The sequence below is a fragment of the Syngnathus typhle genome, linkage group LG16, assembly GCF_033458585.1.
Source record: "Syngnathus typhle isolate RoL2023-S1 ecotype Sweden linkage group LG16, RoL_Styp_1.0, whole genome shotgun sequence".
Lineage (NCBI taxonomy): Eukaryota > Metazoa > Chordata > Actinopteri > Syngnathiformes > Syngnathidae > Syngnathus > Syngnathus typhle.
This window is the reverse complement of record NC_083753.1, coordinates 3333798-3440000: the sequence shown is the minus strand read 5'-3', so window position 1 is coordinate 3440000 and position 106203 is coordinate 3333798. Positions and strand designations below refer to the sequence as shown.

At 46.5% G+C, this 106203-nt stretch overlaps 6 protein-coding genes across 29 annotated transcripts; 5 read left to right on the top strand and 1 right to left on the bottom strand.

Moving 5' to 3' along the window:
* The first annotated feature begins 2128 nt into the window (after window positions 1–2128).
* ehd4 (EH-domain containing 4) lies at window positions 2129–10833 on the top strand. Of its 2 annotated transcripts, none has more exons than XM_061301891.1 (8): window positions 2129–2623; window positions 5768–5944; window positions 6573–6670; window positions 8249–8415; window positions 8493–8626; window positions 8688–8799; window positions 9247–9411; window positions 9805–10833. In XM_061301891.1, exons 1-8 carry the CDS (start codon window positions 2394–2396, stop codon window positions 10357–10359), a joined length of 1638 nt encoding a protein of 545 aa, XP_061157875.1. In that variant the 5' UTR covers window positions 2129–2393; the 3' UTR covers window positions 10360–10833. The 2 variants fall into 2 exon arrangements, with proteins under 2 accessions (XP_061157875.1, XP_061157876.1); XM_061301892.1 differs by lacking the exon at window positions 2129–2623 and adding an exon at window positions 2718–4527.
* g2e3 (G2/M-phase specific E3 ubiquitin protein ligase) lies at window positions 10647–17116 on the top strand. 4 transcript variants are annotated; one of them, XM_061301897.1, is made up of 12 exons: window positions 12081–12481; window positions 12570–12689; window positions 12775–12874; window positions 14173–14295; window positions 14628–14725; window positions 14824–14925; window positions 14990–15114; window positions 15186–15354; window positions 15432–15538; window positions 15831–15947; window positions 16036–16160; window positions 16423–17116. In XM_061301897.1, exons 4-12 carry the CDS (start codon window positions 14229–14231, stop codon window positions 16710–16712), a joined length of 1200 nt encoding a protein of 399 aa, XP_061157881.1. In that variant the 5' UTR covers window positions 12081–12481; window positions 12570–12689; window positions 12775–12874; window positions 14173–14228; the 3' UTR covers window positions 16713–17116. The 4 variants fall into 4 exon arrangements, with proteins under 4 accessions (XP_061157879.1, XP_061157881.1, XP_061157877.1 ...); XM_061301893.1 differs by having other exon boundaries at window positions 16420–17116; XM_061301895.1 differs by lacking the exons at window positions 12081–12481; window positions 12570–12689; window positions 12775–12874 and adding an exon at window positions 10647–10786 and having other exon boundaries at window positions 16420–17116.
* A 283-nt stretch (window positions 17117–17399) lies between these two features.
* scfd1 (sec1 family domain containing 1) lies at window positions 17400–24672 on the top strand. Of its 4 annotated transcripts, none has more exons than XM_061301878.1 (25): window positions 17400–17487; window positions 17988–18058; window positions 18174–18262; window positions 18339–18429; window positions 18795–18917; window positions 19067–19154; window positions 19250–19339; window positions 19411–19466; window positions 19793–19878; window positions 19940–20039; window positions 20122–20261; window positions 20331–20421; window positions 20490–20563; window positions 20866–20947; window positions 21021–21117; window positions 21190–21260; window positions 22124–22203; window positions 22604–22666; window positions 22740–22815; window positions 23146–23199; window positions 23435–23487; window positions 23567–23600; window positions 24090–24155; window positions 24235–24303; window positions 24422–24672. In XM_061301878.1, exons 1-25 carry the CDS (start codon window positions 17457–17459, stop codon window positions 24443–24445), a joined length of 1899 nt encoding a protein of 632 aa, XP_061157862.1. In that variant the 5' UTR covers window positions 17400–17456; the 3' UTR covers window positions 24446–24672. The 4 variants fall into 4 exon arrangements, with proteins under 4 accessions (XP_061157862.1, XP_061157861.1, XP_061157864.1 ...); XM_061301877.1 differs by having other exon boundaries at window positions 24003–24155; XM_061301880.1 differs by lacking the exons at window positions 24090–24155; window positions 24235–24303; window positions 24422–24672 and adding an exon at window positions 24014–24088.
* Window positions 24673–25232: 560 nt separating this feature from the next.
* On the top strand, window positions 25233–31117 carry coch (coagulation factor C homolog, cochlin (Limulus polyphemus)). 9 transcript variants are annotated; one of them, XM_061301884.1, is made up of 14 exons: window positions 25233–25766; window positions 25956–25991; window positions 26565–26606; window positions 26693–26858; window positions 26946–27079; window positions 27171–27278; window positions 27526–27673; window positions 27777–27880; window positions 27954–28207; window positions 28269–28398; window positions 28470–28613; window positions 28721–28877; window positions 28936–29030; window positions 30181–31117. In XM_061301884.1, exons 2-14 carry the CDS (start codon window positions 25970–25972, stop codon window positions 30351–30353), a joined length of 1677 nt encoding a protein of 558 aa, XP_061157868.1. In that variant the 5' UTR covers window positions 25233–25766; window positions 25956–25969; the 3' UTR covers window positions 30354–31117. The 9 variants fall into 9 exon arrangements, with proteins under 9 accessions (XP_061157868.1, XP_061157866.1, XP_061157869.1 ...); XM_061301882.1 differs by having other exon boundaries at window positions 26690–26858; XM_061301885.1 differs by having other exon boundaries at window positions 25233–25799.
* Window positions 31118–48988: 17871 nt separating this feature from the next.
* Window positions 48989–56381, top strand: ccdc65 (coiled-coil domain containing 65). Of its 5 annotated transcripts, none has more exons than XM_061301803.1 (8): window positions 48994–51358; window positions 51686–51838; window positions 51947–52114; window positions 52468–52637; window positions 53818–53965; window positions 54049–54507; window positions 54577–54690; window positions 54899–56381. In XM_061301803.1, the coding sequence occupies exons 2-8, from the start codon at window positions 51722–51724 to the stop codon at window positions 55163–55165; spliced, it is 1443 nt and encodes a 480-aa protein (XP_061157787.1). In that variant the 5' UTR covers window positions 48994–51358; window positions 51686–51721; the 3' UTR covers window positions 55166–56381. The 5 variants fall into 5 exon arrangements, with proteins under 5 accessions (XP_061157788.1, XP_061157787.1, XP_061157786.1 ...); XM_061301805.1 differs by having other exon boundaries at window positions 48997–51838; window positions 54049–54222; window positions 54289–54507; XM_061301804.1 differs by having other exon boundaries at window positions 48989–51838; window positions 54920–56381.
* strn3 (striatin, calmodulin binding protein 3) lies at window positions 55620–105725 on the bottom strand. 5 transcript variants are annotated; one of them, XR_009718421.1, is made up of 17 exons: window positions 105196–105723; window positions 98305–98408; window positions 98145–98218; window positions 97840–97918; window positions 97624–97773; window positions 97420–97555; window positions 64513–64651; window positions 64288–64427; window positions 63958–64136; window positions 63099–63146; window positions 62896–63017; window positions 58465–58632; window positions 58258–58398; window positions 58040–58147; window positions 57153–57239; window positions 56613–57052; window positions 55620–55824 (listed from the first exon to the last, which is right to left on the bottom strand). XR_009718421.1 is itself a non-coding variant. In XM_061301800.1 (16 exons), the coding sequence occupies exons 1-16, from the start codon at window positions 105484–105486 to the stop codon at window positions 56883–56885; spliced, it is 2136 nt and encodes a 711-aa protein (XP_061157784.1). In that variant the 5' UTR covers window positions 105487–105723; the 3' UTR covers window positions 55620–56882. The 5 variants fall into 5 exon arrangements, 2 of the variants coding, with proteins under 2 accessions (XP_061157784.1, XP_061157785.1); XR_009718422.1 differs by having other exon boundaries at window positions 56652–57052; XM_061301800.1 differs by having other exon boundaries at window positions 55620–57052.
* Window positions 105726–106203: the final 478 nt, after the last annotated feature.

Genomic DNA, 106203 nt, shown 5'->3' with positions numbered 1-106203 from the left:
TTAGTTTGAAATGTTTTGACGTTTGCTTTCAAAATAAAGTGCGGAATGTTTCCCGAAGAGGCCAACGGGAAGTTGAGCTGAGGTGGTCAGGGGTCATTCTTCGAGAGGCCACCGCCGTGCAGCTTCCTGGCTGTCTTCCACAAGTTCAAAAGTCAAAGTCTGCTTTATTGGCAATTTCTTCAAGTCAAGACACACAAAGAGATTGAAATTACGTTTCCCACTATTCCACGGTGACACGACATAGTATACAATATACATACAAGTAAACAGCACAAAAAGTAAAAACAAGAAGGCACAAACAATGATAAATAAGAGCGATGAATAAATAATAAATAAACAAATACAATGGTGGCAACCTTTTGGCACACAAATGTATGCTCAAATTTGAGACTTAAATCCAGGGCTGTGGACTCGGACTCGGGGATTCGGACTCGGTCGGACTCGTTCATTTTTGCCGGACTCGGACTCGGTGCTGATTTTGACCGAGTCCACCGAGTCCGACAATAAAAAAAATACATTAAATTTTATTTTCATCATGCTGTTGAGAATGCGCTTAGGAATACTGTCCACAGCCCTTCTTGTTTGTTATGAAGACTAATTTAGTTGTTGCGTGTACGCCCGCGCCTGCCTGCCTGCGTGCGTGCATGTACAAGACCCACAATGACCCGCGCGCAGCCAAGATGGAAGAACCCGGAAGCAGCGAGAGAACAATGTTTTGCCTCTAGATTTGGGGGGGAAACGGAGCGCAAGTTACGATCAATGCGGCCACGTTGAGTTGCACTTAGGCTGATGTTTACATTATGATGTGCTTCGATAGTTGTGGGGTCGTCACTAATTATTTGTGTTTAGATAAATGTCTGAGCTATAATGGTGTAGTTAATGATTAAAACTTGAAAGTATCTGTTTATTGTATTCGTTTATATGTTTAATAAAGACAAAGCCATCACAAAACTGTTGTAATTATTTAGATTTCGATCTAAATTAGCCTTGAATGACTAAGCAGTCACATAAATTAACAGAAAAAATGGACAGCCGGACTCGGACTCGTGGTCAAGAGGCCGGACTAGGACTCGGTGCAAAAATCCGACCGAGTCCACAGCCCTGCTTAAATCAGATTTTCACTGATTTGATGATGTCATCAGCTAGCACGTCTACTGTTTGCTTTGTGCGCTATGTGCTCACCCCAAAGCTCACATTCATACAAGCCAAATCTGTTTGCGAGCTTTAGTGACCTTGGCTCCCACTGTTGTTGTTTTTTGTGGGGGGTGGCCAGCTTCACACAGGTAATAAAAGCATGTGTTTGGTTTGTGTCGTAAGGTATGAAACATCAAAGGATTTAAAGTACTGAGTCAGCTGGGATGGCAAATGCTGTTTATTGTCAACAAGTGCTTTGTGTGGAGTGACAACAGCCAGTATGGAAACTCGAAAAGTGGACACCTCAAAAGACAACGCGTGCACACTTATATTTAATAGGACGTTCGTTAGCATTTGTTGCTAACGTCAAAGAAATGTATTAATCTCGGCGATTAAATGTTTTTTTGGACCACTGAATGCAAATGTCCTGTGTTGGTTAAAGGGGAAGTAACACATAGCCCCCCCCCCTCCCCATTTCGTTGTAATATGTTCTGTGCAGCCAAACTCGTCGCAACAGTGTACTCATTAATGTTTCGTTTAGATGAATTCAACAGGCATATGCCCGAGATGGATATCCATTTCGCGACTTGTCGCAATGTATAATATCTTAAATCAAATTAGCTATGTATAATATCTTAAATCTTGCTTTGATAGCGTAGGCATTGTGTATCATCACGTAGTAAAGGTGCGTATTTAGTGTTTTAAGATCTGGACGAGCCATGGAGGAGCCTGAAGCTATGAAGCAGGGAGTCAACACACAAGCCTTGTCGATTGTCCTCTTTTTAGAAATTCCCCTGCAACGCAGCGAGCGCGAGCGTCGGTCAAGATATGCCTAAACTGCCGCTTGACACAGTTTGTCCTGAAGGGGGCGCCGAGCTGCCTTCAACAAGTGGCGCCGCTCAAATGACCTCCGAAGTGCCATGACGAACGAGCGACGCCACCTAGGTGACGTAGCAGCACTTACAGTTGCACATTCAACCTATTCGGGGACAAAATGTCAGCATTATGAAACACATCCGCGCTGTTTGTTTCCGGGTTGCTGTGACGCAAATGTGAAGGGGCGGGGTATTATGAGCAGTTTGTCCCTCCCGCAGGTAGGTTGCTCGCTCACCTATCCCCGACAAGTTACCCTCCAAGGCGTCGGTCAGAAAGTCCAAGACGAGGAGGGAAGTTGTAGCCCTTTACGCGTTGGCTTCTCCTTTTTTCCTCCCCCTCCCTTCGTTGTGCTGTGAGCGCTGCTGTCGCTGCTTGTGCTGGGGATGTTCAGTTGGGTGAAGCAGGAGCAGGGCGGCCGCAACAAGGAGGGCGAGATGTACCAAACGGTGACCGAGGGGCTGCAGAGCCTCTACAGCAAGAAGCTGCTGCCGCTGGAGGAGACGTATCTCTTCCACGACTTCCACTCGCCCGCCCTGGAGCCGGCCGACTTCCAGAGCAAGCCCATGGTGCTGCTGGTGGGCCAGTACTCCACCGGGAAGACCACCTTCATCAGGTAAGGCACGGCGCCACAGCGGAATATCCCGGCCAGCCGGCATTTGATTGATTGATTGATTGATTGATTGATTGATTGAACATTTATTTATCCCCGGGAGTGGGGAAATTCAGGCCCCAGCAGTATCCATACCACAGAGCGGGGATACAAAAGACACACAGATGGAATGAGCGCAACTCAATAGGCTCTCATAAGGCTGCCACACAACAGCGCCACAAAGAAAGCCAGAAAGTGCGAAAGATAAAAATTTGCTTCCCAATTCTCTGCCGCACCTGGGAGGGACGGAGTGCGACCGTAACAGTCGACGGCGTTCAAATGGGTTGGATGTGTTCGAATGACAACGACACGGGGCTGCTTTGAAGAAATCTCCGCCGCTCGAACTTAACTCGATCGGCTCTCGGCGGACTTCCGCAAGTTTAAAGCAAAGAGTCATCGAATGAATCAAGGCGCCTAGCATGCTCATGAAACTCGTGCCGCACCTCCCGCGCGATGTAGAGTAACTCGGTCCCTCATCCTATTCGGCATTTGAACCTACTAGTGTGGATTACTTGGCGCTAACGCGCTCAATCTGACGCTTTTCAATAAGGCCTTGGTGGGTGGGTACGTGCGTGCGGCCGCGCGTGTGAGTGTGTGAAGGGGGTCATGTGACCATGATGTTTCACTTGACAGTTTCGCAGCTGTAAAAACAAGTTTTTTTTAAAAAAATTGAAATGTTCACATATCTTTCAGCGCACGTGCACGTTGTTTTCGAACATTCACTTTGGACCTGCTACAAGTGTCCCTCCTTTTTTTTCTTTCGGCTGTCGACACCCCCATTGTGTGCACTTCCTTCATGTCCTGTGAGCACTTGACAGGCCCTTGCAGTTTGCCACCAGACTCAACGTGATTTCAAACTGGTCCACTTGAAAAACGGCCTTAGCCACAGGCTGCAACATCCATGCAAATCGAATGCAACCGTGGTAGACGATGCGGACGCGGCTGCACACCTTTCTCACCAGACGTGAGATTGGTGGTCGGTGAGGCACCGACAGTCCAGTTGGTTTTGCCCCAAAGCAAATTGTGTGATTATGACGTGTAGGTTGCCAGCAAACGATTTGGGTACCAACCGACACCAAGATAAATGAGAATGATGTTCAGCCATCTGTCTTGTTCCGATTTGCTACATTTGCTGTCTCTTCCCACGAGTAACGATTCACTTACCCGCGCACAATTTGTGAGGACTCTCACGCAGTCGCAAATCACACAGTATTATTTCCCACTCACTCGCAAAACTGATTTGGTTCCTGTTGTGACAGATTCGTTACTTGCTCAAATCATTTTTTACTTTTTGTGTTTCCTCGGGTTGGAGTGTTCTCAAGTGAGAGCTGACTTGAGTATAATTTGAGGCGAGAGCGGCACAACGAAAGTGATTTTTTTCTTTATTTTGCAGACTAAGGGTAGAAATCCCGTGTGTGTGTGCGTGCTACATTTTTTGGACAGCCTACAAGCTGCAGAGAAATCTGAGCTGCTGTTGCAACACTCATGTGCGTGTGCGCGCGCCTCTTTGGAGGCCCCACCCTGTTCGGAGGAATCCCGCCAATCACAGGAAAAAGAAGGATTACAATTTCATCATGCGGACGGGACTCGGCATGTCGCTTAAAGCAGCCGAGCTTAACGACTCACCTGACCCGCCAATGAGCTGGCGGCTCCATCGCTTGCATATTTTCTCGTTAACGCGCTAGGCAGACGACGGCCCGTTTCGTGTTATGGCCGTTTGTCGGTGCCACAAATAGTACCGTATTTTCCGCCCTATAAGGCTACGTCACCGAATAGCTGTTGTACCCGCGAGGCTATTTCATTTCAAAATAGGCTGCTCCGTTAATGTTTCGAGTAAATCTACGGATCAATATGGAAGGGAAACATAGGTAAGTAGTACCAATGCGTTAGATCGAACTTTAGTCAGTTCTGATCATCTTATAGGAGATCGTTTGAGAAACGCGATTGTTTACACTTTCTGAGGCTCATGGGAGATTGCGAGCTGAGGCTCATAAGAAATTGCGGATGGCTAATGCTATAACGATAGCTGCTATACGCGCGAGGCTATTTCATGTCAAAATAGGCTGCTCTGTTAATGTTTCGAGTAAATCTACGGATCGATATGGAAGGGAAACATAGGTAAGTAGTACCAATGCGTTAGATCGAACTTTAGTCAGTTCCAATCATTTTATAGGAGATCGTTTGAGAAACGCGATTGTTTAGTTTTAGTTAGTTAGTTTATTGTTTAGCACATATTATTATATCAATAATTGTGCAAGGAGGGAGACGAAGCCTAGGGCTTGTAAAGAGCTCCACTCCTTCTAACCCCCAATTCCAACCCTTAATGCTGAGTGCCAAGCAGGGAGGCAATGGGTCCCATTTTTACAGTCTTTGGTATGACCCGGCCGCGGTTTGAACCCACAACCTTCCAGTCTCAGGGCGGACACTCTAACCACTAGGCCACTGAGCTGGTTTACAGAGGGCTCGTTGGTTATTGGCTAGTGGGTGCATACCCCAACCCTAGTCAACCTCAGTTTGTTGCAGTAAAGCTTCTATTTTATGCGCCTTATAGTCCGGTGCGCCTTATATATGGACAAAGTTTTAAAATGGGCCGTTCATTGAAGGTGCGCCTTATACACGGTCCCGGTGCGCCTAATAGGGCGCAAAATACGGTAGTTGAATTTGTTGTGCGTCAGGAGTTGAGGACGGTCCCCCCTGCTTACAGCAACCAATCAGATTGCAGCGGGGTGTCTACTGCCTACATTCGCTCTGGATATCTCAGCTCAGTGGTATTCCAAAAAGAATCGTTGCTCTTTGTAGAGGATAAATAATACATGACTGTGAGTACCGGGCTATTCACTGTCTCGGTGCTGCAGCCTGGAGGCACAAAGTGACGCAACATAGATGCTAATTGGCGGTTGCATATCAGGCCGCTTATTTTTGGAATCCTCAAGGTTTCTTCTTAGATTGAGCATGAAATCACATTCAACCAGGGCAATCGTGGTCATGACAGTTGTTATGGTGACATCACGTCAGAGGTAGCAGATGCAAAATGAGGCCGTTTCATCCGGTCATCCCAAAAAACAAAACGGGTCTTCGTTGCATAAGAGGAGGCTTCTATGACCACAGGTATCTTCTGGAGCAAGACTTTCCTGGTATGCGGATTGGACCCGAACCCACCACGGATGGCTTCATCGCGGTGATGTACGGCGACAACGAGGGGATTGTACCCGGCAACGCCCTGGTGGTGGACCCCAAGAAGCCCTTCAGGAAGCTCAACGCCTTTGGAAACTCGTTTCTCAACAGGTATGCTTCTGACACCTAAAAATAGATTTGGCTCTCCGATAGGATCGGCACCGGTAATTGCCGTTTTGACGCATTTATAAGCATCAGGCTTTGCAAAAAAATTTAATCTGCCATCTGAAAAGTGAAGAAAATTTCAGAGAATTAGTCTTAACTTTTTTCAAATCGCTTCCTGTTCCAAGAGAAGCAGCCGAGTGTTTTGCTCGCTGCGCTTTTTGTTTCACCTTCAAAGCTATGTGAAAGAAAAACCTGTTAGTGCGCCCGCAACTTTTGTTTACAATTTGAACACAAAGATGTCAGTTGTCTAAAACAAAAAGCAAAATTCTACATTGCCCGCATCCACAAGTATTTTTTGAAAGGAAGCGACGGGGAGCCATTTTGTGCCAGTAAGGGCCCCCCGCCTCAATGAAGCATTGTTTCCAGGGGGAAGCTTTTGTGCGTCACACGCGGCAGCATTGCGTTCTTGTTATTTTCCGCCTGCCATGCGATTTATGACCAATGAGCCATTTATGGTCCCAGGCGAACGCCCTTTTGGATGTATGCTGGGCTATCTATGCAAATACAAATACAGGCTCCATGAGCTAAGGGAGCTAAGCTAGTGGTCTTCCAATTGATCTGCTTGTGTGTACAGGTTCATCTGCTCTCAGATGCCCAATCAGGTTCTTCAGAGCATCAGCATCATCGACACGCCGGGGATTCTGTCCGGAGAGAAGCAGCGCATCAGCAGAGGTGCCCGCTAGCCCTCCGCTTTGACTTTTGCTTCGTCACACGCTCACCATGCAATCGCAGCAGGAACAAAGCGCTAACTAGCCGACACGTAGCTATTTTATTTCAAGAGCGGATTTCACCACTGCTGGAGCTGGAACAAAGCGCTTAAATAGATATCAATAAGAAATGCTTTTTCTATTTGAACCGAGCTTCTTCGAAAGCATCCCACTTGTCAATCAGACGCATGCCTGATTTAACATTTAGCTTTGAATTATTTGCCCGTGATTTTTGCTGGTGCATTGAGGGAATCGGCTGCGCGAGGGACGGAGACGACTACTTTCAGGCAAAAGCCATCATCCCTCGCAGACGCATTTGGAGCTTTACTTTATCCCCATGATTCCGTGTCGGTCCCGTCAACACATGATCCGTAGCGCGAGAAAGACGGGCCAACCCGCTCTCGCTTCGGGGCGGGTTTGAGGTTGTCCCTTCGCGACTTTGACTTTGCGTTTGAAGCGGCAACATGAACAGTGTGCCAAAGAGCCCGCTGAGTTTGCTCGATGACATCACCGGCGAGTCGGGCGGAGTCTCGGTGGGAGGACGAGTGAAGATGAGGGGCGCGTTGCTGCAATCTGGAAACATTTAGCGCTGCTCAGCCGAATCACACACACGTACACGCCCGTACAATAATGTCACTTTTGTCACGGCATATTTTGTACGAATATGAAAGGGGATCTTAAAGGGAGCACTTGATTGTTTCCAAGTCCGAAAATGGCCGTGCTACTCGAGTCACAACTTGACTCGAATCCCTCAACTCTGCCATCAAGAGTGATGCTGTCACGAGTTGGAAGCAGTTGTTGACATTTGACTCGTGCGTCTCACACCGCAAGTTCCACGTCCTGATTGGCACCAGGATGTGTTTCCATAGTGACCAGCAGGCCGGTTGAATGAATGAGCGCCCTTTCCGGGTTTTCTTGAGTCAAGTGACAGTTGCCACGTGGTTTTGTTTCACAACGCTAAAAGAGGAAGCAAGATTGCTGGACAAAAGACATTTCCTCAAAAAGGGGAAATGGAACCTATGAAGTCTTCACCCGGCATCCTGCACATGCACACTTGAAACCGCGGAAGGAAACTGACACCTGAGGGCGTCGCCCTTGTCACCGCCATCCTTCATTTATTGATGGAGAAAAGCTGCTTTGGTGGGCAATCGCCTAAAGCAACTATGGCAACTTCACACCCTTATTGCATCTGCGAGAAGCTCAGTATAGTTCTGGGGTCCTTTCTCGGGGGAGGCGTCAAGGACTAGGTTGGCCTCTTCGAAGACAGCTTGTGGCTGATGATGAAGAGGAGGTATTTTGGCCGCCTGACAGGGGGCAAAGGGAAGGACCGGTGTGTGTTTTGGGTGGGGGGGCTAAGCGACAGTTTGTAGTAAAGCTGCACTACTAGGTGGATTTTTTCCCCGATCGGATGGCCTGGGGTATAGGGGTCTGGAACGTGTCTCCTGATCAATGATGTGCTTTGGAGAGACTTTTTGGCTTGCGCTTTCCGGCTTTACAGTGTTCAAGCACGTCAACGTAAAGGCTCCTCGTCCTATGTAAACAGGTTACGACTTTGCCGAGGTTCTGCGTTGGTTCGGCGAGCGAGTGGACAGGATCATCCTGCTTTTTGACGCCCACAAACTGGACATCTCGGACGAGTTCTCCGAGGCCATTCGAGCTCTCAAAGGACAAGACGACAAGATCAGGGTGGTCCTCAACAAGGCCGACCAGGTCCGCTCTCCCTCGCGTCCGTCGCCTCGCCTCATCCGCAGCCGTAACGCCTTTTACTGCCCACCCTCGTGTTGCAGGTGGACACGCAGCAGCTGATGCGGATCTACGGCGCCCTCATGTGGTCTCTGGGCAAAGTGATCAACACCCCGGAAGTGGTGCGGGTTTATCTGGGCTCCTTCTGGGCCAAACCCCTACAGAACACGGAGAACAGGTACCTTCCCGTAAGGTGTGTCCGTCCCTTGACCTCTCGCTAAATTCACTCTTGCCCTCAGGCGTCTATTTGAGGCGGAGTCTCAGGACCTCTTCCGGGACATCCAGAGTCTTCCGAAGAACGCGGCGCTTCGCAAGCTCAATGATCTCATCAAGAGGGCCAGGCTGGCCAAGGTGAGACGGGAAGTGCATGGGGAGGTGGGAGGAAGTCACATAGGCGCATGTTAAAACTGGAAAGGTTTAAGCAAGTCAATTACTAACACGAATGGCGGCGCTCGGCTCCAATAAAGTGGCTTGGGGGGACTCGACGCCAGAGGCACAAGCAGAAATGAGGAAAAAACAGCGTTACGCTTTATGTCTATATTTGGGCACCGCACTCAAATGCGCGTCGAGTATTTTGAAATGAATCTCATACTGACTTACCCCACCTGTGGAATAGAGGCTGACATTGGAACGTTTGTGGAATGCGTGCGAAGCCGTTCCCGCTGCCGGCGTCATGCGAAATCCCCGCCAACGCCATCCCACACGTTATCAGCGCCTTTCTGCGCTCTGTCTCCTGTTGGAGAGAGAAGCCTCCAAACCATTCCACGTTTGCATTGACGCTGGCCGTGTGCTTGGCAGGTGCACGCTTACATCATCAGCTACCTCAAGAAGGAGATGCCATCGCTGTTTGGGCGCGAGAAGAAGAAGGAGGAGCTCATCGCGAGGCTGCCTGAGATCTATGCCATCCTGCAGAGGGAGCACCACATCAGCCCTGGAGACTTTCCTAACGTCAACAAGATGCAGGTACGTGGAGGGCAATGCTCGACTCCCCCCCCCGCTGCTGATGTCAAGATTCATTGGGCATTGAATGACTCGACAACGAGTCGATAACTGTTTAGCGCCACAATGATTCCAAATCCTCGGATTGATTTCTTCATTCAGATCGGCATGCTGAAAATAGCGCTGTGGTGAGTCTACAGGTGTAACGTCAACTCCTCTTCAATCCTGCTTTTTACGCCCGCCGAACGTCCCAGTCAACGGCGGGCTACTTTTACTTGCGCGCAGTTATTTCTTTGGCATGCAATCGCAGTAGCGGTCTGACAGACATATCACAGCCACCGGGATGAATCAAGCTGGCGGGTTCTGTTCGAAGGATAGGACCGGCGCCCCAATGACAGCTGCGCACGTCTCTTCCAGGACATGTTGCAGCACTACGACTTCAGCAAATTCCCATCGCTGAAGATGAAGCTGATCGAGTCCGTGGACAAGATGCTTGCGTCCAAGATCGCCGGGCTGATGACCATGATCCGCGAGGAGGAAACCAAGGTGCCGCCTGCCATGGTGTCGGGCGGCGCCTTCGAGGGCTCCCAGGACGGCCCCTTCGGCCGCGGCTATGGCGAGGGCATCGGCGCCGGCGCCGACGGAGCCGAGGACTGGATTGTCAGCCGGGACAAGCACCGCTACGACGAGATTTTCTACACGCTCATGCCCGTCAACGGCAAAATCAGCGGCGTCAACGCCAAGAAGGAGATGATGAACTCCCGGCTGCCCAACACTGTACTGGGCAAGATATGGAAGCTGGCTGACTGCGACCAGGATGGCAGCCTGGACGACGAGGAGTTTGCACTGGCTCAGCACCTCATCAAGGTCAAGCTGGAGGGCTACGAGCTGCCGGCCGAGCTGCCCCCACACCTGGTGCCGCCCGCCCATCGCAAGCACGCCGAGGCTGAGTACGATCCCGGCGAGGACTAGACGCTCGCACCCATGCACCCTGACTGACATTCGACGACAACAGGCACCTGTGTTTATTTGCTACGCTGCCCGCTCGCTTGAAATTTTCGGTTCATCTCAAAATTAGCAAGTTGGCCATCAGCAGATTTTTGGGGAAGGACTCTCGTCTTTTTATTTGCTGAAAAGGTTTTGTAGTCCAAACAACTCAAGAAGGCCGTGGTGGAGAAATCAAAATGTTCCACACAAATCATTGCACATTAGAACCTCAAAGACTTGCCTGGTCGAATTTCATTTTTCATGCAGTGTTCCCATGTCTGTGGACAAAGTCCTGCCTGTTAAGGAGTTTTCAGAAATCTTTTGTCAATATAGAGAAGGATTTCCCGAAAGACTTCATTTCGTTGATGGTTCAGTCCCTTCAATCTACGGAAACGACGGACACAATAAAGTGGTAAGTTTGAGATGACACAAAAATAATAAACTGTATTCTGCACTCGTTTTCATAGCATTAGTGTCAGTCTTTCTGCTGATTTTGGAGCTGTGCGCTCTGTTTTCACTTTTTGTGGGTGTATTTTGAGTAGTTGTATCAGATGATTTGCGTCAAAGGTCCTGTTTTATTCTTGGGGATGCATTCGTTACCTTGTTTAGTTTGTCCCGCTTCAACGGATCAGAATGGAAGTCAAAGTCTGCTTTATTGTCAATTTCTTCACACGTCAAGACACACACAGAGCTCGAAATTGCGTTTCCTGCTATCCTACTACTGACCAAGTTTGTGCATGCTAAACAGGGAATTTGACTCCGGTTGATCTCAGCCTCTGTACGAAATTTAAGTGACTGACAACATTCAGGCAACTCACAACATTTAAGTGGCAAGAGCAGGATGTTATTGCACAGTGATGTCTCTGAGTGGTGTGAATTCATCAGAGCGACAGCCTGGGGGAAGAAGTTGTGTCTGTGTCTGCTGGTTTTGGCGTACAGCGGTCTGTAACACCGTCCGGAGGGGAGTAGTTTGAACAGACTGGGACCTGGGTGAGAAGGGTCTGCAGAGATGTTACTTGCACGTTTCCTGGTCCTGGAGAGGTACAAGTCTTGGATAAATGGGAGGTTGATCCCGATTACCGTTTTTTTCCATGTATAGTGCGCCCCCATGTATAATACGCACCCTAAAAATGGCATGGCGATGCTGGAAAAAAGCCTGTACCCATGTATAATACGCACCCAAATATTGACTCCTACTTAAGTCCGTAAACGTAAAATTATTTCAGAAAAAAGATCATCTTTGGGAACAACCGGATGTTATTCTGCCGGTCAGTATCACTGCGCATGCGCTAGCAAACTCGATAGCGAAGAAATGTTTCGGATTTGTGTAGGGTACATTGTGACAGCAAACGAGCAGGTGATCGAGCAAGCGTCCGATACGAGAGCATTGTGTTCGTATGGAGCGCGTTTGAAGTGAACAGCAGAGAAGAAAGCGCATCTGTAATGGCGGCCTCCGTATCATATCCGGATAAAAAAAAATAAAAAAAAATATTTTTATTTTTGTACCCATGTATAATGCGCACCGCAGATTTTAGGACAATAAACTTGTTAAATTTTGCGCATTATACATGGAAAGAAAACTGTATCTTTTTCGCAGACCTGATTGTCCATTGCAGTCTGTGCTTTTCTTGTTTGGTGGCCGATCCAAACCAGACAGTAATGGAGGTGCAGAGGATAGACTGGATGATGGCAGTGTAGAAGATCTTCAGCAGCTCCTGTGGCAAGTTGAACTTCCTGAGCTGTCTCAGAAAGTACAACGTCTGCTGGGCCTTCTTCAGGACAAAGTCTATGTGGCCGGTCCATTTCAGGTCCCGGGAGATTGTGGATCCCAGGTGATAGCATTACTGAGGATGCTGACGGGTGGAAGTGGCGAAGGGTCTCTTCTGAAGTCCACTGTCATCTCCACGGTCTTGAGCGGGTTCAGCTCTAGGTGGTTTTGGTTGCACCAGTGGACCAGCCACTCCACCTCCTGTGTGTACACTGTACACAGTCTCGTCACCGTCCCGGATCACTCCGATGAGAGTGGTTTCGTCTGCATACTTCAGGAGCTTCACAGAAGAGTCGCCTGAGGAGCAATCCGTGTAGAGAGAGAAGAGCAGTTGGAAGAGTACGCACCCCTAGGGGGCGCCAATGCTGATAGTCCGGGTGTCGGATGTGATGGTCCACGGCCTCACATGTTGTTTCCTGTTGGTCAGGAAGCTGGTGATCCACTGACAGGTGGGGGCAGGCACCGCGAGCTGGATGAGCTTCTAGTGGAGGATGTCGGGAGTGATGGTGTTGAACGCCGAGCTGTTGTCCACAAACAGGATTCTGGCGTACGTCCCTGGGGTGTCGAGGTGGCGCAGAATGTAGCACAGTCCCATGTTGACCGCATCATCCACCGACCTGTTTTTCCGGTAGGCAAACTGCAGGGAGTCGAGCAGAGGGCCCGTGATGTCCTTCTGGTGGCTCAACACTAGCCTCTCAAAGGATTTCATGACCACAGATGTCAGGGCGGCAGGTCTGTAATCATTCAATCCTGTGCTGGTGGGCTACTGGATACCCCAGATACATAAGAAAATGACTTTAAAAGCAAAAAAAGTCGATATTCCAAGAGAAGAGTCCTTGAAATATAATGGAAATATATTAGACGCGTGGGCACTTCGTAATACTCTCTTAGAAAATATTATATTTTCACGACGAGCAAACGAGCGCCAACAATCCCTGTGAGCATTTTGTCGTCTAAAAGCGGTCTATTAGCGGTCTATCCGTTCACCCGGGTTTGTCCACTCTATTAAAACAATATTAATAGCTTTTCATTATTTTCACCGCTGGCGTCTTGTTTGTTGTTCAGTTCGACCATTTTGAATCGGCAGCGCTATCTGGTGGCTAAATTGTTGAACTTCCATTCCAATGCCATTTAGTCCACAAACACGATCCTGGCTTACGTCCCTGGGGTGCCTAGGTGGCGCAGGATGTAATGCAGCCCAATGGTGACTGCAGCGTCCACCGACTTGTTAGCCCGGTCTTTTACGTCCAGATAATATTATTTAGCATTCAAAATGTCATAAATATGATGATTTCAAAAATAAAATCTGTTTACACGGTTGTATTAGTACAAGGGATTTAATTCTCTGTCGTTTTCCTCAAAAAGGAAGCTGAAATGTATTTCTCTTTTTTTCTTTTCACGATAAAACACGTAGAAAAGGAACTGGAGCCCGCCGCGTAAATTAAAACTAAAATTGTTGTATGAAGAAGAGACGACTATTTTAAAATACAAGAAAGACACATCTTCAACAAGAATGCAATACACTCATTCGAAAGGCGGTGAGCGCAAGGGAGAATGCCCATCTTCGAGGAAAGGGGCGGAAGCGGAAATGACGTTCTTATTTTGAAAGAGCGCATTTTCAAAAGAGTTAGCCATCAGAAAGAACATCGCAAATCCAGAAAAGACAACAGAGCGACATAAAAAATCATTACAAACTTCCAAATCACGCGCTGAGCCTTGACGTAGGTCCACTCACTCTTATTCCACCGACATTTCTGTTTCGATTTGGGGAGCTTTTGCACGGTTTCTCGCGTTAAACCAAAGAATGTTCGTCAAGTCAACGGATAGCGAGAAGCAGTGGCTTTCATTTGTCAATAAATGAAACATTAATGATGTATTGCTCCAAAATCCCATTTTAGACGAGAGTGTCTAGCTTCAGTTAGCTGTGAGTGTTTGCAATTAGTCATGATTTGAAGTTTATTTAATAGATGTCTATTTTGGTAGCCTTGCTATGTCTGTGAATGTGTGATTGCCTTTGTTATTGTCTGCAGCATAAGACTTGAGTTTTCCAACAATTGTGTGACTGCTGACCCTGGAGAAGAACAACATGAAGAAGAAAGCCAGGCGCTTGGGAAGTCACAAACCGGTCACCAGCAGCGAAATGTTGGTCCAGTGTAAGTATGGAATGAGGGAAGACAACAAACAACTCCCTTTATTACTTTTGACTTAGATTTGAAGCCTTTTTTCAAAGAATTGGCTTCTTTTAGTACTGCGCTTATTGTTGTCTTGGTTCCTTTTGCGCAGATTTGGATTTATTTTGTGAATGAGCAATTTTGTATTTGACTAAATTATGTCGCGCCGATTGCTTTTGGCTTCATCCTTTACTCTGTTTATTTCATTTTAGATGGGATAATTGTATTGAGTTGAGTATGTTTGTACTAAATTTAGTTCCCTCTTCATTTTTTTTTCCTCCTGCTCGGACCCGATGTCGCGTGGTATCTCCCAGGTTGCGTTCTCTGCCGACGCTGTGAAGATGACCCCGCCTTGTTTGGGGACAAATTCACCCTGCGGGAGGACAACATCTCTGTGCACTACTTCTGCTTGGTCAGCATCGAGTTGCGCTTTCGTTGCCAAGAAGCCCTTCATAGACAAAGAACCAAGACCTCGTCCAGAATTTTGACTCGATGCGCTTCTCCTCGCAGCTGACGTCGTGCGGCGTTTACCAGCGGGGCAATGATAGCGAGGGCGTGTTGGGGTTCCTGGTGGACGACATTAAGCGGGAGGTCCGCCGCTCTGCGCAACTGGTCAGTTTGCTTTGCCGCGTTGCCGCTGGCCCGGCAGTTGAGCCTTACTTGTTGCGTCTTGCAGACGTGCTGCGCGTGCAGGAAGAAGGGCGCATGCGTGGGCTGCAACGTGAAAAGTTGCAGAAAGACGGTGCATTTCCCGTGCGGACGCAACAGTGGGTTTGTTTCGCAGTTTGCCCAAAACTTCCCGTGAGTCTCGCGTCTTTGGCCTCGCGCAGCGCAAAATGTGCTTGTCCCACTCTCTGTCCATCTGTCCGCAGCTCTTACTGTCCCAACCACAGCCCGTCCCAGTCTGCAAGCGTGAGCTCAAACCCGAGCCCGCCTCAGTCGTGTTCCGTGTGCTTGGATGCCATCGACGGCGACCTTTCCTACGGCGTCCTCAAGTGTCCGTCCTGCCGCGCCGGCTGGTTCCACAGAGACTGCGTGCAGGTGAGCTCGCCCGCCCGCAGACTGACGCCTTCATTGTGGACGCGCCTGGGAGCTGTGTGAAATTACGTGCGCATCAGAGGCAAGCGCACAGCGCTGGCCTCTTCTTCTTCAGATGCGCCTTGTGCAACAACAAGGGCGAGTACCAGCGGGAGATGCTACGCATGGGAATCTACATCCCCGAGAGGTATGCAACTCAACACATGAACTGATAACTGGTAAAAAAAACAGCAGCCAAGACATCGCCAGGCAACAAAAGGCATGACATAGAAACACACAGGACAAAACAGCATGAGAACGAGGCAGCGCAACACAATACAGGACGCACAAGCGAACAAAATGCAACAGGCGATGGCAGGCAGGCAAAAGCCAAAGTGGTGCGCTGAGCAACACAAGCGCACAGCTGGCGAAGGCAATGCGAGACGAGGTCACGCTGCAAGCCGAGGCGCCTGCAGACCATTGCTGTGGTTGCGGTGCAGAGACGCATCATGGGAGTTGGAGGCCAACGCCTACGCCGACCTGCTGGAGGTCTACGTGCACTGCGACGCCCGCGCCTGTGTCTGCACCAGCGGACGTGCGCATTCCGCCAAAACCGGGTGAGTCCGCCTCGCCGGAGGTCGCTGCATTCCTGCGACGTTGCTCAACATCGTCGTAATCTTCTCTCCCCGTTGCCACGGCGCTCAGGTGGTTCACAGTGATCAGATGCCTGCTGTGCGGGTCCAGGGGGACACACAGGAAGTGCTCTGGGCTCAAGGTGGACGCCGCCGACTGGACCTGTCCCGAATGCGCAAAGTCCACTGACAGGAAAGGTGACCAAAGCCGACGCCCTTTTCAAGGCCCTTTTCAGCCGTTTTACATCCAAGCGGCTTCCTTCACCTTGACATGCTTGTAGAAGCCCTTGCATATGCCTCGTCCCCCCCCTTGTTCCTGCTGGCAAATTACCCTAATCCCACCGGCACAACAATAGTCCCCCCACATGAGTGTAGCCGCTTCACACGGACATGCGGGCCTCTCCAGCAGACCCCAACGCACCGCATCCCCTCTTTGACATTGCAATTGTTTTTCCAGCAGCCAGCCGTCGCAGCACCATCTTCCTGCGAGACCTCCTCTTCTTGGCCACCGGTTCACCGACGCCGCCGGCCTCCCGCCGACTCCCTCCGTCTATCTCCTCTGGCCTCACCGCTGACACGACGAGGAGGAGGAGGACAAAACGCGGCCCAAGCAGGGCCTCTTCCCGCAGAGCCAGCTCGAGGAGAACCCCCTCCTCCTGCCCGTCAAGTCGTCCTACCACCGTGGTCGTTGGCCACCATGCGCACCTCCTGCCTGGCAACGTTGCACCGTCACAGTTTCTTAACAATTAAGTTTTTTTTATTACTCTAAGACAGGGGTGTCAAACTCATTTTTTTCAGGGGCCGCATTGTAGTCATAGCTTCTTTCGGAGGGCCATTATGACTGTCAACCCAAATAAATGTATGAGCACTTCATTATATACAATAAAAGCTACAAACCAAATTGATTAAATTATGATTAAAAGTGAACACAATTTGAAATTCTAGTAATGACACACGAATTTGATGCACAATTTGTCTTCGCGGGCCACATAAAATGATGTGGCGTGCCGTATCTGGCCCCCTGGCCTTGAGTTTGACATAATGATGTTTCACAGTGACATTGTTCACTTGTTAAATTGTGACTTCAGTATCAACTTGGAAAAATACAACTCTTAATTCAAATAAATCTTTCCTTGCTTGCTCGTTTTGTTGAACTGGCTTTTGCACTCTGATTCTTCACTTGTGAAGACCTCCAAAGTTTGAATTTTCCTCCAAGGACTACAAGAAAGACCTTTGATACATATGTTTAATGATTCAAATGTTTGTTTGTCACGGTGCTGACGATCACGCTATATCATTTAAATAATCCAGCCAAATTGATATCGGGGGGGTCAAGTCGGTCGCGTCCAACGTCGTTCACTCAAAAGGTAGCGGAGTAATACCTCTCGGTCGTCTCTCGCGATGATTTCGTCAAACTGCGTCAGAGTGGCGCCTCTTCCTACTAATGTCTCTTTGTGCTGATAGACACGTCATCGACAGTCCACAACATCCAAGATGGCGGCGTCGGTGCGCGACAAGCAGACAGGTACGTGTCTTCCGATCGTAAATTTCCAAATCACTTGTCATCCGTCATCTGCTGGCGCATTCTTGACTTTTAAACTGTCAATTAAGACGGACGCGTAATTTAAACAAGCGTTCATGGACCGCCATATAGAATTAGCTTCTGTTCCCTGGCGCTCTCCCCCGTATTTCGCATTGACGTCTCGTCTCCAAAGATTTGAAATCATCGAGATGGCAAAGAAACTTTCAGGATGAAAGCGTAAGCAAAAGTTGCCGCTCAGCTCGTCGTGCGTGTTCCAAAATGGACTGCTTCGCTGCACATTGGAAGAGAGCAACGCTTGATCGTCCCGAACGGAAATATGAACCTTTCCCTCCACTCTATTCCCCGAACATCTCTTAAATTTAACCTGACTTCCATCGAACAAAGTGTAGCAAAATAGAGCCAACCCGAGCAGGGTCTCGGCGCGTCTCAATTGATGTTATGTCTGCTCACGTGTTGTGTCTTTTCTCGCGGGTGCCGTCCAGTGGCTCTGAGGCGCATGTTGAACTTCAACACTCCTCCCGTGAAGAACGCCGCATCCGAGCCAGTATGGAAGGTAAGAAACAAACACAAAATGACGCACAAATTAACGAACCAAAGGCATCGAAAGCCGGATGGCAGTTTGAGTGTGGCGAAAGAGGCATCGAGACAAGTTTGCGTTTGTTTCCTAGGTGCTGATCTACGACCGCTTCGGCCAGGACATAATCTCACCTCTGCTGTCTGTCAAAGAGCTGCGGGACATGGGCGTCACCCTGCACCTGTGAGATGCCGTCGGGTGGGCGCACCTCACCTCACCTCGCCCCGCCATCGACATCTCGTTGCCTTTGTGCCTTCAGCTTGCTCCACTCGGACCGAGATCCCATTCCTGACGTGCCGGCCATCTACTTTGTCATGCCCTCGGAGGAGAACGTCGACAGAATGTGTCAGGTGCTGGCGCCTGCGTCTCTCGAGTGGAACGTCGCCAACCTTTTGGCACTCAGTGAACCGCGTCGGCAACCCAACCTTTAGTTGTGGCAGGTCTCAAATGAGCATCAAACTCAAGACGCAATTTTTTTCCCCTCATGAGGTTACAAACTGGCGTCGCCTTATGGCGCAAATGGGTGCAGCCGGCTCCGGTTGCGCCTTATTTGGTCTTGGCCCGCTCCTTGAGCAGGCTGTCATTTTGCGTCCAATTATTGGACTGCTTGTTGACCAAGCGAGCGACCTCTCGCAAGTGAAAACTCCCAAGTTAAGTCGATGTCGGAGTTCTGATCCGGCTCCGTGTGTGGATGCGTGTGTGTGCGCGGGTGCAGGACCTGAGGAACCAGCTGTACGAATCGTACTACCTGAACTTCATCTCGGCCATCAGCCGAAGCAAACTGGAGGACATCGCCGGTGCTGCCTTGGCCGCTAATGCCGTCAGCCAGATCACCAAGGTTGCCACGCTTACCCTTAATCGATTATCACTCACAAATTTCAATATGAACAAAATGCGATAGAACCTCGGCAGCCTCCCGTTATCATTTGGACCCAAATGTTTCTTTTGTGATGGCATTGGCTAACTGGACCTTTTTTGGTTGCTCAGGTTTACGACCAGTACCTGAACTTCATCACGCTCGAGGATGACATGTTTGTCCTGTGCCATCAAAACAAGGAGCTCATCTCGTATCACGGTGCCGCTTTGCTGCTTCGTCGTCGCGTGAGCGCCTCACCGCTGCTGGCTGCTGCCGCCCGCTCACTGGTGCCATTGTGCCGCATCACCCTGCAGCTATCAACCGGGCGGACGCACAGGATGCCGACATAGAGGCCATCATGGACACCATCGTGGATAGCCTCTTCTGCTTCTTCGTCACCCTTGGTGCGTCCCCGCCAGCCGCCAACCTGCCCTCGCCCTGACCTTGACGACAAATGCGCCCTGTGCTCGCGTAGGCGCTGTGCCCGTCATCCGGTGTCCCCGTGGCAACGCGGCAGAGATGGTTGCCGTGGTGAGTTGAGCGGCGCCGTGCGCTTTTCAGCCCATTTTGCAGGCGAAAACCCGCAAGAGCTTGGTCGAACCCAGGTCGGAACCCGGTGACGTCTCGGATGGAGAGCCGAAGTGATATTTCTCTGACCCAGAAAACCAGAGACCTGTCTTGTAAGCTTGTGGTCGGTCACAACCATCGGGGCTCCATTACCGTAGAAGAAACGGAACGAGTCAGTCGGTTTTGGTCCAGTTCCACATTGGGACAAAGTGATCCTGACCCGCTTGTCTTCTGAAATGGATGCGTGACCTTTTGATTCATTTCACCGTCCACCACACCCCGTCTCGTAGAAGCTGGACAAGAAGCTGCGTGAAAACCTCCGCGACGCCAGGAACAGCCTGTTCACGGGAGACAACATGGCCGCCGGGCAGTTCAGGTGAGCACACATTTCTTGCCACCAGCGGCTCCTGTGACGCTTGTGGTCCTCTCGCGCGCAGCTTCCAGAGGCCGCTGTTCGTCCTGGTTGACCGCAACATGGACATGGCCACACCCCTTCACCACACATGGACATATCAGGCGCTCATCCATGACGTCATGGTTAGCCGTCTGTTAAGTTTTTTGATTATGATGAATGATAAGTCCACTAAAATTATATTATGACTGTTGAACCGCCCGCCAGGACTTCCACCTCAACTGGGTGGTGCTGGAGGAGGGCGCGGTGGCCGAGGCGTCCCCCGCCGGCGCCAGACCCAAAAAGAAGAGCCGCCGCACGTACGACCTGACGCCCGCCGACAAGTTCTGGCAAAAGCATAAGGGCAGGTGAGTGGCCGGGGAGCGAAGAGAGAGCAGAGTGCTTTTCTAACCGCGTATGCCCGCGAGTGGCGGCAGTCCCTTCCCGGAGGTGGCCGAGTCAGTCCAGGAGGAGCTGGACGCGTACCGGGCGCAGGAGGACGAGGTCAAACATCTGAAGAGCATCATGGTGAGAAACCCCAGGTGGGCGGGTGCTGTCCACCTTGCCGCCGCCAGCTGAGCTCTCTGTGCGGGCAGGGCCTGGAGGGCGAGGACGAGGGCGCCATCAGCATGCTGTCCGACAACACCGCCAAGCTCACGTCGGCCGTCAGGTGCGTGGCCTGCTCCCAGCTTCCTTATTCGCGAGCAAGTTAACCCATCCTCATGGGAATGCCTTCATGCAGCACCAAATGCAGCAACTTTTTGGGCCTACTGTTCAATGGCTTTTGTGCTGCTTTTCTCCTCACCCAGGAGGCAATGTAAAACCTACACGCATACGAAACATACATTTGATGGCGAAGAAGAGCGTCACAGTTTTGTATTGCTCAGATGATAACGACTCGATGCCCGTGACAATAGTTATGTCGAGAGCAAGACTATGTGCGCAGGGTGGCTAAGTTTGGTGTTTGTATAGTTCTCTGCCCGAGCTGCTGGAGAAGAAACGCCTGATTGATCTGCACACCAACGTGGCCACGGCCGTGCTGGACCACATCAAGGTACCGACATGCATGCGCGTGCCTAACCTGTAAAGTACGCGCCGTGACGTTTCGTGCCCTTGTGTGTTCTCAGAGCCGAAAATTGGATCTTTATTTTGAATATGAAGAAAAACTGATGAGCAAGTCGACTTTGGACAAATCTCTCCTGGACATCATCAGTGACCCGGATGGTACGCGCGCACACTCACGGCTCGGTCTGAGCGCCCTGTTGTTGATGCCACCATGTTGTTGTTGCTCGTCAGCGGGGACTCCGGAAGACAAGATGCGACTCTTCCTCATCTTCTTCATCACAGCTCAGCAGCCTCCTTCCGAGGTATCGCCACCGACAAACTTAGAATTAATTTTTTTTAGACTTTTAAAATCAGTCAAATTGTTGCATGCAGCAAAAGCCACAAACAATTGACAGGTTTAGAGTTGTCACCAGATGGCAGCAAAACACTACTTTTGCCGTAAGGAAATTTCTCAGGCGCTTCAGCATGTGTCCCTGCAGATTCCGAAAGATGATGCCAAAGCGCTCCTTTGTCCAAAGGAACTGCTCTTGATCACGTCTTCAATTAGTAATCCCCTCGCAGCTAGATGCTGCAAGATGGCGGTAAAGCACTTCTTTTGTGTAACGGAAACCCTAAACCTAGTTCCTTGGCACTTTTATCAAAGAGCCCTTTTTGTCCAAAACAAGCTTCCGTCTTCACTCTGACATCATTTGTTGGCACCAAGGCATGACACACAATGGCAGTAAAGCGCTCCTTTTGTCAAAACGAAGCGCTTCACTTTGATGTGTTTTGCTTGAGCACAAAACGGCAACTATTTTTCAGCAAAGGTAAGTTAGGAGGAGAAAAAATCAGCGACGAGGTGAATATTGAACCAAGCTCTCTCCGCATGTGCCTGCCAGGGCATCTGTCTCGCGTGCGTGCGTGCGTGTGTCTGTCTGTCTGCCTGTCCCCGCCCTAGAGCAACCGCGCAGATGGCGATCGCAGGCCCGGCGGCGGCCGGCCGTGACAGCGGCCATGTCGTAAATCGTGCTCGTCCTTTTCCAGTCCAAACCTTCTCTAAGTACGACGGAATGTTCCCTTGCCGCTCTTTTGTTTTTGCGCTGGTCCTTTTTGTTTTGCCCTTGCCGTGGCTCTAATGATGCCAGCACGACTTTGTTTGTTGCGTTTGTTTGTTGTGTGCCCCCAGTCTGACGTGGAGCAGTACAAAAGGGCCATGCTGGATGCTGGCTGTGACCTGTCGCCCCTCACCTACATCAAACAGTGGAAGTGAGTCTCTGTGCCTGCATCCTTCGATGAGCAATGCCCCCTGCTTTGCCTCCCCCACGTGGCCGCATGGAAATTAAGTCGCGCTTTTCCCGGAGGATGATCTGGGAAAGACGAGTTGGCGGGTGGAGATAGAGAGCGGACGACCCGGTGCGCCCTCCCTCAAAACGTGTCCTCAGGAAACCCGAAGCCCGTCTGACCAGCCTGTCATTGAATTGCTCCTTTTGATGCTACAAACCCTTGTAGCCAAAAAGAGCGTCTGCAGGCCTCCCCCTCCGAGTCGTGTGTGGGCTTCCCTGTCAAACCTGCAAAAAAATTGGACGGATGGATGCGTGGTCCGCTGTGATGCCTTTATGAGAACAAATGCCGCTGACACGCTTTGATTTGTGTCTTCACTGCGCAGGGCCTTCACCAAGATGTCCGCCACCCCCGCCAACTACGGCAACAGCGGAGTCAAGCCCATGGGGTACCTTCTTCAAATAGCCAAAGTGAACCAGATTTCCAACCTGAGCTTGTCCTCCGTTCCTCCTCCTGCTCAGACTCTTCTCACGAGTGATGAATAGCGGCTCTCAGCTGGTGATGGAGGGAGTGAAGAACTTGGTGCTCAAGCAGCACGTGAGTCGGCAAGCAAACACCTGCGCAAGTCGTTTCCATGCCCCCTCACCGTTTGTTGTTCCACCGACCCACTGGCGTTGCCCGCAATGATGTCATCTCTTGATCACATCACCTTGATGTCTCGTCTCCAAAACATTCCACTCAATATTTCTCTTTACAATTTTGTTCAAGATCAATGATGATTGACCCCAGCAGAGGCCCTTTTTTTCCATTTGGAAAGAAAGGAAATATTTCTGCTTTCCTGATTCTTGTCTCTTTGTTGAAATTAACAATTCACCTTGCGTCTCGAGAGGGGAACAGTCGCTATTAACGATGTGTTATCACTTTCAGAACCTCCCGGTGACGCGAGTCCTCGACAACCTGATGGAGATGAAGTTGCACGCTGTGAGTGTAACACATACACTCACACACACACGTGAGCACGAGCACACACAAAGCGGTTGTTGTGCTTGGTGAAAGGAAGACATGAGCGAAATAATTTGGACCGACACACGCTTATTTTTTCCCCGATTGACTTGCTGTGCTCACACTAACCCATCTTAACCTTGGATCGTGAGGCTCCACCTCCTGGCTGCCAATAATTTTCGTCACGTGTGTATTTATTTCCTTCCCGTTCCAGGAAACGGACGACTATCGCTACTTTGACCCAAAGATGCTGCGTGGCAGCGAAAGGTAGCGCACGCGCAAGCGCTTGCTCTTATCACCGCGACGACGTCACAGCAATGTTATGTCTCCCTCGCGTCGTCCGCAGCTCCATTCCCAGGAACAAGAACCCTTTCCAGGAGGTGAGTCCATCTGTTTTTGACCGATACGTTCATCCATTGACTGAATTGTAAATCCCTTGCCAAGGACAAGAAACGTGAGCCGATTGACATCGAGACAACTGAAATATTTTTGAAGAAAAAAAAACAAGCAGTGTGAAAAAGCAAATACATTTAAAAAAAAAAAAAAAAAGTACAAAATGTAAACAATTCTGAAAGAAAGGAGAAAATGTCAAATTGGATATAAAATTAGTAGATTAACCAATTCTAGTTGTGTAAAAATGAAAAAGTAATTCTGTGCCAAAAGGGAATGAATGGGAAGGCAAAAAGTTCAATTTGAAAAAATGTGCCGTATTTCTGGATGCAAAGGTAAAATGCAGCAAGAAGAAAGTCAAACAGAAAATTGAGTCAATGCAAACATTTCAGTTTGTAAAAAGCTTTTCAGAAATTCTCCAGAAGGGAAAAAGCCAGTTAGTGTTGCATCATCACACTCATGACCTTGTTGTCCTCGAGGCCATCGTCTTTGTGGTGGGTGGCGGAAACTACATTGAGTACCAGAACTTGGTGGACTACGCCAGGGTACGTGAACTCGCACGCACACACACACACATGCACACGCACACACGACTCACCGTGCTGACGTGTGTGTCTGTGTCAGTCAAAAGCAGGCAAGAAGATCCTTTACGGCTGCAGTGAGCTGTTCAACGCGTCGCAGTTCCTCAAACAGGTCAGTTGCAGCCCCCCCCCCCTTTTTTTTTTCTTTTTGGGTAAAAACTTTAAAACTTGTGGCCTTCTGACGTGTGAAAACCAAATTGAACACTGTGTCCGTATGTGTGTGTTTGCAGCTCTCCCAGTTGGGCCAAAAATGAGGTGGCAGACCCCAAATAACATTTTAGCCTGTGAGCAGAAGTGCTTGGGATGGATGAGCGCATCAATTGCTGTTGACTGGGTGGATGTTGTCCAGCAGCATCAATACAAAAGAACTTGACCAACCCTCTTTTTTAAAGTGTGTTGCTTTTGGAAGATGTATCTGAGGAAACCCTGTCTGTCAATCACCCCATAAATCATTATGTAGAATAAAAATCGTCGAGCCTCATCAAGTCCAACCACGTCGTCGTTTGTTGCAAGCACATATGCGATCAAGTGAGGCTAATCGGGCCTTGCCATTGAGAAGAGTCTTGATGCACGTATACCAGCCAGCCACCAAATCCAAAATGAGAGTCTTCAACTTTTAGCTGACAAATGATTGCACAAGTCAGAGACATTTTCAGACAAAAGGCTCCCAAAAAAAGAACAAATCTCTTTAGTGGTGCCATACTACTGCAGCGCTGCCGGACACAAAAGCTTCTTGTGCTGTGAGTCGACAGAAAGTTTGAACTAAACCAAGATGAGCCACACCTCATGCAAAGACAGTCGGACTCTGGCTGAGGGGAGAAAACAACGCCTCCTCTTGGAGAAGGACGAGGAACCGCCGCAAGTTTTCATTTTGAAACAAAGAAGATGAACACGAGGCGTCCGCGTCCTGCTGACCGAGCTCCACTTCCCGGCCTGGAACCACATGAGAGACATACTTGCTCTCCGTCTCAGCTGGAGACGCAGCAGGAGGAAATTCTCCTTCCTCCACAACATCCTGTCTCGTGTTGATGATGTCATCAGGCCAAATCTCATTTGCATCTGTCCCAATCAGCACAAACCCCGACGACTGGGGAGCTCTTGGACAAATGAGGAGTGAACAGCAAGGTCTAATGAAAAGCAGGAGGAGCGTGGCTGGCTGCATTGTTGTTAGCCTCATTTCACTTCCCTTTTTCTCCAGACAAAGCAAGACAATCAAAGAAGCGTGGAGTTTGACCCTTTGACCTAGCTGACTGCCAATCTCGAATCACCCCGAGCTTAAAAAAGGATTCGGGGAATTCTGCCATTGGGCGAACAAAATGGAGCCCAAAATATGACAAGTTGGAAGCTGATATGCTTTCTCTTCTCTTTTGACTTAATGTTTTTCTTTCCACTTGGACTTGAAAGAGTTGAGGTGAAAACCTCGAGTTGTTCTCCCGTCGTGACTCGTCAGAGGGCGCCGCAGCCTTCACGCCCATGGAGCGCGTGCACGCGATCGTATTTAAAGGCTCCGGTCAGCCGCTCTTGTTCAATTTCCTCATCCAGGATTTCGGATTTGCTTGGATTCCAACCTAGGCGGTCAGCGTTGGCAACTTGTCATTTTTTGCCGTGGTGCGATTGCGTTTGCTTGGTGTCGGGCCCACGGCCCATTTGTATCTCGTTTGTATGAGCGGCGCCTCATTAGCATAAGCGTCGAATTGTTTCATTTTCGCCCCTGTGCAGTAAGTTTGACGACTCTTTTTTTTTTTTTTTTTGCTTGTCTTCCAGGCGGCGGTGCGCTCATGTCTGCGCTTCTTTTCAGCGGTACCGGCTGGCACCCACTCGTCTCCGCTCGAGCGTGATTCTACTGCGGCTCTGTCTCTGTCGAGCGTTCAATTCTTCTCGAGTGACCTCCTTAGTTCGGGCAGAGTCGGGCTCTGGTGTTCCCCGTTTACCCTTAATTTCCGACTCGACCATGTTCTGTTCTGCGACGTCTTCATTCTTGTTCCACCCTTTCAATTCTGTAGTTTTAACACTATTTTTTTTCCAATTACACCCGATACTTTTCCTCTCTTCTACTGTACTCTAACACTTTTGTATTGGAGTCCACTCTGTCTTGCACTCGATTCCGTGTGACCCGTGTCCGCACTCGTCCAACTCTAGCCTCCATCTCCACTTTGTTCTGCAGGACTCCGTAGCATTCTGTTATTTTTCCATGTACGGACATAGATGATGCTGCTCATCGCCGTTTTACTTGACTCTGTTCTATTGGTCTGGAGTCGACTCCTCTCTGTTCGCTCCTCTTCTTCCCTTCCCACTTGTGTCCTTCGTTTGCCTCCATTCTGTTGATGTGTATTGCGATGATGTTTTGAAGTCTTTCCTCTCAACATCTTGCAGGTGTTCTCTTCCTGGTGTCATGGCGGTCCTGCGAAAGCTTGGGTGCGTCCTCACCTTTTTTCCTCGTGGCCCTCGAGCTTGTTTCGGTGTCGTGTGAAGTTGCTGTGTTTCTGCCGGTCGCTTAGCAGCGCGTGCGCTCACCTGCGGCACCCGTGCCGCCGACCTAGACCCGACAGCGATGGTGGGCGGCGTCCCGCTGCGGTGCCCGGCCCACTGTGCGCAACGCAGACTCTCTGTCTTCGGCACCACCGTGTACGCCGCCGTCTCATCCATTTGCGGCGCCGCGCTGCACAGGTAAAAAGGATTTAAGCCTCGCAGTCCCACCTGCCCACGTGCCTCGACCTCACCTCCCGTTTTGCGACACGACATGTTTGTCTGCAGCAGCGCTGTGGGACACACTGGTGGCGAGGTTCTGCTCAGCCGTCTGCCGGGACAGCAGCACTATGTGGGCACCCTGGCCAATGGTGTCCAGTCGCAGGCCCTGTCGCGCTGGAGCGCCTCCTTTACCCTCCAAGGTAGGGTACGAGGGTACGGCTAGCGCCGGCGAGAATGAGCGCTCACCGGGCCAGGTAGGACTCACAAGGGACTCTTTCCACTGTGACCCAGGGCTCCAGGACCAAAGACCGCCGGAGCTGATCCGGGACTCGGGCACCAATTCCAGGCCAGCCAAGAAAGCCGCCAAGAAGATGTCTGTGAAAAAAGTTGGAAATAAAGGTAACCTTGTCCTATCCGTTGTTTTATATTTTTTGGTCCTGTTCTATCCCATGCCATCTTGCCTCTTCCCTCTCTGGACCTGCCTCACTCTGCCCTGTGCTATCTAATGTGTGCCAGTTCGCTCTGCCCCATCCCTCCCAGTGCTGACACTTCCCTGCACCTCCCTCACCTCGCCTCGCCTTCCCCGCCCCGTTCATCCTTTCTGGCAGCCATTTTCACGGCATTCTGTCCCGTCCTTTTCTGCCAGACTGTCAGATGGACATTGGGCTGGTGATTGACAGCAGCTCCAACTTGGGGCAGCGGCGCTTCAACCTCCAAAAGAACTTTGTCGCCAAGCTGGTGGTCATGTTGAAAGTTGGAGTCGACGGACCTCATGTGGGCCTCGTCCAGGCCAGGTCACGCACGCGCCAGTTGCTTTCCATCCATCTTGGTTGACTAGCGTTCAGCAACCCTTGAGCTCAGAGCTATGAGTTAATGTGTGTGTGCATGTGCGCCCAGTGACCTTCCTAGGACAGAATTTCTGCTCAGCAACTACACACAACCCAAAGAGCTTCACTTTGCCATCAAGAGGCTTGCACACCTGGGAGGGAACACCAACACAGGTACTCACACAAGCAGGGTGACTTGCTGTAGCGGGACTTTGGCTGGATGGTTCCGCAAAAGTCTCCAAAAAAGCCGCGTGTTTGTGTGGCACTCCCGCAGACAAGGCCATCACGCACACGGCAGAGATGCTGTTCACGGAGCGGAGCGGCGCCAGACGCGGTCGCCCTCGCGTCATGCTTGTGCTGATCGACGGCTGGCCGTCAGACGAGCTGCAGCCGGCAGCGACGGCAGCCCGCTGGGCGGGCATCAATGTCTTCCTGGCCACAGTCACCCAGCCCACGGCCGACGAGCTTCCCACCGTGCCTGATCGCGACTTTGCCAAGAAGGTCGGCGGGCTGGCCCGTGTTTATCCCAGTTATGAGTTTGACCCGCGTTTGTTCGCTTCAGGCGGTGTGCAAAGACAACGGCTTCTTCAGCTACCAGATGTCCAGCTGGTTTGGTACCACCAAACACGTCAAACCTCTGGCCCAGAGACTCTGTTCGCCGGACGGCCTTCTGTGCAGTATGGGATTTGATGGTGCCAGCACAACACAGCAGAAATGCACTCGTATACCATCCAAATGCCCGCCATCGTGTGTTTTGCCACAGGTCGTACGTGTTATAATTCGGTCAACGTGGGCTTCTTGATTGACGGCTCCTCCAGCGTGGGTGATGCCAACTTCCGCACGCTCCTGGACTTTTTGGCGGCCATCGCCAGCAAGTTTGACATCTCCGATACGGGTGCTCGCGTGGGTGAGTGTGCCATCCTATGTTGCCACTGTGCCAAACTCGAGTCTTCTGATATCTCCGTGGCCTTTTCACATGTTTTCTTTTGTGCGTGTCTGCAATGTCACAACCAGGCGCCGTTCAGTTCACGTATGACCAGCGTCTGGAGTTTGGCCTTAGAGAGCATGACAGCAAAGATGGCGTCTTGGGTGCCCTGAAGGCCATCCCCTACATGAGCGGCGGCACGGCCACCGGGCGCGCCATTACCTTTGCCGCGCAAAACCTCTTCAGGTGACGCTCGCCATCACTGGCACTCCGATTCCAACGTGAATTAATTCTTTCGGAACAGGGCAACAGCAGTCGGACGTAACTTCCTGATTGTGGTGACTGACGGCCAATCGTATGACAGCGTGGACGGGCCCGCGCTGGCGGCGCAGAATCAAGGTGTGTCCATGTGACAATTTTCATTATATTATTGGGAAAGATTCTGCAGTACCAATATGGACAGTTTTCCTTTAAATTTGTTGCCGTAATAATTTTCTTAGAAATGGAGAACTTTTCAATAAATAGGACTTATTAATGGTGCCATGGCGGCGCGCAGGTTAGCATGTTGTATTTTGCGGGGGCTCATTTGTGTCATCTCTTTAAAGCAGTGGTTCTTAACCTGGGTTCGATCAAACCCTAGGGGTTTGGTGAGTCAGTCTCAGGGATTCGGCAGAGCCTCCACTGCGGCGGTCCAAACACACCTGATTTATCGTGTAAATTCGTGATGAAGCATAACTGAACTGGTCTCGCAAAGGCAACAGTAGAAGTCACACTGATTTGCAGGAATGTAATTTGTTGTGAGTTCATGCAGTTTGTTGGTGATGGTCATGCACGACTCATTTTGTGCACCAGCATCTCCCGTTTTTTCCCATGTATAATGCACCCCCATGTATAATACGCACCCTAAAAATGGCATGTTGATGCTGGAAAAACGCCTGTACCCATGTATAATACAAACCCAAAGTTTGACTCCTACTTAAGTCCGTAAAAGTAAAATTATTTCAGAAAAAAGATCATCTTTGGGAACAACCGGATGTTATTCTGCCGGTCAGTATCACTGCGCATGCGCTAGCAAACTCAATAGCGAAGAAATGTTTCGGATTTGTGTAGGGTACATTTGTGACAGCAAACGAGCAGGTGATCGAGCAAGCGTCTGATACGAGAGCATTGTGTTCGTATGGAGCGTGTTTGAAGTGAACAGCAGAGAAAAAGGCGCATCTGTAATGATGACCTCCGTATCATATCCGGATTTAAAAAAAATAAAAATACATAAAATAATACTTTTTTTTTGTACCCATGTATAATGCGTACCTCAGATTTTGGGACAATAAATTAGTTAAATTTTGCGCAGTATACATGGAAAAAAACGGTATATCTTGAGTTTGAAAAAAATAATTAAATTTCTCACTAAAAAGGGGTTTGGTGAAGGCGCATATGAAGCCGGTGGGATTTGATACCTCTAACAAGGTTAAGAAACACTGCTTTCAAGTGATTAGATGATTTTTTTTCACCAGTGTGCTGTTTGTTGCTTTTGCTCCGCCCATGAAAGGCATCAGCATGTTTTCAGTGGGCGTGGCCTGGGCGCCGATGGATGACCTGCGCGTGATGGCATCGGAACCCAAAGACGAGCACGTCTTTTTCAGCCAACACTTCAATGGCCTAGAGGAGCTAGTCGACAATGTCGTCCGTGTAATTTGTCACGACTTTGACGTCAACAATTGAAACATATACGGACGCTATAACGTCATCGTCAAGTCACCACGCGTAGTTAAGTGAACTCTCCTGATTGCCATGTAGAACCTTTCTTAGGCGCTTATTCATATTCTTAACTGCAACAAAGTGTACACGTAAGTGCTTCCAGTCAAATGCTCTCCCTGGTTCCAATGATTTTCGGTTTGTAGAGTGACATTTTCGAAACCATCATGAGCCTTCTTTGCATTGAAATCGGTCGTGGGCGGATCTTGAGGCTACTAACACCAGAAGTTGAGTCTAATTTCTTTCGTGTAGTCTTTTAAAGGCATTGAGCTTTGTACTATTTATTCCATCCATTTTCTATACTGCTATTCCCCACGAGTGTCGCAGCCTATCCCAGGCAGGAGGCGGGAGACACCCTGAACCGGTTCCCAGCCAATGGCAGGGCACAGAGACGAACAACCATCCGCACTTGCACTCACACCTAGGGGCAATTTGGACTGCTCAATTGGGCTTACCAAGTATGTTTTGGGGATGTGGGAGGAAACCGCAGGGCCCAGAGAAAACACGCGCGGGCACGGGGAGAACATGCAAACACCACACAGGGAGGGCCGGAGGTGGAATAGAACCCGCAGCCTCCTAACTGTGGGGTGGACGTGCTGACCAATTTTTGTAACAACAAATTTATTAGAAGCTGTTTTCAAGAAAACTGGTTCTTTAAAATGTGGTTATTTTGAAAGACTTTAAAGCCCACGTATCACGGTAATAAATTCTACTGTTTTGCGTTGGACTCATTCAGTTGTGGTCTATATAAAGTGGAACAGAGATGCTTTTGTCTGAATTTAGGATCATAGGATGATGGGATCACCTCTTTTCTTCTTGTTCTGAGGTGCAAGAAGCCGTTTTGGTGCAATCTTTTTGCATTTAGCAAATGAGATATTTCACACGCCACTCCCTCCATGCCACAAGATATGCACCGGTCAACATATTTGTAGTTTTTAGCCGAAGTTGTGTTTACTTGTGCCGCAAACGTTTTAATTGATTGACTTGCCCATACATACATAACACGTAATACGTAATAAATCCTCTCACAATATTTATGAACATGTCTTGTAAACAAGCACTGCAATCAAGGTGCTGCTAGCGCTAGCATTAAGCTAACAAATGCATTTAAAACATTATTGTGTCCCCCAAGAACCAAGAATAAAACAGCATCTTCGATGCAATTCATCTGATACACTACTCAAAATACACCCACAAGAAGTGAGAACATAGTGCACACAGTCCCAAAATCAGCAGAAAGACTGACGGAAATGGTATGAAAATGAGTGCAGACACAATATAATTAAAGTGAAATACAGTTTAGTATTTTTGTTTCATCTCAAACTTACCGCTTTATTGTGTCCATCGTTTCCATAGATTGAACGAACTGAACCATCAACGAAACAAAGTCTTTCGGCGAATGTTTCTCTATACTGACAAAAGATTTCCGATACTGATACTGGAACAAGCAGGATTTTGCCCACATACGTGGAAACACTGCTTGAAAAATGAAATTTGACCAGGTACTTTTTTGAGGTTCTGATGTTGGAGGACGGTGCAATGATTTGTGTGAATTGATGCATCCAACAACGGAACATTTTGATCTCTCCACTTCGGCATCCTTGAGTTGTTTGGACTACAAAAGTCTCTCCGAGTAATAAAGATGGCGTATTTGCAAAACTGTTTGGGAACACCCATTACCAACCTTGTTTGGTTTGTCCCGCCCCAACGGATCTGATGTAATAGATAAAAATACGTAACATAAAACGGAGAAATCTGAACGGACTAAAAAATAGCCACCCAAACAGATCATTAAAGTATCTCTGCAGCACCTGGAAGGATATATTACACTTTTCTACAATCCTGGAGACTCCAAATACACAAGAAAATTATTTTAAAAGCAAAAATAGTCGATTTTCTCTGATATGTCTCCTTTAAGTTAGATTACCATATTTTGCGCCCTATTAGGCGCACCGGGGTATAAGGCGCACCTTCAATGAAAGGCCCATTTTAGAACTTTGGCCATATATAAGGCGACTATAAGGCGCGTAAAATAGAAGCTTTACTGCAACAAACTGAGGTTGACTAGGGTTGCGGTATGCACCCACTAGCCAATAACCAACGAGCCCTCTGTAAACAATCGCGTTTCTCAAACGATCTCCTATAAAATGATTGGAACTGACTAAAGTTCGATCTAACGCATTGGTACTACTTACCTATGTTTCCCTTCCATATCGATCCGTAGATTTACTCATAACATTACCAGAGCAGCCTATTTTGACATGAAATAGCCTCGCGCGTATAGCAGCTATCGTCATAGCATTAGCCATCCGCAATTTCCTATGAGCCTCAGCTCGCAATCTCCCATGAGCCTCAGCAAAGTGTAAACAATCGCGTTTCTCAAACGATCTCCTATAAAATGATCAGAACTGACTAAAGTTCGATCTAACGCATTGGTACTACTTACCTCTGTTTCCCTTCCATATCGATCCGTAGATCGCATTTACGACATTGTGTAGGATGGGACAAGCTAGGTTATTTATTATAATCCGTGCCAGCAAACTTGAAACTCCTACCGACTTCTGTTCGATGTGACCGTGGTGCGGGAGAGAGCCTCGTAGATGTCCAGGGTGACCTTTTTATAGACTTCTCTGGCCCTTCCCCTTTTCCGCTGGCCTCTATACTGTCCAGTTTCCCACGCTCATCCCCTATGGCCTCTATACTGTCCAGTTTCCCACGCTCATCTCCTACGGCCTCTATACTGTCCAGTTTCCCACGATCATCACCCTGTGGTTTTTCCGAGCAGCTATTTCCGTCCCACTCTCTTTCCACCAAAATTCTGCAGAAACCCTGACGAGCACCCTACTTCCTCTTTTCTCTACTTCCCCTTTTATAAAACCAATACTTCAAAGTTACATTTTACTCAACCATTAAATCAAAAATCAAAGCCCTTGAATTGATTTTTTTTTTCTTTTTAACATATTTTTACACACCACTTTGTGGTGGGCCTCTTTTCCTAATTGTGTAATAATATTGCTTTAAGCGGTTACAGAATATATTTCAGCCAAACAAGTAAAATAAAATACAATTAAAATAAAATTAAAAGAAAACAAGAACTCATCTGTTTTACCCTTTCCAACAATTTTTAACACACCCTTATTCCCATAAGGGTGGGCATCTTAGTCTAATTCTGTGATAATATTGCTTAAAGCGGTTACAGAATATATTTCAGCCAAGCAAGTAAAATAAAATACAAGAAAATAGAATAAAATAAAAACGACCTTTGTGCTCTCATGTGTGACCCATAATCCGACCCCGCTCAATTTTGGTCCCCTGCAACGGTATGGCTCCATCTATTGGAAAATTTTGAAATTTAAGCTTTGCCAATTCATTCACTAATTCCCAACTCAGCCTTTGCACCATCTGCTGTTAAAATTTGGAATTTCAGCCCCACCAATTTATTCCTGGGAGCAATCCATACTCACTTTTTGCACCATTTGTTCCCCCCCCGCACTCCATGTTACATGACACTAAATACGCACTAACATAAGCATAAAACTAATCTAGCTAGGTTATTTATTACTGGTTACATACATTCCAACATAATCATACGATCAAGATAGTTTGGAAAACCCTGACAATGATGGTCACTTGTAGGTTCATTGGGGGTGCAAGACAGCGATGAGGCCTGTTGTTTCTCAAAATGGTCTTTGTTAAAAAGGAACTGTCTCGGTAGATGTCTTCTTTTTGCTGAGTTATCAGCTGCGTCCTGTCTGACCCTGCTGTAACCTCTCTCCTGACCCAGACGTAACCTTTCTCTTCTGTGGTACATCATAAAAACAGCAAGGCCAAACAGCAAGCATATATTGCAGTAATATTGTGGTAAAGCATTGATTAGAGAACGCATGATAACATATATATATATACATTTTTCTAACAGTCAGGTAGCTGCAGATAGCAGCCACTAGATGGAGGCAGTTGAGAAGGAAATGAGCAGCCACCAAGAGGGAGTAATCAGAGGAGGAGGTGAGCAGCCACCAGGGGGAGGCAGCCGAGAAGAAGGAGAGGCGCCTTTACCCCCCACCTCCGCAGGCTCACCCACTAGCGCCGAACCCCCCTCCTTCCCAGGGGCGCCAGTACATCCCCTATTCAACCATTATTTGTTACCATCAACATCCTTACCATAGAGCGCCACGTCTCAATCTTCAGACGTCTCTGACAATCCTTCCTATCACGCAATGTAAAAGCGCGCTGCTTTACAGCAGTCAATTCCTCCAATCTGGTCACCAACTTAGCTTCAGGCTTTTGCTACGCCACCACATCGGTGTCTCGCTCTCCAGAGGAAAAGTGACCCGACCTCTGAGAGTCTTTTATGCACTCATGCATTTCGCGTCGAACTTCGAGGCGCTTCTTTGGCAGGAAATTCTCCACATGAATCGCCACAGCAGCATCAAATTGAGCCCGCACACACCTATTCGCCAACGGGAGTGCCTCCAGATCAAAACAATCATCCCCTAGATCAGTGGTCGGCAACCTTTTTTACTCAAAGAGCCATTTGGGACCGCCCCCCCAATGAAAAGAAAGCACCCGGAGCCACAACCCATTTTGACATTATTATATATATTATGCATGTATATATTATGCTATGTACAAAAAACTATTGCATTTATGAAAATGAAATCAACGAACTGCTGCAGAGAACACAGAATTTTATTTCTGCATGCAACAAAAATTTTACACTCGGTTGATGCTTAATTTCAAATAAAATACCCGGTGTCTATTTGAGTCCTCGTATTTAAGAAATAAAAATCCAAACTTACCCAACCCACTGAACAAAAAATGCAAACAGCCTGCAGTCACCTGTCCTCTTATTTATGAGATAAATATCCAAACTTATTTCAAATATTATCCACCAGCACTGAACGAACAATGCAAACCAAAAAAAAAGTGCAGTCTGCTTCTGTCCCATTGCGTGTACTGGAGTGTGCAGCCGCTTGTCCTCCTGAATTAAAAAAAGACTACTGTTAGAGTGGTGCTCACTCTAACTTATTTTGCAAGAACCACTCTGAGACAAGTTAGTCGTTTTAGACACCTGCAGGCGGAGAGTTCACTCGTCGCTGTGCTTACAGCGATGGTCGAATGAAGTCTGACTCTCGCTTCCCACAAGAGCATCTTTATTAAGAGAAAAAGTGTGGGGGTGACAGTGGACAGAATAGACAAGTTAAAGCCCTTGACCTCTAGATTAGCAGAGCAGGGGATGTTTTACGACATTGTGTAGGATGGGACAAGCTAGGTTATTTATTACTGGTTACACACCAACATAAGCATAAAACTAATCTACCTAGGTTATTTATTACCGGTTACATACATTCCAACATAATCATACGGTCAAGATAGTGTTGGAAAACCCTGACACGACTTCTTCACTTAATATATAGTTATCACGCTGGTAGTGTGCTGGAAAAAAGCCGGCTGCCAGACGTGAGGGACGCCAGGAATTCGAATGTCGCACATCGGCGGATGTGACGCATATTTTGGGCGGTAAAAAAATATTAAAAACGTTTAATTTTAATGTTACAAGTTTACCATAATCTTCAAATTCAGAATTATATTTTAAAATGAACAAACTAAACTAAAATTTAATTTTTATAAAATACTCATTTTCCAAAGTCACAGGGAGCCACAACAGAAGGATGAAAGAGCCACATGTGGCTCCGGAGCCATGGGTTGCCGACCTATGCCCTAGATCAGGGGTGTCCAAACTTTTTGCAAGGAGGGCCAGATTTGATAAAGTGAAGGGCCCGGGGGCCAATAGTTTTTTCGGACATTTTTTAACTACAAAAATGTCATGAAAATACACAGTTATAAAACAAATTTCACTGTCACAATTGTCAATTTCAAATGACAAAATAACCAAATATGAGTCACTCAGGCAGATGTGAACAACTCTAAAAACACAAATTCTGCCTTTCATTCATATCTGAAGAGTCCGATAACATTGGACAAACTGTATGAAATACCGTATTTTCCGCCCTATTAGGCGCACCGGGGTATAAGGCGCACCTTCAATGAACGGCCCATTTTAAAACTTTGTCCATATATAAGGCGCACCGGACTATAAGGCGCATAAAATAGAAGCTTTACTGCAACAAACTGAGGTTGACTAGGGTTGCGGTATGCACCCACTAGCCAATAACCAACGAGCCCTCTGTAAACAATCGCGTTTCTCAAACGATCTCCTATAAAAGGATTGGAACTGACTAAAGTTCAATCTAACGCATTGGTACTACTTACCTATGTTTCCCTTCCATATGGATCCGTAGATTTACTCGAAACATGAACAGAGCAGCCTACTTTGACATGAAATAGCCTCGCGCGTATAGCAGCTATCGTTATAGCATTAGCCATCCGCAAAAACCCATGACCCTCAGCTCGCAATCTCCCATGAGCCTCAGCAAAGTGTAAACAATCGCGTCTCTCAAACGAGCTCCTATAAAATGATCAGAACTGACTAAAGTTCGATCTAACGCATTGGTACTACTTACCTATGTTTCCCTTCCATATCGATCCGTAGATTTACTCGAAACATTAACAGAGCAGCCTATTTTGACATGAAATAGCCTCGCGCGGACTAAAAAATAGTCGATTTTCCCTGATATGTCTCCTTTAAATTACCGTTTTTTTCCGTGTATAGTGCGCCCCCATGTATAATACGCACCCTAAAAACGGCATGCTGATGCTGGAAAAAAGCCTGTACCCATGTATAATACGCACCCAATTTTTATGAATTTCTTTTTTTTTTTTTTTTTAAGTCCCAATGATCGTCACACACGCAGGGAGGCAATGGGTCCCATTTTTATAGTCTTTGGTATGGTCTTAACTAGGCTGGATGTAATTTTTTTTGTTGGCGTTGATTTCTCCGACTGCCCGTAAACGCACCACCGCGCTCCGTGCGCGCACGGGACAGCAAACGAGCAGGTGATCGAGCAAGCCTTGTCTGATACGAGAGCATTGCGGTCGCATGGAGCGTGTTTGAAGTGAACAGCAGAGAAAAAAGGAACAAGGCAAAGTGTTGTGAAATAAAATACTACCTGTAATACGGATTTAGGTAGAGAACTGAACTCTCGCTCTTTATATAGCTGACGTGTCTTGCGCATCCGTTCTGCGCATCTGTAATGGCGGCCTCCGTATGATATCCGGTTTGCGTGTGTGCGCGTGTGCGTGTGTGCGCGTGTGTGCGAGAGCGAGAGAGAGCGAGAGAGAGAGCGCGAGAGAGAACGCTCAACCGTAGCGCGCCGCCGACCGCCCAACTGCACCGGGCTGGTCGATTATTGTGACAGAGCCGTCGCTGAAATTTAGAAGATATTTTTAAAGTCCTGATGTACTTTCTAAAATTTAAGTGGACCTCAGAGCGCACTGCGCAGGGAGCTTAATTTGGTGCGGTCGCGCAACCGCAGCGCGCCGGGCGCTCACTGTCGCATTGCTTAAAGAGCGCCTTTGTGTTTTAGGATGAACAGCAGAGACCAAAGGAACAAGGCAAAGTGTTGTGAAATAAAATATTACCTGTAATACGCATTTTGTTATTTGCTGATTGAAACTGCTAATTAAACTGTGAATTGAAACTAATAGGAAGAAAACAACTGTCGCTCTTTATATAGCTGACGTGTCTTGCGCATCCGTTCTGTGCATTTTATTTCACAACACTTTGCCTTGTTCCTTTCTTCTCTGCTGTTCACTTCAAACACGCTCCATGCGACCGCAATGCTCTTGTATCAGACGCTTGCTCGATCACCTGCTCGTTTGCTGTCCCGTGCGCGCACGGAGCGCGGTGGTGCGTTTATGGGCAGTCGGAGAAATCAACGCCAACAAAAAAAATTACATCCAGCCTAGTTAAGACCATACCAAAGACTATAAAAATGGGACCCATTGCCTCCCTGCGTGTGTGACGATCATTGGGACTTAAAATAAATAAATAAATAAATAAAATAAAAAAATAAAAAAAAATTAAAAATTTTTTTGTACCCATGTATAATGCGCACCCCAGATTTTAGGACAATAAATTAGCTAAATTTCGCGCATTATACACGGAAAAAACAGTACGTTTTTTTCCGTGTATAATGCGCGAAACGGTACGTTTTTTTCCGTGTATAATGCGCGAAATTTAGCTAATTTATTGTCCTAAAATCTGGGGTGCGCATTATACATGGGTACAATTTTTTCTTAATTTTCTTTTTAAAATTTTCTTTTTTTCTTTTTTTTTTTTAAGAAAATCATGGTACAACAAAACCAACAACAGGACTGACCGACAAAGACATGGAACAAAAAGACAGGGTTACATTACCAAAGACAGGAACAGAAACCAAACAGACATCATGACAGTAACACATGCAATGATCCGACGGTGAGCGAGGGGCAGACAGGACTTAAATACAAAACACGTTACATTGATTGAGGTGACACAGGAAGGGAGGGGCGACGCGAACAGAAACTATGGCAACCTAGACACATAGCAAAACTGGGGACGAGACATGACAAATCTCCCTCGAAATAAAACTTGAAATCACCTTTCTTCTTGTTTGTTGTCAATCGCGCATCGCATTCAGCCATCCTGCCCAACACACTTAGTCAGTAAAATTCAAAATTGACGACACATCGTTTGATGCGATGGTGCAATCCTTGATGGTGTGTTATTGTCAAATATTGTTTGGTTTTTAATCTCCATCGCAAACCGGATATCATACAGAGGCCGCCATTACAGATGCGCAGAACGGATGCGCAAGACACGTCAGCTATATAAAGAAGGAGATTTGTTTTCTTCCTATTAGTTTCAATTCACAGTTTAATTAGCAGATTCAATCAGCAAATAACAAAATGCGTATTACAGGTAATATTTTATTTCACAACACTTCACAACAAGTTTTGGTTTCCAAGGGTGTTTTTATTCCTCTTCAACGTCTCTCCCATACAGAGCCGCCTTTTTCACGTCCGCACTGATCGCGGCGGTGCCTTTACGGGCAGTCGGAGAAATCAACGCCAACAAAAAAAATTACATCCAGCCTAGTTAAGACCATACCAAAGACTATAAAAATGGGACCCATTGCCTCCCTGCGTGTGTGACGATCATTGGGACTTAAAAAAAAAAAAAAAAAAAAATTGGGTGCGTATTATACATGGATGGGTACAGGCTTTTTTCCAGCATCAACATGCCATTTTTAGGGTGCGTATTATACATGGGGGCGCATTATGCACGGAAAAAAACGGTAGATTACCGCCCTTATCAGTTGGCTCGGTACCCCGTACTCCCGAAGCACCCCCCACAGAACCTCCCGAGGGACACAATTGAACGCCTTCTCCAAGTCCACAAAACACATGTGGACTGGTTGGGCGAACTCCCATGCACACTCGAGGATCCTGCTGAGGGTGAAGAGCTGGTCCACTGTTCCACGGCCAGGACGAAAGCCACACTGTTCCTCCTGAATCCGAGGTTTGACCTCCCGACGGACCCTCCTCTCCAGCACCCCTGAATAGACCTTACCAGGGAGGCTGAGGAGTGTAATTCCCCTGTAATTGGAACACACCCTCCGGTCCCTTTTCTTAAAGAGGGGAACCACCACCCCAATCTGCCAATCCAGAGGCACTGTCCCCGATGTCCACGCAATGTTGTAGAGACGTGTCAGCCATGACAGCCCCACAACATCCAGAGCCCTTAAGAAATCCGGGCGGATCTCATCCACCCCCGGGGCCCTGCCACCGAGGATTTTTTTAACTACCTCAGTGACTTCGACCCCAGAGATTGGAGAGTCCGCCTCAGAGTCCCCAGGCCCTGCTTCCGCAATGGAAGGCGTGTAGGTGGAATTGAGGAGGTCTTCGAAGTATTCTCCCCACCGACACACGACGTCCCGAGTCGAGGTCAGCAGCACGCCATCTCCACTGTAAACAGTGTTGACGTTGCACTGCTTCCCCCTCCTGAGACGCCGGATGGTGGACCAGAATTTCCTCGAAGCCGTCCGGAAGTCATTCTCCATGGCCTCGCCAAACTCCTCCCACGCCCGGGTTTTTGCCTCAGCAACCGCCGAAGCCGCGTTCCGCTTGGCCACCCGGTACCTGTCAACTGCCTCCGGAGTCCCGCAGGCCAAAACAGCCCGATAGGACTCCTTCTTCAGCTTGACAGCATCCCTTACCGCCGGTGTCCACCAGCGGGTTCGGAGATTGCCGCCACGACAGGCACCAATGACGGCCACAGCTCCGGTCGGCCGCCTCAACAATGGAGGCGCGGAACAAGGTCCACTCGGACTCAATGTCCCCCGCCTCCCCCGTGACGTGGGAAAAGCTCTGCCGGAGGTGGGAGTTAAAGCTCTTCCTGACAGGGGATTCCGCCAGACGTTCCCAGCAGACCCTCACAGAGCGTTTGGGTCTGCCAGGTCGGACCGGCATCTTCCCCCACCATCTGATCACCAGTGATCAGTTGACAGCTCCGCCCCTCTCTTCGCCCGAGTGTCCAAAACATGCGGCCGCAAATCCGATGACACGACTACAAAGTCGATCATCGAACTGCGGCCTAGGGTGTCCTGGTGCCAAGTGCTTCGTTCTAATCAACCATTAATCTGTCTAAAGTGTGGTTATTTTTGTAGCCCGTCCATAACCGGTTATTCCATAGACCTAATATATACGACAAAATTAAATCCATCAAATATGAAATATTAAACTCTCAACCAGCTGTAAGTTGTACAGGGTCCGGCAAAATGATCCAACACATTTATGGGTTTAAAAAAAGCACAAATAAAGTAAAAACACTATATATATATATATATATATATATATATATATATATATATATATATATATATATATATATATATATATATATATATATATATATATATACTATATATTAGGGGTGTAACGATTCATCGATACACATCGATTAATCGATATAATGCTCTACGATTTATTGGCATCGATGCTAAACGTAAACATCGATTTATATCGCCGTGTTTGACCTCGGACATTAGACGCGACTTTATTTTGAAATCCAGTTCATTGTTGCTTGCCTCCTCTTTCCGGGAGCAGCGCGCGGCGGCGTTGTGTTGTGAGCAGAGCAGGCACGTGAAAGGGGAGTCGACAACTAGTACGCGGCTCCTGGGCTGGTGCTATGGCTAGTGTCCAAAAAGACGAGGAAATTCCCTCCCCTTTAGGCTTCAAGTCATTCGTTTGGAAGCACTTTGGATTCCAAAGAAAAGATGGCTCAACCGACAAGACACGTGCAGTTTGTAAATCCTGCCATGCGGTGATCAAATATTCCGGGAGCACAAATCTCGCCGCACATTTAAAGAAAAAACACGACATCAAAGTTCAGTGTTAAAATAAGCACTTTGTATACTACAATACTCTTGTAGTTTCCTAAATAAAGAGTTTGCAGTACCTTGTTGATTTTGCGAATGCATTGTTATAAATCAGGATATTGTTCTATATTTTTTATTAAAAAAAAAAAAAATATCGATCGTAGAGCACTATATCGCGATATATCGTGAATGAATCGCAGCAGGCTTTAAGATATCGGCAAATATCGTATCGTAGTTCTTTGTATCGATATGATATCGTATCGTGACAAAACCCGCGATTTACACCCCTACCATATGTATATGCCATTTTGTTTACCGTTTTTTCCATGTATAATGCGCAAAATGTAACTAATTTATTGTCCTAAAATCTGCGGTGCGCATTATACATGAGTACAATTTATTTTTGTATATATATATTTTTTTATCCGGATATCATACAGAGGCCGCCATTACAGATGCGCTTTCTTCTCTGCTGTTCACTTCAAACACGCTCCATACGAACACAATGCTTTCGTATCAGACGCTTGCTCGATCACCTGGTCGTTTGCTGTCACAATGTACCCTACACAAATCCGAAACATTTCTTTCCTATTGAGTTTGCTAGCGCATGCGCAGTGATACTGACCGGCAGAATAACATCCGGTTGTTCCCAAAGATGATCTTTTTTCTGAAAAAATTTTACGTTTACGGATCTAAGTAGGAATCAAAATTTGGGTGCGCATGGGTACAGGCTTTTTTCCAGCATCAACATGCCATTTTTAGGGTGCGTATTATACATGGGGGCGCATTATACGTGAAAAAGAAGGTACCTTTTTTCCATGTATAATGCGCAAAATTAACTAATTTATTGTCTTAAAATCTGGGGTGCGCATTATACATGGGTACAATTTTTTTATTTTATTTTTTTATTTTTTGTAAGAAAATCATGGTTGTTAGGTCTAAATACCATCAGACATTTAACCACACGCTGGAAGGAAGAGGAGAAAAGAACCAGAACAGGTTTACTCGCGAGGAGAACGATAGAGAGAGGAAACTCGGTTACAATCTCCATCAATTCTGAGTTCTCCCTCCACGTGCTCCTCTATTTAATGTTTTGGTTTCCCTGGTTACAGAGGCGTTGCTACACTAAAGGGAGGGGAGATTGTGTCTGTAGCAACGCTGATTAGCAAAAGAATGTAGTGTGGTGTGAATTAGCACTTCATTGTCGGCCCGTGACCCCTGCAGAGTTTGCCCATCTGTTCTCCTCCAGTTGTTGGCCGAGTCGTCCGCGAGCGAGATCAGATAACTCCTGTGGAACAATGCAACTAAACCTTGGCTAGACTTTATCTACTTAGTAAATTAACACGCAATAAGAATGAGTGACTTGTCCTAAACACTTTAACAAACATTGAGTAAATATGGGATAACTTGTAACCATCTATGAACCAAACCTACAGTTAACTAAAAGGAATGAAGTTTCTTTCAACCAAATAAGAACATTTCGCCTATGCAAATAAGCTCTGCTCATTGTTAGTGAAGGCTTCTTACAGAAACAAAAACACACAGATAACATAAGGACAGGAAGGTTACATATGGCTGACAGAGATCAAAAGACTTCCCTGTCACTAAAGAGAAAGAACCTAGATGAAAAGGAAAGCCATAAACTCATAAATGACAAGGCTTTACTTAAATTATTCCAACAATGGTACAACAATTTTTGAAGAAAATCTTGTCACGGATGGAGTGTGGAAAGGAGCAGGGCGACCAAGTGCAGCTTGGACCAGGGTTCATTGGAGGAACTCAAAACACAGACTTGGTAAACTAACATAACTCTCTAACAAAACCAACAACAGGACTGACCGACAAAGACGTGGAACAAAAAGAAAGGGTGACATTACCAAAGGCAGGAACAGAAACCTGTGTTATTGTCAAATATTGTTTGATTTTTAATCTCCATCGCGGACTGGACGTCATACGGAGGCAGTATCACTGTGCATGCGCACTATGGATCCGATGCAAATAGTCCTCTTCTCTTCTTGACTGACAATGAATGTGATAGTTTAATACAATCAGCAAATAACAAAACGCGTATTACAGGTAATATTTTATTTCACAACACTTTGCCTTGTTCCTTTCGTCTCTGCTGTTCACTTCAAACACGCTCCATACGAACGCAATGCTCTCGTATCAGACGCTTGCTCAATCACCTGCTCGTTTGCTGTCACAATGTACACAAATCCGAAACATTTGTCAGGCTCCGAGTCACGACGAGGGGCAAGTTTTGGTTTCCAAGGGTGTTTTTATTCCTCTTCAACTTCTCTCCCATACAGTGCCGCCATTTTCACATGTCCGCACGTCACTTTCCTCCTTTCATTTTAACCCAGTGGTGTCCAAACTACGGCCCGCAGCAGTTTTTATTGGCCCGCAGCGAATTCTGAAAACATAATTGAATATGGCCCGCAGAAGAAGCTTGAGCTCAACTCTGTTGCACTTCTCAGTTTCAACACTAGATGAAGCCCGCCACACAAATGAAATCAAGCGAAGCGTTCGACGTTCCATCTGTTCCTGTCTTTGGTAATGTCACCCTGTCTTTTTGTTCCACGTCTTTGTCGGTCAGTCCTATTGTTGGTTTTGTTGTACCATGATTTTCTTAAAATAAAAAATAAAAAATTCTTTTTAAATAATTTAAAAAAAATTGTACCCATGTATAATGCGCACCCCAGATTTTAGGACAATAAATTAGTTAAAGTTTGCGCATTATACACGGAAAAAAACGGTATTTGAATTTTATTAAAGCTACAAATGTGTCAGATCATTTTGGCGGACCCTGTATAAATAAAGTTAAAGTCCCAATGAACGTCACACACATCTGGGTGTGGTGAAATATGTCCTCTGTATTTAACCCATCCCCGTGTGATTTTGATCCATCCCCTGGGGGAGAAGGGAGCAGTGACCACAACCTCCTAGTCTCAGGGCGGACACTCTACCACTAGGCCGCTGAGTTGGTTAAACAAAACGCATGGACGGAGATCACTTTTAGAGTAAAAACAACTCGGTAACTTCCCGTTAGGAGGCAGCAACGTGCATAAATCGAGTGAAACCTTAAACCAAAACAAGAAGAAGAAGTGTGCGGAGAAGTGTTTTTCTGCGTGTTTGTTGGAGGTGTTTAAGTAGGGTGACGAGATTTGGGTTTCTGAAAAAGAGGACACCTTTTTTGGGGGGGGGGGGCGTGGTCATTTTTTTATCTTCCTTTATCACAGGAGGAGGCGTCAGCCAATGGTGGAGAAGCCAACCGGCTGATGGGGAACAAGACAGAAATTGCAACCTAACTGCCGGGGTCACGGAAAGGCCAAGGCTCCTGTCGGCTTGCACCACATTAGCTGAACAGCGTTGCTACAATTGCGAACTCCCCTCCCTTTAGTGTAGCAGCGCCTTTGTAACCAGGGCAGCCTAAACAATAAAGAGGAGACGAAACAGAAAGAGCTTAGAATTGATAGAAAATGTAACTGAAATGCTCTCCATTAGTTCTCCTCACGAGTACTTTTACTGTTACAATTACTGGTTGTCTTCTCCTCTTTGTTTCAGTGTGTAAATAAATGTCTGATGGTGCTAAGACCTGACAGCTTCATGTTCGAAATGTGCGACTGACATGACATACATCAAGGAAAACCAATTTATAAAATTGTAGTCGTCTTTCTCATATTCATATTTCTTAATAATCCCAATGTCTACAACGGTTGGTGCCCGATGTCCATGGAGTTCATCTTTGTAGAAGTCGTTGGGGACACGCACAAAGAGGCCATGGATGATAAAAGAAGGACAACAATGGTTTGAAAATTAAAACAAGCTCCAGCGCTGCGTGGCAGAGGGGGCTATCAAAAGCCCACAAGAGAGTGATGTTTATTTTGTTTCCCCCTTGTGTTTTGCCAAGCAGGTTGTTTTGTTCTATTGAAATAGCCCCCATTTCTTAATGTTGTATGTATACCGTTTTTTTCCATGTATAATGCGCCCCCATGTATAATACGCACCCTAAAAATGGCATGTCGATGCTAGAAAAAAGCCTGTACCCATGTATAATACGCACCCAAATTTTGACTCTTACTTAAGTCCGTAAACGTAAAATTATTTCAGAAAAAAGATCATTTTTGGGAACAACCGGATGTTATTCTGCCGGTCAGTATCACTGCGCATGCGCTAGCAAACTCGATAGCGAAGAAATGTTTCGGATTTGTGTAGGATACATTGTGACAGCAAACGAGCAGGTGATCGAGCAAGCGTCTGATACGAGAGCATTGTGTTCGTATGGAGCGTGTTTGAAGTGAACAGCAGAGAAGAAAGCGCATCTGTAATGGCGACCTCCGTATCATATCCGGATTAAAAAAAATATTTAAAAAAAAAAGATTTTTTTTTTTTATACCCATGTATAATGCGCACCCCAGATTTTAGGACAATAAATTAGTTAGATTTTGCGCATTATACATGGAAAAAAACTGTATATTTTTTTATGTTTTAAATGTGGTATGATTAAAAACATTGCACATTCATGTTTGTGATGGTTGGACAATGTTCGAATTTTTTTTTTTATTTAGATTCAATTACATATACATTAATTTTAACACCAAAAGGTGTATTTATATCCACAGCCAACATACGTATGACTGTTACGGAAATCAATTTTTTTTTTTGAAAACTAAAAAAAAATCGACCCTGGAAGAACACCAAGTAGGGGTGTAAATCGCGGGTTTTGTCACGATACGATATCATATCGATACAAAGAACTACAATACGATATTTGCCGATATCTTAAAGCCTGCTGCGATTCATTCACAATACATCACGATATAGTAGGGGTGTAAATCGCGGGTTTTGTCACGATACAATATCATATCGATACAAAGAACTACGATACGATATTTGCCGATATCTTAAAGCCTGCTGCGATTCATTCACGATATATCGCGATATAGTGCTCTACGATCGATATATACATATTTTTTTTAAATAAAAAATATAGAACAATATCCTGATTTATAACAATTCATACGCAAAATCAACAAGGTACTGCAAACTCCTTATTTAGGAAATTACAAGAGTATTGTAGTATACAAAGTGCTTATTTTAACACTGAACTTTGATGTCGTGTTTTTTCTTTAAATGTGCGGCGAGATTTGTCCTCCCTGAATATTTGATCACCGCATGGCAGGATTTACAAACTGCACGTGTCTTGTTCGTTGAGCCATCTTTTCTTTGGAATCCAAAGTGCTTCCAAACGAATGACTTGAAGCCTAAAGGGGAGCAAATTTCCTCGTCTTTTTGGACACTAGCCATAGCACCAGCCCAGGAGCCGCATACTAGTTGTCGACTCCCCTTTCACGTGCCTGCTCTGCTCACAACACAACGCCGCCGCGCGCTGCTCCCGGAAAGAGGAAGCAAGCAACAATGAACTGGATTTCAAAATAAAGTCGCGTCTAATGTCCGAGGTCAAACACGGCGATATAAATCGATGTTTACGTTTAGCATCGATGCCAATAAATCGTAGAGCATTATATTGATTAATCGATGTGTATCGATGAATCGTTACACCCCTAACACCAAGGTAAGGATCACAATTCAAATGCATTTTCACAACATCCTGGACCTACACAAAGGTAAGATTAAAGGTATTAAAGAGAACCTTATTTAATGTTGAATAGATGGCAAGACGTTCAAATTATCACTAATAGCTATTAGCAATAATAGTGAAGGAATGGGGTCGAAATACAAAAAGTCCTGCCTAGCTACAAAAACAGATATGCTCAAACCTCATTGAATAAAGTACATAAGCAGACAAGTATAGTCACATATTAAATCAATAAAAGAAACATTTTAAGCATATAATTTTACCTACACACCAAATCAATAAAGCAGACATAGCTAGACCTTTTTGATAGGTGGTAATGACAAAGGTTTTTCAGTTATGATCATGGCCGTGGAACAGTGGACCAGCTCTTCACCCTCAGCAGGATCCTCGAGGGTGCATGGGAGTTCGCCCAACCAGTCCACATGTGTTTTGTGGACTTGGAGAAGGCGTTCGAGCGTGTCCCTCGGGAGGTCCTGTGGGGGGTGCTTCGGGAGTACGGGGTACCGAGCCAACTGATAAGGGCGGTTCGGTCCCTGTATCACCAATGCCAGAGTTTGGTCCGCATTTCCGGCAGTAAGTCGGATTCGTTCCCAGTGAGGGTTGGACTCCGCCAAGGCTGCCCTTTGTCACCGATTCTGTTTATAATTTTTATGGACAGAATTTCTAGGCGCAGCCGAGGCGTTGAGGGTGTCCGGTTTGGGGACCTCAGCATCGCGTCTCTGCTTTTTGCAGACGACGTGGTGCTGTTGGCTTCTTCAGGCCGTGATCTCCAGCTCTCACTGGAGCGGTTCGCAGCCGAGTGTGAAGCGGTTGGGATGAGGGTCAGCACCTCCAAATCCGAGTCCATGGTCCTCGATCGGAAAAGGGCTCCATCTAGTGTTGAAACTGAGAAGTGAGCTCAAACTTCTTGTGCGGGCCAGATTCAATTATGTTTTCAGAATTTTCTGCGGGCCAATAAAAACTGGACCGCGGGCCGCAGTTGGCCCGCGGGCCGTAGTTTGGACACCTCTGGTGTATGCAATAGACGTCAAAGAACCTTTCATGGTCTATGTGTTATAGTTGTGTTTTAGACGTCTAAGCATGGCCGGCGATTAGACGGCTATGTATGGACGAGTCTATAGCAATAGACAGCTATGCTATAGACGCGTCCATACATAGCCGTCGAATAGTCGTCTAAGAAACTTTCATATAGACGTGTTTTAGACTGATTTTTAGCCTAGACGTCCAGGCACTATATAGCGGTCTAATAGACGGCTTTTAAACCGGAAAATGCTCAGTGGGTTAGGTATGATACAACAATTCATTGACACTTGTTAACCCCAAGAATGCTGTAAAAATTGACTCATTTATTGAAAGACTTTATGTGAGTCGTTTGCTCTGGCTGGCTGTTCTTTGGATATAATATGGAGATGCCCTGTAATATGTTTCTTTTTTGTATCATCTGAGCTTTGTTTTTGTCTTTGTCCGTTTGTACTTGCTATGTGCAATGGGATTGTTAGGGTATGATGCTGTACCTAATTTGTGTTTGGATAAATGGTTGGGGGTGGGGTGGGGTGGGGTGGGGGGTTGGGGGTGGCGCACAGTTTCCTCAACAGTCGCCATGGAAACGAGACGCAAACATTCCAGTAAGGAGCGCGTGGACGAGGTAAGATGACGAGGATGCGCGCTTTTTTTCTCTCCACACTTGCAATTTACATGCAATTGCTATTATTAGCTGAGTACAATAGCGGGTTTTGGACATGTTACACAACTTTGAAAAACATTTTCGTTGTGACATTTCAAACGTCTGACAATTGCATGCCGTCATCACATCACGACGATTAGGTTCACCAAGTTACCACAATGTCGTTGTGCCCCTTTAAATTTTGTATTTCAAATAAGAGTAAATAAATTCATTTTAAACACAATATTTACACCAGAAAAATCATAATCTCCAAATTTGTCGAGATTGAATTAAATCCTTAAGTATCATGTTCTTTTTGCAATTATGATCCTGAAACTACAATTAATCTTATCTACAACTGCCCTATTACTTCTAAGTTTTGGAATGATATTGAGAATATTATACTCACTAAAAATATATGTATAGACATTAGAACCAAATATATTGTACCTGTTTTTGAATCAGAGAATACTCCACTTGAGCATGTTACTAATGTTCTACTGCTCGTGGGAAAGTTCCTTATCCACAAAGCAAAAGTTAATAATTCGTCTCCACTTCTATTTTTTGTCTGAGCTGGAGTCATATGTTCGTGTTTTGGCTCTCGTTTCAGACAAGAATAGAGCGCGTACATTGTTATTTCTAGAAAAGTTCTTTCGTGTGACCTTTGATCGAATTTAAATCATATTTGAATCATAAGTTTTTATGTTGCATTTTCAAATTTGTGCTTTGATCTGTTTTACATGTTCATTCTATAAACAGAAAACTTGAATGTTTGCTATGTTTCTGCTAAATAAAGTTTGCAAAAACAAGTTACCACAATCTCACAAAGACTCCAAATATTAGAAACACGTAAAAAATAATAATACAAGGGCAGTCGTTTTTTCAGTGATTAGCAAATTTAGATTTAGTTTCCCCCTCCTCCTCCAGTAATTGAAGTTGACATATACAGTATATACTAGGGGTGTAACGATACATCGATACACATCGATTAATCGATATAATGCTCTACGATTTATTGGCATCGATGCTAAAGGTAAACATCGATTTATATCGCCGTGTTTGACCTCGGACATTAGACGCGACTTTATTTTGAAATCCAGTTCATTGTTGCTTGCTTCCTCTTTCCGGGAGCAGTGCGCGCCGCGGCGTTGTTGTGTTGTGAGCAGAGCAGCCACGTGAAAGGGGAGTCGACAACTAGTACGCGGCTCCTGGGCTGGTGCTATGGCTAGTGTCCAAGAAGACGAGGAAAATGGCTCCCCTTTAGGCTTCAAGTCATTCGTTTGGAAGCACTTTGGATTCCAAAGAAAAGATGGCTCAACGGACAAGACACGTGCAGTTTGTAAATCCTGCCATGCGGTGATCAAATATTCAGGGAGCAAAAATCTCGCCGCACATTTAAAGAAAAAACACGACATCAAAGTTCAGTGTTAAAGTAAGCAATTTGTATACTACAATACTCTTGTAATTTCCTAAATAAAGAGTTAGCAGTACCTTGTTGATTTTGCGTATGAATTGTTATAAATCAGGATATTGTTCTATATTTTTTATTTAAAAAAAATATATATCGATCGTAGAGCACTATATCGCGATTAATCGTGAATGAATCGCAGCAGGCTTTAAGATATCGGCAAATATCGTATCGTAGTTCTTTATATCGATATTATATCGTATCGTGGCAAAACCCGCGATTTACACCCCTAGTATATACTACATACTATAACATAATGCAGGGGTCCCCAAACCCCGGTCACTTGGTACCGGGCTGCCAAGCCAGACAGAATTTTTTTTTTTTTATCGACGATCAATAATTCAGGTCAAGACGCTCGTCCCGGTCACGTGACATGTTTCCCCAGTCCAGCCCGCAAAGCTAGCAAAAATGAGTACGAATTTATTTTGAAAAATATAAAAAAATTGGGGATTCTCTCCCAATTACATCCGTCGGTTCAGGTCAAGACGCTCGTCTCGGTCACGTGACATGTCACCTCAGTCGAGCCCGCGAAGGAAGCAAATATGAGCAAGAAACAGATGTTTGGAAAGCTTCTTCGAAAACGGAAAAAAGCCCAATGAGTAGACGGAAAAAGAAGAGGCTATGACTTCTAAGAAAAGGAAAGCTGCATTTAAAAGAACATTTCTGGAGTCCTACTTAAAATACGGATTTATCGCCACAGGTGAGTCTGACGCGCCAAGCCCACTCTGCATAATATGTGGCGACAGGCTAGCTAACAAGGCAATGAAGCCTTCAAAACTGCTTCGGCACATGGAGACCAAGGATCCTGCATTAAAAGACAAACCTTAACCACTTCGGGTGTCATTGTCTCCGATTACGCCTAGATGGGACCGGCTCGTTTCTGAGAAACAAGCTCAGTGCTCCCACTAATTCAACATAATGGTGAGTTTTATTTTTATGTCGTTTATACTTGGTTTTATGCCGTATCATTTTATTTCATCGTATCTATATAAACTATAAATGTATTATTTATTGATATTAATGTATTATTTATTTATATAAAGGCCAATCTGCGGAAATATTTCTGACACGTAACCGGTCTGTGGCGCAAAAAAGGTTGGGGACAAGACATAACGTACACTCACGCTGACATTCTTGCAAACAGAAAGCGACTCAAAAGAGCATTGCAGTTTTCTCATTGGAGGCCGTTCGATGGTTGGATGTTAGGATGATTAAACAAACGAAAAGAAACATTTGCTTGACGTTTAGGCCACCTGAGTGACAAAGAGGAGGAGGACCAAGAAGATGTTCAGGCAGGCGAAGAAAGTAGGCGGGGTGGCGGAGCTACCGCAGCGATGGGATCGAGCCAAACAAGAGGAAGTGGAGAGGAAGAGGGAGGAGCTTCTCACACTCTTCCTCACGGTAAGACTCAACGAGAGCGTTTGGGTGACCATGGTGACGATGATGCTCAGTGGCTGGCGTTGCATATAATAATGCAAGGGTCTAAAGTGGGCGCGTTTGTGGCCACAGGTCAAAGTTCATCGGGAGGAGCAAAACTCGTGTGTCAATCGGGCGAAGTTGGACCAGGCCTGGCGCGTCATCCTGCAGCGGGCGCGCTCAGAACAGCTGCGCCATGACATCATCGTCTTGAGACAGACGTTAGAACGACAGCTGGATGGCCTGGACGATATCATCAAGGTGTTAGCATGCAAGTTAAAATGACAATGGCGACCAGAATGCGTGCCGCGTTCTCCTTGTTTCTTGGGCCGCTTCCTGTTTGACCCTCACAAAACTTGCTCTTTGACTCTTCCTTTGTCAGTTCCAGCTTGGCCACTCTTCTTGTTGGTTTATCGCAACACGTCATTGGACCTAAAGAGCTCCTTTGGTGTTTATGCGACTTCCTGCTCGATGTTCGTATCACTTCCTTTCTGTTTCTTGGTTTTAGTTTCTCACGTCTCCTTACTTATTCCTTACTTGCCTTCTTTTTTGATCTCTTGTGGCACTTTTTGTCACACCACTTCCTGTTCTTTTTTTTCTTTTTTTTGAGGCAGGTCCTGTCAGGTGACCTGGAGGAGGCGGAGCGTCAGTGTTGCCGCGTGCGTCGCCTTCACCTTCATCACGCCGAGCGTTTGCGGACTTTGCTGGAAGAGCGCGTGGCGTCTGTGCGGATCCACTGGGAGCAAAACATGCAATACATTGATCAAGGTTTCGCAGAAGACAGGTCGGTGGGCGGTCCATTCGAGTAAACAATAGGGGTGTAACGATTTATCGATACACATCGATTAATTGATCGATTTATTGGCATCGATGCTAAACGTAAACATCGATTCATATCGCCGTGTTTGACCTCGGACATGAGACGCGACTTTATTTTGAAATCCAGTTCATTGTTGCTTGCTTCCTCTTTCCGGGAGCAGTGAGCGGCGTGTTGTATTGTGAGCAGAGCAGGCACGTGAAAGGGGAGTCGACAACTAGTACGCGGCTCCTGGGCTGGTGCTATGGCTAGTGTCTAAAAAGACGAGGAAATTTAGGCTTCAAGTCATTCGTTTGGAAGCACTTTGGATTCCAAAGAAAAGATGGCTCAACGGGCAAGACACGTGCAGTTTGTAAATCCTGTCATGCGGTGATCAAATATTCAGGGACCACAAATCTCTATATTTATATTTAAAGAAAAAAACACGACATCAAAGTTCAGTGTTAAAATAAGCACTTTGTATACTACAATACTCTTGTAATTTCCTAAATAAAGAGTTTGCAGTACCTTGTTGATTTTGCGTATGAATTGTTATAAATCAGGAGATTGTTCTATATTTTTTTATTTAAAAAAAAAATCGTAGAGCACTATATCGCAATGTATCGTGAATGAATCACAGCAGGCTTTAAGATATCGGCAAATATCGTATCGCGGTTCTTTGTATCGATATATCGTATCGTGACAAAACCCGCGATTTACACCCCTAGTAAACAACCAAGATGCATCTCCTTAGCGCCGATTCGTGACCAAACTCATGTTGTCATTTTGATGCATCGCGCTGATCGGGGGATTAACCGGTCTTCTGTTGCTGCTCGGGCCCTAATAAATCCTTGGAATCAAAATGTTATCAATGGCGACTTTCTCATTTCTCACTGATTCTGAGAGTAAACATTTTTTGTAATTTCATGTTTCAACTCTTACTACACGCAAACTAATCGACACCATGCAAGGTGACAAAACGGACATAAAACCATTCCCCATGTATCGAAATAAGGAAAGTCGCATCCATTGGATGGCAAACAAGTGGGCCGTGTCCCTCCACAATGGTGCAAACAATCCTTGAAAGAAAAAAAACGTGACAACAAAACGCATGGTTAAAAGAAGGCCAAACAGATGACATGCTAATGCACTAAGTTGCTACCTGCAGTAACAACATGGCAGTGGAGTCCCAACATCAGCGTCGGAGCTTAGAGGATGCAGCGCTGACGTCGCGGCGGCATGATGATGTCATGCGCCAAGTGCACGCGGTGTACGGCGACATTATGGCAGCCCAGCGCGACGCTCAGTGTGAGCGGGTACGTCGTCAACCGCTCGCTCTCACTGCCTGGACGCTGTCTTTGTTTTAGATGGCTAATTTGTTGTTGCGCCCTCCTGTCAGGTGTCGGCGCTATGCCGCGCCGACGAGAAGATGGAGGAGAAACGACATCAGAAGCAGGAACTGGAAGAGGTGAAACAGAAAGTGGAGCAGGCGTGCCGCCCGGCCCAACTTCTGATGTCCAGAAACCTGATGAATGACACCGGCAAGGACGTGACGAGAGTGCGCAGGCTGCAGGTGACACGCTGGCGAGCGTTTAGCAGCCAGGGGGCGTCACCTCAATCACATAACCCTCACCTTCAGGTCGCCGTCAGCAGCCTATGCGCCCAGCTAAGCGCCTTCCAGACAGAAACGACGTCCGACGCGGAAGCGCTGATGTTGGCGAGCACTGAGGTGGCGGCCATGGCGACACGTCTTGGCCGCCACCTGACCGAAGCCCGCCGGGCATCCGGGAAACGTCTCTCCGTGCTGGCGCTCCAGACAGACGCCGCTGCGCACAAGCTGAGGGCGCTAGTCGACAAGGTGTCAGAGTCAGGTCGTCGTGGAAATAGAGAAGAGAGGCCGAGGCGCTGACCAACGTTTTGTCTGCAGGGTGAGAAAGTTCTGTTGGCCACATCCTTGTGTAGCCAGCTCGAACTCGCAACGACTTGGTGGCCAAGCAACGGCAAAGACGACGAGCATCCAACAAAGACACGACCGACCGAGGTAGGAGTTGGCCGCACGTAAAAAATGTTTGCAAAATAATGTAGTAGGGTTAGGGTTTCAAAGTAGGCTTTCAAACTAGGGTTGGGGGTTTCAAAGTAGGACCAAGTATAGTAAAGCCTTACATGGTCAATGGCTTTGGTTAAAAAGAGAAAAAAAAAACATGTAGTGAGCTCTCGAGACTTTAGGGACTTGATGTTTGCGCATGCAGACGTTCCCGGAATGTTACCAGATGAGTCGCCTTCTCAACTGGGACCTGCTGCAGCAAGAAGCGCTGGCCAAACGCTCGGAGGATCTGCGTCGTAACAACCGTCGGCTCAGGCTTCTGCTACGCCGCTGTCTGCACGGCGCGGTGCTCGGAGGAGGCCCCGCACACGTCGCCATTGAAGCAGCGCCCGTCGCGCGCGCAAACCCAGTCGGGACGTCGCGCCATAACATCATCGAGGCAAACGCCGTCGTCAGAAACTCACTTACCTAACAAGGACACCCGCGGCCACGAAGCGGACTTTTACTTTGGAGGCGCCACATGCCACGGAGCTCCTGAGCGCCACTCGTTCTTTCTGAAACAAATTGCTCCAAATGTTGCACTCTGCGATTGGTTCGGAGCGTTCGGCGCACTTCCGTAGTCTGACAAGCGCTAAACTGCTACTGTATAAAAAATGCATCAATATGTCTTAAAAATGTTGGGTAGCGATGAATATTGTGACATTGGTGGCGATTTTGGTGACTTTTGACATTTGTTTAATTTTCGATAGCAAATAGTTTAGGGTTCTCAAATCATGAGTTGTGTGTGCTCCTTTGCAATTGTTAAGTTTGTCCACTAGAAATCAGTGTTTACCAGGCCTCAGACACTTCGAACCATTTGACACAATGCTTCAGACGGCTCCATTCGCCCAATGTCGTTACTTCCCGACAATGAAATCAAACGCAAGTTGGAAGACTAGAAAAAATACTTTTATTGTAATCATGCAGCACACCGACAAGAAGTAACACGTCGCGTGATAAATGTCAGCTGCTCACCACACCATCAATCACTTAATTAAAAAATAAAGAGAGCCATTCAGCGCAGGCTCCAGGAGGCCTCTGGTTGGACGGTTTCTCCTGGAGTCTCGACTTCCTTAATGTAGATATTGAAGCCTATGAGAAAACGTGAGAACGACAGCAGTGAGCGAAGTGGCGTGGATCTGCTGCTTCCCAGCAGATGCTATGTGATCAACCAATCAAGGAGGTGACTTGTTTGAAAAATAAAAATGAATAATATCGATGAGTTGTCAGTCGTTTCCTTGACTTTGAGCTCATTGCAGTTATCATGCCGTCATCTCAAGAATTCAGGGACAGGAGGTAGAGGAGCAAAGACTCGAAAGCCCGCCAAAACATCCTGACTGAATGGAGATTTCTGATTGGCCGGCTGCTGCTTAGGTCTGAAATCCAAAATAAATCGGGTCCAACCAGGACCAGTCGTTACGTTTCTATGGCTGTCACACTGACTGGCCAGTGAATTGAGACATCAAATTGGCTCGCTGGGATCCACATGACATCTGCCCTGAGTCCCGTCATTTTCGATCACGACCAATCTGAATCGTTATTTCAGAAACTGGAAGTTGAGGTGTCGGGGCAAGAGGGATCCTTGTTTGATTTTAAAATATCAAAAAAAAAAACATCGGCGACTGAATGGACATATCCGATTGACCGGCTACCGCTGTTGAGGCGTATCATATGAGCACGTTGACTGAGTCCTGTCCTAACTAATTGGGCTCAATCATTTTAGTTATATCACACAAACATAACAAAAAACCTACGATTACTCGCGATGTCAGCAACAACACGGCCAGTTGGCCAGCTGCAGTCCTGAGTCCCGTCTTGACCGATCGGAATCAATCTGGTCTGATCAGAATCAATCGTCCGTTTGAAATTAAGTTTTTTACCGTTGTGTTCTAGAAGCGTTGGTGAAGAAAATGCATCACCTCGCTGCCATCTTTGTCGGTGAAGCGAGCCCGAGGACCACCGGCTGACAGGAGCGTCGGGATTGGACGACAAACAACCGATGGGGTGATGTGGAAGAGGGGCTTTAGTGTCATGTGGACCAATGATGTCATTGGTCAGCTGCCCGTGTCGGTCTTCAGGCGGCGTGCATGGCGGTGATTCAGCGTCACGTTTCTGTGCGCAGGGTTCCCTGCAGGCGGGGAGGGCAGACACTACACGTAAACCCTGGCGAGGGCGTCGGCTCCGGCCGAGGCGATGTAGGCCTTGGAGGGGTGAAAGGTCACGTCGTAAATGGCCTCGTCGCTCTTCTTACGGTGCGCTGTGATCTCCTGCACGCACGTCTTGGAGTCCAGATTCCATAAGCGCAGCGAGCTGTCGTGACCTGAAACCACGGCAACGACAACAGTTATTCCATCGGAGGCCAGGCCACCTTGTCTGACGAGCCACGCCTACTTTTAAGGGGCAAAAGTGGGCAAACTTACTGCCGGACATCAAGTAGATCCCGTTTGGATCCACCGCCAGACTGGTGACGGCGTCCAGGTGGGCCACCATGGCGTGGATCACCTTACCTGCAAGTGCGCACACGCACGCAAGCAAACAGGCACACACAGACACACGTACCATTTATACAAACAATACTTGCGTGGAGCCACACACATTAGCACAAGCACAGACCTGTGGGCGGACAATGACGCATGCTCACAAAGGTATACACAGTGGAGTTGCAAACAATGATGAATTCAATAACCAATTAAGCCATTAATTAATGGATGACGTGGATTAAAAGAAATAATTTCCTTTTTTGGATTCCGAATCTGGCAGCACGCTGACACACTGGTTAGCATGTCCGACTCACAGTTCAGAGGTTGCGGATTCGATTCCACCTCCCCTGTGTGGAGTTTGCATGTTCTCCCCGGGCCTGCGTGGGTTTTCCCCAGGAACTCCAGTTTCCTCCCACATCCCAAAAACACGCTTGGTAGGCTAATTGATCCCTCCAAATTGCCCATAGGTGTGGGTGCGTGTGCGAATGATTGTTCATCTCTGTGCCCTGCGATTGGCTGCCAACCAGTTCGGGGTGTCCCCCGCCTTCTGCCCGACGACTGCTGGGATAAGCTCCAGCACGCCCGCGACCCACGAGGGGATAAGTGGTATGGTATGGTATGATATTAGATGCATGGCTGGATGGCTAAACGGACAAATTCCTGAACAGGGCAAATTTGGAAACATCTTATTTGGATCCGACACCAAGAAATCGCAGACGTCGGCAGGACGGAATTTGGAGCATTCAGACAACTTGATGAGTTGTCGATGATCGGCAGCGCACCTCCAACAGGCAGACGGGCGAACGCGGCCCGCGGGTGGATGTTACCTGACTTGTTGTCGAAAAACTTGATGCTTCTGTCCTCGTGTGCCGTGATGGTGACAGCCAGTGTGGGATGGCCCACCGCCCTGTAGATGTGATGGCAGCCAGGACGGCCTGCGTGTGGAGTCACATGGTGGGACAAAATAGACGCTTTAAGTGGGCATCATCGAGCACCGGGACCGCATTTGGCGGATGGCAAAACCGCGTTTGATGTGTGCGCTTACTTCCTTGGCCCTGGCCCTTCAGCACTAGGGCACTCTGAGCCGTCTCCAGGTCGTAGAGCACCACGTCTCCGCTGTCAAATGACACCACGGCGCAGGCGGGGTCACAGCCGTCAAAGTTCACCGAGGTGGGGATGCCGTGCTCTGTGTGCGCACAAAGCCATGATGTGGGATGAGTGCGAGTGTGTGTGCGAGCACGGTGCTGCTGACCTGCGGCGGCATTCAAAGTGCTGATGCAGGGGTTCTCCTCACGAGGGTTCCACAGCTTGACCGTCCCGTCGGCCGAGCAGGACAGGAGGCGGTTCTTGATGCCGCTGTAGGCCAAAGCCCACACGGCATCCACATGGCCCAACCACGTCCCTGCCAGCGCGCCAGCGTCTAGAAAAAAGGAAACGCAAGGAAAAAAGGACCCAATGGCGGTGGCAAGCTAACCTGCCAATGGGACCGAATCGCAATCCCGCTCCAATCTTTTGACTCGAAAATCAAAACACTTTTTTAATTGGAGGGAGGCGCGCTAACACATGCCGCTGCCCCTTGTTTTGGTGGCATCTGGCCACTGTTTGTTGCAACCAAACGCCCGCAGGCTTGGTTTTTAAAAAAATGCCCTTTCGCACCGTTCGTCAAGAAATTATGTTTGTCAAATGAGGCATGTTAAAAACGACCACCCGGGCTCAAGCGAGCTCCTCCCCGACATATGCAGCTCTTCTCTTTAGCACAGTGCTTCTCAATAATTTTCTGTGGTGGCTAACCCTAACCCTAGGGAGAAGAAAACATTTTGCGCCCCCCCATGTTATTAACATAAAAGAAAACACAATATAAATAAAAAAGATAGATCAACTTACAATAAAGAATAACAATAACATTGATTTTTATTCTGTAACAGAACAGATTCAATGTGCATCACTTTGCCTGGAATTAAAAATAAATAACTAAACTATAAACATTCTTGACCAACTGCCATTTAATGCTGGCAATAATACAATAAAATAATATTAAACATACATAATATCAAATTAAATAACAGCAATAAATAATATTCAATTCAAAGTAATCAGCAACATTAACTCAGGAGCACAATACATAAAACATTTTAAACTACAAAACTAAAATGAATAAAACAATTTGTGCTCAAAATGAGTGCTCAAAATGAGGCAGCATGACGGAGACCATATCCACGGCTGCAGGTAGTATCAGCTCTTCTGCAATGGTGTTTTTTTTTCTTGCACTGAGCAACCAGCTCAGTGGCCTTGTGGTAGAGTGTCCGCCCTGAGACTGGAAGGTGGTGGGTTCAAACCCTGGCCGGGTCATACCAAAGACTATAAAAATGGGACCCATTGCCTCCCTGCTTGGCACTCAGCATTAAGGGTTGGAATTGGGGGGTTAGATCACCAACTGATTCCCGAACGCGGCACCGCTGCTGCTCACTGCTCCCCTCTCCCCCAGGGGATGGATTAAAATCACACGGGGATGGGTTAAATGCAGAGGACAAATTTCACCACACCCAGGTGTGTGTGTGACGATCATTGGGACTTTAATCTTTAATTTGTTACGCTGCTTTATATGATGCTTACAGCGGAGATGGGGACTCGAGTCACTGTGACTTGGACTCGAGTCGACTCGAGTCGCTGTTTTGAAGACTTGTGACTTGACAAAAAATGAAAAAACTTGAGACTCGACTTGGACGTTAAAGACTCGGGACTTGACTTGACTTGAGACACGATGACTTGAATTACTTCAGTGTTATTTAGTTTATGTTTTCAGTTTGAATATAAAATTAATAATACATTAAAAAAAATAATATCAATAACACGGTAGGAGCGCAGGCTGAGAATGGCGTTGTCATGATTGGATCACTTCACTGTCAATCAGTCGTGCCCTCTCTACCTACCGAATATGTTTATAGGAGAATCATGGCCCTTTATATCAGACGTGCGCAAACATGTCAGCGGGAGCGGGAGTCATCACCTTCGGCTATCGTAATTACTTTTATGATGGCAAAAGACGGACAGCACAGTGCGAGATATGCAACAAAAACATTTCGGACAGCCAGACGACAACTTCAATCTTTGTCCGTCATTTGAAGAGCCATTCTGCCAAGTAAGTGCTTTTCATTTATCTAAATAGTTGTGTATATATAGCTTTAATCCAATGAATATGATGATGAAACTGAATTAAGTACCGTTTTCTTCCATGTATAATGCGCAAAATTTAGCTAATTTATTGTCCTAAAATCTGGGGTGCGCATTATACATGGGTACAAAAAAAATAAAAAGAATTCTCAATTTTTTTTTTTTTTTTTAAAATCCGGATATCATACGGAGGCCGCGATTACAGATGTGCTTTCTTCTCTGCTGTTCACTTCAAACACACTCCATACGAACACAATGCTCTTGTATCAGACGCTTGCTAGATCACCTGCTCGTTTGCTGTCACAATGTACCCTACACAAATCCGAAACATTTCTTCGCTATTGAGTATGCTAGCGCATGCGCAGTGATACTGACCGGCAGAACATCCGGTTGTTCCCAAAGATGATCTTTTTTCTGAAATAATTTTACGTTCACGGACTTAAGTAGGAGTCAAAATCTGGGTGCGTATTATACATGGGTACAGGCTTTTTTCCAGCATCAACATGCCATTTTTAGGGTGCGTATTATACATGGGGGCGCATTATACACGTAAAAAAACGGTAAATATGATTTAATGGTGTATTTTACTGAATATCAGTAATTACAGTGCAAATCCAAATTAGTCATTTTTTAAACAGGTTAGACACATTGGACAATGATGGTTACTTAAAGTTACTGATATCTTGTCTTTTCACTACTAAGATCAGATTCTGCGGATAAAATTGCAATAATAAGGTGACTTGACTTGGACTTGACCTATTTAAGGACTTGACTTAGACTTGACCTATTTAAGGACTTGACTTGATTTGACTTGTCCAAGAAAAAAAATGACTTGGGAGTTACTTGAGACTTGAAGGTTAAGACTTGAGACTTACTTGAGACTTGCACATGTGTGACTTGGTCCCATCTCTGGCTTACAGTGCTTGCTGATTGACTGAAGAAGCATTCACAAAGTGGGATGATTGTTGGCAATATTCAGCCCGTTTTCGCTGAAAAACCTCAAGCATCTTATCAGCGTGATTGGGGTGCAATGACTTTATAAGTGCCGCCTTAATTTATTTGGCTTCGTCTGTCCGCTGCCAACATTGTAAGGCACAAGTAAACATACCGGTCTTTCCTCGTCTCCCATCGTAGTCACACTGAGGCCGAGCGCTACGTACGCTTCATCATATTTCCTTGTCTTAGTTTTCGTGTAACTCTCAATTCTCTTATCTCCGTCTCTCTCCGCTGTTCTTTTCTTCAACCCTGTTTACCGTTTTTTTCCGTGTATAGTGCGCCCCCATGTATAATACGCACCCTAAAAATGGTATGCTGATGCTGGAAAAAAGCCTGTACCCATGTATAATACGCACCCAATTTTTTTTTTTTTTTTTTTTTTTTTTTTTTTAAGTCCCAATGATCGTCACACACGCAGGGAGGCAATGGGTCCCATTTTTATAGTCTTTGGTATGGTCTTAACTAGGCTGGATGTAATTTTTTTTGTTGGCGTTGATTTCTCCGACTGCCCCTAAACACACCACCGCGCTGCGTGCGCACACGGGAAAGAGGCGTGCGGACGTGAAAAAGGCGGCTCTGTATGGGAGAGATGTTGAAGAGGAATAAAAACACCCTTGGAAACCAAAACTTGGTGATTTCAAGTTTCATTTCGAGGGACATTTGTCACGTCTCGTCCCCAGTTTTGCTATGTGTCTAGGTTGCCATAATTTCTGTTCGCGTCGCCCCTCTCTTCCTGTGTCACCTCAATCGATGTAACGTGTTTTGTATTTAAGTCCTGTCTGCCCGTCGCTCACCGTCGGATAATTGCATGTGTTGCTGTCATGATGTCTGTTTGCTTTCTGTTCCTGTCTTTGGTAATGTCACCCTGTCTTTTTGTTCCACGACTTTGTCGGTCAGTCCTGTTGTTGGTTTTGTTTTCTAAAAAAAAAAAAAGAAAAGAAAAAAATAAAAATAAAATTGTACCCATGTATAATGCGCACCCCAGATTTTAGGACAATAAATTCGTTAAATTTTGCGCACTATACACGGAAAAAAATGGTAATATTTTTCCATGGTGTCCCACTGCACTTTTTATCGCCTGCTCTGTGCTGTGTATGCGTATGTTCCGTGCGCTCGACACTGTAGAGCGACTACTCCTTGCGCACACTCACAGTGATACCGCCACTCCCACCTGCTGCAGTGGATGTCTAATTCCCCTTTAATCTAATACAGCCAAAAGAAAAGCATGTTCCCTGGTGTCACACGCGACACCCTTGGTATTGCACAGCGCCAACCCCCCCCCCCTTCCACTATTTGAGAAGCACTGTTCCATCCCCAAACCAAAGCTTCAGGTTCTGCTGCCCAAAACATGACATTCACAAACAGTTGTGTCAAGGGTGCACGCAAAATGCCTTTGCGGCTGAAATTCATTGGACTTTTTTTTTTAATCTGCAGTCTCACGTTTGAGTCATTTTATCCTCCAACGTCGATGCAGCTGAACATAGCATTTGCGATTTCCCGGCGGCTCTGCGCCTACCGTACGTGTCGTAGGGGTCCACATTTGGGCCGGGAACGTTCCACCACCGGATGGTGGTGTCCACACCGCCGCTGAAGCAGTGCTCACCGTCGGCCGTGACGGCTAGCGACAGCACGGGGCCGCTGGAGGTAGGGAGAGAGGGACACGGGGCTAGGTTAGGCTCCGAGGCTCGGATCGGCCCGTTGGCACCGCACAATACGTACGCATGAGCTCTGAACGTGTAGACCGGCTCCACGTCCAGCGAGGCGCTTCTACACAAAAGAAGCAAAGTCACATGATGTTGGCGGGGTGGTTCATGAGCTGACATATTTGCTCAACATGACGTCAAATGTTTAAGATATGAAAAAGGTTATCAAAAGATCTGGTCATAGCACGATAGCTGATGTCGTAACGAGGGATGGGCGAGTCCCCATGTTGCTAACGATAGCCGTAGCGGCTTTATTTGCCTTTCGTGTCACGTCAAGTTGCTATCTCTGGTTATTCCGGATGGGTCTGATTGGAAAGTGGTCTCGATCGTTGTTGTTAGTATAGGTGACTAATCGAGAATTGATACTCATATTGCTCTGAAGAGGTATTGAACATCCCCAGTAGCAACGCTTTGTGATTTTTTTTTCCTAACGTAAAATTTCAAAAATTAAACACGTAAAATCATAAAATGAGTTTTGGCATTAGGTTGTAAAATGATGTTGAATGTTAGTTAGGTATCGGGTTCCATTTTATAGTCTTTTTGGTATGACTCGGCCAGGGATCAAACCCACGACATCCCAGTCTCAGGGTGGACACTCATACCACAAGGCCACTGAGCTAGAAAATGTAGAGGTGCTCAAATCAATAGATTACTCGAAACCTAAAAGATTACCAAATTAATCAACCATTTTATTGAGAGCCATTTTTCTCCAAAGGGTCCAAAATCTTAGATTTCGGCCTCCCAATAAAATTTCAACAATTCTTTTCGGATTTGTCGTCTTTCGTATCGAATTTGCCACTGTCGTTAGGCTGTTAGACAACGCCGACAAACGTGCGTGGCGGTGATGTGTGGTGAAGCCAGCTGGGCGGCGCTACTTTTTGGCGGCGAGCGTCTTGGTGAGATTCCACAGCTTGAGCGTGTGGTCCTCAGACACGGTGAGCAGGCAGGGCTCCAGCGGGTGGAAGGCAAGCGCCCGCACGCCGTCAAAGTGGCTGCGCAGCGTGTACTTGGGGTTCCACGTTTTCCGGAATGACGACTCCTGATTGGACGCCAGCTGGGGAGGGGGGAGGAGTCGCATTAGCCAGCAAACATTCAGCTCGCCCTCATTTCTATTGGTGATGTGCTTTTAGGAACCGAAGCAACGTAATGTTCAGTATGTGGGCAATGAGGTCAAGTGCAGGAACTAAGTTGTAGTCATCACTCACGTCGTAGCCAAATTCCACATCGTCGTTGGAGACGGTGAGGTCGGCCAGATCGCCCAATCCCAGCACGCTCTCCAAGACGCGGTCGGCCCCTCCCATCAGGAAGTCGTTCCCCGCCCCAGGCACGAACGGCAGCGGTTCAGCTGTGCGCCACAGAAGAGGGCTAGTGTTAGCGCCGGCGTCCTCTTGGCCGGAGGCGGATGGGGGGCGGACGCCCACTCAGCTCACCCCACTCCGTCCCGTCTCCAGAGCTGCGTGCCTCGCCGGCGCCTTCGCCGTCCTCGGCCGTCACCAGGAAGTCAAACTCCTTCAGCGCCTCCTCCGTGTCGCCGGCGTCCTCCTCGGACGCCAGACCCTCATTGCCCGCCTGAGGACAGCGACGATGGGCCGGGGCGGATGGCAACCGAGAACATGGAGAAGAGGAAGAAGGGTTAGGAAGGCACTGGAACCCGAAGAAAAGCAAGCGCGATAGACAGAGCAAGTAGAGAAGGACATGGAAGAGAGAGACAAGCGGGACGAGGAGGATGAAGAAGATGGAGGAGACCGATTGGGAAGACGAGAAGAAAGAACTAAAGAGGAGGAGAAATAAGAAAAAGAAATGTTAGACCAAAAGGAGGAAGACAAAGATCGGGAAATGATGAAGAGATGGAACACCTACAAGATGAAAATGAGGAGCAAGGCAAAGATAAAACTAGAAAATGAAATTTCTGGAGAAATTCCGCGTGAAGGCGAAGAGGTTGAATAAATATTTGGAGATAGCTATGTTTAAAGTTGGAACGGGTCAAAATTTTTTGAAAAATGTAGAAATTAGAAGGGAAAAACTAAATTTTTGAGAACTTGGCGTAAATTCAAAATAGAAAATGTTTAATTTTTGATGTGGGAAGTTGTGGAATAGGTAGGCAAACGAACATTTGAAAGTTGGAACTGGTTGAATCGGTCAAAAGAATGTAGAAATTAGAAGGGAAAATCAAAATTTTGGAAAAATAGCCGTGAATTTCAAAATTGAAAATGTGGAATTTTTGGTAAATGGAAAAGTTATGGAATAGGTAGGCAAAACATGAACAGTTTAAAGTTGAAATGGGTGTATCGGTTGAAAAATGTAGAAGTGAGAGCAACTGTTGAATGCCCCATAGAGAATGAATGGGAATTGAAATTTGGAACGAAACGAAAACTATGGGTTTAAAAGGTTCACTTCGGAATTCTGAAGTTGAAACGGGTTGAATCGGACAAAAATTGTAAAAGTTAGAGCAAATGTGAAATTTATGGCACTTCTGGTTTCAATTAGGGCACTTGTTTAAATAAGGTCACCTCCGGTTTATTAGGGGCAAAAAATGTAGAAGTTAGAGCAAATGTTGAATTCCCCATAGAGAATAAATGGGAATTGTAAAAAAAATTGTGCCACAATTTTTTAAAATTTGGAACGAAACGAAAATTACAGGAACACAGGTTAAGAAGTTCACTTTGGAATTCTAAAGTTTGTCAAGTGTCATGGAGGTACGAGATGGTGTAAACTTAGGTAGTGAATTTGGCCCAGGCACATTGGCTATCCCAAAACATGTAGTAGTTCAAAATTTCACCAGGAGATGGTGTTAAAGCTTGACATAGGGGTGACCTGATGGAAATGAACAAATCTAACAAATTAAATAGTTAGCAATTGGGAGGACACGACCTGTTCAAACACGTAGATACGCACAATTTTGGAATATGAATTTGCTATGCCATAATTTTAAGATGCAACAGCTTGAGCAATATCAATACATGTGTTTAGGTTGGAAGAACCCATTATTGTGTTAAGTACTATTATGTGTTGAGATTGATCTTTATTAGACAAGATATATGTGATTCATGTTGCAATGTTTTGTCCAACCTGTATTTAACATTGGTGTTCCATCCATACCTGAATGCATTAAGTTGAGAGGAGACTTAAGGGCTGATACTAGAAGTAAAGAGCGAGCAAAACAGGAAACATCTGTTTCCGGTGATTGCTGCTTGAAGCAAGGTTGCCAAGACAACCAGTGGTTTCGAGCCGGCCTGGACAGGCATCAGCTAAGGAACATTCTCGAAACTTCTAGAAACTTCCAGGACGGCCACCTGACGTGCGGGATGATGTCATTCCAATGAGGTAATACCAGAAGCCTATAAATAGGTTGCCCGAACACAGAGTGGGCGCGCTTCTTCCTAGTCAGGGCGATGGCCGTGACGCTGCCCGGAGTATAAGAACGAAGATGGATTTTGCATTCTTTTTGAGATTGAACCAAAATCTACTAAGATGAATTTCCAGAGTCTTCAAATTGGACTTTGTCAAATTTTAAACTTCGAGGAAAGCAGGGGAGAAATCCACCGGGCAGAAAAGGGGAAGTCACCACTTTTACTTTCTCCTCATGGCCAGACCTTTCCTCTTTTTTAAACAGAATTCGGATTTTGGAACAAAGGAGAGCCGGTCACTCGACTTGTTCAACCAAATAGAAGTTTAGACCTTTAGTCTCCTCTCTTGTTCTGTCTGGGTGAGTCTTGTTATTTTGTTTTTTCGACTTGCATTTCTTTTTCTTGCTTGTTCATTAAATCTCTTCTTGAGCCTTAATTCGGTATCGATTACCGTTTTTTTCCGTGTATAGTGCGCAAAATTTAACTACCGTTTTTTTCCGTGTATAGTGCGCAAAATTTAACTAATTTATTGTCCTAAAATCTGGGGTGCGCATTATACATGGGTACAAAAAATTTTTAATTTTTTTTTTAAGTCCCAATGATCGTCACACACGTAGGGAGGCAATGGGTCCCATTTTTATAGTCTTTGGTATGGTCTTAACTAGGCTGGATGTAATTTTTTTTGTTGGCGTTGATTTCTCCGACTGCCCGTAAACGCACGGGACAGCAAACGAGCAGGTGATCAAGCAAGCGTCTGATACGAGAGCATTGCGGTCGCATGGGGCGTGTTTGAAATGAACAGCAGAGAAGAAAGGCAAAGTGTTGTGAAATAAAATGCACAGAACGGATGCGCAAGACACGTCAGCGAGAGTTGTTTTCTTCCTATTAGTTTCAATTCACAGTTTAATTAGCAGTTTCAATCAGCAAATAACAAAATGCGTATTACAGGTAATATTTTATTTCACAACACTTTGCCTTGTCCTTTGGTCTCTGCTGTTCATCCTAAAACACAAAGGCGCTCTTTAAGCAATGCGACAGTGAGCGCCCGGCGCGCTGCGGTTGCGCGACCGCACCAAATTAAGCTCCCTGCGCAGTGCGCACTGAGGTCCACTTAAATTTTAGAAAGTACATCAGGACTTTAAAAATATCTTCTAAATTTCAGCGACGGCTCTGTCACAATAATCAACCAGCGCGGTGCAGTTGGGCGGTCGGCGGCGCGCTACGGTTGAGCGTTCTCTCGCACGCTCTCTCTCTCGCTCTCTCTCGCTCTCGCGCACACGCGCACACACGCAAACCGGATATTATACGGAGGCCGCCATTACAGATGCGCAAGACACGTCAGCTATATAAAGAGCGAGAGTTCAGTTCTCTACCTAAATCCGTATTACAGGTAATATTTTATTTCACAACACTTTGCCTTGTTCCTTTCTTCTCTGCTGTTCACTTCAAACACGCTCCATGCGACCGCAATGCTCTCGTATCAGACGCTTGCTCGATCACCTGCTCGTTTGCTGTCCCATGCGCGCACGGAGCGCGGTGGTGCGTTTACGGGCAGTCGGAGAAATCAACGCCAACAAAAAAAATTACATCCAGCCTAGTTAAGACCATACCAAAGACTATAAAAATGGGACCCATTGCCTCCCTGCGTGTGTGACGATCATTGGGACTTAAAAAAAAAATAAAATTCATAAAAATTGGGTGCGTATTATACATGGGTACAAGCTTTTTTCCAGCATCAGCATGCCATTTTTAGGGGTGCGTACTATACATGGGGGCGCACTATACACGGAAAAAAACGGTATTTCGTATTAACTATGTCGAGCATGGTTTTATATGCGGTAATTACAACTTTAAAATGTCTTTATTTCCCTATCATAGTCATTCTTTAAATCCGTTCAATTCTTTTTAAAGTGAAGACAGCTTTAATCCTTAACATCAGGAATTGTCAGATCTTGTTCGAAGTAGTTATCTTGAGCTCAGCTAGGGCGAGGGCGCTCTAGTGAATTAACGAATCCTTGAGGTGTTAACAAAGGCATCTAAAAAATATCCGTAACGTAATACCAGCATCAAACAACAGGAGGGAGCCATCATTACGGCGCGGTCATACCGGCGACTTGTCTCGAATTGAGTTACTCGGCTTGCGCGTCGGATGACTTGAAAGGGGTTGGCGTCGTATAGAAATTACATTGATTTTGGTAGAATTAATTTAACTCGGGTGGTCAGCTACGGACGAGTCCCTCCGCCCCGGCTTATTGAACCCGTTACTGGGGAGCCGGAGGCACTTCGATAAAAAGTGCCCGTTTGACTAGTTGAAATGGGTTGAATTGGAAAAAAATTGTAAAAATTAGAGCAAATGTTTAATTTAGGGCACTTCTGGTTGAAATAAGGTCACTTCCGGTTTACTTGGGTCACTTTCAGTTTAATTTAGGTCAGTTTTGGTTTGATTTGGGGCACTTCCGGTTTGATTTGTGGCACTTCCGGTTCACTTCCTGTTAAAATTGGGGCACTTCCGGTTTACTTCCTGTTCATGTCGGGGCACTTTCTGTTCATTTTGGGCCTCTTCCTGTTTGTTTTGGGGCACTTCCGGTTCACTTAGTGTTCATTTTGGGGCACTTCTGGGTCAATCCAAGATGGCCACCACACTGGAAGTGGGGGTAAATTGGGTGAGCACAGTGGGTGAATATGGTAAGCATAAGGTGAACAGTTCAAAGTTGGAACGGGTTGAATCGGTTGAAAAATGTAGAAATTAGATTTGTAAAATGAAATTTTGGAGAATTTGGCGTGAATTTCAAAATTGAAAATTTGGAATTTTTGGTAAGTGGGAAGTTGTGGTACGCAAAAGATGAACAGTTGAAAGTTGGAACGAGTTGAATCGTTGAAAAATGTAGAAATTAGAGTTGAAAAACGAAATTTTGGAGAATTTGGCGTTGGAGAGAGCAACAGCAATCTGTACATATTCTATTAGGTTAGACAATCTCATGGACATTTTAATGTTCATATTATGCAATTCTTTTCCTTAGTTTATATAAACAGAACTGCTCAATCAGAACACTAATACGACACACACATAGGCACACCCACACCCACAGACACAGAGGGGTGACGCCCCCCACACTCACAGATACCAAATGGTCATGTGACAAGTTCCCGCCTTTCCGGACAGTATAAAACAAGCTGACTTGGAGATGGACGTTGTTGATGTGCCGCCTTGCCATTGTGTACTGACTGCCATTGAACAACCCAAGATCTTGCCAATAAAGGACCAATTCTACACTCCACATCTTTGTTTTTCCTGCCTCAACTTCGGACATTCCCACACAACACGCAACAGATGGTGACACGGACGTGGGTTTTGTCCAGTTGAGCAGGTTTTGGCCGCTTTCAGGTGAGGCTTGCCGCTTTGGTTCGGAGGTCCGGGGTCCCATCTTCAAAAGGTAAGGATTTTTCCCTTTACAAACGGGACTTCCGCACCGTAGTGGCATTGCCTTGGCTGAAGCTTAGCGTATTTTGCCGTAAACGGGTTTGTGTACATGAACTTGTTCTGGAAAAGTACAGCGGTCGTGTGTGGAAATGAGTTGCTGCTTGAGTGGGTTTCGCGCGCCGTTGTTGTGTGTCTTGTTTTTCGTCTTGTTTTGATATAAACTTTCGGCGGTTGTCGATGTGGTTCCGAGACCTGCGTCTTGTGATTTGATATTGTTGTATTTTTGGCCTTTGAGTGTACCCGGCATTTGCGTTTGGCGGTCGTCGATGAGGTTTCGAGACCTGCGTCTTGTGGTTTGTCACGTGTGATCATTTGGGCTGCTGCGTTTTCTCCCGGCATTTTTTGAATGTGGATGTGTCCTGATTTAGCCGCTGCGTTTTCTCCCAGCAATTTTTTAATGTGGATGCGTACTGATTTAGCCGCTCCGTTTTCTCCCGGCATTTTTTTAATGTGCATGTGTGCTCATTTAGCCGCTGCGTTTTCTCCCGGCATTTTTTTTACGTGGTTGCGATCGTTTAGCCGTTGTGAACCTCCCGGCAGACATAACTGAATTGGGTTTTGTTGTTTGGTATTTTATAGGGGTGTAAATCGCGGCTTTTGTCACGATACGATATAATATCGATATAAAGAACTGCGATACGATATTTGCCGATATCTTAAAGCCTGCTGCGATTCATTCACGATATATCGCGATATAGTGCTCTACGATCGATTTATTTATTTTTTTTTAATAAAAAATATAGAACAATATCCTGATTCATAACAATTCATACGCAAAATCAACAAGGTACTGCAAACTCTTTATTTAGGAAATTACAAGAGTATTGTAGTATACAAATTGCTTACTTTAACACTGAACTTTGATGTCGTGTTTTTTCTTTAAATGTGCGGCGAGATTTGTGCTCCCTGAATATTTGATCACCGCATGGCAGGAGTTACAAACTGCACGTGTCTTGTCCGTTGAGCCGTCTTTTCTTTGGAATCCAAAGTGCTTCCAAACGAATGACTTGAAGCCTAAAGGGGAGCAAATTTCCTCGTCTTTTTGACACTAGCCATAGCACCAGCCCAGGAGCCGCGTACTAGTTGTCGCCTCCCCTTTCACGTGCGTGCTCTGTTCACAACACAACAACGCCGGGCGCACTGCTCCCGGAAAGAGGAAGCAAGCAACAATGAACTGGATGTCAAAATAAAGTCGCGTCTAATGTCCGAGGTCAAACACGGCGATATAAATCGATGTTTACCTTTAGCATCGATGCCAATAAATCGTAGAGCATTATATCGATTAATCGATGTGTATCGATGTATCGTTACACCCCTAGTATTTTATGATATTTTTTTCCCTCTCGTTGCCTCTGTGCGGGCGTGACACCGGTGCCTGTTGAGATTGGAAGGGGGTCTGTAAGAGTCTGCTCTTTTGTGCCTCACCTTCCATTGTCTCCATTGCTGCTGGACCGTGAAGTGGAGAGGAGAGCAATTGTTGTGATTTGCTTGTGAATGGACTGTAAGAGTGCCTTTTGTGTCTCACCTGTGCCTTTCTGTCTTTAATTGTCTCCATTGTTGCTGCACTGTGAGAGGGACAGGGGAGCGATTGTTGTACTTTGCTTGTGAATGGACTGCAGGAGCTTGCTCATTGTGTGCCCCACCTGTGCCGTTCTGTCTTCCATTGTCTCCATTGTTGCTGCACTGTGAGTGGGAGAGGGGAGTGATTGTTGTAATTTGCTTCTGACAGGGCTATAAGAGCTCCTGTGGTGTCTCACTTGTCTCACTGTTTTGTCTTCCATTGTCTCGACTGATGTTGGAAGGTGAAAGGGGGGGAATGACTATTACTACCGGCCAAACAGGTCAGTGGATGATGCGGTCAACATGGGACTGCACTACATCCTGCACCACCTGTACACCCCAGGAACGTACGCCAGGATCCTGTTCGTGGACTTCAGCTCGGCGTTCAACACCATCGCTCCTGACATCCTCCAACAGAAGCTCATCCAGCTTGCGGTGCCTGCCTCCACCTGTCAGTGGATCACCAGCTTCCTGACCAACAGGAGACAGCGTGTGAGGCTGGGGGGCATTACATCTGACACCCGGACCACCAATACTGGAGCCCCTCAGGGGTGCGCCCTCTGCCCACTGCTCTTCTCTCTCTACACCAATGATTTCTCCTCAGGTGACTCTCCTGTGAAGCTCCTGAAGTATGCAGACGACACCACTCTCATCGGACTGATCCAGGACGGTGATGAGACTGCGTACAGACAGGAGGTGGAGCGGCTGGTCCACTGGTGTAGCCAAAACCATCTGGAGCTGAACCCGCTCAAGACCGTGGAGATGACAGTGTATTTTAGGCGAGACCCTTCACCACTTTTACCCCTCACTATCCACAGTAATACTATTCTCTTTACAGACACCTTCAAGTTCCTGGGAACCACAATCTCTCGGGACCTGAAATGGACCGGCCACATAGACTCTGTCCGGAAGAAGGCCCAGCAGAGGCTGTACTTCCTGAGACAGCTCAAGAAGTTCAACCTGCCGCGAGAGCTTCTGAAGACTTTCTACACTGCCATCATCCAGTCTGTCCTCTGCACCTCCATCACTGTCTGGTTTGGATCAGCCTCCAAACAAGACAAGCACAGACTGCAACGGACAATCAGGACTGCAGAAAAGATCATTGGAATCTACCTCCCATCTATCCAAGACTTGTACCTGTCCAGGACCAGGAAACGTGCAAGGAACATCTCTACCGACCCTTCTCACCCAGGTTGCAGTCTGTTTGAACTACTCCCCTCCAGACGGCGTTACAGAGCTTGGTACGCCAAAACCAGCAGACACAGAGACAGCTTCTTCCCCCAGGCTGTTGCTCTGATGAACTCACACCACTCATAGAGTCTCAGAGTCATTACTGGGCTCTTCACACCTTTTTGAATTTGTCTACACAGTTTTTGCCATTTTTCACATGTCCTGAGTGTTGTTAGTCACCTAAATGTTGAACAGAGGGTGTGTTTTACCGAAGTCAAATTCCTTGTTTGGAATGCTCAAACATGGCGAATAAAAACTCTTGAATCTATTGTTGTTTGATTGTGGAAAAGTTTGGGTACTTGCGTGTGTAGTGCCTCACCTGTGTTGAGGGGGGGACGTTTTTGAGGCGTCGGTTTTGTGGTTAGAGTTAACAATAGGTCATTGGCCCTGAACAGTCCTGTTGGTCTGTTGGCACTACTTTCCATATATCCTACATACGCGGATAGTGTTACGTTTGTTGCAGGATATTGATTTGCGATTTCTGATTACATGTACAATATGGAAGGCGAATTTGATCTAGGGCAGGGGTGTCGAAACTACGGCCCGCGGGCCGCCAGTTTTTATTGGCCCGCAGAAAAGAAGTACTGGGCAGGCTAACGAGTTAGCGGAAAGATCCTAATTCGCGATCGTGCTAACACGCGCAAACGGACCTCTAAAGGAAATTAAACGAACATTTAGAGCAATATTACATTGTCCTAAAGGTTAGTTTGTAGTTGCCTTGTTTAAGGATTTCAATTTAAAGAGACACTATCAGACTAAACATGCGAACACAAACGACCAGCTAACAGGGAGTGACCGCGCTGATAAAGTGAAGCAGCTCCAAGCTGAACTGGCATCACAACAGCGATTCTTCACACGGGACTGTGAGTCAAAAATAAATATTACTAAAGCAAGCTACGAAGTGGCCATGTTAAGACTTGATGTTATGGACCTGTAGACCTGACACAAACTATTATTTTCTGAAAGATAATGTGAATGACAAGAGCAAGATTCACTAGTTTTAATGATAACAGACAACTTTGCATTACTTATAAGTAATATAAGTATTATATGAGGCAAAAGTAATTTTAAACTCGTGTAAATTTAAGGTACCGTATTTTCCGCCCTAAAAGGCGCACCTAATAACCTAAATTTTTATCAAAAGTCATGCGCCTTATAGTCCGGTGCGCCTTATATATGGATCAAGTGATAAATTTGTTGATCCATACTGGTTGTACACAGTGCTCTGCCAAAATGTTTTAGTACGTTTTAGTACGACTAGCAAATTACAAGGTCGCATCGCTTCCCAGCTTTACGGTAACTGTAGTCAGGGGGCGTCACCGAATAGCTGTTGTACCCGCGAGGCTATTTTATTTCAAAATAGGCTGCTCCGTTAATGTTCCGAGTAAATCTACGGATCGATATGGAAGGGAAACATAGGTAAGTAGTACCAATGCGTTAGATCGAACTTTAGTCAGTTCTGATCATTTTATAGGAGATCGTTTGAGAAACGCGATTGTTTACACTTTGCTGAGGCTCATGGGAGATTGCGAGCTGAGGGTCATGGGTTTTTGCGGATGGCTAATGCTATAACGATAGCTGCTATACGCGCGAGGCTATTTCATGTCAAAATAGGCTGCTCTGTTAATGTTTCGAGTAAATCTACGGATCGATATGGAAGGGAAACATAGGTAAGTAGTACCAATGCGTTAGATCGAACTTTAGTCAGTTCTGATCATTTTATAGGAGATCGTTTGAGAAACGCGATTGTTTACACTTTGCTGAGGCTCATGGGAGATTGCGAGCTGAGGGTCATGGGTTTTTGCGGATGGCTAATGCTATAACGATAGCTGCTATACGCGCGAGGCTATTTCATGTCAAAATAGGCTGCTCTGTTAATGTTTCGAGTAAATCTACGGATCGATATGGAAGGGAAACATAGGTAAGTAGTACCAATGCGTTAGATCGAACTTTAGTCAGTTCTGATCATTTTATAGGAGCTCGTTTGAGAGACGCGATTGTTTACACTTTGCTGAGGCTCACGGGAGATTGCGAGCTGAGGGTCATGGGTTTTTGCGGATGGCTAATGCTATAACGATAGCTGCTATACGTGCGAGGCTATTTCATGTCAAAATAGGCTGCTCTGTTCATGTTTCGGGTAAATCTACGGATCGATATGGAAGGGAAACATAGGTAAGTAGTACCAATGCGCTAGATCGAACTTTAGTCAGTTCTGATCATTTTATAGGAGCTCGTTTGAGAGACGCGATTGTTTACACTTTGCTGAGGCTCATGGGAGATTGCGAGCTGAGGGTCATGGTTTTTTGCGGATGGCTAATGCTATAACGATAGCTGCTATACGCGCGAGGCTATTTCATGTCAAAATAAGCTGCTCTGTTAATGTTTCGAGTAAATCTACGGATCGATATGGAAGGGAAACATAGGTAAGTAGTACCAATGCGTTAGATCGAACTTTAGTCAGTTCTGATCATTTTATAGGAGCTCGTTTGAGAGACGCGATTGTTTACACTTTGCTGAGGCTCATGGGAGATTGCGAGCTGAGGGTCATGGGTTTTTGCGGATGGCTAATGCTATAACGATAGCTGCTATACGCGCGAGGCTATTTCATGTCAAAGTAGGCTGCTCTGTTCATGTTTCGAGTAAATCTACGGATCCATATGGAAGGGAAACATAGGTAAGTAGTACCAATGCGTTAGATTGAACTTTAGTCAGTTCCAATCCTTTTATAGGAGATCGTTTGAGAAACGCGATTGTTTACAGAGGGCTTGTTGGTTATTGGCTAGTGGGTGCATACCGCAACCCTAGTCAACCTCAGTTTGTTGCAGTAAAGCTTCTATTTTATGCGCCTTATAGTCCGGTGCGCCTTATATATGGACAAAGTTTTAAAATGGGCCGTTCATTGAAGGTGCGCCTTATACCCCGGTGCGCCTAATAGGGCGGAAAATACGGTATTTCATACAGTTTGTCCAATGTTATCGGACTCTTCAGATATGAATGAAAGGCAGAATTTGTGTTTTTAGAGTTGTTCACATCTGCCTGAGTGACTCATATTTGGTTATTTTGTCATTTGAAATTGACAATTGTGACAGTGAATTTTGTTTTATAACTGTGTATTTTCATGAAATTTTTGTAGTTAAAAAATGTCCGAAAAAACTATTGGCCCCCGGGCCCTTCACTTTATCAAATCTGGCCCTCCTTGCAAAAAGTTTGGACACCCCTGATCTAGGGCATAGGTCGGCAACCCATGGCTCCGGAGCCACATGTGGCTCTTTCATCCTTCTGTTGTGGCTCCCTGTGACTTTGGAAAATGAGTATTTTATAAAAATTAAATTTTAGTTTAGTTTGTTCATTTTAAAATATAATTCTGAATTTGAAGATTATGGTAAACTTGTAACATTAAAATTAAACGTTTTTAATATTTTTTTACCGCCCAAAATATGCGTCACATCCGCCGATGTGCGACATTCGAATTCCTGGCGTCCCTCACGTCTGGCAGCCGGCTTTTTTCCAGCACACTACCAGCGTGATAACTATATATTAAGTGAAGAAGTCGTGTCAGGGTTTTCCAAAACTATCTTGATCGTATGATTATGTTGGAATGTATGTAACCGGTAATAAATAACCTAGGTAGATTAGTTTTATGCTTATGTTGGTGTGTAACCAGTAATAAATAACCTAGCTTGTCCCATCCTACACAATGTCGTAAAACATCCCCTGCTCTGCTAATCTAGAGGTCAAGGGCTTTAACTTGTCTATTCTGTCCACTGTCACCCCCACCCTTTTTCTCTTAATAAAGATGGTCTTGTGGGAAGCGAGAGTCAGACTTCATTCGACCATCGCTGTAAGCACAGCGACGAGTGAACTCTCCGCCTGCAGGTGTCTAAAACAACTAACTTGTCTCAGAGTGGTTCTTGCAAAATAAGTTAGAGTGAGCACCACTCTAACAGTAGTCTTTTTTTAATTCAGGAGGACAAGCGGCTGCACACTCCGGTACACGCAATGGGACAGAAGCAGACTGCACATTTTTTTTGGTTTGCATTGTTCGTTCAGTGCTGGTGGATAATATTTGAAATAAGTTTGGATATTTATCTCATAAATAAGAGGACAGGTGACTGCAGGCTGTTTGCATTTTTTGTTCAGTGGGTTGGGTAAGTTTGGATTTTTATTTCTTAAATACGAGGACTCAAATAGACACCGGGTATTTTATTTGAAATTAAGCATCAACAGAGTGTAAAATTTTTGTTGCATGCAGAAATAAAATTCTGTGTTCTCTGCAGCAGTTCGTTGATTTCATTTTCATAAATGCAATAGTTTTTTGTACATAGCATAATATATACATGCATAATATATATAATAATGTCAAAATGGGTTGTGGCTCCGGGTGCTTTCTTTTCATTGGGGGGGCGGTCCCAAATGGCTCTGAGTAAAAAAGGTTGCCGACCACTGATCTAGGGGATGATTGTTTTGATCTGGAGGCACTCCCGTTGGCGAATAGGTGTGTGCGGGCTCAATCTGATGCTGCTGTGGCGATTCATGTGGAGAATTTCCCGCCAAAGAAGCGCCTCGAAGTTCGACGCGAAATGCATGAGTGCATAAAAGACTCAGAGGTCGGGTCACTTTTCCTCTGGAGAGCGAGACACCGATGTGGTGGCGTAGCAAAAGCCTGAAGCTAAGTTGGTGACCAGATTGGAGGAATTGACTGCTGTAAAGCAGCGCGCTTTTACATTGCGTGATAGGAAAGATTGTCAGAGACGTCTGAAGATTGAGACGTGGCGCTCTATGGTAAGGATGTTGATGGTAACAAATAATGGTTGAATAGGGGATGTACTGGCGCCCCTGGGAAGGAGGGGGGTTCGGCGCTAGTGGGTGAGCCTGCGGAGGTGGGGGGTAAAGGCGCCTCTCCTTCTTCTCGGCTGCCTCCCCCTGGTGGCTGCTCACCTCCTCCTCTGATTACTCCCTCTTGGTGGCTGCTCATTTCCTTCTCAACTGCCTCCATCTAGTGGCTGCTATCTGCAGCTACCTGACTGTTAGAAAAATGTATATATATATATGTTATCATGCGTTCTCTAATCAATGCTTTACCACAATATTACTGCAATATATGCTTGCTGTTTGGCCTTGCTGTTTTTATGATGTACCACAGAAGAGAAAGGTTACGGCTGGGTCAGGAGAGAGGTTACAGCTGGGTCAGACAGGACGCAGCTGATAACTCAGCAAAAAGAAGACATCTACCGAGACAGTTCCTTTTTAACAAAGACCATTTTGAGAAACAACATGCCTCATCGCTGTCTTGCACCCCCAATGAACCTACAAGTGACCATCATTGTCAGGGTTTTCCAAACTATCTTGATCGTATGATTATGTTGGAATGTATGTAACCAGTAATAAATAACCTAGCTAGATTAGTTTTATGCTTATGTTAGTGCGTATTTAGTGTCATGTAACATGGAGTGCGGGGGGGAACAAATGGTGCAAAAAGTGAGTATGGATTGCTCCCAGGAATAAATTGGTGGGGCTGAAATTCCAAATTTTAACAGCAGATGGTGCAAAAGCTGAGTTGGGAATTAGTGAATGAATTGGTAAAGCTTAAATTTCAAAATTTTCCAATAGATAGAGCCATACCGTTGCAGGGGACCAAAATTGAGCGGGGTCGGATTATGGGTCACACGAGAGCACAAAGGTCGTTTTTATTTTATTCTATTTTCTTGTATTTTATTTTACTTGCTTGGCTGAAATATATTCTGTAACCGCTTTAAGCAATATTATCACAGAATTAGACTAAGATGCCCACCCTTATGGGAATAAGGGTGTGTTAAAAATTGTTGGAAAGGGTAAAACAGATGAGTTCTTGTTTTCTTTTAATTTTATTTTAATTGTATTTTATTTTACTTGTTTGGCTGAAATATATTCTGTAACCGCTTAAAGCAATATTATTACACAATTAGGAAAAGAGGCCCACCACAAAGTGGTGTGTAAAAATATGTTAAAAAGAAAGAAAAAATCAATTCAAGGGCTTTGATTTTTGATTTAATGGTTGAGTAAAGTGTAACTTTGAAGTATTGGTTTTATAAAAGGGGAAGTAGAGAAAAGAGGAAGTAGGGTGCTCGTCAGGGTTTCTGCAGAATTTTGGTGGAAAGAGAGTGGGACGGAAATAGCTGCTCGGAAAAACCACAGGGTGATGATCGTGGGAAACTGGACAGTATAGAGGCCGTAGGAGATGAGCGTGGGAAACTGGACAGTATAGAGGCCATAGGGGATGAGCGTGGGAAACTGGACAGTATAGAGGCCAGCGGAAAAGGGGAAGGGCCAGAGAAGTCTAGAAAAAGGTCACCCTGGACATCTACGAGGCTCTCTCCCGGACCACGGTCACATCGAACAGAAGTCGGTAGGAGTTTCAAGTTTGCTGGCACGGATTATAATAAATAACCTAGCTTGTCCCATCCTACACAATGTCGTAAATGCTATGTTTTGACTAGAGGTCAAGGGCTTTCTCTTCTCTATCCAGTCCACTCAAACTCCTCTTCCCACATGTTCTTATCAGTATGTAACACCTTGTGATTTTTGCTTACGAGGCAAAGCCCACGTGCTTTCCCCCTTCCCTTTAGGGGCTTTTGTCTCACGTTGTGGGTAGGGCAAATCCAAATAAAAAGAGCGGGAGTGCATACAGATATTTAGTGTAGTGAGATTGTTGTAAGCAGGGCTGTGGACTCGGTTCGGACTCGGGGACTCGGACTAGGTCGGACTCGGTCATTTTTGCCGGACTCGGACTCAGTGCTGATTTTGACCGAGTCCACCGAGTCCGACAATAAAAAACAAAAGAGGCAAGACGCAGCCAGAGAGTGTCACGTTACAGTCAGCGCGGTAGGAGTTGTAAGAAGCAGTAAAAACTCCACCAAACTCGCCGTAATGACCCGTGATATATGTTATATCCTTACTATTTTCCAGGTTCTTAGATAGCAAGAATAGGTCGGACAACGACGTGAATGATAACTGCTTTATTCCTTACTCACAGAGCGTTCACAGGGCGTAACACAACAACACAGAATGCGCCCATCCCACATCCGGGGGTTTTCTACTACGGAATTTGAGTTAGCCCAAAATACACAACAGCTCTTCCCCTCTTACAATGAACGTGCTATATGCACCTATAACTTGACATCTTCAAGATCTATCAATAACTACCATTAAACAAATATCATATATGTTCCAGACAATTATGACAATCATATTCCCATGAAAACTTAACTTTGGGTGAGTTTGGACTACGTCAAATTATACCGAATTATAGCGAAAAACCGATGTCGGACGGCGTCGTACGGCGTCAGCACTATGTTGTTTTCAATAAAAACATGACGAACTCACGTTTGCGTCAGTCAATTTTAATTTTTATAAAGGATTATTCTCATTTGATGTCTTTAAATCCATCCGCGTTCTGCCATTGAAGCGGGGTGCATTCAAAAACCAGTCGTACAGACGGAAACGTTTTGTGATCAAATCTTTCATAACGAGAATGATTTGAGTGGATTCATTTGAATGAATAATTGAGACAAAATTTCAGTTCTGAAGGCTCCTTTTGTCCCAAGCAAAGTGACAGATGGTGGGGAGGGGTGATAAAAATTGTAAAATCAATTCACTCAAATCATTCTCGTTATGAAAGATTTGATCACAAAACGTGTGTGGCTTTTTCTTAAATGAACACGTTTGACATTGCTATCGTGTCAGCTTTTAATTATATTGCGCTGTCATGTTAAAGCAAATTAATAAATGCAACAATATTAATTTGCTTTGAAAATACCTGAGTAATAAAATAAAATGGATGGCTGGATGAATGATGATCACAATTACCGTATTTTCCGCCCTATAAGGCGCACCTAAAAACCTAAATTTTTATCAAAAGTCGACAGTGCGCCTTATAGGCCGGTGCGCCTTATATATGGATCAATACAGTAAGCAGCCGCTGGCCGATTTCATTTTCCCCCGTAGAAGAAGAAGCGCGCGGTAGAAGAAGAAGCGCACGGTAGAAGAAGCGCACGGTAGAAGAAGAAGCGCGCGGTAGAAGAAGAAGCGCGCGGTAGAAGAAGAAGCGCGCGGTAGAAGAAGAAGTGCGCGGTAGATTCAAATTCCATTTGTTTACGTGCAGACCCCAAAATGGCTCCTACTAAGAGACACGCCTACGACGCAGAATTCAAACTCAAGGCGATCAGTCACGCAGTAGAACACGGGAATAGAGCAGCAGCCAGGGAATTTAACATTAATGAATCAATGGTGCGGAAGTGGAGGAAGCAAGAAGACGACCTGCGGCAAGTAAAGAAAACTAAACTGAGTTTCCGAGGGTGCAAGGCGAGATGGCTAACGTTGGAGGACAAACTCGAACAGTGGGTTGTTGAACAGAGAGCAGCAAGTAGAAGTGTCAGTACAATCACTATTCGAATGAAGGCAACAGCGCTAGCAAGCGAACTTAACATTAACAATTTTAAAGGCGGTCCTTCTTGATGCTTTCGTTTCATGAAAAGACGTAATCTCTCCATCCGCGCACGGACTACTGTTTCACAGCAACTGCCGAAAGACTACCAAGAAAAGCTGGCCACTTTCCGCGCATATTGCAAAAACAACATTACTGAAAAAAACATCCGGCCAGAGCACATCACCAACATGGACGAGGTTCCACTCACCTTCGATATTCCTGTGAACCGCACTGTGGATAAAACGGGAGCACGCACGGTAAACGTTCGCACCACAGGGAATGAGAAGTCCTCCTTCACTGTGGTTCTCGCTTGCCAGGCTAATGGCCATAAACTTCCACCCATGGTCATTTTCAAGAGGAAGACCTTGCCAAAAGAAAACTTTCCAGGCGGCGTCGTCATCAAAGCTAACTCGAAGGGATGGATGGATGAAGAAAAGATGAGCGAATGGTTGAAAGAAATTTACGTGAAGAGGCCGGGTGGCTTTTTTCACACAGCTCCGTCCCTATTGGTCTACGACTCCATGCGCTCCCACGTCACAGTTGGTGTCAAAAAACAAGTGAAGCACACCAATTCGATACTCGCCGTCATTCCGGGTGGATTGACATAAGAACTCCAGCCGCTAGATATTGGTGTCAACAGGGCATTCAAAGCTAGACTGCGAACTGCGTGGGAACAGTGGATGACAGAAGGCGAACACACGTTCACCAAGACAGGGAGACAGCGCCGGACGACATACGCCAATATCTGCCAGTGGATTGTAAATGCCTGGGCTAATATATCAGTCTCAACTGTGGTCCGAGCTTTCAGGAAGGCAGGAATTGTCACTGAACTGCTAGACAACAGCAGCGACAGTGACTCGATTAGTGACGACGCCGACGAGACGGAGCAGGGCATATTGGATCCCGTAATCGCCCCACTGTTTCATTCGGACACTGAAGATGAAGAATTCGAGGGATTCACGGATGTGGAATAACTTTATAAAGTGAGCTTTACACGTTTATTTTGCGTGCTGTGTTGTGTGACGTTTGACGTTAACGTTTGAACAACGTTGAGTTATTTATATATTGTTATTGCTTTGCACTATTTCAAGTGTTACTATATTGTCATAGCGCTAACGTTTGATTTAACGTAACAATTTGAGGGATTCACGGATGAGGAATAACTTTAGAAAGTGAGCTTTACACGTTTATTTTGTGTGCTGTGTTGTGTGACGTTTGACGTTAACGTTTGAACAACGTTGAGTTATTTATATATTGTTATTGCTTTGCACTGTTTCGAGTGTTAGTATATTGTGATAGCGCTAACGTTTGAGTCACCTTAACAGTATCAGACTGTTTCTTACGTGTTTATTGAATCCAAGAAAAGTTCCCCTCCATTATGTGATATAAATGTTGCACTACATGTTATACCCTGCTGTTGTTAATCTATAAATAAAGTTTAACTGACCTATCTGACTGTTTTGTTGACATTCCCTGTAGCGTGGCTCCTTCTAATGAATGCATAACGTAACCCCAGCCTCTACTGCAGCCTCTATTTTATGCGCCTTATAGGCCGGTGCGCCTTATATATGGATGAAGTTTTAAAATTAGCCATTCATTGAAGGTGCGCCTTATATCCCGGTGCGCCTTATAGGGCGGAAAATACGGTAAGTAGAAAGTCTCCTTTGTAATATATACTCCTTGTAGCCTGTACCCAAAAAGAGGAGTTTCTTTGCATCGATGTTTATGCAAAGAGCTCACGTAATTATATTGTTGCGTTTTGGTGAAGTGAATGAGTGTTCCGTCTGTACGACTGGTCTTTGAATGCACCCCGCTTCAATGGCAGAACGCGGATGGCATCAAATGAGAAGAATCCTTTATCAAAATTAAAATTGACTGACGCAAACGTGAGTTCATGTTTTTATTGAAAACATAGTGCTGACGCCGTACGACATGGGTTTTTCGCTTTCCAAATAAGGGGTCGTCACTAATTATTTGTGTTTAGATAAATGTCTGAGCTATAATGGTGTAATTAATGATTAAAACTTGAAAGTATCTGTTTATTGTATTCGTTTATATGTTTAATAAAGACAAAGCCATTACAAAACTGTTGTAATTATTTAGATTTTGATCTAAATTAGCCTTGAATAAAGACTAAGCAGTCACATGAATTAACAGAAAAAATGGACAGCCGGACTCGGACTCATGGCCAAGAGGCCGGACTCGGACTCGGTGCAAAAATCCGACCGAGTCCACAGCCCTGGTTGTAAGCGATCTGTAGTGCACTCCTCGCGAGAAAAGAATTAATATTCTGTCTCACTTGTGGTTTGTTTGCTGTTGCTCTTCTCTTAACATTTATTCAGTCAGCGAATTAAACCTGACACTGACACTAGTGATAAGTGTGAAAGATTGCTTGTGTCAGGGCCGCCGTCCTACCCTACATTGTTCAATCCTTTCTCCCCTGCGGCGTCCACCTCTACATCCGCAGCCCCGGCGTTGCAAGCACCTATTGTGCAAATTACAGGTGGCCAAGTGGATTGTTCCATTCTCAGTGAAGACAAGTCTGGGGCCCCTCCCGTCAATACCAAGGGCTCCACACTTACGTCTGCTCCGGTGGCTCCACGAGGGGGTAGTGACCCTCTGCTAGGCAATCATTTTGACCATCTTTTGGCGACCATTACAGAAACAGTGGTGGGCATAAAAAAAATCTTTTTTGCGGGGTGGGGAATCTCTTGCGAATGCACTTTTGGGTCTTGATCGAATTATTGGTTGCGTAAACAATATTCCTCTCCATGGGGACAGGCGGGCCCAACTCAACTCTCTTCTGGCTCATACCTGCTCGGTTATTGAGGACCGCCGTTGGGGGACTTCACACGTCCGGCCCTTGATGGACAACTACGTGAGCACCCCCCGGTGGCCTGACCACTTGGCGGCATCTGGGGGTGCCACCTCTCTTGGTCAATTGATTACGCTTGACGGTTCTTCGCAGGGCAGCATTGTCACGCCTCGGTACTCTTCTGTGACCCCTCAGTCTCCCTCCGCAGATCCAGCTGGGGACTGTGTCAGAATGATTGAGGCTATTCGACTGAATAAGTCTGACGGAAGGTCATTTGGTGATGGAGACGGTCCACCCTCTGCTGGTCGTCCTTCGGGTTATGATTCTGTTCGAGGTACGTCTGTGTAGGTCTGTGGGTGTCCAGGCAGAACCTGGAACTCTCACCTCATTGGCTAATCCCTTGGTGTCCATGTCCTCCGCTGGGGGGATTCCACAGTTTAAATATACTCCCTGGTTACTTGCAGATTTGGATTTGATTGCAGCCAGATTGCCTCCGTTGTCCAATGGTGGTGCGTCATTGGTGGCGAGACTGTCTGCTGCCACCGCTGGTCAGATGTTGACCACGGGAGATGTTCTGTCCTTGCTCACTTCTTGCTGTCCTGCGGAGAGGCTGCTGATTCTTCTCCATAAATTGGCCTGGCTTAGTTGTCCCGCTGATACTGCACTGGATGGGACCATGACGCACGCTTTGTCCGCCGTTATGCGTCCACTTTTTCCCCACCCCTCAAGTTGTCTTTGATGAAATGATCTTGTCACCACTTCCTGGGGAGTCTCCCACCAAATGCTTGGATAGGGCAGTGGAAGAATTTAGCATGAAAACCTCGTCCAACCCTTCATTGAGAGAAATGTCCACCGTGTGTCGTGGTTTGCCGGCTAGGGTGCAGGAACAGCTACGCGAGAATCCGGCGGCGGTATCCGTGGATCATCGTGTGTGGGTTTCATTGGTGACATTCTATCTGATGCGACACAATGAGAAGGCCGCCCAACAGGAGTCCAAGCTGCAGAAACTTGAACAAGAACTGACCACCCTGAGAGTCCAGGAGCCTAAGGCTACCGTGTACCAGCCCAGAACCCATCAGGGTGAGGTGCAGGCCCCGGTAGCAGCAGCTCAGGTCACGTCTCATCTTGACCCACCGGGGTGGACTTCCCCGACAATCATGGCTCCACAGATGAATGTCCCGTCTAGGGGTCAGAGCTACGGTCACCCGTAAAGTCAGAGGGGTGCGGATCATGGTCGTGACAATGGCCCATGCAGCGAGTCATCGTCGACAGTTATGATTTGTTGGAACTGTGGCAAGCAAGGATATTCGTACCGGAGGTGCCAGTACCAAATCCGCTACCCTCTGGAGTATGCTCCGTCACAATCTGGACCGCGATCCCGAGACTGGTCGCAGGGGCCGCCGCCCGCTAATTCGGGCCAGACAGTACCTACTCTGACGGGGCCCAGGAATCGGGGAGATGGGCCTGCAGGAGCACGTCCTCAGAGTAGTGCTGAATGGCGAGGCCACCGACTTTAAGGTGGATACCGGCGCCAGGTATTCCACAGTTACAAAGCTTCCATCGCAGATGTGCCTTTCTAGCCAAACGGTCTCACTTGCCGTTTTTTCGGGTAAAGCTCATTCCCTGCCTTTGACACTGCCTTTGTGGAGGTGGCCATTGCTCACCAACATCTTTATCATTCTTTCATCTTTGCGCCCCAATGTCACATCAATCTGATGGGAAGGGATCTGCTGATGAAGCTAGCCGCATCACTACATTGCACTCCTGACGGTATCTGGGTTGTGTTCCCTAATGAGGAGCGTTTTCTCTGTACTGCGCAACAGACGTGTGAGTCAAGCGCTCTCCCTTTGTTCTTGGACACTGACGTGCTGCGGCAGACATCTACTGGACAGTGGTGGAGGAGTCCTCAGACTCGAGGCAACAGGTTGTGCGCCAAGTAGACACTTGGATGCCTTGGTGCCGCACGCTTCGTCCTTACTTGGCCCCGTCTGACCCCTTTCATTGCACTTTGTACTATGACATGTTGGGTGATTTGATGTATGCGGAGGAATTCCAACAGGTGGAGGGAGTTGAATGGCAGGTGTACAACTCCTATTTACTGGCAGGGCCCGCAGGGGTGGCTTTGCAAACTGATCTAAAAGTCGATCAACTTTCCTAGTACAAGATGGGCGACCCTCTAGAGCAGGGGTGCCCAATAAGTCAATCGCGATCGACCGGTCGATCGCCAAGCCACTATTGGTCAATCGCGTTATATTAAAATCTTTTTATTTTTTTAAGTTTTTTAACTTAACTTTAACTAGAAATATTTTTTTTCCGCACTTAAGGCGTGTAAAAACAACGGCGCTAACAACACAACACAAACACGCTTGCTCGCGAGTTCCCTCCAATTGTCAGAACCCTGTTTTTTCTCTTAAACTTAAGAAAGGGTATAAAAATGAGTGGGGCAGCTGGCCATAGTAAGTATCACTTTCATAGGGAATGGGAGTAGGACTTTTTTTTTCACGATGACACGCGTGCACGCGCGCACTCGCGCACACACATAAAGATATAAAATTGTAATTTTTTGTCAAGAATCAACAAGTGAGACACAATCGTGAAGTGGAACGAAATTGATTGGATAATTTAAACTTTTTTTAACAAATAAAAAACTGAAAAGTGGGACGTGCAATATTATTCGGCCCCTTTACTTTCAGTGCAGCAAACGCACTCCAGAAGTTCAGTGAGGATCTTTGAATGATCCAATGTTGTCCTAAATGACTGATGATGATAAATAGAATGCACCTGTGTGTAATCAAGTCTCTGTATAAATGCACCTGCTCTTTGATAGTCTCAGGGTTCTGTTTAAAGCGCAGAGAGAACCATGAAGACAAAGGAACACCAGGCAGGTCCGAGATACTGTTGTGGAGAAGTTTAAAGCCGGATTTGGATACAGAAAGATTTCCCAAGCTTTAAACATCTCAAGGAGCACTGTGCAAGCAATCATATTGAAATGGAAGGAGTATCAGACCACTGCAAATCTACCAAGACCCGGCCGTCCCTCCAAACTTTCATCTCAAACAAGGAGAAGACTAGTCAGAGATGCAGCCAAGAGGCCCATGATCACTCTGGATGAAATGCAGATAACTACAGCTGAGGTGGGAGAGTCTGTCTATAGGACAACAATCAGTCGTGCACTGCACAAATCTGGCCTTTATGGAAGAGTGGCAAGAAGAAAGCCATTTCTCAAAGATATCCATAAAAAGTTTCGTTTAAAGTTTGCCGCAAGCCACCTGGGAGACACACCAAACATGTGGAAGAAGGTGCTCTGGTCAGATGAAACCAAAATCGAACTTTTTGGCCACAATGCAAAACGATATGTTTGGCATAAAAGCAACACAGCTCATCACCCTGAACACACCATCCCCACTGTCAAACAACGTGGTGGCAGCATCATGGTTTGGGCCTGCTTTTCTTCAGCAGGGACAGGGAAGATGGCTAAAATTGATGGGAAGATGGATGGAGCCAAATACAGGACCATTCTGGAAGAAAACCTGTTGGAGTCTGCAAAAGACCTGCGACTGGGACGGAGATTTAAAAACTTTTCAGTTTTTTATTTGTTAAAAAGGTTTAAATTATCCAATCAATTTCGTTCCACTTCACAATTGTGTCCCACTTGTTGTTGATTCTTGACAAAAAATTAAAATTTTATATCTTTATGTTTGAAGCCTGAAATGTCGCGAAATGTTGAAAGGTTCAAGGGGGCCGAATACTTTCGCAAGGCACTGTATTATATATATTTTTTTGTGGGTAGATCTTTGATTTGACGTGAAAAAGTTTGGGCAACTCTGCTCTAGACACATCGCTTCGTCCATGCAGTACCCATAGTACGGTGATGGTGGCAGCGGAACACACGGCAAAGGATCTAGGTCGCATGACGTATTAGGCCTCTCGTGCCTCCGATTGCGTTTGTGTGTCATCCAAACTTTCCTATTCTTCATCCTGTGATACTTACCGCATGAGGTTGTCGGCTGTTCCAGTCTCTTCCATTCTGCAACATGTTCTTCATGTTCTATTAACCTATAAATCACTGCATGGCTTAGCGCCTTCATATCTCGTCGACCTAGTTATTCCTTATGTTCCGTCTCGTAACCTTCGTTCACAAAACGCTACCCTTTTAGCGACACCGAGGGCCAAGAAAATGTCTGCAGGCTCCAGAGCTTTTTCTATTCGGGCTCCAGAGCTTTGGAATGCCCTACCAATGGATATTAGAACTGCTACCTCAGTAGAAACATTTAAGACACGTTTAAAGACACATTTCTATGACATGGCCTTTAACTAACCTGTAGTGGCCGATTCGGCTGGAGTTTGTTTTCTCTCCCTCTCCACCCCCTCCCTCCCCCCTCCCCGGCCGGGGAGGTGGTTAGGTGGCACCCATGCTGACAGTGGCTATCTGGATTCTCGTGGGCCAATTCAGGATGGGGGAACTGCAGCTCAACCTCCTCGAAGACACTGCCAGGACAATTGAGGGCTCCTTCGGCAGCCCTCTGCTCTGACATGGACATCCACTTTTTATTTCATTGATGTTCATGTTGTATCATTTGTGCCCTCTCTGCATCCATTCCAACCTGGTGATCCTGAAAGGGGGATCCTTCCATCTGTGGTCCCTTCTCAAGGTTTCTAATTTTCCCCCGGTAGGGTTTTTTAAGTTTTTCCTTGCCCTTTTGGGAGCTTAAGATCAGGGGATGCTTTGAGAATAATTGTCAATTTCAGTCTATGTGAAGCCCTTTGAGACTGCTTGTGATTTAGGGCTATACAAATAAACTTGACTTGACTTGACTTCTGCCCCGCCACCATGGCCGGGAGACAACGGATTCAGAGTTTGCCGAGGAGATGTTGGAGACGCTCCCTGCCGATCTTTAGTCGCAAGGCGCGAATGACGTGGGCCTGTGTCGCAATGTCTCTCCAGTTACGTTTGAAATCACCCCAGATCCGGTTCGTTTGCATCAATACCGTATTTCTCCGGAGGTGGCTGCGGGGAGGCGCAGAGAATATTCGCTCCCTCCTCCAATCAGGTGTCCTTCAGTTGGAATCTGACCCTGCCTGGAACACCCTGATTTTGCCTGTTCCGAAAAAGGAAGAAGGGAGGTTCAGGATGGCTCATGATCTACGCGCTATAAATGCTCAAGTTCTCACTCTTTTTCCTGTGCCCAACCCTTTTGCTGCGTTGTCGCTGCTCTCTCCAGACCATAAATTATTTTCCTGCATTGATTTGGCGAATGCTTTTTTCCTGCTTACCGCTCGACAGGTTGCTCCAGCACATCTTTGCTTTCACTTTTCAGGGTCAGACCTACCCCTACACTCGTTTGCCCCAGTGACGTTCTATCCTCCTTGACCCTTCCTACTGGTGTCATGCTTGTCCAGTATGTGGATGACATACATCCTTGGAGGATGTTTGTTTGCAGGCGACGAAAGCGGTTCTACTGCACCTGCGGTCGCAAGGTCTGAAAGTTTCCTAATCTAAGTTGTAGTGTGCTCGCCGGCTTGTTTCTTTCCTTGGCCGTGTGGTGTCCTCTGGGGGCAACAGGGTTGAGTGATTCCCATTGCTCTACTGTCCTAAATCATACCCGACCGGAAACTGTACGGGAGATGCTTTGCTTCTTGGGTGTTGCCAATTACTCCCGTAATTTCATCCCTGACTTTGCTGAATTCACCACTCCGTTACGACAGTTGGTCAAGGATGCTGGCATGCGCAACCTCACGGTTTCTCTGGTTTGGACGACTGAGACGGAACAACTGCTCATTGCCCTGAAACAGTCGCTTCCTTCTGCGATTGATATGGCCATTCCCCGGTACAGCTTGCCCTTTTATTTGGATGTTTCTGTAAAGGTCCGCTCTGTTTCCGCTATTCTTTTCCAGAAACAAAGGGGGATAGGAGAATACTCATGTTTTGCTCTGTTCTGCTAGACCCCTATGAACAAAAACAACCTCCCTGTGCGCGTTATGCCCATATAACGATATATAAATTATATATCAAATAACTATTATATAAGCAATAATGTTATCAAACCATCTGTGCACTCTAAATCATTAAATCCATCGATCAAATTTCTCGTCCTTTGTCAACATCGGCGCGCGTGCGCCCTGACGTCAGCCTCGTCGTTATTCCACAGATCTACTATAGTATATATATATATAGTATATATATATAGTACTATTGTAGCGCTACTAAGTTCAAGGAAAGACGTGGGTTTGGTAAACGGCTCTTTATTTAACAAAACAAACTTAGTCGTGTGGCGGCGTGGACTTCCAGCCACGGAAGTGGAAGAGAGCTCCATAGAATAGGACCGGGCGTGCGTAAAAGCCATGACCGAGCCCCATCCACCGTCCTCGGACAGCCACCCGGCTGAGCGCCGGCCCTCGACTTCCAGCCACGGAAGTGGAAGAGAGCTCCATAGAATAGGACCGGGCGTGCGTAAAAGCCATGACCGAGCCCCGTCCACCGTCCTCGGACAGCCACCCGGCCGAGCGCCGGCGCCCGACTTCAATCCACGGAAGTGAAAGAGAGCTCCGTCAAGTGACGAAGACTGACTCGACGAGCTGCTGCTGACGCGACGTCGCGCTGCTGTCGTCACTTGAAATTCAAATTACAGTAATCCCTTGCTACATTGACGTTCGTTTATCGCGGTTTCACTTTCTTTCTTTTTTTTTGAAGATTTTTGGAAAAAAAAACATATATAAGTCACTCCTGAGTATAAGTCGCCCCCCCCACCCAAACTATGAAAAAAAACGCGACTTATAGTCAGAAAATTACGATACATGGTCACAACGGTAAATTTTGGTCTCACAGAATGGGAAAGAACCGCGTATGTCACCGCATCAGGTACCCCGGTAAGATATCTGACTGATGTTCTGCAGCTAAGGGATGCGGTGATGAAACCTAAAAAAGTGGCGATTATCAAATGCAAAGGACATTCAGTCAAACGGAATATGATTTCGCGTGGCAATGCCACTGCGGACTCGGCCGCAGGTTATGTAATACCGGATGACGGCGAGATGGTGCAGGTGTCACTCCAATCAGATAGACAGACCAGGTGGTCAGTGTCCGAACGGCTGTTACAGCAAAAATGAGCTAGCCCTGAAGAGGTGAGTATGTGGAAACACAAAGGGGCCCAGAAAACAGGGGGCGGTATTTGGTGTAAAAACAGCATTCCGGCAGCCCCTATGGAGCTGTTGAAGTCTCTGATAGATGAGGCACATGGGCCGGGACATGTGGGTAGAGACAAAACGGAGAGTGGGAAGGTGGTGGCATCCTTTTATGGATGAGGTGGTGGACGAAAGAGTTGGGAATTGTATGCTGTATGTGCAATGCGAGACCAACTTGGAAACCACAGGAAGGTAAGAATGCCCTGAATGCGTCACTTCCTGGCCAAGAAGTGGTGATGGACTTTACGAATGTGGTTCAGAGGGTGGGCGGACACCGATATCTGTGGGTGATTGTTGTTGCATACTCGGGTTGGCCGGAGGCTTATCCGTGCCGGCAAGAAGATGCTAAGACTGTCACGCGCTGGTTGGTTAATCATAACATCCCGACACATGTGTTCCCACGTGTTGTCAAGTCAGATAATGGCAGCCACTCTAAGAACAAAGACCTCCAGCATGTTGAAAGCATGTTGGGGCTCAGGCACAAATTTGGTTCAGTTTATCACCCTAAATCCCAAGCCCAAGTAGAGAGAATGAACTGCACATTGAAAGATAAACTGAACAAGGTGATGGCAGAGTCCAATCTGAATTGGGTTCAGGCGCTCCCTCTGGCATTGATGTGTCTGCGTATGTCAGTGAACGCCCGAACTGGGCACACCCCTTTTGAGTTACAGAACGGATGCTGTTTTTCGGGACCGACTTCGCCCCTTCCGGTGGCAGATTCAGAGGGAGGTAAGCGCTCTCCCACACATCTCCGACTTAGTGTCCAGTTCTAAGGTTCCAGATTTGCAGAACAGACAGCAGCGGACCCAGAAGTGACGGCCGAGATCCAGATAACTCCATCGGTCCAGATGAAGGTCCTGAAAAGGAGGTGGACGTAGCCAAGGTGCGCTGGTCCTTATAGAGTGGTGGAGCGCACCTCACATGCCGTGCCGGCAAAGGAGATACTTGGTATCATCTGTCCCTGTGCGCTCCTGTGAAAGGCTCCAGCAAGGGTCCGGATCCGCCATCGACAGCGCTCCCGCCCCCAGTTCAAACAGAGGCAGAATAATCCTCTTCCCCATTGGTGGCCAGGTAGTCTACCCTGAGCCACTGAAGACAAGGACCGCGCTGCGGACGATTTCAGGTTCTCTCCGGACGGAGCAGAGCTGCAAAGGGGGTGAGAATTGTGCTCAACCTCCACCAGTGAGCGTGCCAAGCCCTTAACGGCAGAACAATCGCGAACAATATTTATCTTGAACTATTGTTATTGATAACATTCTGGTCGCCTAAGGCAGAGGGACCATGTGAGACCCTTCCTGCACGATAACATCTTGCCGCAGGTTTTTCACTCACACACTCAAATTGAACTCGAGTATTAGGGCAAGACCTCCTCTTTGAAGTGAAGTATTGCTGTCATTGTTTGTTGTTTTAATCATGTATCATCCTACACGGCCCCCAACCCGTCCCCTATCATTTACTTTCTTAGTGTTAGTTTTTTGTGCTCTTGCTCTCTTTGTCATTGCTCCCCTGGTATGGAAAAATTCACAACTTCCCTTTGAATTGATGCATGACTCCGGCGCACTCCCTAGTAACGCTTCCGCTGGCGCTGAGGCTCGCTTGCCCATGACCGCAGCTATATCCCCAACCCCGATAAAGGCTGAGGTGGTAGACAGGTTTGGGGGCGACCGGGGTTTTGGTAGCACGTCACGACAGTCTGTGCTGCGGGCCAGAAGGGTCAGGCCGCCTGACCCGTGTGACGTCGGCGTGTCTGTCCGGCGCTCCACTGCCAGTACCTATTTGTGTTATGATTCAACGAGGTTCAAAAGTCAAAGTCTGCTTTATTGTCAATTTCTTCACGTCAAGACACACAAAGAGATCGAAATTACGTTTTCCACTATCCCACGGTGACAAGACAGTACACAATATACTAAATACAAGTAAACAGCACAAAAAGTAAAAACAAGAAGGGACAAACAATGAATAAATAAGAGCGATGAATAAATAATAAATAAACAAATAATTAATAAAAGGAGCAAAAATGGAGCAAGTGTGCATACAGCAGACAGTCAGAATATAGCGCAAAAGTACAGGACGTTATGCAGCCGAGGGGGGAGAGAGTTCAGGGTCCTAACAGCCTGGAGTATGAAGCTGTTTCTGTACCTCTTCTCAGAGGGCAGAAGATCAAACAAAGAGTGTTCGGGGTGACTCACATCACACACAATCGTGGTCGCCTTGGGGGTGAGATGGGAGGTGTAAATGTCCTTCAGGGAGGGGAGTGAAGCACCAATGATCTTACCTGCTGTGTTCACTATGCGCTGCAGGGCCTTCATGTTGTATTCAGTGCAGCTATCACCCCACACAGCGATACAACTGGAGAGGACGCTCTCAATGGTGCCATGGTAGAATGTGGTCATGATGGCCGGAGGAGCACTTGCTCGCCTGAGTTTCCACAGAAAGTACAGGCGGCGCTGAGCTTTCTTCCCCAGTGATGCAGTGTTGGTGGTCCAGGAGAGGTCCTCACCCCCCAGAGATCTGGTGCTGCTCACTCTCTCCACCACAGCACCGTCAATGGTCAGTGGCAGGTGTTGGGTGTGACCCTTCCGTAAGTCAACAACAATCTTCTTGGTCTTGTGGACGTTCAGCAGGGTGAAGAGCAGCGGACTGAGCCTTGGGGGGCCCCCGTGCTTAGCGTGATGCTGCCGGAGATATTGTCGCCTGAGGCCTCTGACAGAGGAAGTCCAGCAGCCAGTTGCAAAGGTAGGTACTGAGGCCCAGCTTGTCGAGTCTGCAGATGAGTCGCTGTAGTACAATGGCGTTGAATGCAGAACTGAAGTCCCAAAAAAAATCAATCTCACATACGAGTCCCTTGTCTCCAGGTGGGTGAGGGCTGAGTGGAGGGCAGAGCAGATGGCATCCTCAGAGGACCGTTTGGCTCGGTACGCAAACTGGAAGGTGTCTATGGTGTGTGTGTGGGGGGGGGGGAGAATGGATCTGATGTGCTCCATGACAAGCCACTCAAAACACTTCATGATGATGGGTGTCAGTGCCACGGGGCGGTAGTCATTGAAGCAGGATGGAGCAGGTTTATTCGGCACAGGTATGATGGTGGCAGCCTTGAAACATGATGGCACAATGGCCTGCCGCAGGGAAATGTTAAAGAGGTCAGTGAAGACACCCATCAGCTCCTCAGCGCAGTCCTTCAGCGCTCGACCTGAGATGTTGTCTGGGCCCGCCGCTTTACGAGTGTTGATAGCGGCAAGCGTCCTCCTCACGCTATCGGCAGAGAGGCACAGGGGCTGCTAGGGTGGAGGGGGAGGGATCTTCAGCGGGCAAGTGCTGTTCTGAGCGTCGAAGCGAGCAACGAAGCGGTTCAGATCGTTGAGCAGAGGGATGTTGCCCTCACAGCTCTGTGGCGCGGGCTTGTAGTCCGTGACGGTCTGAATGCCTTGCCATAGGCTCCGTGCGTCCCTGCTGTCTTCTAAGTGGGCGGTAACCTTGCAAGAGAATGCCTTTTGCGCTTCCTTGATGCTCCGGGACAGGTTAGCCCTCGCTGTTCTCAAGCCAGCCTCATCCCCAGCTCTGAAGGCTTTGTCTCTGGCCCTCAGCAGCCCGAGGACAGCCCCTGTCAGCCATGGCTTCCAGTTAGCCCGAGTGACGATGTATTTTGGGTGGGTCACATCATCAATGCACTTCGTGATGTATGAGGAAACAGTCAGTATACTCCTCTATGTCCGTCTGATTGTTACAAGTGGCTGCCTGCTTAAAGTCTCATGGAGGTTTTAATGTTCATATTATGCAATTATTTTCCTGAAACATAACTGCTCAATCAGAACACTAATACAACACATACATAGGCACACACACACACAGAGGGGTGACGCCCCCCACACTCACAGATACCAAATGGTCATGTGACAAGTTCCCGCCTTTCCGGACACTATAAAACAAGCTGACCTGGAGACGGACGTCGTTGTTGATGTGCTGCCTTGCCATTGTGTACTGACTGCCATTGAACAACCCAAGATCTTGCCAATAAAGGACCAACTCTACACTCCACATCTTTGTTTTTCCTGCCTCAACTTTGGACATCCCCCGCACAACACGCAACAGCGTGAATTTCAAAATAGAAAATTTGGGATTTTTTGTAAATGGAAAGTTGTGGAATAGGTAGGCAAAAGATGAACAGTTGAAAGTTGGAACAGGTTGAATCGGTGGAAAAATGTAGAAATTAGAGGGGAAAAACGAAATTTTGGAGTATTTGACGTGAATTTCAAATTTGAAAATTTGGAAATTTTGGGACCTGGGAAATTGTGGAATAGGTAGGCAAAAGATGAACAGTTGAAAGTTGGAACGGGATGAATCGGTTGAAAAATGTAGAAATTAAGAGTTGAAAAACAAAATTTTGGAGAATTTGGCGTGAATTTCAAAATTGAAAATATTGAACTTTTGGTAAGTGGAAAGTTGTGGAATAGGTAGGAAAAAGATGAACAGTTGAAAGTTGGAACGGGTTGAATCGGTTAAAAATTGTAGAAGTTAGAGCAAATGTTGAATGCCTCATAGAGAATGAATGGAAATTAAAAAAAAAAAAATTGCGCCAAAATAGAACAAACCGGAAACTACAGGTTCAAGAGGTTCACTTTGGAGTTCAAAAGTTGAAACGGCTTGAATCGGACAAAAATTGTAAAAGTTAGAGCAAAGTTAAATTTAGGTCACTTCTGGTTTCACTTAGGGCACTTGTTTAAATAAGGTCACCTTAGGGGCACTTTCAGTTTAATTAAGTGCACTTCCGGTTTAGTTTAGGTCACTTCCGGTTTAATTGGTCACTTCCGGTTCAAAAGGGTCACTTCCGGTTTATTTGGGGCAATTCCTGTTTGTTTGGAGTCACTTCTGTTTAGTTGAGGTCACTTCGGGTTTATTTGGGGCACTTACGGTTTAATATAGGTTTAACTTCCGGTTTAGCTGAGGTCACTTACGTATTTTTGGGTGTCACTTCCAATAATAAGGTCACTTCCGGTTTATTTGCGTCACTTCCGGTTTAGTTTAGTTTACTTACGGTTTATTTGGGTCATTTCCAGTTTGATTTGGGGCACTTTCGCTTTAGATTAGGCCACTTCCGGTTTATTTGGCGCACTTCCGGTTTTATTTATGCCACTTCCGGTTTACTTGGGGCTCTTCCGGCCCACTTTAAGGTCATTTGGGGTCACTTCAGGGTCAATCCAAGATGCCACACTGTTGCAGTGGGGGTGAAAGGGTGAATTGGGTAAGCATAGTGGAAGTGGGGGTGAAGGGGGTGAATATGGTAAGCATAGGGCGAACAAAGTAAATAAAGTTGGAATGGGTTGAAAAATGTAGACATTAGAAGGGAAAAACTAAATTTTGGAAAATTTGGTGTGAATTTCAAAATAGAAAATTTTGAATTTTTGGTAAGTGGGAAGAAGTGGAATAGGTAGGCAAAAGATTAACAATTGAAATGAGTTCAATCGGTTAAAAAAGGTAGAAATTAGAGGTGAAAAACAAAGTTTTGTGAAATTTTGTGCACATTTTAAACGTGAAAATTTGAAATTTTTGAATTTGGCAATTTTGGGAATGTCCCCAATGTGATTTGAATGTGCTGAATGATGTGAATTTCAAACTGGAAGGATGTAAATGACTTGGAATGAGAAGTGACAAAGGAAATTTTGTGAAATTTTGCGCAAATTTTAAACGTGAAATTTTTTAATTTGGCAATTTTGGGAATGTCGAGAATCTTTCCAAATGTGATTTGAATGTGCAGAATGATGTGAATTTCAAACTGGAATGACGTAAATGTGAAATGTTGAAGGTGCTGTTAAGAATGAATGGGGAAAGATTTGCCAGAAATTTGTGAATTTTGTGAAAACAGAAAATTTTTGGTATGTAAAAAAATGTAAGAAACGGTGACATGAATATTTGGAATAAGTTAAAAGTGGAACGAAGTGAATTGGTTGAAGTATGTGGAACTGGTTACGCGTCAAAAGTGGGGGGACTAAAATTGTCGAATAACAATAGTGTGAAGGCCTTCGCCTTCACACAATGAAGGCCTTCACCTTCACACAATAAAGGACAGGAATAACAATTAGGCCTTCGCCTTCACACTAATAAAGTGAATGGTGTAGAATAACATAAGTGTGAAGGCCTTCGCCTACACACTAATAACATATGTGTGAAGGCCATCGCTTTCAAACAATAAAGTAAATTACTAATAAAAGAGGACATAGAGGAAGGAGATGAAGACCAGGAGGAAGATGACGTGTTACGGACCTTGTTTTTGTGTTTCCTGTGATGTCTGACATCATTGCCAACGTCATCCATGAGCTCTCCGTCCTCATCGTCGTCTTCGTCGCTGTCCTCTGCGTTCTCCAGAAAGTTGAACGTCTCCAGAACGTCACCTGGACTCCTGCGCACGCAAATACACAAAGTGTCATCATCATGGCCACGTCATCTCGTCGTCACCGCCACGGTTACCGTTTGCCATCCTTGCCGTTGATAAACTGCTGCAGGTTCTTCTTCTCCACCGACCCGTTCTGCTCTGGCGTCGACAAGCCCAGCAGCGAGCGCACACGCTGCGTGCGCACGTCCAAGATGGTGTCCGTAAAGCCCACTTCCTGAAGGTACCTACGCACGCACACACGTGAGCACTTCCTGCCACTGCCTGATGGAGTCACCATGATGTCATCTTACTGTCTCAGCAGCTGTCTTCCTTGTTTCCATGTCAGCTGACTGTTGGTGGCGAGCGCCGACACTTCTGAGTCTTTGGCGTCTGGAACACGACAGACACGCGCTTAGATACACTCAGATACACGCACAAACACGCACGATTACTGGCATACACAGACATATTGACAACAAATGCACACAAATACACAAGGGGACAAAACAGACCGCATGCAGACACACACATAGAACAGAACAGCGCTAACATCGGCAGGCGAGGCAATGTAACCAGGACAACCAGAAAGCAAGGGGGCAGGGCAGAGCAATGTCACCTGACTCAAAGCTGGGCATCTTCAAATTGCCTTGATTCAACTCTGTTCCATATTTCAACTTGTGATACTTGGTCCTGAGGAACGACAACGTGCACGCACACAGTTACACACAATGCATTTCCAAAGCTTTGCTACTCGGGCTAATTATGCACGCACGCACCTCTCTTGCTTGAGAGCATACTCCAACATCTTGATTCTTCTGACCAGGTCGTTCTTCAAGTTCTCCTGACCTTTCCTCTCTCCCTGGAGGAACGCTATCCTCGCCTGACCAAAAAACACACACACACAGACACACACGCGTCAGTGTGACAGCAGCTGGTCCTGAAAGATGACACTATTGGTGGATATTTATAAACACACACAGAGTTGTCCATAGCAACAGGTGCATCAAGAGGCAAATCAGAGTTGTGCAATTGCCATGGCAACAGGGGATACACACAGGGAGCTTCGCCACCATCCATTTTATCGAGAAGTGGGTTTGTGTGCGCGGGGTTACGTGGTGGCTCCACCCACTCGTTGCGCCCCTCTTAAAGATTATGCGAGAATCGAAATATTGTCAAACGGTAATTTAGGGTCAGGCCAGGTCAGTCAGTGACCTCCAACACGGGCATTTACTGAGTTAGGCCTCTGTTGGCGGCATTGGCTCTAATTTGATTAATCATTTCAGCGTGAAAGTCACCAACATTGTCCATGGTCTTGAAACCAACAAGAACTAGAAAATGCAGATTCTGGGGAAATTGCGTGTGAGGGCGAAGACCATGAATGGGATTTTTTTTTTTTTTTTTTTAAATTTGAATTATTTCTTTTAAAATTCGTAACTAAACGAAAACCACAGGTTCAAGAGGTTCACTTTGGAGTTCAAAAGTTGAAACGGGTTGAATCGGACAGTCTGCTTTATTTTCAATCCCTTCATATGTCAAGACGCACAAAGAAACCGAAATTCAGTTTCCTCTATCCCACGGTGACGAGACATAGTACACAATAGACATACAAGTAGACGACACAAAATAAAAACAAGAAGGCACAAACAATAAATAATAAATAAATAATATGAGTGATGAATAAATAATAAACAAATAACCCAATAAATAAGAGGAGCAAAACTGAGCCAGTGTGCATACAGCAGACAGTAAGCATAGCGCAAAGTACAGGACGCTACGCAGAAAGGGGGAGCAAGTTCAGGATCCTAATAGCCTGGAGTATGAAGCTGTTGGTGAGTCTGGTGGTGCGGGAGCGCAGGCTCCTGTACCTCTTCCCAGAGGGCAGAAGATCAAACAAAGAGTGAGCGCGGTGACTCACATCACTCACAATCGTGGTCGCCTTGCGGGTGAGATGGGAGGTGTAAATGTCCTTCAAGGAGGGGAGCGAAGCACCAATAATCTTACCAGCCGTGTTCACTATGCGCTGCAGGGCCTTCAAGTTGTTGTCAGTGCAGCCGCCACCCCAAACAGCAATACAGCTGGAGAGGACGCTTTCAATGTAGTCATGACGGCTGGAGGAGCGCTCGCTCGCCTGAGTTTCTGCAGGAAGTACAGGCGGCGCTGGGCTTTCTTTGTCAGTGATGCGGTGTTGGTGGACCAGGAGAGATCCTCACTGATGTGCACCCCCAGGAACTTGGCGCTGCTCACTCTCTCCACCACAGCACCGTCGATGGTCAGCGGCAGGTGTTGGGTGTGACCCTTCCGGAAGTCCACAACAATCTCCTTGGTCTTGTCGACGTTCAGCAGGAGGTTGTTGTCCCTGCACCACGTGGTCAGAAGGTCAACCTCCAGCCTGTATTGAGTCTCGTCTCCCTTGGTGATGAGACCCACCAGTCGTGTCGTCAGCAAACTTCACTATACGGTTGTCGCTGTAGGTTGCAGTGTAGTCATGCGTCAGGAGGGTGAAGAGCAGCGGACTGAGCACGCAGCCTTGGGGGGCCCCCGTGCTCAGCGTGATGCTGGCGGAGATTTTGTCGCCAACACGTACTACCTGTGGCCTCTGACAGAGGTAGGTACTGAGGCCCAGCGTGTCAAGTTTGCTGATGAGCCGTTGTGGCACAATGGTGTTGAAGGCAGAACTGAAGTCCACAAACAGCAATCTCACATACGAGTCCCTTCTCTCCAGGTGGGTGAGGGCCGAGTGGAGGGCAGAGCAGACGGCATCCTCAGAGGACCGTTTGGCTCGGTACGCAAACTGGAAGGGGTCAACGGTGGGGGGGAGAACGGATCGGATGTGCTCCATGACAAGCCGCTCAAAGCACTTCATGATGATGGCCGTAAGTGCCACGGGGCGGTAGTCATTGAAGCAGGACGGAGCGGGTTTCTTCGGCACGGGTACGATGGTGGCAGCTTTGAAACACGACGGGACGATGGCATGCTGCAGGGAAGTGTTAAAGATGTCTGTGAAGACATCCGTCAGCTCCTCAGCGCAGTCCTTCAGCGCTCGACCCGGGATGTTGTCAGGGCCCACCGCCTTACGGATGTTGATATGAGTGATGAATAAATAATAAACAAATAACACAATATATAAGAGGAGCAAAACTGCATACACTTTATAAATATTCAAGGTGGCGGCGCGTGCATACGCAGCGACCTCTCTCTGTCCCGCCCAAACGGTGTTTGGTCCGTCTAATGAGTGTTTGTCCGGCAGTTTTTTTTGTTCGTCTCGTCGTACTGAGTCGTGCTACAAGTACGGCAGGCAGGTTCTGCTTGACATCGGCCAAAGCGAGTTTTGTCGAGTTCTGGACTTTGATGCGGGAACATTAAAGGAGCTCGGACTGCTACGTCCTGAAGCGTCGCCGGGCTCGTCTGCTATCCCTCCCCCGGTTGGGAAGTGTCGAAAGCGGTGTGCGAGGAGGCTGAAGAGGGGCAAACGCGGGGGCGTCCGGGCCAGGCTGGCGGCCAACCCTGCTCGCCCGGCCGTGCCTTCCATTCTTCTGGCGAATGTTCGATCGCTGGACAACAAAATGGATTACATTCGCTTGCTGCGATCTACAAACCGGACAGTGCGGGACTGCTGTGTGCTCGTGTTCACTGAGACTTGGTTGACTGTCAACATTCCGGACTCTGCTGTACATCTGGAGCGGCTAGCGTGCTATCGGGCGGACCGGGCCATTGTACAAGGGGGGAAATCTCGTGGAGGTGGAATATGCGTCTACATCCGTGACGAATGGTGCCGGGACTCTGTAGTGGTATGCAAGCACTGCTCGCCACTGGCGGAGTTCGTGGTCATTAAGTGCCGTCCTTTTTACCTGCCAAGGGAATTTACCGCGATTCTGCTCGTCGCGGTTTACATCCCGCCTTCCAACATCGAAGGCGACAGGATCGCGGCTCTTAGTGAACTGTACCAGGCTGTCAGTGAACAAGAGACAGCGCACCCTGACGGTTTCACCATCTTCGCTGGGGATTTTAATCATGCTAACCTGAAAGCTGTTTTTCCGAGGCTTCACCAGCATGTTAATTTTCCTACGCGTGGCGACAGCTTCCTGGACCTGGTCTACTCTTCGCATAAAGGAGCTTTCAAAGCCGCCCCCCTCCCCCATCTTGGACTTTCTGACCATATCACAGTTATGCTTTTGCCCGCATACAGACAAATGATGAGAGCGTCCAGGCCAGTTTCTAGCGGCAAAATTTCACCACACCCAGATGCGTGTGTGACGATCATTGGGACTTTAATAAATAATTTTTTAAAAAGTCAAAATTTGGGTGCGTATTATACATGGGTACAGGCTTTTTTCCAGCATCGACATGCCATTTTTAGGGTGCGTATTAGAGATGCACCGATCCGACTTTTTCAGTTTCGATACCGATACCGTGACTTTGCGTATCGGTCGATACCCGATACCGATCCGATATTATGGTTGACTTAACAAGCTACATAACTCTACATGTGGAACAGAAAAGACCAAAGGCAATGGCATCAGGCAGACTACACAGTTCTTTGCTCTAAATTAGGGGTGTCCAAACTAACGGTCCAGTTTTTATTGGCCCGCAGCAAATTCTGAAAACATAATTGAATATGGCCCGCACAAGAAGCTTGAGCTCAGCTTCTCAGTTTCCACACTAGATGGAGCCCGCCACACAAAGCGTTTAACGTCCCATTAACACCCCCCCGGAAGAGAAGCGAACACGCAGCGTTTGACATCCGATTAGCCTCCCCCCCCCCCATTCGGGAGAGAAGCGAACGCGCAGCTTTTAACGTCCCATTAGCAACCCGAAGAGAAGCGAACGCGCAGGGTTTGACGTCCGCTTAGCAACCCGGGGAAGAGAAGCGAACGTTCGCTTCATGTTTGCGTTTGTTTAGAAAACTCTCGTGGCATGCGGCACACGTGCTGCTGACGTATGACGTAGCCCGCGTCCTAATAGATTAAGGAAAGTATCGGCTCACAGATCGGCTGCATTTCCCGATACACGATCCATCTATTTTGTTGATATCGGGGCCGATATCCGATCCAGATATCGGATCGGTGCATCTCTAGTGCGTATTATACATGGGGGCGCATTATACATGGAAAAAACGGTACGTCAAAAGTGGAATGGAGTGAATCGGATGAATTATGTGGAAGAAGAATCGGTACAAAAAAGTGATGGGAATAAAATATAATAAAGTGAATAAAGTAGAATAACATATGTGTGAAGGCCATTGCCTTCACACAATAAAGGACAGGAATAACAATAGTGTGAAGGTCTTCACCTTCACACTAATAATAATAGAGAATGGTGTAGAATAACATACATATGTGTGAAGGCCATAGCCTTCACACAATAAAGTGAATGGTGTAGAATAACGTGTGAAGGCCATCGCCTTCACACAATAATAATAAAGTGACTGGAGTAGAATAACGTGTGAAGGCCATCGCCTTCACACAAATAGAGAATGGAGTAGAATAACATGTGTGAAGGCAAAAAGGTCTTCACCTTCACACTAATAATAACAAAGGACAGGAATAACAATAGTGTGAAGGTGAAGACCCAATAATAATAATAACAAAGTAGAATAACAATAATAATAATAAAGTAGCCTTCACACAATAATAAAGGACAGGAATAACAATAGTTTGAAGGTCTTCACCTTCACACTAATAATAATAATCATAATAATAATAATAATAATAATAATAATAATAATAAAGGACAGGAATAACAATAGTGTGAAGGTCTTCACCTTCACACTAATAATAATAAAGGACAGGAATAACAATAGTGTGAAGGTCTTCGCCTTCACACAATAATAACAATAATAAAGTAGAATAACAATGCCTTCACACAATAAAGGACAGGAATAACAATAGTGTGAAGGTCTTCACCTTCACACTAATAAAGGACAAGAATAACAATAGTGTGAAGGTCTTCACTCTCACACTAATAAACGACAGGAATAACAATAGTGTGAAGGTCTTCACTTTCACACTAATAAAGTGAATGATGTAGAATAACATATGTAAGAAGGCCATCGCCTTCACACAATAAAGTGAATGGAGTAGAATAACATAAGTGTGAAGGCCTTCGCCTTCACACTAATAATGTGGGAAGGCCTTCGCCTTCACACAATAAAGGACAGGAATAACAATAGTGTGAAGGTCTTCACCTACACACTAATAAAGGACAGGAATAACAATAGTGTGAAGGTCTTCACCTAATGCAGTGCTTCTCAAATAGTGGGGCGCGCCCCCCTTGGGTGCTATACCTGGGGGGGCGCGTGTGACCCTGGGGAACAGGCTTTTTTTGGCAGTGCTAGAATAAAGTGTAATTGCGCATCTACTACAGCAGGGGGCAGTGGCGCTCTCATTGTTACTTCTGTCACGCTTGCGACAGTGCAACATTTTACAACTTACAAGACAAGTTAGGATAGTCATGGTGGGGAGGGGGGGGCGCGAATAGTTTTCTTCTTGCGGGGGGGGGGGGGGGGCGTAACAGAAAATAATTGAGAAGCATTGACCTAATGGGATGTCAAACGCTTTGTGTGGCGGGCTCCATCTAGTGTGGAAACTGAGAAGCTGAGCTCAAGCTTTTTGTGCGGGCCATATTCAATTATGTTTTCAGAATTTGCTGCGGGCTGCAGTTGGCCCGCGGGCCGTAGTTTGGACACCCCTAGTGTAGAATAACACATCGCCTTCACACAACAACTCAGAGTGCTTGCCAAGTGAGTATGGAATGACAAATTAATGATTTGATTACCTATTCACTACACAGAATTTCAGAAAACTTTTAAAATTCATTCCTGTAAATTAAAACAATCTCATTACTGTGAACCGAAGCATTCCTATCCAATATTAGAGTCACTGACAAAAAACGGTACAGTAGGCTTTTAGGAAAATCGTAATTGATATTGCCATTCAAATAAATCATACGACAAAATTGTGTAATGACGCGTATGTGGTGTCATGCAGGCCCAGCCATTCCTCGTTCAGCGGCAAGGCTAAGCTAGCTCGGAGCCAGAATGATGAACCGAAACAATTTTGAATGTACAAATTCGAGGACATTCCTCCACGATATTCGAGTCTAATTGTTCGGAGTCAAACCTCGACGCGCAGGGACAACTTTAAGACGTTACAAATTGAATTTTTGAACGCATTTAAGTTTGGGTGCAAGCGAAAGGCTAATGCGGCTAATCTCGTCCAAGCTAACGGTGAACCAGCGCGTAGCATATTCGCTTGGCTTTAGCCCTCAAGCAAAGGTTTCGTTTTAGAAAAATCATTTTGATTTGCATTCATGGTCGCCGTGAGATGTTTATGATAGGTGGTCTTGAAAATGGATGGATCTATGGATCTTGCCCACCCTCTTTTTTGTTAAATACGCGGCACAAGTCGACACTGTTGTTATTCATGGCCTGACTGTCACTCACTATCGAGATTCAATTAATAGCACATATCCAATTGATAGAAAAAGTTTCATGTATTGACAAAGGCTAAAATAGTCGTTGACCTACTTTGTGAGTGTTGTCACATTAGTGAGAGTGGTGTCACTGCTATTATTAGTCCAAGATGTTGACATGATCTCCCTTGAATGGACGTCAACGGCGCCCCGGCCAGTGGTCGCGTCTACCTTCCATCCGCCCCAGCGCGGCTCACCTTCAGCTCGGCCCGCTCCACCTCCCAGTGGGCCCGCTCCATCTCGAAGCGGGCCCACTCGTGCTGGATGTAGTGCAGGATCCCCGCGATGGTGTACTGTTGCTGCTGAGGCCGCGGCAAGTCGTCGGTCTGCGGCGGTCCCAGCGCCATCCCGCCGCCGACGCCCCCTGGGTGAGCTCCTCCGTTCCCCCCCGGCTGGACCTGCGGATGCGGCTGCTGCGGCTGCTGCGGATGCGGCTGCTGCGGCGGCTGCTGAATTCCGGTTGTGGCTCCTTCGGGGTGCTCGTCCATGTCGGGCTTGTAAGGAAAGTGTCCGCAAGAGAAGGAAACCCCCCGCTGCGTGTCCGGCTCGATCCCGTGTTTCCACCCCGGCTCGACTCGCTGCCCACCCCCTTCCCCCGACCCAGGAGGACTGGGATGAGGTGAATGTGTCTGATGACGGAGCAGTTTACTGAGGGGAACTAACCGGCCGCCATTACGGAGCGATCTCGTAGCGGCGTGGGCCGGAGAGCAGCTTATCGCGGTGCATGCCGGGAACAAAACTACCACTGAGCCGCTTTCAGGGACACAAACAAAAATGGCTATTACGGCGTCAACGACCATGCCTGACCATTGCCAAGACCTCATTTTTATTTTAACGATAATTTTTACTTTTACTGCCAAAGTTTTTTTCATAGTGGATTATGATGTCCCATTAAATGTGCTCTTTTGATCTTTGACGTCTCTTTTATTTTTATTAATTTTAGTGTGGAAGGTTAGTTCACCCTTTCGGCGATGAACATGAAAGCCAAATTTCCTACTTTTTGCCATGAACGCACCACTACAGAGCGAGCTGGGTAGTGATGTGCATTCCAGTTCTTTTAAGTGAACTGAATCGTTAGAATCCGTTCACTCAAAAGATTCGTTCAAACGAATCGTTCAACAAACCCCCCGCCCCCCACACACAGAGTTTTTGTTTTTTGTTTATTTTTAGAACATCTCGTGGAAACTACCCATACACATCAAACA

What these genes read in the sequence shown, in the direction of transcription:
- ehd4 (XM_061301891.1), top strand. Translation starts at nt 2,394, where the DNA reads ATGTTCAGTTGGGTGAAGCAGGAGCAGGGCGGCCGCAACAAGGAGGGC. An exon ending in GGAAACTCGTTTCTCAACAG is followed by an intron (nt 5,945 to 6,572) that starts GTATGCTTCTGA and finishes TTGTGTGTACAG; the next exon opens with GTTCATCTGCTCTCAGATGC. An exon ending in AGAGGGCCAGGCTGGCCAAG is followed by an intron (nt 8,800 to 9,246) that starts GTGAGACGGGAA and finishes TGTGCTTGGCAG; the next exon opens with GTGCACGCTTACATCATCAG.
- coch (XM_061301882.1), top strand. Translation starts at nt 25,970, where the DNA reads ATGTCTGCGCTTCTTTTCAGCG. An exon ending in GGGAGGGAACACCAACACAG is followed by an intron (nt 27,881 to 27,953) that starts GTACTCACACAA and finishes TCTCCAAAAAAG; the next exon opens with CCGCGTGTTTGTGTGGCACT. An exon ending in GTGCAGTATGGGATTTGATG is followed by an intron (nt 28,399 to 28,469) that starts GTGCCAGCACAA and finishes GTTTTGCCACAG; the next exon opens with GTCGTACGTGTTATAATTCG.
- scfd1 (XM_061301877.1), top strand. Translation starts at nt 17,457, where the DNA reads ATGGCGGCGTCGGTGCGCGACAAGCAGACAG. An exon ending in GGAGCTCATCTCGTATCACG is followed by an intron (nt 19,155 to 19,249) that starts GTGCCGCTTTGC and finishes ATCACCCTGCAG; the next exon opens with CTATCAACCGGGCGGACGCA. An exon ending in ACCTACATCAAACAGTGGAA is followed by an intron (nt 22,204 to 22,603) that starts GTGAGTCTCTGT and finishes TTCACTGCGCAG; the next exon opens with GGCCTTCACCAAGATGTCCG.
- ccdc65 (XM_061301803.1), top strand. Translation starts at nt 51,722, where the DNA reads ATGTTCAGGCAGGCGAAGAAAGTAGGCGGGGTGGCGGAGCTACCGCAG. An exon ending in GCCTGGACGATATCATCAAG is followed by an intron (nt 52,115 to 52,467) that starts GTGTTAGCATGC and finishes TTTTTGAGGCAG; the next exon opens with GTCCTGTCAGGTGACCTGGA. An exon ending in TGAGGGCGCTAGTCGACAAG is followed by an intron (nt 54,508 to 54,576) that starts GTGTCAGAGTCA and finishes TTTTGTCTGCAG; the next exon opens with GGTGAGAAAGTTCTGTTGGC.
- g2e3 (XM_061301895.1), top strand. Translation starts at nt 14,229, where the DNA reads ATGAAGAAGAAAGCCAGGCGCTTGGGAAGTCACAAACCGGTCACCAGC. An exon ending in CTGTGCACTACTTCTGCTTG is followed by an intron (nt 14,726 to 14,823) that starts GTCAGCATCGAG and finishes TTCTCCTCGCAG; the next exon opens with CTGACGTCGTGCGGCGTTTA. An exon ending in AAAGTCCACTGACAGGAAAG is followed by an intron (nt 16,161 to 16,419) that starts GTGACCAAAGCC and finishes TTGTTTTTCCAG; the next exon opens with CAGCCAGCCGTCGCAGCACC.
- strn3 (XM_061301800.1), bottom strand. Translation starts at nt 105,486, where the DNA reads ATGGACGAGCACCCCGAAGGAGCCACAACCGGAATTCAGCAGCCGCCG. An exon ending in ACAGGAAACACAAAAACAAG is followed by an intron (nt 64,652 to 97,419) that starts GTCCGTAACACG and finishes CGCTGTCCTCAG; the next exon opens with GCGGGCAATGAGGGTCTGGC. An exon ending in AAGACGCTCGCCGCCAAAAA is followed by an intron (nt 63,147 to 63,957) that starts GTAGCGCCGCCC and finishes TCTTTTGTGTAG; the next exon opens with AAGCGCCTCGCTGGACGTGG.